The sequence below is a fragment of the Citrus sinensis genome, chromosome 7 (genome assembly GCF_022201045.2).
Source record: "Citrus sinensis cultivar Valencia sweet orange chromosome 7, DVS_A1.0, whole genome shotgun sequence".
Taxonomy (NCBI): Eukaryota; Viridiplantae; Streptophyta; class Magnoliopsida; order Sapindales; family Rutaceae; genus Citrus; species Citrus sinensis.
In genome coordinates this window covers 24,200,103-24,343,488 of record NC_068562.1, presented here as the reverse complement: position 1 = coordinate 24,343,488, position 143,386 = coordinate 24,200,103, and the positions used below count along the sequence as shown (strand labels likewise).

The 143,386-nt window shown below is 34.5% G+C and overlaps 12 protein-coding genes across 20 annotated transcripts; 9 read left to right on the top strand and 3 right to left on the bottom strand.

The window, feature by feature from the left end:
• Positions 1-721: 721 nt before the first annotated feature.
• Positions 722-2,110, top strand: LOC102607380 (stemmadenine O-acetyltransferase-like). Its single transcript, XM_006464920.2, has one exon. The coding sequence runs from the start codon at positions 722-724 to the stop codon at positions 2,108-2,110; it is 1,389 nt and encodes a 462-aa protein (XP_006464983.1).
• A 22,853-nt stretch (positions 2,111-24,963) lies between these two features.
• On the top strand, positions 24,964-30,012 carry LOC102607672 (mitogen-activated protein kinase kinase kinase 3). Its single transcript, XM_006464921.4, has 11 exons — positions 24,964-25,530; positions 26,161-26,487; positions 26,603-26,690; positions 26,808-26,870; positions 27,000-27,160; positions 27,254-27,329; positions 27,513-27,572; positions 27,700-27,807; positions 27,910-28,146; positions 29,200-29,303; positions 29,396-30,012. Exons 1-11 carry the CDS (start codon positions 25,133-25,135, stop codon positions 29,658-29,660), a joined length of 1,887 nt encoding a protein of 628 aa, XP_006464984.1. The 5' UTR covers positions 24,964-25,132; the 3' UTR covers positions 29,661-30,012.
• Positions 30,013-31,763: 1,751 nt separating this feature from the next.
• On the top strand, positions 31,764-35,577 carry LOC102608159 (uncharacterized). 2 transcript variants are annotated; one of them, XM_006464922.4, is made up of 4 exons: positions 31,764-32,195; positions 32,292-32,397; positions 32,712-32,923; positions 33,943-35,577. In XM_006464922.4, exons 1-4 carry the CDS (start codon positions 32,007-32,009, stop codon positions 35,272-35,274), a joined length of 1,839 nt encoding a protein of 612 aa, XP_006464985.1. In that variant the 5' UTR covers positions 31,764-32,006; the 3' UTR covers positions 35,275-35,577. The 2 variants fall into 2 exon arrangements, with proteins under 2 accessions (XP_006464985.1, XP_006464986.1); XM_006464923.4 differs by having other exon boundaries at positions 32,158-32,195; positions 32,675-32,923.
• Positions 35,578-35,810: 233 nt separating this feature from the next.
• On the bottom strand, positions 35,811-37,376 carry LOC102608658 (hypothetical protein). The gene is made up of 6 exons (XM_006464925.4): positions 37,044-37,376; positions 36,886-36,941; positions 36,698-36,763; positions 36,551-36,592; positions 36,258-36,317; positions 35,811-36,002 (listed from the first exon to the last, which is right to left on the bottom strand). The coding sequence occupies exons 1-6, from the start codon at positions 37,279-37,281 to the stop codon at positions 35,973-35,975; spliced, it is 492 nt and encodes a 163-aa protein (XP_006464988.1). The 5' UTR covers positions 37,282-37,376; the 3' UTR covers positions 35,811-35,972.
• A 685-nt stretch (positions 37,377-38,061) lies between these two features.
• On the top strand, positions 38,062-41,120 carry LOC102609125 (ABC transporter I family member 10). Its single transcript, XM_006464926.4, has 6 exons — positions 38,062-38,262; positions 38,403-38,577; positions 39,064-39,150; positions 40,154-40,279; positions 40,365-40,487; positions 40,729-41,120. The coding sequence occupies exons 1-6, from the start codon at positions 38,192-38,194 to the stop codon at positions 40,936-40,938; spliced, it is 792 nt and encodes a 263-aa protein (XP_006464989.1). The 5' UTR covers positions 38,062-38,191; the 3' UTR covers positions 40,939-41,120.
• A 5,118-nt stretch (positions 41,121-46,238) lies between these two features.
• On the top strand, positions 46,239-54,664 carry LOC102609418 (GDP-mannose transporter GONST1). 2 transcript variants are annotated; one of them, XR_003064426.2, is made up of 11 exons: positions 46,239-46,667; positions 47,806-47,976; positions 48,849-49,080; positions 49,228-49,367; positions 50,668-50,797; positions 51,092-51,190; positions 52,706-52,860; positions 53,260-53,376; positions 53,942-54,039; positions 54,163-54,422; positions 54,587-54,664. XR_003064426.2 is itself a non-coding variant. In XM_006464927.4 (10 exons), the coding sequence occupies exons 1-10, from the start codon at positions 46,657-46,659 to the stop codon at positions 54,222-54,224; spliced, it is 1,215 nt and encodes a 404-aa protein (XP_006464990.1). In that variant the 5' UTR covers positions 46,239-46,656; the 3' UTR covers positions 54,225-54,664. The 2 variants fall into 2 exon arrangements, 1 of the variants encoding a protein (XP_006464990.1); XM_006464927.4 differs by having other exon boundaries at positions 54,163-54,664.
• Positions 54,665-72,146: 17,482 nt separating this feature from the next.
• LOC102620296 (ankyrin repeat-containing protein ITN1-like) lies at positions 72,147-93,457 on the top strand. Its single transcript, XM_025096154.2, has 7 exons — positions 72,147-72,601; positions 74,404-74,499; positions 75,726-75,770; positions 89,775-90,248; positions 91,740-91,898; positions 92,277-92,722; positions 92,812-93,457. The coding sequence occupies exons 2-7, from the start codon at positions 74,406-74,408 to the stop codon at positions 93,397-93,399; spliced, it is 1,806 nt and encodes a 601-aa protein (XP_024951922.1). The 5' UTR covers positions 72,147-72,601; positions 74,404-74,405; the 3' UTR covers positions 93,400-93,457.
• Positions 93,458-98,663: 5,206 nt separating this feature from the next.
• Positions 98,664-100,352, top strand: LOC102609683 (probable gamma-secretase subunit PEN-2). The gene is made up of 2 exons (XM_006464928.4): positions 98,664-98,962; positions 100,040-100,352. Exons 1-2 carry the CDS (start codon positions 98,707-98,709, stop codon positions 100,198-100,200), a joined length of 417 nt encoding a protein of 138 aa, XP_006464991.1. The 5' UTR covers positions 98,664-98,706; the 3' UTR covers positions 100,201-100,352.
• Positions 100,353-101,432: 1,080 nt separating this feature from the next.
• LOC102609999 (uncharacterized) lies at positions 101,433-121,200 on the top strand. Of its 7 annotated transcripts, XR_369216.4 has the most exons (7): positions 116,405-116,554; positions 117,368-117,694; positions 118,298-118,949; positions 119,034-119,233; positions 119,316-119,560; positions 119,734-120,637; positions 120,751-121,200. XR_369216.4 is itself a non-coding variant. In XM_052444618.1 (6 exons), exons 2-6 carry the CDS (start codon positions 117,426-117,428, stop codon positions 120,516-120,518), a joined length of 2,151 nt encoding a protein of 716 aa, XP_052300578.1. In that variant the 5' UTR covers positions 101,433-101,649; positions 117,368-117,425; the 3' UTR covers positions 120,519-121,200. The 7 variants fall into 7 exon arrangements, 6 of the variants coding, with proteins under 6 accessions (XP_052300578.1, XP_006464995.1, XP_024952976.1 ...); XM_052444618.1 differs by lacking the exon at positions 116,405-116,554 and adding an exon at positions 101,433-101,649 and having other exon boundaries at positions 119,734-121,200; XM_006464932.3 differs by having other exon boundaries at positions 116,334-116,487; positions 119,734-121,200.
• On the bottom strand, positions 102,855-103,894 carry LOC112496205 (uncharacterized). The gene is made up of 2 exons (XM_052431380.1): positions 102,976-103,894; positions 102,855-102,892 (listed from the first exon to the last, which is right to left on the bottom strand). The coding sequence occupies exons 1-2, from the start codon at positions 103,892-103,894 to the stop codon at positions 102,855-102,857; spliced, it is 957 nt and encodes a 318-aa protein (XP_052287340.1).
• A 1,558-nt stretch (positions 121,201-122,758) lies between the features above and the next one.
• On the top strand, positions 122,759-123,703 carry LOC102611607 (photosystem I reaction center subunit N, chloroplastic). The gene is made up of 3 exons (XM_006464935.3): positions 122,759-123,222; positions 123,311-123,436; positions 123,530-123,703. Exons 1-3 carry the CDS (start codon positions 122,926-122,928, stop codon positions 123,617-123,619), a joined length of 513 nt encoding a protein of 170 aa, XP_006464998.1. The 5' UTR covers positions 122,759-122,925; the 3' UTR covers positions 123,620-123,703.
• Positions 123,704-123,897: 194 nt separating this feature from the next.
• On the bottom strand, positions 123,898-127,886 carry LOC102611232 (probable polygalacturonase). The gene is made up of 5 exons (XM_006464934.4): positions 127,232-127,886; positions 126,439-126,559; positions 125,532-125,706; positions 125,088-125,158; positions 123,898-124,978 (listed from the first exon to the last, which is right to left on the bottom strand). Exons 1-5 carry the CDS (start codon positions 127,679-127,681, stop codon positions 124,347-124,349), a joined length of 1,449 nt encoding a protein of 482 aa, XP_006464997.1. The 5' UTR covers positions 127,682-127,886; the 3' UTR covers positions 123,898-124,346.
• Positions 127,887-143,386: the final 15,500 nt, after the last annotated feature.

Sequence of the window (143,386 nt, the reverse complement as noted above, 5' to 3'; positions counted from 1 at the left end):
AAGCATGGGAATTTTAATGAAAGTTACAAACTCAAAATTTTTTTTATGGCAATAGTGGGCAATAAATTTGATAAACAAACTAGAACAATTTAGAGGCCGCAAAGTTGATGGAAGAGACTGATGGCAAAGTCAAGAACAAAAGTCGAGAACAACAACAACAAAGGCTCAGTGGTGGAATTATTGCTAGATCAAAGCTTTTGGAAGTTGGAGTGAAGCTTGATTGCCTTGAATGACTTCTTCATAACCCACCTTCAAAACCCAACTGATGTTAACAGATCGATTCATTGGATGAGAAAGTTGTGTATGTGAGGGTATGAGAGAAAAGAGACTTGTTGTTGTACTGTTGGGAATGAGGCAACTGCGTGGAGACGGGAGAAAGCAGCTGCTGCGATGGAGCTTATGGCTATGGCTGGCGGCTGGGATACGAGAGAGTTGCAATGAGGAAGAAAGGAAATCAGTGTAATGAGGGAGAAAGGAAAGAGCTCGTGAACTTTGTTATTTTAATATTTTAATTTTTTAATCAAAAAGAGAAACAGAAGTAGGACCCACAGAAACTTATTTCTGTCGCCCCTTTGTCAACGATTACAAATATCACCACTCACTGCACACAGGTGGACCCTCAAACTAGCTCGAGAATCAAAGGAAAATATAACTCAATTTGATAGCGAAAGTATTCAAACACTTTCTAGCCAATCAATTCAAGAAATCTCTGAAAAAGAAAATGGAGGTACAAATAATTTCTAGAGAGAGCATCAAACCCTCTTCCCCAACACCACTTGACCTAAAAACCCACAAGCTCTGTCTCTTGGATCAATTTCGGAACAACGTCTACGCTCCAAGGGTTCTATACTATCCCCTCAACCAAGATGACCTTTCATCCGCCATTGATATTGATCATATTGTCTCAAAGAGATTACAGCTACTGAAGCAGTCTCTATCAGAAACTTTAGTTCGCTTTTACCCACTTGCCGGAAAATTGACTAAGAACTTTTCCGTTGACTGCAACGACGAGGGGGTTTATTTTGTAGAAGCCGTAGCCAAAAGTCTACTCAATGAACTTCTCATACAACCCGATCCGAGCTTGAGAAATAAATTATTCCCGGTGGATGGCAGCCAACAGAGAGGACAGGTGGCAGGAGCTCACGTGGCTAAGGTGCAGGTAACATCATTTGCATGTGGTGGTCTTGTTATTTGTGCTTGCATTTCACATACGTTCGGTGATGGCACAAGTTTTAGCTCGTTTATGAAGGCTTGGGCTGCCACAGCTCGTAATAAGACTTCGGAAGAAGAAGCCATATATACATGTCCTAATTATGATGCTTCATCTTTGTTTCTTCCTAATAAAGATGATTTGTTTCATCAATTGAGAGCTATCTCAAATGCCTCGTACACTCGATTTTTTGAAACTGGTAGATTTGTTACGAGGAGATTTGTATTTGATACCGAAGCAATAGCTGAACTCAAAGACAAGGCTAAAAGTTCACGCGTTCAAAATCCAACACGCATCGAGGCTTTGTCAGCAATCCTTTCCAGGTCCATCATGGCTGTCTTGAACAAAAAGTCAAGTTCCCACAGACCAACGTTACTGTCCCATGCTGTAAATTTGCGTACAAAGGCAAGGCCCCCGTTGTCAGAATATTTAATTGGAAACATCGTTTGGCAAACAAATGCGTTATGCACAGAAGAGGAAGTAGATTTGGATGGCTTGGTGTGGCTGCTGAGGGAAGCAATATCGAAATTTGATGGAGATTTTGTGAAGAACCTACAAGGTGTAGGAGGGTTACTTGAACTCAGTGAAGCTATTAAACATGAAGCTGAAGCCTATTCGGATGCAAAGAATAGAATTATGTTTAGCAGTTGGTGTACTTTTGGTTCTTATGGTATTGATTTTGGATGGGGAAAGCCTATTTGGGTGAGTTGTGTTGGCTTGGATGGATCGATTCTCGAGTTCTCACCTGTAGTCATCCTTATGGATACAAGATTTGGGGATGGAATTGAGGCGTGGGTGTCTTTGCTTGAAGAAGACATGGCTTTGTTAGAAGTTGATAAAAATTTACTTGAATTTGCAACCATTGATCCAAGTCCCCTGAAGCTGGCCAAGCAACAATAATTAAGTACCGTACGTAAACGGCTCTTTTGGACTCCACCAGTCTTGTTCAATTGTGAGGTTAAAATCATTAGCTCCATTGTTAAGGTCGGCATTTCTTCTGTATTTTAGCCGCTTTTGCTTTTAAATTAGGGGTGCGTTTGGCTTCACTCTTTGTTATTCAATGCACTTGGCTACACTGGTTGTGTAGTTGTTTTTAAATTTTTGTTGTTGAATATAGTCATCGGTTTTAAATGTAGGATACTTTATGTTCCGATCTTAACACTATGCTAAATGTTGTCGTGTTGTGTCCATTATGGAGAATTCTGTTTTTCATTTGAATGAGTCTTCGTCTACCATGTTTGAGGTGGTCCAGCAAACCCATAAAATTCCTCTTGTGCTATCGCTAGCAAAGTAGCTCTTTATGATAAGGAAGACTCCTTAGAAAATTTTTCTTTTTATGTTAGATATATTATATTTTAAATTATTAACTACTAATAATATAATTGTATTTAATCTAATAAGAAGATCAAGGTAGAATCTAGATCTCAAAAACAAGTGGATCAGAATTCAGTATTGAATTAAATTTTTACTGAGCACTGGATGAATGATTGTTAGACAAAATAAATAAATAAAATAAAAATCTAAAATAATTTTAACTTGCCTAACAACCATTGATTTAGTACTCAGAAAAAACTAATTAGCTCACCACTAATTTAGTGCTGAGATAAATATTATAATATAGACTTTTTTTAAGTTTAAAATTGTACTAAAATTACCTTTCAAAAATAAATAAATTCGGGCCAAAGTTTGGTCAACAGTCATTGGTCAACTATTGACTAGGTTGGGACTGGACTAACGTGGATCAGATCCTAAACCGGCCCCAAAAATGCGAAACCCTAATTTTTTTTCCTTCATGCGATGGCCATGACGGCTGCTTCTTCTTTGCTCATACAATGGCCAGCCACCGCTTCACCAAATCTCCCTTTTTTTTTTGTTTGGCTCCTCTTTTTTTAATAAATTAGAATTTCCAAAAGAAATTGCTTAAATTCTAGATTTCTTAATATTTGGCCGTACCAAAATAATCACAAATTTGTACTCAAATTCAATAATATCATAATTATTAGATTTAAGAACCCCCCAAAAATTTAATTAGTAATCAAAAATAAATTTGATTCAATATGAAGAGACTATGATACCACTTGTTAGGACCTTTTGCTGAAAACCATCACCTATAATCTAAAAACATTCATGATGTATTACCAAGAATGAATAAATGAATATGCAGAAGCATACTAGAATCCATAATGCGCAATTACTCTCTGGAGTAGAGTGGTTACCTTCCATATCAATATATTTTTCTAGAGAATTTTTTAAGTTTCTCTGTGTTCTCTCTACAATGATGGGATATCAAAAATAATAGAACGATAAGTATGACATAAGGACCATAATCAATTAAATAGACAATTTTTCTTGCTGTCTTTAGGTATTTCTATTTCAGCTCACAAAAATAGAAATTATTCTTTAGTCTCTACACATTAAAAATTCACACCCTACTAGATACATTTAAGCCCAAATTACCAGACATCTTAATAAATTACTTTTAATTGGGTTTAATCTTATATGACAGTCCGTCGGATATAATTATTCACATATAAGCCCAACATTAGATTAAGGATCCAACAATCTCCCACTTGAACTATATGTATAACCTTATAATTATTCTTTGCAAAAAATATCCATATGAGTTCAACCTTACTATCATTATCGAAATGTATTTATTACAATTCTGGTCCATCAGTCATACCAACATAGGATTAAAGCGGCTTTTGTTACAATTATCGCAAGTTGAGTCATCAACGGTCACTATCGTCTCAATACAATTAAATGACATAGACCATTATGTGGATGTGTAGTATAAAACTTTCACGCAATGTGATCTTAATGTGCTTACTTCCATCTAGTCCATCTTAAATTTTAGTGAAATCAAACCATACTAAAATTAGAGTGTAAATAAGCTAAAATTTTATTTTCATAAAAAATAGTCTGAAATAACCATAAACTGAAATAACTGAAAAATATTTATACTATAATCTATCTGTCCGATAGTAAGAAATCAAATGTTATTGGTCTAATGTCTACGATAAGCATCCCGAAAGTGGCCCCAGAAAGGCTAAATATTGTTACTTACAAAAATAGGAATAGGTAAGAAGCAGACGTCAGCCGCGTTAAATGGGTCCTTTATCATTACAATAGAAGCGACGAATTGCCTGGTCCTTTTGTTGTAGAGATCTCGTCTACTGCGTTAATAGCCAACATTTTGATGCCTGGCGACGTGATGTACTTTTGTATAAATTGACCTGACTAGATTGGTAGCATTGTAAAACAAGTTGAGAATTAATTAAGAATCCTTATAAGGAAAATGGAGGTTGAAACAATGTCAAGATAGTGCATCAAACCCTCTTCTCCAACCCCTATCCATCTCATGTTCTACAAGCTATGTCTCTTGGATCACTATCAGAATCACCGATATCTTTCCCTATTCTTTTACTATGCCCTTAACCTTTCTCGAGCGGCAGTTAATATTGATCTTATTCTCTCCAACAGATTGCAACTGCCAAATCAGTCTCAATTAGAAACTTTAGTTCAGTATTACCCACCTGTGGGAAAGTTGACCGAAATTTACTCCATTGACTGTAATGATGAGGGGATTATTTCCAAGAGGCCCGAGCTAAAGGTTCTCTTAATGAATTTCTCAGCAAATCCGATTTATACTTGATCAATAAATTTATTCCAGTAGATGGAAATGAGCAAAGTGGACAAATAGCAGGAGCTCATGCGGCCAAGGTACAGGTAACATCATTTGCTTGTGGAGGTCTTGTTATTTGCGCTTGTATTTTACATATGTTTTGTGATGTCTTAACTTTCAGCTCGTTCATACAACCAACATTATTTACCACGTAAATACATTATGCACTGATGATGAAGTAGAATTTGATGATTTGGTGCGCCAAGCTGAGAAAAGCAACAACAAGATTGAATGGAAATTTTGTGAAGGGTCTTCAAGGTGCCGGCGGGTTCCCTAACTTATGTCAAAAAATCAAAGATGAAGCTCAAGTGTATGCCGAGGTAAAGGATAGAATTCTGTTTACCGGTTGGTGCAGTTTTAAGGGATTGTATGATATTAATTTTGGAAGGGGAAAGCCTTTTTGGGTTAGAGTTGCTGGTTTCGGTGGATCGGTTATCTCGATCTATCTTAAATTGTGAATACAAGGCTATGAGATCGGATTGAGGCAGGGTGAATTTGCTTAAAGACAACATGAATTTGTTACAAGTTGATAAACTATTACTTGCATTTGCTACCTTGGATCCAAGTCCCTTAAGGTAAACTAATTTGGTTGTAAGAACCTTCTTGTTTGGAACAACATAATAAAGATCAATCCTTGAGGGTATATTAATTTCCTTTTTGTTTGGGAGTATATTCGATATATTTTATGTAATTTGTTTGTGTGTTCTGATGATTTAGTGTAATCTGTGTTTGTATTTCGAAAGAATTCAGTTTAATTTTTAACTGTCTTGGGTCGAGTAGATGAAATGTGTGATCTAAAAATAAAAATAAAAATAACATGATTGCCATGAAATCAATATAATGTCCAACTTGTGTTTAAAAGTAAAATAAAATAATATTATAGGCACAAATTTTTATACAATTTTTTTTTCTTAACAGACTAACGTGACATATAAAATATGATTGGTTGAATTAAAATATATAATAACAAAATAAATCATATAGGCCAAGTGATGTGTTCATTCAATCAATTATAGCATGTCTTCAGAGGCTTGGTCCATTTATAGAGTGGTTTTTAAGTAATTTTATTTTGGCTAGCCATCCCAATTTAAATTTTTGAGGAGGTAGTGGATACAAATTTTCATTTGAACTTTCCCACCTTGGTACCTATTTTCCTTTATTTTTTTTGAAAAAATAAAAACATTGTGCTCTATCAATTACTTTGCCCAAAATTATTTGTACTAAAATTTTTATAACTATATAGGTACTCCCTAAAATAATATCATTAATGTTTATGAGATTATTGTCATCAATAACCGACAAAAGTTTTTTTTTTTTTAAAGAAACTAAAAAAGAAGTACAATTTTACTCTCAAATTAAAATAAATTTTGAAAAAAATATTGACAATATCATACTATATATTCTTGTTCTTAACTTCTCTTTTTGATATATTATAGCTAGACCTGGCAATGGGTCATGTTGGAGCGATTTCGTGTCATGTTCTTATTTTGTATTGATAAATTACATATATCCAAACCAAAATAATAAATTATTTGGGTCAAAAAAATATAAACCTAAACCCATTCGTTACCATTACCCAAACCAACACATTTAATCCACTTCGTTTAGTGAATTTCAAATAGCTATCTAAATAATGTTATATATTGTTTGTTTGAAATAAATAACAATTTACAGCATAGTGTCACGGGCCGCTCAAATTTGCCACCAACGGAGGCTAATTCCGCGCGCACGGGTACGCTTAACAAAAGTCCGCTTCGAATCGAAGTGCGCTTAGAAGCGGGACTTAGAAGCGAGTTGTGCTTAGAAATGGGCCGCCAACATAACAAGCCATTCGTGGTGCGCTTAGTAAATCATCCACCATGGCCCAAAATCTAAAATTCTTTACAAATTGTACATAAGCTAAAAGTTTCTAGAATTCTCCACTTAAGTCCCTAGATATTTATGCAAGTGGCTAGGAACTCTCTAGAGCTAGCACTCCCACACCTATAAAAGTATAAATATGGGTGGGCACTCCTCATTTGTACAACACACACCACACCACTCACAACACACACAACACATACAAGCTCTCTACATCTCTTGTAAAGCTCTTTTGTAAATTACTCTTAAGTGTGTAATAAAATTAGATTTGGTCATTACACTCTTACTTCTCCTAGCATCTCCGCAAAGCATTCTTGCTTGGCTAGTTGAAAAGTTCGAAAATGCTTACTTAGCGACTTGTGTGCTAGAAGTCGTCTAAGCGCTGTACGGGTTACTGCACAACAAAACTCATCCCGTGACAATAGGCTCTTTAAAAAAATAATACCAAATAAAAAAACCTTAATATTCTTAATGTTTAACGTAAATTTATATAACTATTTAAATAAGAATACTTGTCCAAAATCAAAAAATTAAATTATCAAATTATTAAATTATTAAATTACTAAATTTTAAGTGTTAATGGGTCATGTGATATGGCTTTTGATGCTTAAACCCAAATCCGACCTCTTATTGAATGAGTTTTAATGGGTTCACTCGTAAGTGATCCAACTTAATAAAGATTGACCCAACAACCATTTTTATCGTGTGGATTCATATTGTGTTAGTAAGTCGTATGAAATTTTGCCAGGAGTGATTATAGTCACACCATAAAAGACTTGCACATTTTAGCGGTTTATGGAATCATTAGCATAAGTAGCTCATGAAATTTTGGGTCCTTTGGCAAAACGTGTTAGGATATACATGCTTGTATTTCAAAACAAATGAGTTGGTTCCATGAATTTGAGAGAATGCGTAGGTTTTGATCGGGGCTCGATGGCTTTGCTTTTAGTCAATTTAAGATTGCTCTATTGCAAAATCAAGGAAAAATTTTAAAATGCGTCAGAGGTATTATGTCAGTCATATAAGGAGTAAATTATCCTACAAAATGCGTGCATTTATTTTAAAAATTCATTATGCAAGTGGTAGTTATATTAAATCTAAATACACATGTTATATATGTATTAGTTGGCTGTATTACTTTTATGTATTCTAGAATTTCTCAAAAACAAGAGAAGGTATTCAATTTAATTAACACTTTATTATTTTTGTCTTTTAATGATAGCACTTTTTAGAAGAATTTAAATGTATTTATAGATGAAGGTCAATTATTACGTACCCTAAATTAATTAAACTAATAAGTAATAAAAATTGAAAAAAATAAAGCATAAAATATTTTTATGTATCTTGGGTCGTAATCCTACATCCATGAAAGCACGTCCAGATATTAATTAATTCACTAAATATAGGAAGATTATAATTAACCTATTGAATTTTTAGACGATTTTAGACTCCTTTTACTTTTGCCACCACCTCAGTTGAATCAACTTAGTCAAACTTGCTTGGCGAGCACCACTCATCTTCTTGTCTGCAATCTTAATATAAAATCCCTCCTGAAGGCCAATCAATAAACAATGTCTATTGAATTAACTACGATGAATGGAAAGCATGAGGAATAAAACTCTATGAATATTTGAGCAGATAATGTCCACTCAATACTATATTCATCATCTTGTTCACCTGATAATATTTACACACTGTTCTTCCAACAGCAACATTATTTATAGGGAAGGGTTATATGCGTATAAGAAGCTAGTCGAGTCCTTATTCCTTTTTAATTCTGATTTTCTTCTAAAATAATATTCTTGTTCTTAAAGTAATCTTCTTAAAATAAAAGAGCTAAATCCTAATTTTAGGAAAATTACTAAATTAAGATGTCTCCTAATTAATGTAGTTTAATTTAGAAATTACAATTCAATAATCACATAAATCTTAAATTGTCACACGATCTGGATCTTAATAATCTCTCCCTTTACTATCGTTGTCATAAAAACATTTAACAAACTAGTCTTCAAAATATATTATGGCACTGGAGCAAAAACTTAAGCACAAGCAAATAAAAAACTAACCAAAGAATAAACATTAGGGCATGTTAGTCCAAAATAAATAATAAAGTGGCAAATAAAAATTCACCACTCCCCGTGAATGAACTAATTCTCTTATAAGAGCGAATGTGACTCCCCCTAAATAAGTATCGCTCCCCTTTTTTGCCAAAAGGATCCAAAATATAAGTAAAGAAGGTACTTTATATACTTTATTATATAATGGGTAATGAGTTTAAGATGAAATGGGTAATGAACAAACGTGTATGACAAAAATTAGTAATCAAATATTGATCACCATGCAAGAAAAATTAAAGAACCTGCAAAATAAGTGTTTGTTATATATAAGATGCCTAAAAAATGAACTGTTTATGCTAATAATGACAAAAAACGATGATAATTTCTATCATAATACATGAAAAATCAAGAAAATTAAATTTTAATCACTCAAAACTATTAAAGATTAGAATCTAATCTTTTATATCTGTTTGAAAAAGGTATATCATTCAAGACTCATTCTGAAATCACTTAATATCAAAAACTTTAGTCTCAAAGAATAGAATGAACAAGTTAAACTATCATTTTCATCTTGATCTCCAATTGAATCTCTATTAAATAGGCTGGCAGTCCTTTTTTTGTCCTTTATTTTTTTTATTCACAGTCAGGAGTTTTCTCCTAACGCTTAAAGTATCTTTCTTCTGATGATAGATCATCTTCTATCATATTATACCCAAATTCAAATTAGCATAGTTCCACTCTTATAAGTTATTAGTAGCTACTATTTCTGATTATGGTGTCTGCATTCTTGATAAGAATCAAATGTAATCAGTTAATATCTAGTCCATTAATCTCAACTTCAAAAATATCTATACCAAAATCAAGATAGAATTAAGAACTCAATGACATTTGTACACAAGGATAACTTTAAATTAAAAAAATCAAGAATTGTTTTAAGCTTTTAATTTCTCAAATAAAGATTTTATGCATATTTAACTTGAACTATGAGCATATCATGCAAACATATACAAATACAGCAAGCCTTCTTCTTATCTAATGTTAATCTGAATGAATTAATAGATCAGGTTTGCATCAACATACCATTAGCGACAATTTGAAATTCTGAGCTTATTGGACTTCTTAATTTAAACGTTTTGATATCAGCTGTCCAGCTCATCTGATTGCTTCGCTCTTGGTTGGCCTATGCATGATTATGGTGACTTTTTTAAATCAACACGAGCCGGAGGGGATCGGTAATCTTTCTAAACCAACACATTAATCCTTATTTTTCACATTTCATTGGCCTTTTGTTGATGTTCTGTAATTATTTTGCCAGAAAATGACAAATAATGGATAAAGAAGAATTGACTAAAATCTCTTATAGCTCTCTCAAGAAGGCAAGAGAACGCATGAATAAATCTTTATTACCATCATTGACAAAATAAAATTGATTCATTTAAAGAATGGATGATTTTATACATGATGATAAAAATGATTATGATCTGGAACATCAAATCTTATATATACACAAATAATCATTGTGTTACATACATTCTTGGAATTAATTAATGCCTTTGCTCTAAGTAGACAAGTCTAGATTACATAATAGAAATTTTAATAATCGTAATATTCCAGAATAATAATGACAGCAAGCCGTGCTGCAGTGATGGAATTAATGAAACCCCAACTTCATGTATTTCATAAAATCCCCTATAATTTACCATCTTTCTAAGTTTTTCTTCTTTCCTTAATGTAATAAAGAAAGTGAAAAACAACCTTACAAGCGCTGTATCTTATGAAGACATCATAAGTTTTTTCCATAATTCTCACAAGTCCTTCCTTACATTTTTTAAGTTTCTCGTGATTTCAATTTGAATGTATACTAACTTAAAAAATTAATTAATGAAAAGTTTTTAAATCTTGTTCAGTATTGAAGTTGGGCAGGTGCAGCTTAAAAAATAACCTATTAAAGTGTTTAGTAAATAATAGCTGGTGTGGCTTGGAAATTAATTTAATTTGATTACACACATTATGATGAAAATTTTTTATTAATTTTATCAATATATATTACTATTAAAAAGTTATATTCCCTACTAACTATCAAATTCTATTTCATTATTGATATTTATTTAGATTGGTAAACAAAGTATATTTGATAATTTTAGCATTTGTGAATATGTCAAAATGTCAAAGCCCAACTAGATTCTTGAGTGCTTCTCACGTGTAAGTCTGCAAATGGACCATATTTGATATCGCTTGTCCAAGCCCATTGACAATAGGCCCAAAAGCTTTTAATTCTTTCCTATTTGATACTTGATGCACGTTTATTCTTTACCGTTTGATATTGATAAGATTTGGTTCTAGGCTTCTAAGTTCTAGTTTTTTATTATGTTGAAAAAAAAGAATCATAGAATCAAATGAGGCTGAGTTGCTCGCTAGTTTCGGTGAAAGCCTGGAAAGCACGTAAAAATTTTAAAATATAGTAATAATTTGGCCATATAATTTGCGCGTAATAATTTAAAAGTTACAATATCAAAATATCAAATAAGTGTAAAAGTTTTATATCTTGAATTATAGAAAATATTTAATGAAGAACTTCTATTGATACATTTGATGCATGAAATCTCTAAGGTTCAGCGTTCGATTGTAGGTAAGGTAAAAGATCCTCACTTTTAAGTGAGATAAATTCTACACTACTGGATTTAAGCAATCATACAGCATCAAAATCAATGCGTGGGGCGAGCACGATATGAACTCAACTAAAAATCATGAGATTATAGATCTAATTTAATTTTTCTTCGATGAAAACATTCATATTCTATAGAATCTCAACTTATTAAGGTCTTTGGAAAACAACAGTGTATTGTTGTAAATCAATCTTTTGTTTTTTTTTTTTTTTTGGGTTAAAAGATTGAATTTAAGTTCGCAAGTAATTTGATGTAGACGTTTGCACCGGAGGTAAATTATTAATGTGAAATTCATGAACCTAAATATAAAACAAAAATGCTTTACACATCATATTGTTTAACTGTCAATTGCCAAAGATCATATAATCCCATGCAATGCCTTTCCAGGCGTGAAATTAAACCACCTGTTATTCCGTATGTCTGTGAAAATAAATTTTTTTGTCATTTTTTGGGCCGTCATTGTGATAAGATGACAACACCAGTTACCAACCCAGCTAACTAGATTAATAAAAGCAACTTGATCATCAACCCACCATCGCAATCATGATCATCACTGTCACCACCCTCTATTATGCTGCCATGTGTCATTAATATTGGTATCTAAAAGTTAGGCCCGCAATGCTATAGTTCCCAACCTAAGAAGGTAAGTAGATACATGATTGAATATGACAACACATATCCACACTCATTAATTCCAAATGTTACTTATCTAATTATCTTAACAGTTAATAATGCTATTACCCATAAATGTAATCGTTATTCAAGTGGGTCATTCAGTATCTTGTTGATCAAACGGTAGTTAGAGGTTTTCATCTATTAGTTTAAGGGGGCACCAAAAAAAAAAAAAAGGAAAAATGTGTTCATCTATTTAAAAGTGTGAAAATAAAAATAAAGATCAAGAAGAAGAAAAGTAAAGGTAATATTTGTGTTAGCTAGAAAGAAGAATATGTTTTACTTTGATTTTTGTTCTAAAAGTGAGGATATTACTTTACTAATTTATATAAGTATAATTTATTGAATTATAACAAAGGTATTGAGAGCTTAAATTCATATAGTGATAGTATAGTATAGAGTCCATTAGAATTTGTATGCGAATCTCTTCAAATTATTTGGAAAAAAAAAAATTAACCTTATTTCCTTCTTGCAAAGCATTGATGAGATTAGTTTGCCATCCAACTAAGATGGATTCTCAATTGGCGATGGAATTTGTTTCATCGTTGTTGCATACATGATTGTTTTTTTTTTTATATATAATCATTGATAAAAAATAGTTCTTGTATATATATATATATATATATATATAATCTAGAATTGTCTATTGAGCAACAAAGAGTCCAAAAAATAATAAATTAAATATTAGGGGGCAATAGTTTGATAATATACGCCAAAAAAAGGCTTCAATATTACCGCTTTTTTTAATGTTGTTGTTCTTTTTATAGTTAATTGAATATGCAAAAAGATGCTTCAATTTATAATATAAACAATAAGAAGAATATCGTTAAAAGGCTTCAAAATCTAAATTAATTAAGAGAAGGTTAATGTCCTTTTCACATTTTTGTAATAGAAAATAATATATTAATGGTACAATGATCCCAACTTTAACGTCAAGAACGCTCTTCTCGCGTAGCTTCTTATTTTATTCTCACTAAGAAGAGTATGAGAATTCTAATGATCATTGTCGTCAATAGAATTATGATTAGTATTTCCTCTAAATGAATAGTTGTTATGCATTTTCAATGGCGGTAGTAATCATGATCTTCACATATGAATTTTCAAGCCCTTCTGGATAGTTCTATGGGATGTTAATTCTCCTTCTTTATAATTGAATTTACAATTTTTAATTAGGCATTAAAATATAAGGTATAAGATATTGAATTAGAAAAAAAAATCATAATTTAAAAATAAAAAATTTTAAGAGAGTCATTATATAAAAGAGTGATTTTGAGAGGCCAAAAAATAAAATGTAAATAAAAGGGTGAGGCTATTTGCACCATCGTACTTAATTGAGCAATGGTTTAGATTGACTCAAAATAGATAAATTTAAAATTTAATTAAAAAGAAAAAGCCACTTTACATTCGAGTGCTGGCTAGCTCCTCAACTTTTACTTGAGAGAGAGTCGTATATATTTTGAAATATTTATAAGTGAAATTGAGTTTTTCATTTTTTTTACTTAGAACTTAACTAGATTGCGGCCTCACTAAGGTGATTTAAGAAGTATCGATAAGCTTCTGCTTATAAATATCAGTAAGTTGTAATATATTTAAATAATTGGATATCTCATAGACTCTAGACCTTAAAAAATCACTTATTTTCCTCTTAAATAGATCATTTGCAGACACGTGCACATATAGTAATTTCATAATGAGAGAAATTTTTACTTTATTAAAGTAAAGAACAAGTCAAAAGATAATAAAACACATATTTTAATATATTATATAATAAAATACACTAAGAAAATGTGTGTTTTTTTACCTTTTAACTCGTCTCTTACTTTAAATAAAGAAGAAATCTCTTTATTATAATACTACTCTATATATATACATGGGATAAATTAGAAGATATAAAAAAAAAATACACACTCTCATACACTGTATTCTTCCGATAATATATATATATATATGAAATATGTGTATTTTTGTGTATATTACGTAGTGTGGAAGCCAAGCCACACGTGTTTACGTGTCAAACACCGGCACCAAGGCATGATTCAGCATTGAGATTTTCTTTTGTGAACCGAGACCGATAATTGACAAAATATTACGTTGTGTGGAAGCCAAGCCACACGTGTTAATGTGTCAAACACCGGCACCAAGGCATGAATCAGCATTGAGATATTCTTTTTGTCATGTTGTTTCAAAAAGTTAATCATACCCAATACAGTAATTAATAAAATATAAGATTTTATATTTATAAATTAGCTGTAAAATGAACTCGTCACGAGTCGGCCAAAGTTGTGGGTTGGATAAAGTCCCCAGCAATGCCTTTTAGGTATGCAAATAGAAACACATGTTCTGCAGTGAGTACGTGAACATTAAAACTTTTCATTAGCAAAGTTTTTCTAATTATTATTATTATTATTATTATTATTTATTGTCCTTGTGATGAGATGACGACACCAATCGCCAAGATTACTGGCTTCACAAGAGCAATTGCTAATCATCTTCATCATCATCATAGATTCATACATAGTCATCAATCAATTCATCATCCTTTGCAAATTAGCCATGTGTAATTATTTGTGTCAAGAAGCTAGGAGTGCACTGCAGATGCTCCAGCTAATAGCCTAACACCCAATTAATATAAATAAAATAATTTTGTGCTTTTAAAAAATGATCTATGACATATTTATTTCGAATATGGCTTACTTATGTGGTCCTGTAGGCTGCAATTTATTGTTGATCATCATACATGATAGTTAAAGGAGTTCATTTAATTTTGCTTTATTGTTTTAGGAGTGGGGAAGAAGAAGATAATGATGATGATGATGAAGAAGAAGAAAGCATTTAAAATTGTTGCACTAATCATTGAGAATATTCTTATTAATTTTGGATTTCATTAGTTCTATATTGCATTGGTACAGGGTACTTTGCTATCTGGGGTAGTTATGAGACTACATCTTTTTTTTTTTTTTGAAGTATGTTATATAGAGATATTACTGACATTACATCAAATATTACAATTAATATTTATAATCATACTATATAACTGGGACTACCGCCATACATTGACACACTGAAGCACTTTGCCCAGATATATTAAACCATCTCAAATATTCGAGTGGTGCCTACTCCACTCACATTTCATAAGGGAGAGACTGTCTCCACTCAATTATGTTGATAATTGAGAGAGTACTGAAATTAACCCTCATAAAGCTCTTATGGAGGCTCGAACCCTTACACTTTGCCCAGATTTATTAAACCATCTCAAATATTCGAGAGGTGCCTACTCCACTCACATTTCGTAAGGGAGAGACTGTCTCCACTCAATTATGTTGATAATTGAGAGAGTACTGAAATTAACCCTCATAAAGCTCTTATGGAGGCTCGAACCCTTACACTTAATATTGTAAGTGCAATATTTCTCCCATTAGTACGAGACTCCATCTTTAAAAAAGAAAATTAAATAAATTATCGCCTAAATACCTAATCTTTGGCTTATGTGTATAAGAAACTACACAGCTAGGTACCTTTTAGAAAGCTATAAATATCAACTACGATAGGTGCCTCAATCAAACTTCTTTTTTTTTTAAAAAAAAAAAAAAGAAGTTTGCTTAAGAATATTTGCTATCACAATAATTTTACTTTTTCTTTTTTAACTTTCTTAGCAGCCAAACAAACTTTCAAGAGTTGCCTGTACTTATTTCTACATTGTCACTCTTTAGAGTAGTTTCATATATACAAGAGTAATATTTAATTCCATAATTAACAAAAAAATATGATTAAAGAAAAACTTAAATGGTTGAAATGTGTTTTATTATCACAATGCAGGATAATAAAGATTAAAAAATACAATATCACTATCGAGTATACCCACAAAGCTAAACTTGTAACTTAATGGTACAATAGAGGGAATATATTTAAGTATTTTCAAATTTATGTCAAATATCTCAATATGTCAAAGTATCATTTCTCTTCCTTTATATAGGGTAAAGGTTAGTAGTTATATAAAATCTTTACTTTTTTTTTTTTTTTTTGATAAAATCTTTACTTTCGTTAAACTTGAAATCTTTCATGTTAAAAAACTTGAAATTAAGCTCACTTTCAAAAAAACAAAGAAAATAGGGGGACGAAAAAAAGAATACTTGAAAACTCTATATTAACTTAATATATATATAAAGAACCAATCTGTTTCAAGTTTCAACAAAATATTTCTCTCTTTTTTTTTTTAATATATTTCCCATGTGTTTAGGATCCTTCTCAAATTTAAGCAATAATTTATGCATCTCCTATTATTTGACAGTTTCTAAATGAAGACTTAGTCAAATTGTCTTGGAAAAATCACACAAGACCACGTCAAAGTCAAAATGGGGTCTTCAGTTATGTCCATTTATTAATATTTTGTTTATTTTCTTAAAGTTCTGATTCTCCAAATCAGTGCTTTTGTTGACGCTTGTAGAAGGAGACGACTCATTGAAAAAAATAAATAAATAAAAATTGATAAATATTTCTAGGTTCAATTTATTAATATTTCAAAATCAATGAGAATCGAGATGTTCATGTACGTTGCTGTTATCATACCTCTATAAATGTAGATATTATTTATTCGACGGCTCAATAAATTGAATGCGGTGATGATGATGTGGTGGTCCATTATGCAAATTGTTGACTATTTCGCCGTTAATGCTTAACACATAATATTCATCCAAAATAAATGCTAACATATTATTGATGAAAATGACTGGCCCTATCCCAATTATGTTATTTTTGCTCGAAAATTGCTTTGAATGGAGTTGTTATTGTGGGAATATAGTTTGATGATTAGAGAATTTGTATTTGTGGTGCTATTCAAATGCAAATTCGCAGTTTAATAAATCATTAAATGGAAAAGATAATAAAATTAATTATAAAAGTAAAAGTTATTTTTAAGTTTGCTCATCGACATGTGCGAAGTTAAAAGTTAGCTAACCTAAACTAAATTTTTTGAAAAAAAAATAGTTAATTATAATTTATAAATTTACATTTATTAATATTTATAAAAAAAATAAAAATAAATCTAATAGCCCACCCCAAAAAATAATGCTAGCTTCGCCACTGCTCATCGGACTTCGGTTGGATCATAACAATGCTATCTGGGTATCGTTCAACATATTTCTAATTGTAATTATTTTTTTTCCTCATACTTGGATTGTGATGTAATATTTAAAATTAAAAAAAAATCTTGTTATTTTTTGTCAAACGTGGGATTATGGAGTGGATGTGGGGTCACGATGTTAGAGTTGGGTAAATTAATAAGATATATATAGTGAGAATTCGAGGTGTGCCTTTAATTGCAAACCAACACAAAGTTTGTCACAATTTTTATGGTAATGGCTATAGCAGGACTTGAAGATATAGTTTTTAAATAATTTTATTTAATTAGTTATTTGAGTTTAAATTTTAAATATGTAAAAAAATTAAAATTAATTTAAAATTTTTATCTTTAAAAAAACTAATAATATATAACTTTTTTTCTATATTTATAGTTTATGTCTTAAAATGTGTTTGTACACATATTTTTTAATTTGTTATATGTAACAAAAAAATTATTAACCTTACAAGTAACATGTGGAGCCATATCTATGATAAGTGAAAGACAAGTTTTTTGAGATTGTACAAAAGGTTTGAGCTCGAAATGAACTCACATGGACTGACGGACGGGAAGAAATTAAGTTTTTATTTATAAAAAAAATGCTTTTGCACAAAGCAATATAATATATTACCCAAAAAATCATCCTTCCAATGATTTATTTAATTATTAATATATATATCTTTAAGAGATGTAGCCAAACGATTCACGAGCTATGCTATTGGTTTATTTGAATCCAAAATGGCTCCTAGCCACCACTTGCCCAAGTTGCAACAGTTGTTATAAATTATGGCTTTTAGGTGGCATGGAAGGTAAGGCGTGCACAGGATAAATTCATCACAAGTACAATAATAATATCAAAATCACAATCAATATGATTGAAGATAAAGGAAGATTTTAGATTGTGTAATAAAAAATAAAAAAAATATTTTTTTAAAATTTATTTCCTGTTTTGATGTTTTTGGTTACAGATCTAAAAAGTTAGAGGGTCGATCTATTCGATTAACTTGTCATTGTATTAATCAGAAGAATCAACACTGGCGCTAAAGAACATTTTGAAAGAGCATAGGAGTTATCTTTACCAAGAGAAAATTTATGTTGTATCATGTATAGTTGAATTTAATATAATTAGCACTTACATGTTGATTTTTTAAAATACATGAATACACAGCGTAATATTATTTATTTGTTATATGACTAAAGTAGAATTTCTCCTCCTTACTCAATTTATATGCACATCTTTAGTGAAATTGAATCATATATATGATGCCCCATTGGACGCTACTAAGCTTCCAATAATTTTACCAATAAATGCCGTTTAGTGTAATCTTGTTGCTATTGTTACCATCTTTTTATTAGTTTCTTCATGTTGTAATATTATTATTTTAAAGAAAGAACATTAATAACTCTTTAGTTGAGTTTGTAGTTTTTGAGAGGTTTAAAAGTGATTATGAAAAGCTAAAAACAAATTTTGGTATTTGGTAAATTTTTTTAAAAATCACCTTTGAAAAATCGCCTTATCCTACAATAGATTTTGAAAAGAAGTGAATGAATAGTTTTAAAAATATGATTTTGATAATCACTTTAATAGTTAATACAATTCCATATATATCCTCATATATATTATAAAAATTCAAAATTATCCTTATTAATTAGGAAATAGATTAATAACAAAATATTTATTATTATTATTATCAATTATATTGAGATAAAAAAATAAAAAATAAGATTAATATTATAAAATATTTATTTTAGTTATCAGCTTTTAATGTATGCAAAAAAAATTTATATACATGTTTATAAATTTGTAATTAAATTTATTTAATATTATATATTATTCAGTCATTTATATTCTTATAACAGTTTAACAATAAGATTTACTAAATACACCTGACTACTTTTAAAATTCACAATACTTTCAAAAATAAAATTTTACCAAACATTCAATTAATTCATGCCCCCCAAGGGTTGGGTTGGTAACAGCACGAAGGTTGTAGCCGCTAACCACCCAGGTTCGATCATTCAGGGTGGTAACGTGAAAAAAAAAAACTATTTGGGTTTTGTTCACCCCTTACTTATTTTTATTTTTATTTTTTAAAAAGTTCAACTAATTCACTTCATAACTGATTACTTAAATAACATATTTAACAATAATTATTTTAAAAGTTACAATATTACCAAATTTTAAAAAAAAGTTCAACTAATTCACTTCATAACTGATTATTTAAATAATATATTTAACAACAATTATTTTAAAAGTTACAATATTACCAAATTGGCCTTTAGTGCAAATGATTGGACTTCAACTATAATGTAATAAGTCATATCCAAGAAGTATTGAATAGTACTTACATGGATGGAGAGGGAATTAGTTGTCATTAGCTAAATAATAATTAAAAAAAGGGTGGGGTTATTTAAAGCCACTAAATTTCTCTCTATACCCACTTATTAAAATTAAAAGTTTCAAAATTGAAAATTACGCTTCTCTCATTTTCTTTTTTTGCTTTAGTATTTGTATTTTTTCTCTTTATATTATCACATTATATGTCTTGAAGTTTTATTATTTTGGCCATTGATTCTTTTCTTTTCTTAAAAAATCAAAATTCTATTTCTTTATTTCCTATTACCATTCCGTTCCTTTCCTTTTATTCATCTTAGATTTGTTATATCAAGTATAAATATGAAACCTAGATAGACTTTTATGATTTCCTTGGCTGGTAAGAAATGATCGATAGTCTTTTTTTTAATTTTTTTTATGGGAGGTTATCTATCTGCCAAATACTAAAAGCTATTGCCTATTGTGAAGCTCATTTTGAGAAGTTGAGAAAACCAAGCATTAATGTTTATTTGAAACTGAAAGAAAAATTTTAAATTACCTATAGTGAATGGGAGGAAATGGGAGAGAAAAAGCAGTATGGTTAATAAAGTAATTTTATCCAAAACTAAGTAGTGTACTTTTATGTCATATTATAAAAAAAAAAAAAGGAAAGAAAGAGGGAGAAGAGCTATATTGTTCTCTAATTAAATGAATTAATAATCCTGACACATATTAAGAAATTAGAATTAAAATAATATTTCATCATTAAAATGCATTGTGATGAATAATTATCAAATAATAAACGTCATTAGAGTGCTAAAACCCACATGAAATTTGAAATTTAAAACTAATAGAATTTATTACATTTGTGAATTGTGATCCCATAAATTATTATTATAGTGGTTCTTAGTATCTTTTATCCCCTGTTGATTTGCCACTTAAATTATATAATACTACCGAATATATACATATATTCATATACATATACATATAAAATTAGCATTAGCAAAAACAAATTATAACTACCCTCCCACTCGCCGGCACTAATTAATTAATTAAAACATCATTCCACAAATTGTTTAATGTCTCGCTCCCACGCGCAATAAATTAAAATATGTATTATTAAATTGTAAGTTGAGAGTGCGTATAAATAATTTCTCTTAAAATTATTTTATTAAGTATTTTGTCTTATATACCCAGTTTTGGATAAGGAAATTTAATATATTAATTGAAATTTAAAAAAGTAACATAACAACCCCTCATTCGTTGTCCCTTTCTTTTTTAAATTGCAGATCATACAGGAGAGATATTCTCAAATCATCCATTTATTATAATTTTTCATTGGGGAGATATTATTACTTGAGTTATTTTTTTGAAAAATTAATTTAGGTATTTGTTGAAGCTCAAACCTAGGAGCCGAGCCCTACGAACCCCGACTTGTTCCAATTGGCGGTAGACCTTATCTTCTTACTTCGAGTTTTGATTGTTTATCATGATCTAATATAATATATAAACAATTAACAAAGGCAAAGGCTCTATAAGACTAGAGGGGGTAAAGGGTACCGGCAAATTTTGAATTTTTTTTTTAAGTTTCTAAATAAAATATTAAAAATTAGGTATAAAAAGATTGATTTACCCCTTGCACACTTGATATTTAAATCTTTTAAAATTTTCCTTTTGTTAATTACTTTTACAACAGTAACTCAATTATCAATTAAAACCGTTACAGGTAACACTATAATTACAGATGGAAAAATAGTCTAAAATCGATTCCCTACTAACACTTGAAGTTTAAACTTGATCCCTTCGAAGACATACTCCGTGCTTTACCCCTGACAATTAAACTAGGTGTTCGCAACAAGATGTACTTAAGGACTGGAATTCTTTTAGAGAAATTGTAAGTTTTCCTCTACTAAAATTAATATATACCACTTACTCTTTTATTATTTTTATAATAGTCAATATCCCCGAGGCAACATAATTTTATAGTACTGCCCTTATTTTTAAATATACTTTTAGTCATATTTACTATAAATTGAATAAATCATATAAATAAAAATTAAGTAATAAAAATAAGAAGTATATTTCAATATTAATGTGTTATATATAATCTCAATCGTTCAAAAATACACTAATTTTAACCGATTAAAAATAACATGTAATGTTATACTTGCAAAATTAGGGAATAAAATTTATAAATTAATAATAGAGCAACAAATAGTTTTATATAAATAAGTATCTACAAACTTACATGGTACAAAGAGATTGGTTAAAAAGTAATAGCACTTTTCTTTTTAATTATATGAGTCCATGATGATTTTATATAATCAATCTTCTTATGTCATATCAGTTTGTACATATTTATTTGTACAAGGTATTTGTAGAAGTAATATAGTCACGGATATCCATTAGTCATCTCTCTTCCTATAATGCACCCACTTCTTTTCTAAGAATTCTCGAGTCAATATGGAATTAGATGACGCTTTTTAAGATTTGGATATGAAATGAATATCGATGCCAAAAAATACCTTGTTAGTGAATATTTTCTCTTTGAAAATTATAACTATGGGGTACTCTTGAAGAGGAATTTGGATGAGACCAACTTGGTAGGCCCAATCGATTGTATTTTGTCATGTAGCAGAGTGGGATATATAAAATTTGAAAAAAAAAATAATGTTAGGTATTACAATATTTAAGTTTTAATTTGAGTTTTAATTAGTATATTATGTACTTACTAAATAGTAGTAAAATAATTTTATGAGCTATGAAATCTATCATCTAATAAATGGGTGATACCTGGTATTAGAATTTAAATTAAAACTCAAATATTGAAATTCCTAACATTATTGATTAAAAAAGAGATGGGGTTATTTAAATCTATTAAATTACTCTATAAACTATTTACTAAACAAACCTCCTACTAAAATTTGAAAATTAGGATTTAACTTTATTCACCCACTTTAATACCAAATACATTCTCTGATTACAAAAATTCTCAAATGATCTATACATCCACTGGTCCCATTCAAATGCAACCAATCCACTAGTTTTAAAGCATTCGATTCTATTTATCAATATCAAGCAACCAAAAACGTATTTGAATTGGAATTGATCTGAATTTTGCTAAATTCCTAAATCTATCTCTATCGCCATCTATTTCTTTGCATACATAACAAATCCAAATTAAAATTGAAGTACTAATAGAACGTAAATTTGGTTACTCATACAACTTTGTTAGAAGATACAACCTCGTAAAAATGATAATTCTTTTTTTTTTTTTTTGCTAGGCTCGTGTGTGTTTTATAGCCATCATGATTTTTTTTAAAAATTTTGTAACTATCGATTTGTTGTTGAACTAGAGTGAAGATTTATTTATACGAGTAGTAGCAGGGTTAATCTATGATAAATCACTATATCACTACAGAGATTGAAGGTGTAGTATAGATGGCGTTGAAAGATGAGTGTATGAATAAATATTGACTTGTATAACTTGTATATATCACTAATTTAAGTAACAAAAGTATTTTGGAATAAGTGGGTGTAGAGGTACATATAAGTAATTTTAGTAACAAAAGTATTTTCAAATAAGTGGGTGTAGAGGTTATTATGATAGAGTTCAAAAATCGTCACCCATTAAAAAAAAAAAAATTATATTGATAAGATTCACTGCTGTGTCACACGATGACGGGTAAGTGACGCATTTGCAGTGTACACAAAAAAGTCTACGCTCAACTTCACATGGTATCTACTGTTTTATTAAATAAATAAAAATTAAAAGTAACAAAAATAATTACTAATTTATCGTAAAAAACCAAATCCAAAAGCGAGACACCGAGTCACCGACCCACACGCTTCTACTAGAAGCCCACCAATCTCTATCCGCGGGCATGGCAAAGTTGAATTGTTCGTGTTCTATTATTATATTATATAAAATAATTAATACATGCTTTTTGATACTTCGTTATCATACGTGTCAGGCAACAGTGCTTTATTTTATAAATTCATTAGGTGTTATTTGTTATGCCTCAATGTTATTATCGATTTTAAAATATGAGTTTGAGTTGTTATTGATCTGATATCTCAATTAGTAGAAAATCCAAATATATTGTGAGGTTGTGTTGTTACTATTATTATCTTTTTTGTTTCTTAAAATTTAGTTTCAAAAATTCAATTATTTTGAAATTTAAAAGTCTAAATAGATTATCCCTACTGTAATTTAAATATATTAAAATGTAAATTTCAGACAACATATATTATAATTCAATAGATTGTGTCTACTTGTATTTTGGAACAGTCGAGGTATAATTTTATTTTTTATATAATGTACATGTAAATTTCAATAATTACAAATTATATTTTAGTGATATGATCATTATGCATGAAATCATATTTTATCATAATTTTCTTGGACCCCAAACTCATAAGTAAATTATAGCAACTAAAAATTAATAAAGCACATACACCCATGTAGATTCTCTCTTTACCCCTTTTCCTCTTGCCAATTTTTTCTTTTTTTTTTTAATTAAATATTTAAAACATCACCAACTCCAACTACATGTACTCGCACGCACACGTAAACAACACCCACTCTCTTTTTCGGATTTATTTATTTATTTATTTTTTAACAAAATCTCTCCCTCACAAAAAGAAGGAAGAAAACGGAAAAAGAAAATAAAAAAAAATAAAGTGACACGTCATCCTCTTCTCTCTATTAAAAAGTGCCACGTCATCAGCCTCCCATTATCCAACCACCGCTTGCCGTCCCCTTTCTCACACAGCCTCCCTTAGCTGTTCCTCACTGTAGCCAATGGGCCCCACTTCACTCTCTCTCTTTCTCTGTCCGAAGCCATTTCTCCATTTGGGATAATAACATGCTAATCCCTGTTCTTTTTTCGCTCTTTTCTCACACTTGCATCAAATAAATCCAAGAGAAGAGAACTATCTTAATGACCAAATTGGGCCTGATTTGACATTATAGTTAGCCAACTGTACTTTCTGAAACTATCACATTAAAGTATTTAATAACACTTATTATTATAATTTTAAAAATTAAATTAATTTTATCTCACATTTTTATTTTAAAAAATTATAATAATTTTATTATTTTTGTAAAAAATTTAAATAAAAATCATTTTTATCGCATATTATTAAGTTTTATTTCGTACTACGAAGGCGTTGTATTGCTAATTACTAACTGGGTACCTTAAAACCATATAAGACGTTGCACAATTGAATTTGACTCGACTTGTTTGATACAGACATAGAAACTATATCAATTTCTGAAAAAAAAAAAAGGAAAAGGGGTCTCAACATTATTAACCCATTTCTCGTTTCCTTCCTCTTTCCTTCCTCATATATAATCTGCTGTCAGAACCCAAATCAAAACTTTCCTTTTACTCGAGGAGACTCTCCTCTCTCTTCTTCTTCGTCTTCATCTTCTTCTTCTTCTTCTTCTTCATCTTCATCTTCTTCTTCATCTTCTTTTTTAATTGTATTTTTCAATAAATTTAAAGAAATAAAAATATCCTTATCTTTTTTTTTAATCACTAAAAATGCCTGCTTGGTGGGGTAAAAAATCTAGCAAGAACAAAGACGAGAGTCATAGTCCACAAGGCAATCACTTCAACTTCATCAAATTCTCCGGCGACAAGAAGAAAGAGAAGAACGACAGGCCCAGGAGCTTCGATGGCGTGATTTTCACGCGCAGCTCCCCGCGTGAGAGCAAAGACTATGGCATCGCCGGAGCTGGGTCGTCCGGGTTTTCGGGTTTTGATTCGGATTCTGGGGAGAAAAAAGGCCACCCTTTGCCTCGGCCGTTGGATTCCATCATGCAGAGTGATCATGGAAACGGGTTAGGATCCGGGTCGGGTTCGGTTTCAAGTGTTAGCTCTTCTGGGTCATCTGAGGATCACGTGATTGGCAGTGATCAGGGTCAATTTGGTGGCTCTAGGTTAGTTATTTGTTCTGAATGATTCATTTCATACTTTGATCCTTTTATTTTATTTTATTTTATTTTTTGGTTCGTTGTTGTTTGGTAAGTAAAAATCGTGCATTTATTTTGATTCATTTGCTTTTCTCTCTTTTTTGCGCTTTGTAATTTTGTGATGTCAGAGACTCAGAGTTGGGTTGGTTTACCACAAGAAGATTTCTTTTAAAATTTGTCCAAATGTCAAAACCCGAAAGACACGGCATGAATTTACTGTCAGTTCTGATCTATTCTGTCAGCCCAGCCCGCATTTTCAGAGGCTTTTCTGTCAGAATTTGTTGTCTTGGGAGTTGGGTTTATTAATTATTTCCCAAATCAGATGATCAATACACAAATATGGTGGTGTATACTGTTTGCTCACTCGTACTTGTTCAATTTACCAATATTTTACCTATAAATTAATTCACAGAAGTTTCCCTTTTGAATATATATATATATTGAGTTTTGTAGATGGATGGTGGATATAATTCTAAATCAATATACTTCACTAGGCATTTGAATAATTGTTTAAGGCAATTGTGTATTAAGAAGAACTGCAAGAATTGTGTAAGCTATGCTTCTAAAAGTGGAGGTACTTGTTTGTTTGTAATGTAGGTCATATGGTGATCCAAGAGTCAATGGTGACATCAAGTTTAATTTGATGCCAAAAAGTCCGTGTGCTGGATCACGAGGGCCTACAAGCCCCACCTCGCCTCTGCATGCACGTTTGTCCGGGATGAGTGTTGATTCGCCTACAGGGAAGGTTGAAGATGGAAAATCTCAATGTCATAAGCTGCCTCTTCCCCCGGGTTCTCCCACTAGCCCTTCTGCTTTGCCTTGCTCAAGGACTAGTGGAGTGACCGAAAATAGTCTGTCGAAATGGAAGAAAGGAAAGCTTTTGGGAAGGGGGACTTTTGGGCATGTTTACCTTGGTTTTAATAGGTAATGGAAAATCTTCTTACAGGTTTATTTCAAGTTATATGTCGAGTCAAAAAATTTCTTCATGACATTATAATTGCATACTCTTCTAATTGTTTTGTATTTGCAACTTTAACAGTGAAAGCGGGCAGATGTGTGCGATAAAAGAAGTCAGGGTTGTTTGTGATGATCAGACATCCAAAGAATGTTTAAAGCAACTGAACCAGGTTATTCTTTTGCCTTATATTTCCTTAACAGATGGTGCCAGATGCATGATATCTATGAGTTATCCATTTGATCTTTTGAATTTTGATGGATTCATGATCCTTATTTCTCGTCAACAGGAGATAAACTTGCTCAGCCAGCTTTCACATCCAAACATAGTTCGTTACCATGGAAGCGAACTGGTATGATGGTTTAGAGGGCAAAGCTTTATACCAGCATGTGTGCTATCATAATTACGGAGAAACACATGTATAGAAAATGTTGAATTGGAACATGATTTGTAATAAAGTGCTGGTTTGTTGTGTCCTCAGAGTGATGAAAGGCTCTCAGTGTATTTGGAATACGTTTCTGGTGGCTCTATCCACAAATTGCTTCAAGAATATGGTCCTTTTAATGAACCTGTTATTCAAACATATACCAGGCAGATTCTTTTAGGACTTAATTATTTACATGCAAGAAATACAGTGCACAGGTAATTGGGTATTAATACTAATTGTGACTTGCTAATGGTTTGTTCTGTTATTGTTCTTCTCTTAAGTTTAAAGGGTCTTGTCTTGCATGGCAGGGATATTAAAGGAGCAAACATCTTAGTTGATCCTCATGGTGAAATCAAGCTGGCAGACTTCGGCATGGCCAAGCATGTATGGTTCATCTTAGCCTGTAGATATGAAGCTTATTAGTAGAAAACTGAAAACTTTGTATCTGTTTTATTGAGGCAATCAACGGAATCTTAACAATTGTGTATAGTTGAATAGTTGTCTTTTCGGCATTACTTTTGGTTATCCATTGTTAACATTGCTGATAATATCTTGTATGTGTGTCAGATGACTTCTTGTGCTTCAATGCTTTCATTTAAAGGAAGCCCTTATTGGATGGCACCTGAGGTATTCCCACATTCCCTTCCCAATCCATTTTTTTTTTGGGTGATTATTACCAGAAAAAAAAATCTCTTTCATTTTGAGTAATTCAACCTTTTTTTTTCTCACTCGTATTTGTAATGATTCTTCTTAGGTTGTAATGAACACAAATGGCTATAGTCTTACTGTGGATATATGGAGCTTGGGATGTACAGTTCTTGAAATGGCCACATCAAAACCACCATGGAGCCAATATGAAGGGGTGCGATATAAAAATTCAGAAAGTATTTATTTGGAATTTATCTGTCTGCTTGTTTAGCTGTAGATTGTTTACAAAACCAAAATCATTTGATTGGATCTACAGGTGGCTGCAATATTTAAAATCGGAAACAGCAAAGATATTCCGGAAATTCCAGAGCACCTTTCAGATGATGCCAAAAGTTTTATAAAGCAATGCTTGCAACGGGACCCCTCAGCACGCCCTCCAGCCTCCAAACTGCTAGACCACCCCTTTGTTCGTGACCAAGCAGTAGCAAGAGCTGGTAATGTCAACTTAGCCAAGGATTCCTCTCCCTACTCCCTTGATGGAAGCCGCACGCCGGTATGCTCTAATGTTTCTTCTGAAATTTTAGATTACTTGTCTTTTCTACCATCTAGATGTTAGTGCTTATTTTATGACAGCTTTCTAGATTTACAAAGTACTTGGTACAGCTATCGGAATGATTTTTGAGTACTGGTTTTGGATATTGGAATATATAGCTTGCTGATTTCCATCTCAAGTTATAGCTTCTATTTTTCAAGTAAACTTACAATGCACTTTTTCTACCCTTTATTCTTTCCTGAATGCATTTGAATTCTGGAATACTCCACATATATTGTCAGCGTTTGTTATATTGTGAATTTATGATGAATGCATACTCCATTGTTATTGGGACGATCGTATGTTATATTATGCCTATTGCTAATTTATTGGTTAGTGTTTTGGTAATTCATACCTATGTGCGCTAGAATCTAGATAATGAAACGATCAACATCTCATGTAATAGCATTCAAGTCAATAGTGCCTAGTAGTCTAACAGTTGCAGTCTTTTGGGGGTTTTAACTGAAACCTAGGACTGAATCTGGCCATCAGAACAGTGGATTGTGGTGGGAAGATTATGAAAGAGGGAGAGGGCTGCAACATTCAGAGCACAGCAGTGGTCTAAAAGAAAGCATGAAAAGTTGCCATGAATCTTTCATTAGGTCTAGGTGGATAACCATAGTTCTTCCCTGTGGGGCAGATGGTTAATACATGGGTTTTTCTTTAATAGTTATAGTTCATACGTGGGGTTTTCTTTAATAGTTCTATTGGTATACCTAATCCTTCAAATAGCCAAAAAAAAAATTCATTTTAGGGTTTTGCTTTACTAGTACTGTCAGGCATGCATCTTACTGTCTTAGAAGGGCATATAGATTTGGGAATTTTCCACATGATATGAAAAAAAGGTGTGAAAATGTAAGCCTATGGTATCGAATTTAGCTAATTGCTATGCTTGTACTTGGAAGAGCTGTCATTTATATTGTTCTGTAGATTGTACTCATTTAGACTAAATTCTGAAATGTAAACCTATGATATCAATTTTAGCTAATTGCTATGGTTGTACTTTGTGAGCAGCCAAAGTTAGACCTTCTTCCCACCAGAAAAAGTATCACCTTGTGTGAGGGAGACTATCTGGCAAACCCATTGGTCCCAACTTCGAGAGCCTTGAATAATCCAAGGTAGTAACGTGTTTTTCTTTTCATGTTTCTTCTCATGCTTCATGATTATATGTACTTTCTGATTAACTTCTGTATAATGCTTTTGCGTGCAGGGAAAATGCAAGAACGATTACTTCATTACCCGTATCTCCTTGTTCAAGCCCGTTACGGCAATACGGACCATCCCACAAGAGTTGTTTTCTTTCTCCTCCTCACCCAAGTTATGCCGTAATGGGACAAAGCAGTGGCTACAACTTAGGTGACTACTCAGGATACCCAACAAGATCAAACCCGAGATACATTAATGATCCTTGGCTTGAAACCTCCCTTTTAAAAGCGCAAACGCCAGGTACATCTCCAAGGTCAAGGCCTATTTGAGTGAGTGTAAATACCAATAGAACAAGTATATTTCCCAATTTCCCAGTCTCCCCAGAATGCACAGTGTGGTAGAATCACTTTTCTGCGATTGAGAAGATTCAGAATTTATGTTTGATTCTTGCTCTTGAGAAGATGTCAATGTTTTTTATCAACACATTTGGGTTCATTGCATGTGCATGCTCTTGATGCATGGGGGAGATTATGGATTTCTTGATTTTGTAACAATCTCTTGATTATTGTAAATGGAAAAATTAATGATCACTGCACTCTGTAACATTCATGTTGTATACTAGATCAATGTGTAATTCATGTTGTATACTAAGATAAATGGGTTCTTGTGCAGTTTGATTTAGTGGGACTATACTGGGTTGGATTCCTATGAAACTGACCTCTTCTGCAAGAACTGTAATGATATCTTTTTGTCAAAAAATAAATAAGGAGAACTCATGGTGTGAAAACTTCTCATGGTGTGAAAACTTACTGTCAATTTATCATATTTTACCTTAAAACATTACAAATTTTCAGGACAAAACCTTTATTAGTCAAAGCATTAGAGCTCTCCATATTCATGGCACAGACTGGTTGATTTCCTGAAACAAGAATCAGAAGAAAACACGCGTTATGGAAATTGTTGACATCTTTGATTCTATTGAAAAGCAATGTCGCAAAAATAAAAATACTAATTTGAAGATAAAAGAATATAGGACTACATGCATTATGGAAGTTGTAAAGATATGGAAAGCGGCTATATAAGCCTATATATTTTGAGCCTTGAGGTTTCCTCATGGCAGGGAAGAGAATCGCCTGCTTGATATTTTGTGAGTCAGTGAACAACATTGAGAGGCGATCAATACCCAGACCCCAGCCAGCAGATGGGGGCATTCCATATTCCAGCGCCTGTCCAATATCCTCATCCAGAGCCATTGCTTCATCCAATCTCAGGATGGTTAATGATGAATGTTGGATTCACACAAAGCTCTTCCAGAAAGTGCCCCACAAGTGTCTTGAGGAGGAGGGCATTTGATGTCATACTTGACACATGCAGCTGATAGGTATTTGTTAAGCCTCATCACTGCTCAAGTCTTTTGGTATTTGCAAGTTGGCTCTCTGTTCTATCATGTCAATTCTTCTGAAAGGGGGAGTGAAATCAATGTTAAATGTATTATACTTCAATGTGCAGCCACTAGTGATATCCTCGACCATTCCACTCAACATTTGCTCCGTGATGCCATCAAGTCACTGTAATCAGCGTGTGACCATCCAAGTCATTTGCTCGGTGGGGCCGTCAAGTCATTGTAATCAGCGTGTGACCAGAATTCGACCGCTTTCATGTCTGCTGAGTTTCTTGCATCTGCCATGACTTGGACTGTTGCACCTTCACCATACAAATCGTAAAAGAAGAGCCTTGATGAAGCAGATTGTTTGCCCATGATTCTTTCTCGTGAAGAAATTGAGATTTTGCTGAAGATGCTGCTGATTCCCGTTGCCTGAGCTGCCTCCAAACGTCCGTACAAAATCTGCATGGACGTGTGCTTGTCAATGAGCATTATTTGATTGGGCACTCAAGTTTGAATAATTTTGATCAACACCGAACATAAAAACTGATCAAACTAAAGAGATACTCCTCTTCACCGAGCGGCTCTCTATTTATATGTGTAGTAGTTTAATATGGAATCGTTATGGAATAAGAAACAAATAAAGAATCATTATTTAATAATGAGGATTAATTATTGTCTGTTTAGAATGTTTTAATCCTATTTCTGAAAAACTTTCAGTCCTAATCTTTTTAAAAATTTGTCTCTAATGATATAGTAGATTAATATTAGCTATCCCAATAATAAGTGGTTTTCAAATAATTTTATTTAGTTGGCGGTTGAATCATAAAAAATAAAAAAAATTATATGGACCTTTCCCACCCCCTCTATTTTTCAAAAGCTGTTATATAAAATAATAAAAATAAAATAAAATATATTAAACTATTAATATTTTTTTTTTTTGAGTTGGTGATAACAAATTAGATGGGCCAACCCTTAATGGGCTGTTAGCTCTGTATAGTTTTTCAGCATACCCCATTAAATGGCTGCGACGACTGACAATCTGAGATTCCGTCTATGGTTCCTAAGCATACCCCTAAACGGCAATGGCTGTTAAGATGAAAATACACGGTTAAATTTTATTTTACCGCCATAGATTTCCAAATTTCCTGCGCTTTCTTTCGTACCCTGGAAAGCTTTGATTTTGGGCTTCATAATTTATATTTTAAAAGCCTTTCATTTCCCCAATTCTCTCTCAAAATTTTCCCTCGTTTTCGCAGTAACCAAACGAACGTAGAACGAAAGAAACAATATGCCGATAGAAATGCCAAGAGGGTTACCATTCTCAGTAGACACATTCAGTCCAAATTCGAAGAAAAAGAGACACCATTTCGTAACACACGCCCACAAGGATCACATCACAGGCATCTCCACTCATTTTCAATTCCCAATTTACTCCACCCGCCTCACCAAATCCCTTATTCTTCAACATTACCCTCAGGTTTCCCTTTGTTTACCATTTTAGTGGTACTAATTTTGAAGAAATTAAAAAAAAAACTTTTGCCAATATAATTTTTATAATTTAATTGTTTTGCAGCTTGATGAGTGCTTGTTTGTGGGTATTGAAGTGGGGCAAGAGTTGGTTATTGATGACCCTGATGGGGAATTTACGGTTACGGCTTTTGATGCCAATCACTGCTCTGGTATTTGATGTTCTGGTTATTTGTTTGCTTCTTCCCTTTTTTTTTAATTAGTTTATTTTCTCAATTTGCTTTTATTTTGATGTTATGATAGATGTGTTTGTATTTTTTTTTTTTTTGTAATGTGACACTGACTATGAACTGTTTAGGTTTCTTCATCCCCCTAAAATCTATTCTTATTCTTATTCTTATTTTAAGATTATTCTGAACTGTATGAATAATGTATTGCATTGTAATTATGCCGTCATGTTGATAATGAAATGAGGATCCCTAATGACAGATAGTTCCTTGTGTGGCATGGATTATGTAAACCTCAGGAGCAGTCATGTTCTTGTTTGAAGGGAATTTTGGTACCATCCTGCACACTGGAGATTGCAGGCTAACACCCGAGTGCCTACAAAACCTCCCAGAGAAATATGTTGGGAAGAGAGGAAAGTTACCAAGATGTCAACTCGATTATCTCTTCCTGGACTGTACATTTGGGAAGTTCTCTCAGAAGCTCCCGAGCAAGCATTCCGCTATCCACCAGGTAATCTCAGTTGGTCTTTCATGTATCTCTGCAGTTCAAAATGATTTCTGACTCAGGATGCTTTCCCACCAATTAAGAATAGTGCATTTTATGTTTGTTTTTAGAAGTTTTCATAAGCTTAAAGAAACATTCAATCTTTGCTTAGAAACAAGTATGGGAGTGTTTGCACATTTGATGCTTGTGTAAATGTCATTCAATATGCAGATTGATTTTTGCCGTGGAGTGACAGTTATGAGTGGTACCGTCTGATGAGGGCATATTTTGAAAGTTTATCATACAGATACAATCTGTAGTAGAAGTTGGTGCACTTCAACAAATTTCAAGTGTTTTATAGTAAAAAATACTGCATATAGGTTTCAGGAATAGAGGCTTAATTGGTTTAATATTGCTGTGATTGTATGGCACTGACTTAAGACTGCACGCCTCTCGTATTGTCTTCTTACTGCCAAAAGTGAAATTTTGTTTGCCTATGTCCAGAAAATGTTGTATCTCTCCTCGATATTTTTATTCCAATCTAGGAATCATTAGAATTGTCAACTGGCTGTAATCATTGGTATTATAGAATTCCTATCAACTGCTTCAGAGTGAATTCAAAAGAGTGCGACATGTCAACTCCTGAATATCACAAATAGATACTATTTTGACTATTTGAACAATAATCTCTGTGATGGATATTGTTTCCTAACACTTTCATTATTCAAATGTTGGGAATTAAAGACAATGATACCTGGTGAGGCACAGAAGCAAAACTAGAGAGAAGACTTGGCATGTAATGAAATTTGTACTGAGCTTTGTTTGGTGGAATTTTCCACATGCTCTAATCAGTTTGAACTTGAATAAAATAGTATGCTGATGCTCTTAATATATGCAGCATTCTTACATTTTCTCTCTGTGTAGAAGTTGTGTGGGATGTTTGGTCGTTTGTCTTCCATGGGGGATTATATACCAACTCCTTCTTTTATCGTCTAAATTGCGAACAACAATGAACTAATGTCTACGGTTGTCTATTTATAAACCAGGTAATCAGTTGTATATGGAAGCACCCTGATGTGCCTGTAGTGTATCTGACATGCGATCTACTTGGTCAGGAAGAGATTCTGGCGGTTGTATCAAAAACCTTTGGGTCTAAGATATTTGTTGATAAAACCTCCAATCCAGAGTGTTTCCAGTCTCTGACACTCATGGTTCCTGAAGTTCTCTCCGAAGATCCATCTTCTCGTTTCCGGATGCTTGATGGATTTCCTAAACTGTATGAAAGAGCAAGTGCAATGCTTGCAGAGGCACAAGCTAATTTCCAGCCTGAGCCCCTTATTATCCGCCCTTCAGCACAGTGGTATGCATGTGAGGAAGATGATGCTGAGACTCAAAGTCAAAGGAAACTTAGATTTAATGAAGCTGTGAGGGACCAGTTTGGTGTTTGGCATGTTTGCTACTCAATGCATTCTTCTAGGGAAGAATTAGAGTGGGCTTTGGAGCTTCTTGCACCAAAACGGGTTGTATCAACAACCCCCACCTGCCGAGCTATGGAATTGGATTATGTTAGGAAGCACTGTTTCAGTAGAATAACTTCAGATGATCCTCTTTGGAAGCTTCTAGATATTAACTTACAGACTTCAGAAAAATTAGACGTATCAGACAAAGATGTGGTCTGCACTCCCTTGCTTGAAAGGCCAGCCCAGACTTCCGCAGATTCTGAACCAAAACCAGTTAAAAGATCTGCTGCTCTGAAAGGGATATTAAATTTGTCTTCCCCAAGCAAGAGGCTGCCTGTGACGTTATTTGGTAGAGCAAGACACAGTCTTGAGGATTCTAGTTTTTCATGTGAAGTAAAGAAATCCGGGAAAGATTACCCTCCACAAATAGTGGTCAATAGAACAGAACGAGGATTCTACTCTCAAGAGGTGGATGCTGCATTGAATTGCAAGAATAGTTTTGAGAACGAGGAAGAGATAGCTGTCACTTCAGAAGAAGTTTGTAAGAGTTCTTCTCATTCACAAGATGGTTCATGTGAGGAAAAGACAAAAGAATCCATGAAAGATGACCCTCAGGAAATAATTGCCAAAAAAACAGAACAACAATTCCCATCATTGGAGACGGATGCTGAAGTGAATCATGGGCACATAATTGAGAAAAAGTTAGAGACAGATGTTGCAATTCAATGTGGGAAGTTCGTCGAAAAAGATTATAGGAGTTCTTTTCATGCAACCATTGATCGTTCAAAGAACTTTAATGAGAGCTTGAGAAACTTGTACAGGTCAAACAATGTTCCTGTACCACGCCCTCTTCCCTCCTTAGTGGAACTCATTAATGCCAACAAACGTGCCAAGAGGAGATTCCAGTGCTATTCTTAATCTTTCTACAGTGAAGAATACAGATGTCATATTTGCTTTCTTCAATCTACGATTTCTATCATATGCCAGAGCTACAGTTGATTCATACAACAGTATGGTAGCAAGTTATACAATATCTTATTACAGTTATTCATGCTTGTCATGCCAGGTAAAAATGTTTGTTATACCTTAGATTCTTTCTTGCATGAATAAGGTGCATCCCATTAGATGCTATATCTTTAGCCAACATTGGAATTTATAGGATGTAAGAGATTGTACGGTTAATCTTATTCTAATTTGAAAGCCTTCATGCCTTCTTTGTTATGCCTACTTTGTTAGCTGGTCAGGTAATGGAGCTTATTTGTAACACTTTTATCCACCTTCCATAGGTTCTTGGCAGTGCTTTGGAATCAATGACTTTCTATGAGTTTTAAGGAGTTTAGGAACTTTACAACTCTTTTTTAGCCACAATATTATCATTACCTCAAATCTTTATATTTTGCTTTGATGCCAAATGAGTGCTTTAAGCCGCCAAAAATATCAGCCAGTTCCAGGCGAAAGCATACAACATCAGTTATATTGACACAATCTTGAACAAGCTACTACATTAGCTGCTGATGTAACAAAGAGATCTTCAAGAAGCAAGATGTATAATATCACATTGAGAAAGCAATGGAATCCATCACAAAAATAATGTAGTTCTGCTCTTGGAGTCGAGTTCATAATCTCTCATAATCAAGCTTATCCGACTGCAAACAAGCACAAAACGTCAGCACTTGATGAAACACCACAGAACACGACTAACGGGAAATATAAAATCAAAGTCAACCGAAGTTGGAATAGGCTAATGCACATGTTCATCACTGATCTTGGATGAGCTCAAGCTCGATGCACGAGTAACAAGCAGACTGTGATTATCAACCTAACTCTCATATTGGCTTAGTTTATGCTATCAAACAGCGGCATCATAGAAAGTGAATGTAGCATTATGCTATTAGCATTACCTTGATAAGCATGTCTGTTGGTAACCAAGCTGGTGCAGTAGGTATACCGACCCATGCAACCTGTAATTAAACGAATTGTCGTCAGCTATAGTAAAAATACTCCATGTTCATGTTCCTAATTCTATTTCTTTTAGCTAGGCCGTGATTTGTTCTAAATTTGGATGATATATGGAAGCATCAATTCACTGTAAGTTCAATGGTATTGCTAATTCCATAGAAGTTCGATGACAATGCAGTTCAGCTATCAATGGAAATTTCAAAAGCAAAGACATGGAGCATAAGAAGTTGCTTACAAGCGCATGCTCCCCCGTTTCAAAAATTCGTAAATCCAGAACCTGAAAGAGCAACAAAAAGGAATGTCAGAAAAGCAAAATTGCTCAAATGAAGCAATTTCAGACCACCATTTGATGTTTTTTGCTAAATAATGTAACAAAATATACCTCACCACGATCTTCATAGATGTAGTCCAAGCCCTTGTAGTAAGGTGGATGCCCAACTGATAGATACTGAAATGAAAACAAAACACTTCTAACTTCATAATTCTTAATTCAAGCGATCTAGAAGCCATAAACTAACAAAACATCTTAATTTTATTCCAAAAGAAACTGAAATAGTGAAATGCACTTACATTGATACTATTGAGATACTTCTCTTTATCAACTCTCACAATTTGACCTTTCTTCACTGCCCAAATCAAAAACCAACACCAAACAACAATTTAAAACGCACCCGTTTTAGTTTCCTTAAATTTGATCAAAATTTTCCCAGAAAATTCAAGAAACTCACTGGAATACACCGGCTTATTGGGACGCTTAGGAGCTGCAGTTGCAGGCTGAACACTACTAGTAGCAGAAGCAGAATTGGAGTCTTGAGTTTTGGTCTGCTTTGGCTTTTCTTTGTCAGCTTCAGCAGCAGCTTTTATGGGTCTAATGGATGAAAAGCGAAGAGGGTTTTTTCTTGAGGATTGAGTGAATGAAGTGAAGCAAGAGAATGAGCTCTGTGAGACTGTTGCAGACAACGCCATGGAAGAGAAGAAGAAGAAGAAGATGATGATGAAGAGAGCTCAGTTGAATGTAGAAGAAAGACTGGCTCTTTAGAGATAAGAGATGATTGTACATTTTCTTTTTTTACTTTTTATTCTCAACGGCCAGGTTTCAAAGACAAAAATCCGTTGGTTCCCGGTAAATCCTTTTATTTTCTATTTTTATGTACTTAATATTTTTTCAACTTTCTTTTAGAAATTTTGGTTCATTTATTTTGTTCAATTTTTTGTTTCAAAAAACTTCATAAAATATATTCAGAATAGATACATAATATTTATCGAAATGTCACATTACTCTAACAAAAAAAAAAAAGAAGCGATACCTTCCAAAAAAATTTAATTATTTTAACTTACTATCTTCTTTATTTTGAAATTTTAGTCAACTTTTATATTTTTTAAAGACGTATTTTGGTCAAATTAATTTTTTTATAAAAATGACATTTTAATTTCTCTTAGAATTTGTTTTTACTCCATACTTATCGAACTTAAAACTAGTGAATTTTATATTAAAATATCATATCTACTCTTCGATTTTCAGTTTATATTTTGATATAAAAAATAAAATAAGGTAACTTTCAAACGGTAATGAGGTAATAAAATTTTAGAAACAAATTCAAATAGTTAAAATAATTAGTGTTATTATCCTAAAATTTATTCACACTTTGTATTAAAAAAATTTGTTTTAATCTCAGGTAATTATTTTAAGTCTATAAGAGTAATATATTAATATTATATAATAATTTAAAAAAATAGTAAAACGAAATACAACATACAAGTAACATAAAACAGACCGAAGACAAGTTCATGTTAGCCAAAATTATTCAAATTCAATTGGCAGAAGCAAACGAGTTTGAGCAGTTGAAGTGTAATTGCTTTGATTGATTTACAAGTGATGAGGCTCGTTCGCTCCTTTACAGTTACACCTCATCTTCTCTCTCCGCCCCACTCCATCCATCCTTCTAGGTTCAATTTGAAAGAAAATTTTCAAAACAATTTTCGTTTCAGCTAGGCAATTTATCAAACACCTCGTGTGCTTTTTTTGGGCTATTTTTATTTTTTTTTCTGTGACTGGTTGTAAATTTCTGTTTTTTGGGTATCTGCAGGATTGATGGCATTGAGAGTGGTGTTGCAATTGAATGTAGCAATTTGAACTATTCAATCACTAAAAAGCAACGCAAATTGGTGCCAATTCTTAGGGACTGCTCATTTTCGGTTCCTTCGGGCCAGCTGTGGATGCTTCTTGGCCCTAATGGCTGTGGTAAATCTACCCTTTTGAAGGTAAACTAAGTTTTGTTGTGCCTTTTTCTTGCTTGAGCTTTCGAGGGCATACTTTTAGGCATATTTGGTTCCTGCTCTTTTAACATTTGATAATTGTTGGATTGAGTTTAAGATCTTGCTTTTGAGCTTTGGAGTAAAACACTTATGGTAAAAGCACTTCTTGTAAAAGAACTTTTGTGAAAACACTTATAAAGTGCTTTGCTAACCATAACTTGAAATAAATTTCTTCAAGATAAAAAAAGTTTGCTTGGACAAGTACTTGAGAAATGCCCTAGGAATTTTTTTTTTACTGCAAAATGAAAACTTATTTTTGATAATTAAAATTGTTCTTAATGGTTTAAAAATCACTCCCAAACATATGACTAATAACTGGTATAGTGATTGTGACGTGTGTTCTACGTCATGTGTTTTTGGTATAAGTGTAGCGTAAAATCGAGCAAATGAATAATGATGGATCTGCTGGTTTTTTTACTTTGGAGTGTGCAGGTCTTGGCAGGTCTTTTGAAACCAACAAATGGGCATGTGTATGTCAAAAGGCCTAAGAGTTTTGTTTTCCAAAATCCTGACCATCAGGTTGGCTTCTCATTCTTTTTCATCTTTTAGATAATAATAATTAATACCTACATTTTGCAGGAAATTTGTGCCCATTTTATTTTCTAGATTTTTTTTATTAAATACCAGTCATTTGGCAGAAAATTTTGGTGGAGCCAGAGGACAGTATTATAAATTATTCATGTCTTTCTCTTGATGTTCTTTCTTGCAAACCAGATGTCACAAGCTAGGAGAATCTATTCATTCCCTTTTCTTGCATTTTATCTACAAGTGTCTTATGGTTGCCATAGTTCCAGACAGTTAGAAAATAATTGGTGAACTTTTATGTAGTTATTTCATGATATAGGTTCTGATTTTCTCCCTGAATTCATGCTAGTCTAACTGGAGGTTGCATAATTATTCCAATGAAGCTTTTGTCTGTAATGAGTCAATGGTATTCAGGAGGGTGAGCCTTGATTTCGGTTGTCAACTATGTCCCCAAACTAGCAAATAAAATAATTGCAAAACACTGATGAGCTCCACCTTGGCGCTGAGGTATCATTGTTTCCGAGTTGCGGCCACTTTTCTTAGAGAAAACCCTAGCAGAATTTGTCTTTGATTGTTGGCTGATTTGAACATGATTGGTAAAGGGTACGTGTACTACTGAGTGGCATAAGGAGTGGTGAGGATTCAATTTATAGAGTGGATTAAGGGATAGGAGGTCATTTTTCCTGGCCTTCTAAACCAAGTGTGATTTCAGGAATTTTTGTAATATTATACTTCATTACTTCTGCTTTTATAATATTTCTGGTTGTGATCAGTCATGGCATTTTCTCTAAAATAAAAAGAATATTGGTATTCTTATCTTTTTCCTTTTACCCCCATTTTCTGTGACTAGAAAATAGCACCACTTGATATTTGATCTGTCAGATGATTTTAATGAAGTTAGATAATTGATCGACCAGTTCATTGACTGTTCTTTTAACTAAATTTGAATATGCAATAATTGGGCAAATTTACAGTGGCATCACCTGACGTGTTTCAGGTAGTGATGCCTACGGTAGAAGCTGATGTGGCATTTGGCCTAGGTAATCTGAATCTGACTCATGATGAAGTCAGATCCAAGGTGGCAAAAGCATTGGATGCTGTTGGCATGTCTAACTACTTGCAGGTAGATTACGTACTTTAGATAATTGAGGCATTGGCTGAAATTCTTACACATATATGATGGGTTTATCTTCTGAGGCATTTATCAGAGACCAGTTCAAACTCTCAGTGGCGGTCAGAAACAAAGGGTTGCAATTGCTGGTGCTTTAGCTGAAGCATGTAAGGTGTTGCTACTGGATGAGCTCACAACATTTCTGGATGAAAGTGATCAGGTAATTTAAATGATAGACCTGAAATTCAGTGTAGATAATGCTTAATGACGTCAAGTTTGTAGGCAAGGATAGAACATGATGAAGTACAGTTAACAATTGTTCAAATTCCTCGTTGATTAATAACCATTTCATTGACATTAGTTTTTAATGCTTGCTCATATACATTATATATAGCAACCTGTTGATTCTAGATTTTGTTGCCAATATTGAAGCAAGATTTGTTTTCATTATCTTATACCAGTTTGGGGTGATTGAAGCGGTAAAAAATTTGTTGGGTGATTCTGGAGAAGTTACAGCCTTGTGGGTTACCCATCGGTTAGAAGAGCTCGAGTATGCTGATGGTGCTTTTTACATGGAAGATGGAAAGATTGTTATGCAAGCGGATGGAGTAAGCATATTAAATTTCATTAAAAGTCGACAATCCTCTTATATTGAGAGGATCAATTCTTAAGGAGATCATTTCCTTTTTTGTCTTCCTTCATCATTCTATCTTTGTTCAAAAGAAAATGCTCTGCAACTTAAACTAAATTTGTGACAACTGAGTTGCACTCGGGGGAATTGCGTGAGATATGCCTTTTTCCCCCCCCCAAGATACCCAAAATATGTCTTAAATTATTTCACTCTTTAATTTTACGCACATATACTTAAAAAAATAGGAAAAGTATGAAAATATTCTCAATCAAGTGAAGTAACGAATCGAGTATACTCAACGTCAATTGAACCACAACCATTTAAATCCTCTAAATAATTCCCCACTTTTTTCATGTAAATCGGTAAGAGCCAATAATATTCAACCTTAATTGAACCATGATGATTAAGTCTTGGAAAAATTATCGATTTCTTTAATCAAGTTGGATAACGGGTTAAGTGTACTTGACCTCAATTGAACCATGACCAATTAAGTCTGCTGAAAATTCTCGACTCCTTTATTGAGGTCGGGTAATGAGTTGAGCATACTCGACTTTAGTTGAACCACGACCATTTAAGTTCCATGAAAAATTCTTGATTTCTTTCATGGAAGTCGGATAAAAAGTTGAGTATACTCGACCTCAATTGAATCACGACTAGTTAAGTCCCTTGAAAAAATTTGAACTTCTTTCATGGAAGTTTGGTAACAAGTTAAGTATACCTAACTTCAATTGAACCACGACCAATTAAGTCTCCTGAAAAATTCTCAACTTTTTCATGGAAGTTGGGTAATTCTCGACTTCGTTAGTATTAGCAAGTAATTATCTTCAAAGATATGCAATAACCATTAACAAATAATAGTATCTGCAACAACCATAAATTATGTAACAAACATTAAATACAATACCATCTCATAACAACTACCAAAGTCATTATTATACAATTTTAGATTGGAAAATCCTTATATAATGACTTCGGATAGCCTTTCACTTGCTCCAAGCACTCAAGTCATGACCCAAAAACTCTAAGACGTCTTAAAGACAACGTACCATATACGATCCTCCATCAAATCCTGTATAGACAAATAATTTTGACTTTAGTACATGTTTAAACAACATTAAGGAAATAAATAAAGCATAAAGTAATGGCAATACAGAAATAAATGCAAAGAGTTGAGACACTAGCATATATCATGTACCCGCATAGGCTCCTACTCCACGTGTTCAAAAGACTTAAAATTAATGCTCTACTTATTCAATAAACTTACTGGATACATACTCGATTTATTCATAAATTTACTTAACTTCTACTCTACTTGTTTAGAGACTTGTTCCACTAATTACCTGAATTATTCCTTACTACTCGAGTAATTACTTAACTTATACTTTACTACTAGGCTTACTATTACTCGACATATTTTTCGATTTCCTACTTGACTTACATAATAACTTACTCGACTAACTTTAGTTTTTGCTACAGTAGATACTCGACTTACTTAACTTCCTTACTTGACTTCTTGCTCAACTATATACTTGATTTAGTTAACTCATTTATTTCACTTCTTGCTAGACTAAATACTTGACTTATCCAACTTTGTACTGGACTTCTTCTTGAAATCATTTTTCAATCACCCAAAACTTAAATTGAATATTATCCCTACATTTTATGCAATTGTGTGTGTGTGTGTGTGTGTATGCAAGCACTAAAATGAATAATCTACTATTAAAAACTCATAAATCATTAGCAAATATACTTGTTATGAAATCAAATCAAACCCTGAGCATATAAAATGTTTAAATTTCAAATAGACCTTATCCACCATTTGATAATGCACCTACTTTTAAGTTTTTCGAAGTGTTTATGTTTAGTAAAAATCTTTACATTGGAAATAAGAAATGAAATAGAGAGAGGGGAGAAAACTGCGGAAGAGGAAGAATTGTGAGTTGTGAGAAAGTATTTAAAATGGTGAGGTGAGAAAATGTGTATAGATGGTTTTTCTAAGAGTATTTTTGACATTTCCTTCTTCTTGGGGCACGTGTATGTAATGGTGTATAAATTTAGTATTTAGATGTAAATGGGGTATATTTAAATAAAAAAACCCGTTGCTTCCACAAATTTGGTTTTTAAAAAAAATGCATATTCATTTGAAGCACATGCAACACACAACGCAAATCATGCACTTTTCTATTGCCATTGAGGTTTATAAAGCACGGTCATTATCCACCCACTAGACTGTTGCAATGGATGTGCATCTAACTTTAGTTATGAGTGGCCTAAATTTCTAATTTTTTTCGTCTGACTTTGCATGGTGGATTCTCTGCTAAAAATAGAAGAAGTTATTTGTCAAAGATTTGTATTGTAAATTGCTGCCTGTTTAAAGGCTTGAAAGGCCAACCGTTGATGGAAAGTGACCTACACTTTATTTTGCAATTGGTAAAAGTATGACTCAATGCAATAAAGTCCCTCATAAATACAAATAAGTGATAAATATTTTTGAAACGATCACATTGATAGTGAATCTAAAAACCAAGTCTTCTCAATCTGTGTTAATAGTATTTGAATTTTAAATCTTTATCAATTAAACTAACCAATACATGTATGATTTAAATATAAATAAAATTTCAAAAGTTTTAAACTCATTAGTTAAGTCTCCAATATTTAATCAGCTGGGGACTGACGTTCAAGACTGGTGAAAAACTAAGAGCATCACAAAAAAAACTTTTCAAATAAGATTTTATTACTTATTTGAAGAGCCACATCAACATTTAAGTCTCCAAAAGACACTCTAATTAAAATTCTTCAAATAAGAAATGATCATTTCTCTTCAAATTTGAAGAGTTATTTTCTCCCTCTTCAATTTATACTTTATTACTTTTTGTTGAAGAAAAAGAGAAAGGTGCTTTAATTACTATTGACTTTTCCTTTAAAAAAATAGTTATTTAATTAAAATAATATTAACTTATTTATATTTGAAGAGTCTTTTGGAGAATAATATCTTTTTTCACTCATCTATTTGCCACATAGGTAAGCAAATAAATATTTGAAAAGTAAAATTTATAAAGCCTTTTGGAGATGCTCTAATGAATCAAACTAGAATAATCATTTTTAGGACCTACATGATGATTTTTTAATTCTTTGGGAATTGGCTGTATTTTGAGCCAAGGACCTAGATGAAATGATCCCTATATTGTCACCTCTATATGAGAATGTGAAAGTGTTTGTTGAAAGTTCACAGTTGCAACTTGTCAACTCTACTAAAATCGTCTATTGATATATTTGTTTTTTTGAGTTATTTTTTTAATCTCTTATTCTTTTATTTATACATTTAATTTAAGGAAAATTATCCACCGATCACCTGCTCTTTTTAATTTTTTTAAAAATACACATATTTTTTTTTTGTTTTGGTTGATTTCCACTAGAAGTTATATTTTCTTGCATTTTTCCACTTCCGTTTGCATTCTGTTATAACCTTGCTGATGTTATGGGGTAAAATTGTCATTTCAATGTTATTTAAACGTGGTAGAAAGAGGGAAAAAAAGGTAAAAATATTCCAGATTATTTTGTTTAACTTATTATCTAATGTCTAAATTGCAAAGAAAAATTGAAGTAATTTAATTTTTTTTCATTTAATTAGGGTGAAATAGTAATTTTACATTAAGGGGGTAAAATAGTCATTTTATTAATATTTTGTTAACTTCTCTCACGAAGTTTAGACGGCAGTGGAAAAATGATACATTTTGTAACTTCAGGTGGAAATCAGCAAAAAAAAAAAAAAAGATATGTGTATTTTTTAAAACGTCTGAAAAAAACAGGTGGTCGGTAAATAATTTCTCTTAATTTAATCACGTCTAACTTATAACTCAATATTTTCTTCTTTGTTTGGGAACCTTGCAATTTGCATTTTTCTTTGTTGGATCCTTTCAATTTGCATGATGCAGTTTCGACTGACATTAAAGATATAAATTTCCCACAAAATAAGCATATTTGGCTGATCGTATTATGTTGTATGAAGTAATATGATCATATTTTAAGTAAGAATAGAACAATAAGGTTCATTACCACATGAACGACTTAAATTTTTGTATAATCTCAAGTAATTGTAAAATTGTGATTGTAACTTAGGACTACTTAAAGGTTTTAAAAATATATCATTTCACTTTCTTTTTTTTATAATAATCTTTAAGGTATTCGGTAGTGCTTTAGTAGATTAACAAAATATATCATTTCACTATATTTTTTTGCATATTCTAGAGTAGCATGAATTCTGCACTACTAAAAAAAAAGAGTTTAAAAAAAGTAAAATGCTTGATTTCATTATCACCTTCTTTAATTTAGAGATAAAGAAACATGGAAAAATTGTTTTGGTATAAAATGTTAATATGCCCAAACAATACAAATGTGAACTTTGTTAGCCAGTGTGGTGAGAAACGAGATGAATAGGACTTGGAGGTGGTGGGGTGTTGGTGCTGATTTTTCAGATTGTTTGAGGTTAAGATGGGATTTTGGAGGAGTTGGGGGAGTTTTGTGCAAGGGTGGTATGATGTAATTGAATAATAATTTAAGCTTAGATTACAGTAATTATCCTAATAAATTTTTGTCTGAATTAATATTTGCTGTTCAAACCCCCTAACCTTACATAGTCGCTCCGGTCATTAATTATTTATTAAGCAATTATTTATTACGTATGATGTCAAATTTACATAAAATTAGATGATGATATAATAATCAGTTTCAGTCAAATACACAGGGGAAATAACGATTGGAGTCCCTGAATTTTGACAAAATCACAAATATAGTATACGTTTTCTTTATACGTCCCTACTAATTTTGACAAAATCACAATCACAAACGTAATACTAATGGCGATTTATGACACGGCTGGTTAATTTGAAGTCAGCACAATATAAAAATTAATCTTTTCAGATTATAATATGTTGAATTCGTTTCATCTATTTAATAATTATGTCGAGTTAACCAATCAACTTTAATGTGAGCTAATTTGTGATAAAATTAATTATTTAAACAATTAATACAATATCTTATCTAAAAGAGTTATATTTTATTTTATTCTTTTTAAAAATACTTAGTTATATGTGGACGAAAACTTATTAAAGTTTGAATAGATAAAAGTTAAATTAATTAGAGTAGTATCACGTGAACATCGTTTAAGAAAAGAGAGTTTTTGTGGGGGGGGGGGGGGGGGGGGAGATAAATAACTAATTCACTATGGTGGCGTTTTAGATAATTTTTAAAATATAATGGATCAATGGGTAATTATTTCAGACTACATAGGGTGAAGGAATATTTTACCCCAAATTGTCTTTAACGTATGCCTCAGTATCGTTACCAATGACAAATCAAACTCCGAGAAAACTTCCACCCACAATTCTCAAAATCTCAGACAAACCAAACAAAGCAAAATTTGTTAGTTTTTCACTTTCTTCAGTTGAATATCTTTCCTGAGTAATCAAAACGCCTCGTTTCAATCTCACTTTATTCTTTCACTTCATAATCAATCACTCTCTCTCTCTCTATGTATTTTGCAAGGAGAGAGAGTTCCAAAACCCCTTTTGATTTTTGATTTTATTTTTTTATATCCGTTTTTTTCCTGCTCAAATCTCAAAAGGGTAGCTTTCATTTTTTTTTTGTTCAATCCAGCCCTTGATTCCCCTGATTTTTTTTATCATTACTTTTGTGAACTCTGATGAGTTCTTGGTGATCGAAAAGCTGCTATTTGCAGCTGTTTGAGCTTTTAGCTCTAATGGGTTCAAGGTAATCTCTTTATTTTAATTACTTGTTTTCGAATTTAGCTACTCATTTTCATTAATGATCCTGTTCAGAAAGTTTGGTACTTTAATATGTATATATATGAATTTAGTTTTTGAAACTTTATTTGCTTTTTGCATCTTTCTATTTTTGGTTAAATAGTTTACAACTTTACATGTAATTTAGTATACTTTTTTACTCTATTTCTTAAATTGATGCTGTGTGCATTGCTGGATTGGACACTAAAAGGTCAATCAGAGACTCAGTTAATTTGAGTTGGAGTTATGATGGTATTTATTTTTTTGCTTTTTAGGCCACTTGATAATTATTCAACTATTTATGAATGCAGCTGATGGTCAATTTTTTATTGTCATAAAATTGGAAGCAATTTGTAGATTTGTGGAACCATGATAACAAGGATGCGCCTAGTTTGTATATTGTCTTCTTTTTTTCTTCGGGTTAAATTACTGTTTTAGAGATTTATTTGTTAGGCGCAATCTTGGAGTAGAATTTGTATCTGCAAAAAGTTCCGTGATTGGAGTTCTGGAGATAACTTGAGTCAGGATGTCAATTCATGATTGCATGATCAGATCTTAGAAGCAACATCTGTTGGTCTTTGTTAATTTTTAGGGCAGTTAGGTGCTTGTAGTTCTGAAGTTGTGACCCAGAGTCTTTGACAGCAGACTTTCCTTTTATTCTTTTATTGTAATTGCTTAGCAGCCTTGTATTTTTCTTTTTCTTTGATAACCCAAACTCCTGCATCGACGTGGATCATGGGTCCGCCATGGCCAGGCCCTAAACTTGGGGGCAGTGAGGCGCCCCCAAACCCATGACCCAGGAGACAACAAAGGGTGGAATTTCAAAGCTCACCAGGAGGATCAAACTTGAGACCTTGATACAGCCAAGCTCTAGATCCCAAGCTTTCAACCAACTGTGCTGCCCTTTTGGGGGGCTCTTCACAGCCTATATATTTGAGGGGGTTGTCTAGGATTTTTTCCTTTGGGTGTTCTTGAACTTGTTTGCTTAAAACCATTTTCTGGTACTTATGATAGTTGAGACTTCCATCGCTGATAATAGTTTTGTAATTTATTGTTTCTAATCTTGGACATGATATTGATGATTATAATTACTTTTTCTGGTGAAGGGCACTGTCGGCAGGTGCGTCATTTGATTCCCCTGATCTGGCCTTTGAAAGAAATCATGCAGAAGATGTGAGTAAAGTTAGGTGGAATGGAGAAAGAGGCCACAAATTTCATGAGTCGAATGGAGTCGTAGAGCAGTCCTCTAGTCCAGTGAGAAGAGATGTAGTTAGCAGGTATACTTCACTGAGAAGTACTATTTCATTATGGTGTTGGCTGCGATACTTAAAGCTGCTTCTAAACACATTTGGCACATGTTTTTTATTGTTTTTGTTCTTTCTATTCAATAGATTCTCATAAGATTCTATCTTACCTTGTATTTGAGAAAGGGTTTTTGGAACAAGTAATGTTTGCTACTATTAGCAGCCATCAAATAACAATCAACACTCATTTTAAGAAAAATTCAGGGCTTTGTGTGATATTGTATCTAATCAGTAAGTCATGTGCAAATGAAGCTAGGAAGAAAACCAGTTTTGATATGAGAATGGAAAGTGTACTATGTTGATAGCCGAGATTTGGAGTAATGTATTGCAAGTGGGTTGGGTGTCCTTGAAAGGTCCAAACTTGTAATGAAAGTTGGTGATTTTCAGTTCAAATGAGAACTTTCTTTGGTTGATTTGTACTTCAATTGATCAATATGACCAATTGTTAAAGTTGATTCTGATTTGTAGGAGTCTGTTCTAGTGCTAAATATCATTTTTCATCTTTCAATCGAATCTGACATTAGATTTAAGCAAGGTTTATTGGTGTTTCTTAGGCTTTCTTTATATTTTAATGTTTAAATGTATAATGATTGAGTTAAGCATGAGCGTCAAATCTGAAGTTAAGAGCAATTTCTTTCAATCACTGAATCTACTCTTGTTAACTCCGGTTCTTTTTTCTTCGTTTCTTTGATGCATTTATTTGATTTATGTTCAATTTGAGCTAGTACATATTTGTTTGTTACTTGCATTGTTCCTCCCTTTCTCTCATCTGTTGAGACCCTAATAACAGGAAAGCTTCTCAGCATTTACTAGTCATTTATGTCTCATGTATATATCTCATACAGGTCATTGTCTGCCATAAAGGCCCTTGAAAACGATGAAATTGATCTTGAAGGTGGTAGGCTGGAAAAAGGTAGAGATAGAATAGTACGTGGTAGCAGGGCAGTTAAATTCCCCAATCAGGCCTTGCTGTCTGGCTGTGCTTATTGCATTTCCTCCTGCAGTATGATATTGGTTAACAAGTTTGTACTTTCCGGCTATAATTTCGATGCTGGGATATCTTTAATGGTCTACCAGGTAATATCCTAATTAAATTAGAGTAGAGGTTTTTGATTTTACACTGTGGCAGTAATTTTTGTTGGGAATTTTATTTCATACATTTAATTAAATACTTAGAAACAGTTTTTGAAATCTAACAAGCTTATGACTCTGTTGTGGATGCAGAATTTTATCTCAGTGGTTACAGTGACCATATTGAGTTTTCTTGGGGTAATATCAACAGAACCACTAACCTGGAGGCTGATAAAGGTCTGGTTGCCCGTAAATGTTATATTTGTTGGGATGCTTATTACAAGCATGTTTAGGTATGAATTTAATTCCCATTAGTATTTATCCTAATGTTGGTTTCATATGAAGATAACGTTGTGAGTTTAATTGTTGGAATGAAGTTTTTATCAAGTAGCTTCTCGACTGACTTTGTTCTGCCAACTTGCTATCTTCTGCCTGTGAAATGGTGTATTAGAAGCTAACCGGTAATGGTTAATAGAGGCATCTTTTGAGACTTGATGTGTAAGATTCAGAGACGTAGACTTAACTTTAGGACTACTGAAATTTAGTTTAGTATTTTGAGCTCAGCCAGATTTGCTCTTATGCTGATTTTTGCGATTTTTTTAAAACTCAAGAGGTATTCTTTTTGTTTGCCCATTTAATGGAGCACTTGAGTTAATATCACCTTTGGGTACTAGATGCTATGGTGGAGGTCTTTTGCTACGAAGTGAAAAAGTCGATCTTTGAGTCTTTACATTGGGCACTTTATGTAAAAAAGCCCAATGCTTGTATTCCTATCTTTTCAATGAAATCTTGTTCATAAAAACTATTGGTTCTCATGTGGATTCCCACCTGTTTTAAACTATTATTCTAATCAGAACTCCATAGAAAATACATAATCAAGTTCAACTTAGGTCCTATGGTTTTCGGTATTGCAACAGTCCTCAATTTCTCTCCCAAAGTTTTAAGATTATCATGCGTGATGGTTTTCTTTTTCAGGTACTAGAGCTTCTATTGTTGAGTTTTTACTCGTGAGCTTTAGATTTTGGGTTCACATGTTACTTAACATGGTGGCTGATCTGGCCTTGGGTAAGATAGGTTTAGGATTCTAGTTGTCATTCTGATACATTTAGTCACAAAAGGAAAACTGGAAATTAAAAAAATATATATTTAAATTTTCGGGGAGCTTTTACCATAACTATATGTAAGCATTCAAAAGATGTCAAGTCTTGGAGCCATCTTCCGTCCTAGTCTTTTAATGTCGTTGGAGATAGCCTGACCTTTTTTTTTCCAGTTCCCATTCTTACTTTTTTTTTTTTTCCCCACCCCCAAATCTCATCAAAGCATGTTCTTGGTTCTACAGATACCAATAAAATGTAAAGAGATCTACAAATCAACAAATGCCTTTTTCTGTTTTTTTGCGCTCAAGTAGTGAACATACTTGTGGATTTTCCTTGTGCTTCTTGTGTTACCCATTTTTCATGTCATTAAGGTATATTATGGACAATCAATAGATTGACTTACAAGATTAATAATTGTTGCAACTTCATTTAATTCTTGTGTTACAGGTCATGGTTCATCATCTTTTAACTTAATTATGTTTAAATTTATCTGCAGTCTAAAATATATAAATGTAGCTATGGTCACAGTGCTGAAGAATGTTACCAATGTAATAACTGCTGTTGGTGAAATGTATTTGTTCAACAAGCGTCATGACAACAGAGTCTGGGCTGCTCTTTTCCTAATGGTATGTTCAATTACTATGATATTGGAGATTTTTTTTATAATTATTTTTTGAGGTACCAAATCAGGATCAAAAACAACTTAATGAACTCAATGTTATCATTCTTTCAGTTGAGAGATTCTTTTTTGGCAATGCAAGATCTTGTATTCTTATTTCGTTCCTTCAATTTTTTTCTTGTACTTCAAAACATCTTATCATAGTGATTTATATTCACTCTTTTAGCATATATGACAAACAAATTCAGTCTAAAGTCATTGACTTTTCAAATGAAAGATTTCCTGCCATTGACTGCTGCAGATCATCTCAGCAATATCTGGAGGGATTACTGATCTATCTTTTCATGCTGTCGGCTATGCATGGCAGATTATAAATTGTTTCCTAACTGCATCATATTCTGTAAGTATATGGTTTGGAGGTTATTATTTTCTCTTCTGCAATTTATAATTTCATTCTATCATACTTTCCCTTTTTTTCTGTAGAGACTTTGACATTGTTTTGACCAATATATGGAAGCATAATCCTATGTAATATGTGTTGTTATTATTATTAGTCTGCTAGTTTATATTTCCTACCCATGGAGATTGGAGAACTGCCTTAGCAACATCCTAGGTATTGGAATTGGAGGGGGCACATGCATCATAGTTGGTGTCAGTTTATAATATTGATATCAATATTATTCAAGACATGCCTTTAATTATGCTTTCATCTAGCAGTAAGGAGCAGGAAATTACATGAAGACTGTCAGAATAAGGGAATTATGTGTTTTCAACTGACCAAATACTGCCCCCCCCCCCCCAAAAAAAAAAGAACAGCTAGCAGACTTTTTGTCAATTGAAGTATAAAATGAGAAAATTGTTGTGTTGATTGCAAAACTTTTTGGGGTGATTCCATCATGAACTTCCTGTATTTCATAGAAAGAAATGGTTGCTTGCACAAGATGGTCGAAGAGCACCATAAAATTTTCAGAATACATCATGAATGTCGATATAAGAAAATTGACAAATACATATTTTGTATATGATAAATGCATGGCTTTTTTTTGCTTTTACCAAATTACATTGTACAGTGATTATGGCCAATTTAAGCATCTTCATGGAACAATATCAAGAGATTAAGGGTGCATTTGCTACATTTTCCAATTGGTGTTTTTTAAAACTCTTTTTAGAAATGAAAATGGTTCTTTAAATTTGGCATTTTCAAGAAGCAAAATGGCAAAAGACTTTCTGGTTTGGCATTTGTAAATGGAAAAGGGTATGATCTGCTTTGGCATTTGTAAATGGAAAAGAGTATGATTTCTTTGGTAAATATGAAAAAAAATGTAAATGGTACTTTAAATTTGGCATTTTCAAGATCCAAAATGGCAAATATTTTCTAGTTTGGCATTTGTAAGTGGAAAAGAGTATGATTTCTTTGGTAAAAATGGAAAAGGGACTTTGAGAAATGCCAAAAATATTAACATATTGTTTTTGGTTTCCTTTGTAGAAGTTGAAAAATAAATTTTTATTTTTTGAAAAACTTTTTCTCAAATTCTTTCTGACATGCAAATTTTCACCTTTTTGGGATGTTTGGTATTTTTGGATTTCAGAAAAAACTAATAATTATAAGTAAAAGATGGTATCAAATTGCTCTATTTTCTCTTGACTGGTTTTTACTAGTCAAGTTTTTTTTCTTTCTCAGTCAGAGGCTAAAAGACATGATTTTGGACTGGGTCTATTTTCAAATTTAATGATTTGCATACAGGTAAACCTAGGTGTTCTGTTTGCATCTTGTTATCTTTTGTAAATAATTTATTCATCTTTCATGATCGTAGTATCTGAATACTGGTTTTCTCAGATCCCCTCTTAACTTGTTTTCTTGCAATTTAAGTATAAAATTAGTTAGTTGACTATTTGTTTAATTTTGTTGGTGCAGCTGACTTTGCGTAGGGTCATGGATACAGCTAAACAAGTCACCAAGTCTGGAAACTTGAATGAGTTTTCAATGGTCTTGCTAAATAACAGCCTTTCCTTGCCTTTGGGTGTTCTTCTTGTTATTGTTTTCAACGAGGTGGATTATCTTTCTAGAACGTGAGTTATTTTTTCCCTTTTCATTTTGGCCTTTTCCATTTCCTTTTTGGTTATTTGACAATAAAGCTGAGGTCAATTATGTTTTTCAGCCCAACCCACTTTGTCTTTTTGTATAACCTTGTAGACATGATTCCAAGAGCTAGCATGTTCCTTGCTTGTGTGGATGCCTTCAAAGTAACTGTTGCATGTTTCATACTATACTATCCTTTTTTGGTTTCTTCTATTTGTGTATATGGCTTATTCTTTTCTTTGTACTCTTACATCTGATGAGCTTAACCATAACTCTATGATAACTTGACTCTGGCTTGTTATTTCTTTGTAATTTTAAACCTTATGTTTGATGCACAATAACCAAATCTTTCATGATAACTGAACTCTTTGAAATACACTTGTCTGCAGACCACTTTTGAGGTTGCCTAGCTTCTGGTTAGTAATGACATTAAGTGGATTTCTTGGTCTGGCGATCAGTTTCACTTCCATGTGGTTTCTTCATCAAACTGGGGCTACCACATACAGGTAAGATGGCAAAAATTTCCTTGGCCAATATGATGATTTTTTTGATGCAATATGGGTCAATCGTATTGAGACATGACCAATCCTAGCACATAAAACTATCATAGCAGATCATTTCCAGTTTTTCTTTTCCCCCAATACTCAACTAAGGTTAACTAGTGCAGATTGAACTAAGGTGGTTTTAGAGGCTTTGTGCAGAGCCTGAAAACATGTCATTGGCGTATAGAATAATAGATTAACTAGCCAACTAGCCTGAAAATAAGATTCGAATAGCTGATTTTTGTCTTCAGATTGATGTCAATTGTTGGTTAACATAATAGGGAGGATATGCAGCTGAATAGATGCTGAAGTGTTATTTTTCTGGTTTTGACTGTTCTCCAGTTTAGGTTCAGATTTTAATACTTGAGCACCTGATTGAGTTCGAATGTGAAAAATTCCCACATTTGGTCTAATTTTCATGTTATAATAGCTTTTCAATAGTTGGGGTTATGGTGCTTTGCTTTAAAGTGTTAATATTCTATTGACCGATTTAGATTATATTTTCTCATCACTGATTTGCAAACTGCAGCCTGGTGGGATCACTGAATAAGATCCCTCTTTCGGTTGCTGGCATCCTTCTTTTCAAAGTCCCTACCAGTTTAGAAAATTCAGCTAGCATCTTCTTTGGTAAGCTCGCTCTTTTGAATGGCTTGGATTAAAGATGTGTTTTACAGTTCCTTGCAAAATCCTCCCCAACTGCTAGCAAGAGTTTCTTTCAATAGGATTATCTCAATGAATTGCAATCTACAGGTTTGCTGGCTGGCGTATTTTTTGCCAGAGCCAAAATGTGGGAAAGATCCCAATCAGGATGAGTTTTAACCATCGTAAATCACTGCAACTGTTGCAAATTTACCATATATTCCATACTTTCAAAGATTGTGTCAAACGAAGATGTCTAATGTTGTATTACTTTCACACAACACGAATGCTGTTGTACAATATGGAGAACTGCCTGGGCAGTTATAGTGGAAGAGGAAACAAGGTGTTCAAGGATGATACTCTGTTAGGAGGTGAGAAATGGGATTCTATTGTTTGGACATGTGGGTGCTCTTTTTCCTTTTGAAAGAAAACTCTTGCCACTATTTTGTTTTCTGACATGTATTCTATCTTTCTATTGGGGAACTTAGATTTTTCCCCCGTCATATAATTTTTAATGGGAGTTCTTGTTGTGCAGATCAAGATTAGTCATGTTTCATGGATAAAATGAAAAGCAATAGAAGATGCTGGAAATAGTATATTGTTTTACGGTTTACTTTTCTTTGTGAATTCTTTCTCGAGTTCTCTTCTATCTTGTTAGAAGTGGGGTTAATATAAGTGATTTTAGTGCTAAGCATTTGTGCCTGGATAATGGCTTTTAAAACAGTCAAAATGATCATGTTATTAATCGTTTGGTAATTTTGATTAAGAAAGTTTAGACTCAAATTGAAAATCTTATCAAAAGGATCTAGATAAGAGTCAGTAAGGGTTTCACCAAAAAGTTGACACTGATCCCAAAAGTCCAAACCATAAGATTTGAATTTTCCGGAGGTTTGAAGCCACTTACTAAGATATCCGTTGTGGGTTGTGCTCGGAATACATGGAAAGATTTGTACGAGTAAGTTTGAGCCTAATTTACGTTGGATCCTTGGTCAAGTAGCTTGAGAAACCTTAGTATATAAATGGATGGCTTGTAGAATAAGTTAGTGGAGAACCAACAATTCTAGAAGGATAGGAAGTAATTCAGCAGCCCATTAAATGTGCAGGCCCCCAATTAAATTGCAGCATTACTCAATTTGGCGGCAGACTCTGGCCGAAGCTCTTAAATCCTTCTACAAGACTTATTACACTCTAATTTCGTCGCACGTATAAACTGTTCCCCATACGTCACATTACTTAGCGGACAAGTAAGACAATTCAGTTATAAAAGAAGTTGACCTCATCCAGAGAGAAAAGAGATATCTCCCCATTCGACAAGAAGGAGATAGCAATTGCATGCTTTATTACACAAATATTTCAGCTACCTTTTAGGAAACTAGTACCTCTAGTACCTAAAACAAATAGGATTAGGATTCCATTTGAAGCTTATAATTAAAGAGCTTTTTCATTGTTCAAAGAATTAGCAACCTCAACTTTAGCAATCAAGCATTTGAGTTCTTTGCAATTCTCAGCCATAAATAGAAGCCCTACAATTTGCATTCACCTTTGATAAAGAAGATGTTACTTTAATCAAAACCACCATAGAAACCCTACCTTAACTTACAAGAAAATTCTAAACAGAACCCATTATCATCCATTTATTACCATAAAACTTCTTCTAGTCAAGGACAAGATAAACTTCTTTTAGTTAAGGCAATTTTTTATTCTTGGCTGTATATTTAGTGTGACTTAAGCCTATAATTTTTTTATTATAGTTTATATAATGCCAAACGTACATATTTAAGTATTAACTGTACTTAAATAATCTCTTTTGGAAAGTTATATTAAATTATTTTTATGGTAATATTAGTAAAAGTAGTCATCACACACCAAGCCCTTCTTAAACTACAAACTCATCCTAACCCTACAAAGAGAAAAGATCAAGAGAGTTTAGCTGCAAAAATTGATTAAGGGCTTCTCTCCTAGCCGTAGCTAAGAGCTTAGCAAGATATGGAAATGATGCAAAGGGAAGATGGAAAGAGATTAAAAGTGATGACAAGTTATTTAGCATCTAACTAAGGTCTCTATATATAGCAAGCAAAGGTGGTTTGCAATGAATGAATACTTGTAAGTTCCTTGTCTTCATGACAACGGCCAGCTCATATTTGATGCTGTAAACGATCCATCTGGGACAAATGGCCAAGACAAGAGTTTTAGAAAATTAAGTCAGCTATCCAGAATCCAGTCGTTCAAGAATCATTGCAATTGCATTTCTAGAACGTGAGTTATGATTAAAACGCTGAATGGTGGCCAGCAGATAACGTGGTTACCGTCACTTTCAATTGTATCACCACTTTTCACAGTCAAATGCATAAGAGAAAGAAATGCTAAACGTAGAGAACGGCGAGAGAATGCCGACAGAAACGGTAGCTTGTGCTGCCGTTTCGAGTGCTCTCTCGCCATTCCCCACATGACCCACATTTTTCTTTTCTCTTTTTACTTTGACCCCCACTTAAACTCCACTCCACTTCTCCTTTTGCTCTCTCCCCACGTGAACTCCACTTTCCCTTTTGCTCATCATTTTCTCCACGTGAACTGTTTTGTTCATTGCTCAAGCAGAAGTAGTTCATCACAAGAGAAAGGAAACGACATCAGCAGGAGTAATTCATCATAAGCCATTACTTCAGCTCAACTCGAGGCCGAGTTTCCTCTCACTCCTCTCCCCCTCTCACTCCGTTTTTCCTCTTACTCCAGCAGCAGGTTTACTAGGTCTCCGTCTCCCCTCTCGCTTCATTTTTCCTCTCACTCCAGCAGCAGCTTCGTCTCCGTCTTCCCTCTCGCTCCAGCTGCAGCTTCGTCTCCATCTCCCCTCTCGCTCGCTACTACTCCAGATCTACTCGGTGGTCGCTGCTCGGTGGTGCTGCTTGCTGGTCCTCGTCTCCCTCGTCTCTCTCCATCTCACTCTCTCCGTTTGGTTTGTAATTATTTTTTGATAATTAATTTTTTATAATTGTTGGTAATTTTATTTGGCAATTATTTTGTTGGGAATTATTTTGGTAATTGTATTGTTGATAATTATTTTAATAATTAATTTATGATAATTGTTGGTAATCTTGTTTGGTAATTATTTTGTTGGGAATTATTTTGGTAATTGTATTGTTGATAATTATTTTTTAATAATTAATTTATGATAATTGTTGGTAATCTTGTTTGGTAATTATTTTGTTGAGTGATTATTTTGTTGGGAATTATTTTGGTAATTGTATTGTTGATAATTATTTTGATAATTATTTTTGGATAATTGTTGGTAATTTTGTAAATAATTATTTTGTTGGGAATAATTTTGGTAATTGTATTGTTGGTAATTATTTTTTGATAATTGTTGGTAATTTTGTAAGTAATTATTTAGTAAAAATTGTCGATTGGTGAAAATTGTCGGATTAAGGTTGAAAATAATTTTGTTGGTAATAATTTGTTGTTTTTTGTGGCAGTTAAAGTAGTGTGATATTGACAATGTCATCTAGCAAAAATGAAAGTCAAAATTCACTGTAAATATATAATGAATGTGGTGGCCAAATGGAGCTATTAACATCAAGTGCTACAAAGAATTCAAATCGCAAATTGCAAAATTTAGAAATGTAAAGTATGCATAAACTTTCAATTGTTGTCTTCATTACATTGTTGATGTAGCAAATGTTGGAAACTTATACTTTCAGATCCTTTGTACGTCATCAAATAAGAAGGATAATGTGGTTGCAAAGCATACGGAGTGGTTGTTGTAATACATAAAAAATTAAAATATAATATGAGATTTTAAAAATTAAAAAATATAAACATACACTAACAAATTGTGATTTTTAGTTGAAAGCTTATTTGATGTCAATTATAAGGAAATGACTGATAAATATTGTGCACACTATCTTAAGTTGGGTATATAAATACCTACACAAATAATATATATATATATATGATTGATAAATATTTAATAATACTTTTAGTTTTGTATATTCAAAATAAAAGAAAATTTTAACATAGAAATACATAAACTTACCACTCCTGCTGATGCCGTTTCCTTTCTCTTGTGATGAATTATTTTTGCTTGAGCAATGAGCAAATCAGTTCACGTGGGGGAGAGAGCAAAAGGAAAAGTGGAGTGGAGTTTAAGTGGGGACCAAAGTGAAAAGAGAAAAGAAAAATGTGGGTCATGTGGGGAATTGCGAGAGAGCACTCGAAACGGCAGCACAAGCTACCGTTTCTCTCGGCATTCTCTCGCCGTTCTCTACGTTTAGCATTTCTCAATGCATAAATTGGGAGACCCCAAAAACATAGAAAATTTGGCCCTATATCATTGCTTTTCAGTGGTTCAAGAATCATCGATCGAAATTAGACTTGTCAAGCATGAGATAACTGCATTTTTTGTGAAGGTTTCTCAGGTTGCGAAATACATTATTTGACTCTTTTTTTTTTCAATGAAAAGAAGTTTAAATAACTATTGTATTAAAAAATATCTCTACAAAATATATTTATTTATTAAATTATAAAATCTATTTTTTTTATTTGCAAGAATTTGAATGTTAAATAACCATATTTAAGTTTTTTTTTAATTTATAAAAACAAATAAGATGCCACTTATATTCAAATTTTAAAAAATGAAAAAAATGCCATTCATATATTTGCATTCAAACTCACTCAGAGTTAAAAGAGATTTAAACCAATTCATTCAAATTTCAGATAAAAAACAAATGCTGCCTAAGTCTGCATGCTTCTAAACACTCATGCTTACTGCCTCCAATATTAGATTATATTATGTTGTATTGCATTAATACTGTATCATAATAATATTATCTAAGGTTTGATGCTATATAATATTTTATTAATTTTTAGTTATACTATGTTTGATGCTGCATTGTACTGTATTAGTTTCCTTAGTGATTAATTTAAATTATATTTTTAGAAACAATGTTTACTAATACTTAAAAAAATATTAAATATAGAAGTTTTAAAATTTTAAAAATTTAAGATTATTCTCTTAGCATAAATATACTATATAAATATAATGATATTTGTTGTTTCTCTCTAAAAGTGAAATATTACTTTATCATTATATTTTCACATCCGACAAATTCTATATATTATTGCTTTAAATAATATAAAAAATAAAATCATTGAACAAATAAAAATAATATAAAAATTGGTGAAATAAGTTTATCGATAATAAAACAACAGACTTTAGCAATTAAAGGAGATAAACAAAGAAAAGCAAAGAGTGATTTTGCTGAAGTCGAATCAATCAATTGCAAATCTTTATAGCTCCCGAGGGATTAACAATTATGATAGAAGCACGTGTGTGTGTGTGTGTGTGTGTGTGTGTGTAAAACAGAAATTCAACTTAGAAGAAAAAGAAACATAGTCTTCGATTTTGCAGATTTTGCTTGATGATTTGGGTAACGAAGATCCAACACGACGGCGATAGAGAAGCACGTGTAGCGCACGGGAAAGCAGTCCTCCAATTCATGGGGCAAAGGTGAAAGCAGATGATGGCGTGCGCAGCGATAGCATCGTGCGACAAAGCTCCCGAAATCAAGAAGCAGTGGTGGTGGAAAATAGAAAAAGGGGCTCTGTGCTTTCTAAAACATTTTTTTTAAAAAAATTATGCCTTATGCATACCCGCATAAAACCCGAACCCCTCACTGGTTTCGTTAATTTTTATGCGTTATGCAATGCAATGCGGGTGTGATTCACAGTCAAACACAATTATGCATAAGTTTAATGGTGAATAGTTCTTTTATACCATGTAATGCTCAGCACCAAACGCGCCCTAAAAGAATTGGCTGTTTTTATATCCGTCTTCTTAAAATGAAATATGGTAGAATTTTATCAACTTCGATTTTGTTATTCTCAACACACGTTTACAAGGCAAACCAATGAAATCAAAGTATTGACATCTACAATATCCTTCATGAGATCCTCTCTTTAATGTGACAACAAATGAAAATTTTCAATAATACTTCGGGTGTAAATGCTTGTTGCGTGCTTCAGTACCAAATTATTCTCATCAATGACTCTATCTTTATGTTCAGATATATAATCTTCTTCATTTTCTTATCCAAAATCTTCTTCAAAGCTTCTCCATACCTATCTACAAATTCTCTCAAGTTTGTTTTTGTTTAGTCAAAATCATTAAAAAAATGCATTAGCACCTTCACTACAGTCCGTTGTGTCCATCCCTGCATAAAACGTTTCTCGACGGTACACCGGTACCTATGATTCACAAATTTTATATAAATTTCTAAGCTATTCATTGATATTCAAACCAAACTAAGTAACCAAATAACTCCACATATCTTCAAAACCCTTTTTCTAATGCATCTTTGAATTTGGAAATTTTGAAATAAATATGGGCAACTTCTCTCCACACTTTTTCTTTGTATGTCAAGGACATAAACGATAACGTGTGTAAGGAAATACCTTTTAATATCTGCACCCATGGCTACATCTTGATGGGTAATCATTGATATCAGATGCTTCCCTCAATAGCTTCTAGCCAAATATTGAACAATTAAAGGAAAGACACCTATGGTTCATCTTGCAATAAACGTACAACCAAATTGTATGGTTTGATAATGATGGGTCACTCCAGAAAATGGTGTAAATAGTAACCCATATTTGTTCTTTCTGTATGTAGTGTCAAATGTCACTACATCCCCAAATGCTTCATAAGCTGCACGTGATCTAGCATCCACCCAAAAAAAAAGTTTACTGCCTTCCTAGCTTCATCAATTTGAATAGCATAAGGAAAAAAAAAAAAAAAAAAGAGAATTCCCATGTTGCATTCTTTGAAAATTGTTAATGACACATTGAGCATTTCCACTTTGTCACTCTTTTAAAGTTTAGCAGAGTTTCAAGTAATTCCAGCAATCTCTGTCATCAAATCCTCGTGCTGCACCGCCAAATATTGAAGGAACCCTCGCTGTCCGAAGATTCTCCCTACTGAATGCCTCAGTCAAATCTTTAGCTGGCATCTGTCTATTGCCACACATACGCACCCTCTTCGCAGGAGCTACAAGTTTCTGGTTGTAGTCATTTGAAAACTTAGTTATCACCCATTTATTTAAGTTTTCAATTGTAAGAACTCGCATATATGCCTTGCAACCGCTTACACCTGTGCTGCAATTTCGAGATAGTTTTGTCAACTCCATCTAATATTCTATCTTTCTTTCTTTTTTTCATCTCACGTGAGCATACTAATTACATGCTAGTAACTTCATCAACATGAGAACAAGTTTTATTCGTTGATCGAATTCGTATAGAGAAACCAATGCTTCGACCATGATTTTTGTAACACAGACAAATCAAAAGCCATCCCCATATGCAACAAATTAATACCTTCACTGTTTTTATCTGGATTTGAAGTTTCAGCCTATGATAAAACTTCTAATACTCATTTCTATAAGAAAATTAATTTTTGCTTGTCAATAAAATGAAGAAGACAGTAAATTAAGAAAATTATTTCTTGCTTATCAATAAAGTGAAGAAGACAATAAATTAAAGTAGAAACAATAAAAAAGATACTAATTTACTATTTTACTTGCTCAAGTTTTTTTGTTTATTTTGTATTTTCTTCATCCCGCAAATAATTTAACTTTCTTAAGATTTGCAGTAGTTAGTATTCTTTATAATCTCGATGCAGAAAGAAACGTTTTTGATAGTATAATCTCCTTGAGGAAGGAAGTATATCAAGAGTTAGGGTTCTCTCTCTTTCCATTTTTTTTTTAAATTTTAATATGTCACCTGTTATAAAATCTATTAATTAAGAGCACAACCATATAGTAAGAGAAAGAAAGAAAGCAAATAAGAGACATAATGTGTGTAGAGAGAAATTTTATTCAATCTCTTGTGTGTTATCCACACTTCTAAGTGTATACAAATAAGGAGCAAAAGTCTCCTTTTATAGTGATACAACCATAAAGTAGTAAGTAATACATCATAATTGTAAGAGACAACAATCCTTAAATTAAGAAGATAATGGGAGTTATAAGAGATGAAAAGTTACTTGTGAGGAAAAAAAAGGTTATTTTGATGAACATCCACATAAATTATAATTATTTCATAACACTCCCCCTTAGATGTTTATCTTACAAAGAATATGCCTCATTAAAACCTTTGCTAGTAAAAACCCTATGGGAAAAAAAAAACAAGCGAAGGAAAAAGAGTACATTATTCATTTGTATTTTATGGAGGTGCAAACTGCCTCATTAAAACCTTACTGGGAAAAACCCAATGGGACAAAAGCCCAATGAAGGAAAAAGAGTACAGTGCATGTAGTCCTCCGTATAAATATGCTCCCCCTCAAATGACATGGATGCTTCAAAGATCAATCATAATTTGTTGTAATTTACAATATTTTGGTGAAATAATCTGCAAGATCAACACCATCCTTTTGAAGCTTGAAAAGATGTAATAAATTATAGATACAATCATCTTGAATTTGAAGAATATTGCCATGCATATATCTTTATAATCTTGTTGATCTTCTTAAATAAAACTAAGGTTTTGCATCCATATCATGGAAAGAGTGTGATATACTTTTCACACTATTTTGAAATTTTCAAGTATATGCTGAGCATAATTTAATTTACAATTATGGAACTTTCTAATGTCTTTATAAGCACAATTTTGAGTAAGTATGGTTTTCGGGACCAAGACATATACAACATATTTTAAAGTAGAATAATTTTGAATATGAAATACTTCTAGTATTTCTATATATCAGCATTCTACTTCATAAACTTCAATTCATAATTTGAGAGAATTCTTTTATTGCAAGATCTTTAATCTTGAATTGTATTCTTAAAAGAAATAAGTTCATAACCTCTTCAAGAGTATTTTCATGATGAAATCATCAACACATTGTGCAAAGATTGCAAATTTAATTTTCAATCACATAGCAAAGTGGATAATGACATATCCCACTTATAATAAATTCACTCAAGTGATTGTACTTTCGTAAGTTTATATTGCTCTAATATACACAACTATAATTATAACTTTATCAAGAACATATAAAGTGCAAGCTTTTTCATTTGGTACTTTTAGTTATCCTTCAGGGATAAGTGCATAGATTCTTCAATTTGATTTTTGACGCACTATAGTTCATATTCATATTTTATCAATAAAGTTTACGACTTCAGGCGTATGGACTGCAAGTCCAAAATTCTTTATGTCTTGCTAATTAATTATACATCTTCTGGCATATAGACTACAGGTCCAAATTTTCACCAATCATATAAATTGACATTCTTTCGTTATTTTGTGATTTAGGATCTTGGATATTTTATTATGATAACTAAACTTTTACTAACAATAATTTTATGTCAATTTCAAATTTTCTCTTGTACCAAGTACCAACATAATATTGATCAAATACCTTTTATTTTGCAATATGTATGCTTGATGAGATCTTTCAAAACTTTTAATATATATGCCTCTGTAAGAGCTAAAGATCTCTCTTTCTTAATTTTCACGTGTGTCTTTTATAAGGCAATATGAATCTCTCTTTATTTCTCATAATTTACCTCTTCAAGGGTATTTGAGACTCATCTTCTAGTTGGTACATTATGCTCCTCTAAGGGCAATATGTTCAATAATTTAATATAGATAAAATATTTTGCCATCCATGCAAACATGGTTCTTCAGCTGCACCGAATTATTTAACTTCAACTTCCTAAGAATTAAACATTTGCACTTATTGATCTACTATATGCTTAAGGTATTCACAAATTTATTTGTCTCACCATTTTGTCCTTCAAGGACATCATATCAACCAACAATTATATTTTGTTTGTGATTTTTCACTTTCACATGTCAATGAATTCATTCAATAATTGATCAATAATGCGCATTGCACAATAATCTTGTTGAGCTTCAGGTTCAAATAAATTAACGCATGTAAAGATCAAAATGGGATAAAGGTGAAACAAATTAGATTGTCTATCAAGTGTATATCACTTTACTCCCCCTAATCATCGGAGAATTTTCACGAAAATTATTAAGCTTGAATAGAGACTTTACTAAGTCAAATTATTGAAGATTTTGGATTGAACTTCTAGTCCATCTCCAATATTAATTCAATTTTAGACCACTTCTGGTGATACAATATTCACATGTGATTTCTTACAATAAGACCTATGATCATTATAATTTTGAATAGTTATTTGATAATCATGACGTCCATTACTACTCTCACAAGAGTAGGAATCTATTAAGGATTTGAATTAGTCATGATTTTCTTTTAATCAAAAGCTAATATTTTATTTTTAACAAAAGAAAACATAGTATTGATTTATATTGGTACTCTTAATTTGCTACTGCAGGAGCATATTTGTGCTATAAAATCATGTGCCCTATAATATGTTTCCTTTTATATTATTCTCTCCATATAATTTCAAATGAGAGAATTAATCGAGCTTTTGAAATTATCATCAAGTTTATATATGAACTTTGAGCTCCTTCAAGGAGAAGATCATAAAAGAACATCATAACCTTTTACAATCCTTCAGGGATTGACTTCTTCCATAAAAATATTTTATAACTATTCATGATTTCAAACATGTAAATATTAATGAAGCTTTAATAATTCAAGACAATAATAGAAGAATCATGTATCTAGAATTCAATAAAACATACAGATCAATTAAAAAGATCAAATACACACATATATTATTTATAACTCATTCCTATATTTTATTCTATCAAACTGTTCTTAGAAATTATAAAATAAGCATGCAAAAATCTGTCATTAAAAGTTTAGATGATTGAAAATAAAGTTACAAGCCAATAAAGTCAAGAAATTATTCATACCAGAAATGCATTTACTCAAACATTTTTTATTGTCATATTTTTCCTCCAAAATAGTCTCAAAGAAACAATTATGTCATGTTTATCTCTTCATTTTATAACTCCTTCTAGGAGATATTAGGAAGGAAATTCGTATATAGCCTTGCATGACAACATGAACTCGTAATATTTGTGTAGTCCTTCAGGGACATATAAAATATACACTTATATAGTCAATCCTTCATATACAAGATGGTGATGAATGACATCATAATTTTGTAATAGTTCTTCAGGAACCTATTTTGAAAGAAAATCTTCATTATATACAATGCAATTTCCCAAGGATGCATTCTTAATTTTTTTTCATTGTATATTATAGTATTCACACTTCAGGATGAACTTTTTGAATTTCAAGAATGGAAAATATATAATAGCAATTGAATATTAGAATAAGAAATGTCAAACAATAACAATATAAGTAATGATAATATAAAAGTATGAATTCATTGATGCATTATTCTAGATTATCAAAATACATATGCGAATGTAAATATCATCTTAGGCAAAATCAAGATTGTTACTTCATACTTTTATGAGTAAGATTAAAGAAGAGATATTACCATATTTTAAAGAGGATGAAAATTGATCTCTTGTGGCTAGAGACTTGTGCTGATAACGTGTTATAAAATCTATTAATTAAGAGCACAACCATATAGCAAGAGAAAGAAAGAAAGCAAATAAGAGATATAATGTGTGTAGAGAGAAATTTTATTCAATCTCTTGTGTGTTATCCACACTTCCAAGTGTATACAAATAAGGAGTAAAAGTCTCCTTTTATAGTGATACAACCATAAAGTAGTAAGTAATACATCATAATTGTAAGAGACAACAATCCTTAAATTAAGGAGATAATGAGAGTTATAAGAGATAAAGTTACTTGTGAGGAGATAAAAGGATATTTCGATGAACATCCATATAAATTATAATTATTTCATAACATCACCTTAGTTTTTTGTATTTTGAGTCATATATTTAATAGAGTACTGTTAATGCCACATAAACAATTATCTCAATCCTTGGATTGAAACAAATCAATCATTAGATTTTGATGTCTAAATTTAAGTCAAAATCTTAAGTTAGGTTAGATGGGTGTGGCTAAGTTACATTACATGTAACTTAATCCAACCTAAGAGTTGCACCTAATAACTCAAGATATGTATTCAGTAAAACAAAACTTGAATGATTGGATGCAACTCTTTGGCTGCATGTAAGTTACATATAATGTAACATAATATGATTTTAAAATATCTCCTCTCTAATTTTACATATAATGTAAGTTACATAAAAAATTTCATAATTTTTAATAAAATTTTAATTGCCAACTAAACAACTAAATGTTTAGTAAAAATTTTATTTAAATAAAAAATAATATCAACCGGAGCCTAATAAGTGAAATAAATGAAAGTGTAAAGAATTTATTTGAGCAAATTAGTGTTTAAATAGAGAGCTGGATTCCCGAAAAGAAGCGCCAACAAATTTCTTTATTTTGTTTCAGTCAATTTCTTTAGCATGTTTGCCTTTACGGTTGTAGCAAATTGGCAAATGAACTTGTGAAGTTGACAAAAATTAAATGTTATTTATTTATGTTGTATCAATTAAAATATATTTTACTTTTTATGAAGGATTGGCATGTTTCTCTTTGACATATCTATCGTGAAGCTGATTTTACAGCTGATTTTTTAGCTAAGAATGCAGGAACTTTGCCTCTCGGAATTCATGTTTTTCAGGAGCCTCCAGCAGAACTTGGTCCTTGGCTTTCTTATGATATGTACGGGATGAGAATCTCCCCGTAGTAATTTCTTAGCTTTGGCTAAGCCTTTTTTGTACCAAAAAAATAATAAAATAAATATATTTTATGTTTAGCTCGTCGGATCTCGTAGAGCCAAACTGTCGGTCTCAGTCATCTTCCCGAAAATTTTGAAAAACAAAACATTGGCAATTAATATACGCAACTTACTATTCATTGGTAAACAGTAAACTGGCAGTCTTTAAGCCAAGACTATGTTACCCCGGGGCAACAGATCCCTCTTTTCGTGATGTAGTTAGCCCATCGTGGGAAGAAATTTTAGAATACGTTACAATTATCATGTCAATTATATAACAAATGAATAATATTATCATGTGTTTGTATTTATTTTAAAAAATTATCATATAAGTAGTGGTTATATTAAATTCAATTACATATTTTATACATGTATTAATTGACTGTATTATTTTGATGTATTTTTAGAAGTTCTCATTACAAACAACGAATCCATCGAACTGAAGGACGACATACTATGTTAAAATAAGTAGACCGACCATTCCGGTAAAGAATAGATAAAAGATTTGGAAGAATATATGCCGTAAGGAGGAACAAAAAACATGTTAATGGACTGAAACTTCATTGAGCTCAGCAGGAGCAGCATCGTGATTGACGATGAGAAAAAAATTGGCGCAACATAATAGCAAATGAGAAGGTTAAAAGGTGGGAACAGATAATTGGTTAGCAAGATGATTAATATATTTTTGTTCCTAATTAACTAGCATAGAATTTTATTCTAATCAGAAATCATTATTCTTCACTTAACAACGGAAGCTTGGACTTTATCATGTAACTGCAAAAGAATTTGTTCCTTTTATTGATGAATCCCCCAAAACTCTTATTACAACTACTCAAACCATGTAAAAAGTAAAAATGTATGAGAGAGAATACCAAAAAAAATTAATAATAATAAATAAATAAATAACAACTCAGCCCAATAAAACAAATTCAAAGTTTCTTAGGCTTTAATGCGTGGTGTGCTCCTATATATGTTGCAACAATGGTCACAAAAATAAATGATGGAAGCACTGCAAACACATAAAGAAAGAACCATTACTTCAGGCAACATTATATTTGTATGATGGACTCTTCATCAGAATGTGGTACGGTTGCTGTAGATTTTTATTTATTTATTTATGTTTTATTTCTCAGCAGATTGCATTGGCATCCACCAAATTCGGAGACTTCTATCTAGGCTTCCACTCTAAAGTAAGACCGTTTGGTGAAGTTTGCTAGCATTTCACGGGCCATTCATGATTCATGGTCAGTAATGACCAATGACGCAAACTCTACAAAACCTATCGTAAAGCTCTCTCTTCCCTATCCCAATACTTTTCTATTAGCTTATCCACTTCCATCATCAGAAAACACCATTGAATTCAATGAAACATCCTTCTAACCCTCCAAAATTTCCAAACTTTTTTTTGGGGTGAAATTAAATGCATCATGAGATGAACAAATAGATCTTTTGTCTCAATTATGTCTCACAATTTTCAAAATGAATAAAGGTCTCGCAGAACTCCAGGTTTGATGGCTTAGAGGTAGCCCCCACCCAAGACTTCTTTTCCATTTTTAACTACCAGCTGAATTGTTAGAACCTTACTCTCATAATTGTGAGGACACGAGTTCAAGCCCCCTTAACACATTATGAAAGTTTAATTTTCTTTTTCAATTTGAGTGAAGTTAATCTTCTTCTTTTAGAAATGTAAGTAAATCTGGGCTGTGGTATATAAGACTTATAAATTAATGAATTGTAATTTTAGCAATAGTCTCATATCATTCAAAAAAAGAAAAAAACTACTGCCTATTTTATTATGACTATTCAAATCTAACTGTTGCTTCGACAAAAAGACAAAAAAAGGGGGGGTACAAAACCTGGGGTTAATGTGGTTGTAAGAGTGGGCAAAAAAAGCTGATTAATAAAAAATCGAACTGAATCGATCGGTTCGGTTCGGTTTTAAAAACCGAAATAGTAATACAATAAAAATAGTAAAACCAATCGGTTCGGTTTTAAAAAAATCCGAAAAACCGAACCAGAATCTCAAATAAACCGATTGTAAAAAAACCCTAAAGCTAAAATATAAATCTAAACACTTCTGACTTCTGTCTTCTTCGACTTCTTCTGTTCCCGCTGGCCGCTGCTCGTAGTGACCTTCAGCCAAAAGCAAAAACCAAACTCGTGACTCGTGACCTTCAGCCACAGGCTCGAGTCGTGACCTTCAGCCACACTTCTGTCTTCTTCTGTCCCCTCTGCTCGTCGCCGCCGCTGATCGTCAGTCGTCACCGCTGCTGCTGCCACTGTCACCTGCCGTGTGAACTGTGAACTTCTTCGAGTAAATGCAAGATTTTGTGATATTTAATTTTTTTTTTATATACTTTGGTGCGGTTAAACTTTGCTGCTGAATTGTTTATACCTGTGTTACGGAAATGGAGAATTTAGATAACCATCAAATCATGAGTGGTAATAATGGAGAATTTAGATAGTTCTCCAATTAACCCTGTCTCTCTCTGCACCTTTTGCCTTGACTTACTGTCTTCTTCCCTTTGGTTTCTACTTTCACTTAAACTTTCAGCTTCCATGATCATTATGGTGCCCAGAAAATGCTTTACTTTCTATGAAAATTTGCCTGTTGGGTTGGCCATTTATATTTGTACGTGGCTAGTCGAAGAATTGCAGGTCCTCGGGTTCTTTACATTTAATTAGTTACAATTTTTAATTTAATTGCAGGACTTGAAGTACTTATATAAGACAACCAAGTCATATAATTGTTGCCTGTTGCCATGTTGATGGTGGCTGGTTTTTGACCTTCAGCCACACTCCATCACAACATGCATTCAGCTGCTGCAAATTCTAGACCGTGAATTGTTTGCAGGTTGCAGCAACTTTAACGGTGGTGTTTGTTTGTTAACTTTTTATGTTTGTGGTAGATTTATTAATTTAAGGTTTTAAATTTTAAAAAGCCCTAAATAGGTCCAATAGGCCCATAATCGAAATAATCGAACCCAATCGAATCGAATTATTTTGATTAATCGAGTATTTAATTATTTCGGTAATTTGACTAATCGCGATTATGATTTTAAAATAATCGTAATCGAACGATTATGAAAAATTTAGTAAAAAATCAAACCGAACCGAACCGAACCGAACCGCGCCCACCCTAGGTGGTTGGATCTCCTTCTTTATTTAATCGGACCTATAAGTTTCTCAAGTTCAATATCTTAAAGAAATTATTTGTTTATATTTTATCATAATAATTAATTGTCTGATCTCACAATTGTTACAAATTGTGAGGTATTTCAAAATACAAAATTCATAATGCACACACAACCTTCATATATGAGCTCACGGGTCTAGCCCATTTCTTAACCACTTGATGAAAGCTTATATATTCATTATTTTGGACCGAAAAATCAGTTTTAAACTCATTTTTATTGGTCAAGCAGAGCATATCTATATGTCAGAGGCCGTGGCTTGTTTTTAGCATTGTAGCTGCTTGATCTCCGGTTTTAAAATCAATTTCATGCACTGATTCGTGGCAAAAATCAAGGGGATGATTGTTGTAATTCAAGGTTATAAAAAGTCAGCTGCAGTGACGGATTGGGTTGTGAAAAAAAAAAAGGAAAAGGAAAATTCTTGTCATCCTTTCCATCTTCATCAAAGCTTTACACTTTACCTTAAAAAAAAAAATTAAATCAGCTGTTTGAATTAACTGTAGTTTGGAGTGGGCCATTATAATTGGAACGCCATTAAATCTTGGAAGATTAGACTGTCATTGATTTTTTTATGCACCCAAAAATTATCCGGTAAGGGGCAGAATCTGTTCTTTAAGGACAATGCTTCATTGGCACGCCTTGGCTTTCTAATTTCATCACTTTCTGTGTTTGTTTTTATTAATTATTGTTTTGCAACTTCTACATTTATCAATTGGATTATTGGAAGAGTTGTTGAATTGAGGAAAGTGAAGCTACTGGAGAATTGAATTAAATTGGTTTGCTGCAGATTATTGTCAAACTTGATTACTTGAATTTTTGAGTTAAATTTGACTTTTAATTTATTAGTGGTGGGCTTTCCTTACAAAGTCACCTTCAATAATCTTCTTTGTATTTTTGTGGCCGTAGAAATTTGACAAATATCGGAATTCATTTGTTTTATATCAACAATATTTCAAGAAGCAATAATGCGTTTGATTGAATTCTGGAGCTTAAAGCAATATGCATGAATGGAGTTTTGGAAGTGTTCTCTACTAAACACAGCTCTACTAATTCAACTTCTGTCCAGATCGGGAGGGGTAAAAAAGAAAAAAAAAACAACAGTGCTCTCTACCAAACACAGCTCTACTAACCCAACTTTTGTCCTGATTGGGAGGGAAAGGAGAGAAAACAACTTTTGTCGCTTAGAAAAGTCACATGCATTGACTGTTGACAGGATTAATTTTCACTTACTCCCTAACAAATTGATTATTCCTAAAATCTGTCCCTAATTATTATAAATTTAAACTTCAATTAAGAAGATACAAAAATCTTCATCAATACGCCCTCATTTGTCCTTGTGTTTTGAATGTTATTTAAAGATAAGTTGAAATTTATAATAATTTAAATTAACATTTATTGATATTTGATAGTTAATACTCAATTTGAGTCCCTTTATTTCTCCAACCACACCTACATGAAATGGCAATCATTAGCTTTCTCTTACATGTTTTATTACAAAAATGTTCCTACTTTAATGGCTTGATCTAATAAATAACGATTTGCCTTTACAAAATTTGTTTTTGATGTAAAAGAATGAAAGAACTTTTGCTCGCTCTGTGTTTTACAAACGATACCAGTGCAATTTAAGTACACTCTATACTTGAAATTGCATGCTTATATGTAGGCTTTTTTTGTTTAATTTTAAATATTCCCGATATATAATTGGGTGTTATTTAATATTTGATCCCGATATATATATATATATATCGTCAATATATATTTATATGTTTGTGTAACTATTTAACATTTTCAACAAAGGGTACTATTATATTTTTGTTTTGTGTAGGTTTACATTGTATCCTAGTCATTAAGTTATTTGATAATGAACATGAGGTACAATGCTTCGTTTCATATGAATTTTCATTCAAAAATGGATTACATTCGTCTCTAATGATTAATATAAAGATTTTTTTTAAACATCTTAATAATATACTACTTATTCTGGTTATACTTCATAAAATTGTGATAGATTTACACAAAGATTGAGATGAAATCTTCACGATACGCAAAAATAATTTTTATTTCTTTTATAAAATAGCATCATACAATAAAAATCACGGGATCGGGTGGGATCTGCTTACATAATTCTGACGGGGCAGAAAGAAATTTACTTATGTTCGCTTGTAGGCGGTAGCGGCAGAGACGTAAAGCTTACCGCTTGCAGAGAAAGAGGAAAAAATCGGACAGTTAAATTCTTCTGCACGATACTTGCCAGCCTAGCGGCGGCCACCTCAAAAGTTCTTTAGCCATGTGCTCTCTACCAAACACAGCTCTACTAACCCAACGTTTGAACTGTCAATTCTATTCAAATGAAGGTAATTATAGTTTTTTACACTATAAAAGTTACTTTAAGTCTTTAACTTCAAAATAAATGGAATTGGGGGCGGCGCAATGACTATTTGTTGAAAGTATTGGGAACATGGTTGCATATGTTTTAACATTTGGGGGCTGCAAAAAGCCAGTGTTTCTCCTTCGATTTAACTCTTTCCTTGCTTCTCTCTCTCTGGAAAAAAAAAAGGCTTTTGCTGCCTTAAGCACCATAAATTTTCGTTATTCTATCGGGCCTTTCCGTCAAAATTTCCATTTGGCAGCTGGGGATTGCATCGAACGCGAAAAACAGAGGTGAATTCTACGGAGTGACCTTTAACTTCTTTTCTTGCCTTTTTTTTTTTTGGTTTTTTAAGGTTATTTTGGTTAAAAAATTTATGGATAATTTTTGAATACCTACGTGAGGTTTGTCCTTGCTGCACTTAGAGAGAATATATGAATATATTGACATATAGGGTCCAGCTATAGTGCCACGGTTGTATGGTACCACAGCTGAATCCAACCTTTGGATCCAATTCTGGTGACAACTGTGGGTTAGATCCAATGGTTGGATCCAACTGTGGTAACATACAACTGTGGTACCATAGTTTTGGCTAGACATATAATCCATGTATCAGCGTTAGAGAGCCGTTTGCTTTCTTGATGAAAGTACAATAACGCCCTTCACTGTACATTACAATAACTGACAATGCTGGCAGCAGTGCAGAGTTGGGGTTTTATATTTAAATATACCCTATTGAATGAATCAAGTATTAAATTGAGCAATATTTAAAATAAATTAAGTAAAAGACGAGTAAGTTTTCTAAACAAATCGAGTAACAGTTATGTTATTTTTTAAAGAAGTCAAGTATGATATTGGGTAAGTCGAGTATTCGATCGAGTAAGAAGTGAAGTAAAGGAATTGAGTAAGTCGAGTAAGTATGTTGAATGAGTCAAATATTGAGTAATTTTTTAAACAAGTCGAGTAAACGTCAAATATTATTTTTTGCTTCTTTTGATCTTGCTCGACTTTGTAACTTAGGGAACCAGTTCAGTTTTCTTATGATTTTATTGAAGTTATTTTTGTACTTTCGTTAATTTTTTAAGAATATATATGTAAAATTAAAGATGTTAATGGTTAAAGGTATATTTTGGGTATTTTTGGGGGAAATGGGGTAATATCCCACTCCATTCCCTCGGAAAGTTGCAGGCTTGACAATGCTTCTTGCATTGCAGAAGATAACAAAGGAGAAGCTTTAACCCTCTTCTTCACTTCTTGTGTTTCTCTCATCAGCAACTTCCGTGGCACCTTGTGCCTTCTTCTATGCATTTGCAGGTTCTGGTCTCTTTGAAACCCTTAGTTGCAGATCTCACATACATATCCATCTGATTCTAACAAGGTCTTGGGTGATAAAGAAACCACCTCTGCATCCGAATCTATGCCAGTATGTGTGTGTGTAAACTAAAAAAAAAAAAACGGAAAAGCAAAAATTAATACTGGCAATTCGCCTTAAAAGAATTGAACCCATATACAAAAGAAAACTGAAAAGGAAAGCTAACTGAGGTGCCTGCTGGTTTTCTTTTTCTTTTGTTATGAATAGCTAGGTGAAAGGATCAGAAGAAGAAGGAGCATTACTTTTGGTGTTATTTTCTAACATAGGGTTAGAATTTTTGTGGACTAGCAAACCAATATGACAAAGTGGTTGTGATGCAGGAATAGTGGCCTTTGTTTTTCAGCTTAATTGAATAAAGAACAAAACGGGTGGAGAGGAAGTGGGGAAAGAGAAAGAAAAGAAGAAAGTGTATTTTTTTTTTCTTTTCCCCTTTTCTTATTCTAAATTTTTTTTTTTTGAGAGAGAGAGAGAGAGAGGAGAATGAGGAGTGGGAGAGGAAGCAAAAGCTCTTGCTTTCTTTTTGCAATAAGCCTTCTTATTTTTGCTTATTGTCCTTAACAAGTAACAGCCAAACGATTCTCTATCGCCAATACGCGGTAGGGGATGTTATATGTCAATATATACATATATTCTCTCTAAATATAATAAGGACAAACCTCAGGGGAGGTATCCAAAAATTACATATAAATTCTATGGACCTAAATCACAAATGCACTTTTGCAGATATGATGTCGACTACAGAGATCGAGGAGCCGATAGAAGAGGATGAAAATGAAATGGATCCTCAACCTCCGCGGTTATCTCATAAACAATCGTTTGGTATGTGATTTGCATTTTCACATTGTTATGAACAGAATCGGTGAACAGTAGTTTTAGAATTAATTAATTAGGGAAATCGATTTATATATTATTTTAATTTGCCTATACTGATTACAATAGATCTAAATTCCTAACACACAACTTATTTGAGTTGAAATACAGTTTTAGCAGGCGCAAACAGAGCAAGAGTTGTATATACATTATTTATTATATATTACATATTTTCTAGTTTTGAACAGTAATAAAACTTACGTATTTTCTAGTTTTGAACAGTAATAAAATTTACCATCTTTACCTAGAGTTGAGGAGAGAGAAAGAGAAGAAAACAAAAAGGAAAAGAAAAGAAAAGATGTTTGGTTTAAAGTTCTAATATTTTAGTATAGATTTGTATTATTGGATAGGAGCTGTTTTATCTCCTACTAGTGTGTGTGGGTGGAGTAATAACTCTTTTAAATTTCTTAAAAACTTGTGAGCTATTTATAAAGATTAATTATGGGCTGTATTGTGTGGGCTATATATATATATATTGTACTGTATCTTATTATTAAAAAATAAATATATAAATTTAATTTTTTATTTTAAATTTTGAATTAACTACTATCTTAATGAAAGTTAAATTCAAATTTAAATTAATTAATTCGAAAAATACCAACTAGGCCCAGACATTTCTATAACCCGATTAGTGTTTCCAGAGATCAACATGCTTGACTTGTGATATGAGAAGGATGAATAATTTCTCTATAATTTTTTGAGAATAAGTGAAATTTTATTAAATAGGGACTAAATATAAGTGAAGTAGATATTCTTCAAGTGAGAGTTGAAATTTGGGTTGTGTTATACTAGACTTATTAAAGGTAATTCCAATAAGTTTTTAATTGTAAATATTAGTAGAATTCTAATTACAATATATCACTGTATAAAAAAAATGACCGAATTGTTCAAATTACATATCAAGCCATTTTGGGCATAATAATTAAATTGCCGCAGATGAGATTAGTTACCGATATATGCACTTAAATGAGTTATATGTAGTCATGTGATATTTATTATTTTCACTTCAACGACGTTCTAGTTATATATAACTGTGATTTTAGGTTAAATTATGAAAGGAAAAAAAGAAAATATCAAAAGAATGTATATGTAACTTCTTCTTTTTTTTTAAAAAAAAAAATGTATTTATTTTGATTCGTGTCTAGCAATTCTTAATCCGCGTGCTATTGAAACAGATATTGAGGCTGCGATTTCTTCACGAGTCGACGAAAGTGGTCAAAGTAAGTTCGTTGTATTTTCAATAACTGTTCAAAATATTGCCTTTATCAAAAAATTAAATTTTAGGTTCTTAAGAGTAGATATTGTAGAATTCTTATAAAAATGAAACAATAATATCAGGGATATCAATCTTTGAGTCCCAACTTGAATTTCAATATTATGTGCCATTCATCTATTCGATAATAGATTTCATAACTTGTAAAATTACTTAATCACCATCCAATAGATGAATGGCACAATGAAACTTAGATGTTGGGATATCTAACATTACTCAAAGTTAAATTATGTAAAGGACGATACTATTGGCATTCTAAAAAATAGGAAAAAGAACACCTACAATCCCAAGGTTAGGAGAAATGACCATTTAGATCCTTGTTAAGTAAATAAGAGCACTAGCTCAGCCATGCCATCATTCTCACCCCGGCATGGATCACCTCAGCCAAATGGTATGAGTAGAACACTGATAATGAGTCTTCTACGAACAAGGGCCAACCAGAGATGAGTATCAGCCAAAGGAATGTACCGACCAGAGACAAGTACCGAGCAGATACCCATTCCCCAAAGAGCGGGAACGCGATCTCACGAAATCACGACAGTTGCGCTATGTCCAGAACCGTTGAGGGAGACACGGTGTCCCACGTTTACCCACAATGTAGCAGTTGGAGTCCTATGAGGAGCTGCCACTACCCGAGATAAGGGGGGATGAAGGATAAATGGAAACATGGGACAGCGGTTATAAAAAAGGAAGAAACCAATGAAGAAAAGGGATAGAAAAATTGAGAGAAGGGAAAACTCTTCCAAATTAAAACCAGACCATTTTCAGTACAAACTGTGAGCCAATTATAAGCAACTTATCGAATCTTAATTACACCGTTTTTCTGTAAACACCTTGTGCTAACTTAGGCATCGGAGGGTCTACGCCGGTAAAACCACCGGCGTCTCTGATCCACTTTTGTTAACACAGGCTTAGTGGGAGAAGGAAGGATAATTCCAACTTTAGTGACTAGAGCGATCGTTGAAGCAAGAAGAAATTGACATCCACACTATTGACTACATAAACGTTGGTGAAAAGCTACCACCAAATTAGTAGTTACCGGAGAAGCAGCGAACGGTTGGATATGGATGCGTCAAGGAAGGATGCCTTAAGGGATGACAATGAAACTGTCGAGACGATCACTCTTCAGGAGATTGCGAATGAAGCTCGAGAGAGGATGATGCAAGATCGACTGGAGTGGATGGAGAAACAAATGGAGACTCTCACGGCCATATTGTGTGAGCTGAGGGATGAGCGGAGAAGGGACTGCGAAACCCCCGTGGGGAGAGAGGAAGTTGGGGCAGAACCTAGCCTCCGGAGGCGTAGAGTCGAGGAAATCCCTCTATCGGTGGACCAACCTTATGGGGTGCACCCCCATAAAAGTACTGGTCAGGTTCCAGGGGAGTGCGTGGGTGAAGGGGGGAATCAACCTCACCCCGGACGGGTACTGAAAATTGATGGCCGAAGGGCCAGTGTTGATGAAGGAGAGCTCAGACAGTGGTTGCAGAATGCCGAGCAGGAACGAGATCAGATAGCTGCGTGCGATCTTGACCGTGCGGTAGAATTAGAGGGAGAGGTTCGCAGATTGGCGCAGGTGATAGAGGAGATTTAGGGCAAGAGAAAGCCTCCGAGCTGGAGGATAATGCTAGATAAAGAATCTCTGTTATCAACCGAGATCATGGGTATTGTAATCCCAAGAGATTTTTGCTTCCCCGACCTCAAATACTCCGGGCGAAGTGATCCGCTGGTGCATATTGAACGTTTCAACGACATGACGGGTGTGCAGGGGCTGACACCAGCTCAGAGGTGCAGGGTGTTCCCATTGACACTAGAGGGACGAGCCCGAGAATGATACTGCAAGCTGCCACGGGAGAGTATAAAAGGGTACGAGCAGATGTGCCATGAGTTGCCGAGCAGTTCCGATGAGCTGTGGCCCTAGAGGATGACAGGATGGAACTTATGGGGATGAAACAGGAGGAACACGAATCCATTTGGAATTTTATAAAACGATATCACCGAGCCATGCTGGATCTGGGAGTTTTTAATCACCCGCAGGCGTTGAGAGGATTAAAAGAAGGTGTAAGAATAGGCCGATTGTGATATAACTTAAGAAGCCCCCTAGTGCAGAATTACTCGGCGGGGTATGAACAGGCGAGGCGAGATATGGAAATCGAAGAGGAGAAATCGGCAAGGATAAAAAGTGAACAGCTGGAAGAGCTGAGACGAAAGGAACCGAGAGCCCCGAACTAGAGCGGATCGGGAAAGCGAGCTGGGAAATCCTCAGTAATGGGCGGAATATCAGCTCGGTCCCGCCCTTACCCCATAGCTCAGAGACCACAACAGTTCCAACGCAGCCGGGCTCAACCTCCACGCCCCCCATTCCCGGAGCGGCAACGAGAATTCAGGCAGATAGCTGCCCACCCTTATCACAACACTCCTAGAGCATTACATACAACTAACTCCAGGGCTGGACTACCAGATCAGCTACCAACGATACCAGCCCGAGGTGATATCCATGATAGTCGAGCAGTTCAACTGGTTGACCAGAGCTTGGCATATAGACAGTACACTCCATTAAAAATCTCCATGGAAGAATTGTATGAGAGGATCGAAGGACGAGGCCTGCTATACCCTCCGACCCTTATAACAAAACCTGCTCACCGATGTGATAAGAGCAGATTCTGAAATTCCACGACACTCACGGTTACATTATCAGCCAATGTCGTGATCTAAAGATTCATGTGGAGGATTTGGTGAGGAACCGGTACTTAGATGAATACGTAGATGGAGTGTCCCCCGTCATTGAATTACAATACACGCGAGATGAAGGAGTTGAGAGAAGCCTGGAACGTGAACAGCCAACTATCCGTGTAATAGCAGGAGAGCCAACATTGGCTGGGGACTCAAACAGGGCACGGAAGAACTATAGGAGATACGCCATGACCAGCAAACAAGTGTTTTTCAATTTGCCAGCAGCCAAGAGGGCAAAGGTGAGGCAAGTTCCCATTATGTGGACAGATGATGACAAAGAGGGTATCTTATATCCTCATGAGGATGCACTGGTGATTAAGGCAATGGTGGCTGGTATAGAATTGCGGCGAATACTGGTGGACACGGGCAGCTCGGTTGACATCCTGTTTAAGTCGGCCCTAGATGATATGGGAATTTCAAACTTAAAACTGGAGAGGGCGAATACATCCTTGAAGGGATTTGAAGGAGGACGGTTAACCTCCATGGGGATCATCGAGCTCCCGATTACTGTGGGGTCAAAACCGTTTGAAAAGATAATGATGCTGGACTTCGTCGTGGTAGAAGAGAGAAGCCCTTACCAGATGATACTGGGGCAACTTTTCATGAGGATAAGCCAATGCGTTATATCTACGCATTATCTGGCGTTGAAATACAGAGTCAACAGAGTTGTAGGAGTAGTAAAAGGTGACTAGAGAATGGCGAGGAGCTGTTATGCTACATCGGCCAAGGAGACACTACAGGTTACCTCCCTGGATAACCGAGGAGATTCTAAAGAGGGTCGCCAGGAACCTGTTGAGGAGCTGGAGGAGGTTGTTGTGAGCAAGGATAACCCGAGCAGAATGGTTAAGATCGGGTCAAGATTGGGCGAAGCAATAAAGGGCGAGTTGGTGAAATGCCTACAGTCCCATGCAGATATATTTGCTTGGTCCCATGAAGACATGCCAGGAATTGACCGCAGGATAGCTTGCCACAAGCTGGCAATTAAGAAAGGGGCGAGGCCGGTAAGGTAGAAAATGAGGTGTTTTAACTAGGAAAGGTACGAGGCTATAAATACCGAGGTAGAGAAGCTGTTGAAAGCAGGATTTATAAGGGAAGCTAAATACCCAGAGTGGATTTCCAATATAGTATTGGTAAATGAAGGATGTGTGTGGATTTCACAGACCTCAATAAGACATGCCCAAAGGACAGCTTTCCCCTACCAAAAATAGATCAATTGGTGGATTCAACGGCGGGTCACAGTCTGCTCAGTTTCATGGATGCCTTTTCGAGATACAACCAAATACCCATGAACGAGCAGGGTGAGGAGAGTACCACCTTTATAACTAACATTGGTTTGTTTTGTTACAGGGTGATGCCTTTTAGCCTAAAAAATGCAAGAGCTACCTATTAAAGGTTGGTGAATAAGATTTTTAAACCATTGATCGGTCACACTATGGAGGTATATGTGGATGATATGATCACGAAGTCTAAAGAACCGATGGATCATGTGAAGCACCTAGAAGAGACCTTTGAATTGCTGAGGAAGTATGAAATGAAGCTGAACCCGGAGAAATGTGCATTTGGAGTCAGCTCGGGCAAGTTCTTGGGATTCCTGGTGAGTCACCGAAGGATCGAGGCCAACCCGGAAAAAATACAGGCAGTAACAGAAATGAAGTCCCCTCGAACAGTTAAGGAGGTGCAGAGCCTTATAGGGAAATTAGCAGTACTGAACCGGTTCATCTCGCAGGCCACAGACAAATGCCACCCTTTCTTCCAAACCATAAAGAAATGGAGGAAGATAGAATGGACGTCAGAATGTGAAGAAGCATTCGAGCAGCTTAAGGAATACCTGGCCCGCGCTCCGTTATTATTGACTCCAAGGGAAGGTGACCAGTTGTATTTGTACTTAGCAATCTCTGAATGGGCTACCAGCTCGGTATTAGTCAGAGAAGAAGAAGGAAAGCAACACCCAGTATACTACACCAGTAAGGTCCTGGTAGACGCGGAAACCAGATATCCACTGATGGAGAAATGTGCACTAGCTTTAGTCACGGTAGCACGCAAGCTCAAACCATATTTTCAGGCCCACCCGATAGTTGTGTTGACTAACCAGCCCCTTCGGCAAATGCTCCAAAAACCAGATGCGTCTTGTCGGTTAGTAAAATGGTCCGTGGAGTTGAGCGAATTTGATCTATCCTATAGGCCCCGAGGAGCAATCAAAGCTCAAGCCCTAACCGATTTTATGGTTGACCGTGCTGAACCAGAGGAGGAAACTCAGGGGGAGCAACTAATGGAGCAAGATAAACTAGGTGGGGTGTGGCTAGTAATGGTTGATGGATCATGTAGTGAACAAGGGTCCGGAGCAGGAATTGTAATACGAAGCCCAGAAGGGACCGAAATAACGTATGCAGTGAAGTTTGAATTTCAGCTCACAAACAACCAAGCTGAATATGAAGCCTTTATCACTGGGCTTGGACTTGCACACGCACTAAGAGCAGAAAGAATAGAAATCCGAGCAGATTCTCAATTAGTCTGCAATCAACTCAGTGATCAGTTCCAAGCAAGGGAAGAGAAGATGGGGTTTTATTTGAAGAAGGCAAAGCAGATGGTTGGGCTTTTTCAAGCGGTAGAGGTGAAGTAGATACTCCGGAATGAGAATTACCGAGCAGATATATTGGCCAGAATGGCTGCTATTGCAGATCCAAAGTTACCTATGTCAGTCCCACTAGAGGTGATGACCTCACCAAGCATAGGGGAGGAAGTAGAGGTAATGAGAATAAGCACCGAGAAATCCTGGATGGACCCGATTCTCTCGTACATCTGCGATGGAATTCTATCGAAGGACAAGAGGCAAGCAAGGAAGTTAAAATGACGAGCAGCAAGGTACACGCTACTCGATGAGGTGCTCTACCACCGAGGATTCACCTTGCCCCTTTTGAGATGTTAGGATGACGAGGAAGCAGATTATGTACTGAGAGAAATTCATGAAGGAATATGTGGCAATCACTCGGGAGCGAGAACTTTAGCCTTCAAGGCACTCCGGCAATGATACTTCTGGCCAACCATGCACCAGGATGCGAAAAGTATGGCAAGGAACTGTAAAGTCTGCCAAACCTTCTCAGAGGTTCCTGCACAACCCCCAGAAAAGCTGACCACTATGACATCCCCATGGCCTTTTGCCCAATGGGGAATCGACCTGCTTGGTCCGTTACCTAAGGGCCAAGGAGTGGCAACACACGCAATTGTGGCAGTAGACTACTTCACTAAATGGGTAGAAGTGGGAGTCCTCAGCTAAATCACGGAGAGAAAGACGACGAATTTTATTTGGAAGAATATCATCTGCAGATACGGGATCCCCTATGCCATCGTTACAGACAATGGGAGGCAATTTGACAACAACAATTTCAAGAAATTTTGCCGAAACTTGAGGGTGGACCTGAAGTTCTGCACCCCCGCACACCCCCAGGCAAACAGACAGGTGGAAGCAGCCAACAAAGTAATAAAGAAACTTCTGAAAACAAGACTGGGAGAGAAGAAGGGAGCTTGGGTCGATGATCTACTAGGAATACTGTGGGCTTACCGGACAACTTACAAAACCGCCACAGGAGAAACCCCGTTTGCTTTAGCTTTTGGTCATGAGGCGACAGTCCCAGCAGAAATCGGAGTGGGGACACATCGGACAGAATACTTCAACAAGGAGCAAAACGACGAGCAGATCTGCTTGAGCCTGGACCTGCTGGAGGAGAAAAGAGAAGGGGCCTCGCAGAAAGTGGTCCAGTGTCAGCAAAGAGTCATGCGCTATTACAACAAGAACGTAAGCATGAGACAGTTTCGAGCAGAGGATTGGGTACTTAGGAAGGTGAACCAAAACACTAGGGATCCTAACCATGGCGCTCTTGGCCCGAAATGGGAAGGCCCGTATAGGGTGATACGAGTGACTGGACCAGGAGCTTACAAGCTAGCGTACCTAGATAGACGAGACGTGAAGAGATCGTGGAACGCCGAGCATTTGAAGAAGTATTTCCAGTAAGCAAAGTGCTCTACTAAGTCTTCATTTTGATAAGTTATCTTTGTTAAATGCATGATGACTTGTTGAACATGCACATATTCCGCATGTCTGTAATGCATTCAAGTTTCAATAAAGATGAATTCAGCATAAAATTCCCCTGCTAGCAAGCCCATTAAATTTTTACTAAGGCAAGTAAGTGTCTGCTCCTGCTCGGTCAACAAAAGACCAGTAGGCAATTTTACGAAATTCTACGAAGGCAAGTAAGTGTCTGCTCCTGCTCGATCAACCAAAGACCAGTAGGCAATTTTATGAAATTCTACTCAGGCAAGTAAGTACCTGCTCCTGCTCGGTCAACGAAAGACCAGCAGGCAATTTTACGAAATTCTACGAAGGCAAGTAAGTGTCTGCTCTTACTCGGTTAACGAAAGACCAGCAAGCAATGTACAAAATTCTACTAAGGCAAACAAATGCCTAATCCTGCTCAGTCAATGAAAGACCAGCAGGCAATGCTACAAAATTCTACTAAGGCAAACAAGTGCCTATTCCTGCTCGGTCAACGAAAGACCAGCAAGTAATTTTACGAAATTTTTATTAAGGCAAGCAAGTGCCTATTTCTGCTCGGTCGCTTAAGGACCACCAGGTAATTTCACGAAATTTTACTAAAGCAAACAAATGCCTATTCCTGCTCGATCGCTTAAAGGACCAGCAGGCAAATCTATAAATTTGGTTATGGCAAACAAGTGTCTATTCCTACTCAGTCGATTAAAGAACTAGCAGGCAAAGCCAACTAAAAGTGTTAAGGCCATTTACAGAAACGATCTATAAGCAAAACCACAACAGAAGAGCTAATAGAAAGCATCTAAAATTTATACTCAAAATGTTTACAAAACAGATGAAAGTTTAGAGTTTATACAAAAAAAGACCTAAAAATTAGGAGGATCGATAGTTGAAGGATTGGCAATCTCGGGAGGTGGAAGATCAGCAACATCGGGAGAATGAGGCATGGACCCTTGACCCACTTGAAGAGCACGGCCCCCAGCTCCCCCCTCATGCGCCCCACCTGAGTGAGGTTCCACCTGGTTCTGATCCCCCTGCTTTTTGTCCCCTTGGTCGGACTCAGCCATATATCTCTGCACTCCAACCTCCAGCTTGCTCATGTCAAGCTCAGGATATTCCTCCTTAAGCACAGACATGATGCACTTGTAGCAGAAAGCAACCCCAGAGTCATACTCTACCTCCAGCCAATCATCCACATCAGCAGATTTGCCTTTCACCTCGGCCAACTGCTCATTTAGAGATTTGATTTCTCCCTCAAGAGCCGTCTTCAAGGTGTCCCGCTCACTCTGAGTGGCCTGGAGATCAGACTTCAGATCACCCAACTCACTTTCAAGCTTGATGGAGGTGGACTTAGCCATGGCCACTTTCTCCTCCAGATCCATGATTTGCTTGCGCAGATCAAGCAACTTCTCCTTCGAGCGATCGGCGGACTCAGCTTTCTTCTTTAAGTCCTGGTTATCAGCTTGAAGCCTTCTCTCATGGAGAAGGGACCTGTTCTTGTAGCACGAAACCAGGGTGGCCAGCTTAAAGGAAACTCTTTGAACGGAACCAGCTAACTCGACGAAGTTCATGCTCTCGATATCCTTCACCATCTTAGGCCCCACCGATTTGTCGTAATCCCTCTGGTACGGGCTTAGGTAGTCAACTTGATCCCGAGACGGAAGAGAAGAGGATCAGTCCCCGGACTGAACGCTGACTTCAGGACTCTTATCACTCACCATTTTTCCGAGGTGGAGGAGGAGGCAGAGCAGGAACAGAAGCCTTGGGTGGACCAACATTGGCTTTCTTTGGAAGAGGAGGAAGATTGCTGGAGCTGCTTGGAGCCCGACAACACTTTCTGGTCATCGCGCTGAGGATCTTGTTATCCATTCCGGCAGCTATGTCCACTAAACCTGAACCGACCAAGTTTGTTGGTGACAGGAGGTCTTGGCAGGTAGACGCGTTCACCAGAGCAGTTTCCACCTGGAGCAAAGGTCGGTCTTCAAGTTCCTTAATCAAACCCCACGACTCTGAAAAAGTAAACAAGGTTAAAGAACCCAATAAGTGGCAATTTGAGAAAGAATATAGGCAAAAAATGAGCGACCTGGGGTGACAAAATGCGTTGGAAGGTAAATATCACCACCAAGTGAACGAGCTACTGTACACCAATTTTTTCCAGCAAAGAAGAATTTGTTCTTTCAATTTTTACACGATGAGGGGAAGCCGGTGATTGGCTTCCTCTTCACGGAGCTCGACATGAAATAGTACCAGCCTACTTCCTTCAGGCTACTCCTCAGCTGGTATAAATGCTTTACTTCAACAAGAGAGGGCTTCTCTGATCTACACCTCTCCCATAACACATACATAGCCGAAAGAACCCTCCACCCATTTGGGTGTAGCTGACCTGGGGCCAGGTGCATACCACCTAGTATCTTGGCAAAGTAACGCTGAAGGGGCATCCGAGCTTCTAGCTTGAAACTCTCCAGGTGCATCGTCACATACCCCCTCGGAGGCCGACTAGGAACGTCGCCTTTCCCAGGAACTACAAGAAGAACCTCCTCAGGAATGTTGTAGAGATTCCTAAGCTTGAACAAATCAGTTGGGGTAGTGGCACAAGCTATGTATTCAATAGGGTAAGAATCCGCTTGCACCCTATGGCTAAAGTTCCTTTTCTTAGGGGGTCTGCTTAGCTCGGAACTGCTCCCCTCACCATCACCTACTTCTTCAGGGACCCCAACCCCACCAGAACTGTGATTCTCACCCAAGCCCGACGCAGTGCCACCTCTGTTTCCTACAAGCTCTAATTCAGGGGAGGGTGAAGTGGCCATGGGACGAGGGTATTCAGGGGTATCCCTATAACAGGAGGAACCTACACTGCGAGAGGAGTGTAGAAGGTCACTGAGTCCAAATAAATGGGGATATGAATCCTCTATCTCTTCATCGCTCTCGACTACAATTCTTTTTCCTCTTGGGTTGGACATACTGAAGTTTAAAAAGGGAAAGCACAAATAACTAAGAGTGTGGATACAAAAAAGGGACAAACACAGAACCCACAATACAAAACTCAATCAACAACAACCAGAGAAGGGGTTGAAGGCTATACTTGGAATAGACTGGCACTGATGATGTTGCTGTGATAGAGAAAAGACCCAGCAAATGGAGATCCCAGACGCGGAAAGTGTGAACGAAGTTCGAAGGAGTTGTCTTACGGCAGAGAAGCGAATAGCAAAACAAGGATGACTTTAGTTTAGGGATTTGAAACGAAAATGGGGAAATGGAAGCGTTTGAGTGATAGGAGTGCCAGCTCATTCACCGTATATCGAGGATGGATAGCGCGTCGTTTCAAATTTCAAATACGAGGAGTCTGGAAATGCCACGTCAATAACCGTTATAAAAGGCCATACGAAACGCAAGCCCAGATATGCAATGGACATGCTCATAAAGGCCCATGCATAGGTCAGAATCTCTCTAGACGAAAAATGGAACCTCAGGTCCATCCCAGTAAACAGAAGACCAGATGAGAAGTTCCCTAGATCGATGAGATTTGATTATCAGTTTCTACTCTCAACCCGTTTCACTCGCAAGACTAGAAACTGGGGGACTGGCGTTAAGTAAATAAGAGCACCAGCTCAGCCATGCCATCATTCCCACCCCAGCATGGATCACCTCAGCCAAATGGTACAAGTAGAACACTGATAATGAGTCTTCTACGAACAAGGGCCAACCAGAGATGAGTATCAGCCAGAGGAATGTACCGACCAGAGACAAGTACCGAGCAGATACCCATTCCCCAAAGATCGGGAACACGATCTCACGAAATCACGACAGTTGCGCTATGCCTAGAACCGTTGAGGGAGACACGATGTCCTACGTTTACCCACAATGTAGCAGTTGGAGTCCTATAAGGAGCTGCCACTACCCGAGATAAGAGGGGATGAAGGATAAATGGAAACGTGGGACAGCTGCTATAAAGAAGAAAGAAACTAATGAAGAAAGGGACAGAAAAATTGAGAGAAGGGAAAACTCTGCCAAATTAAAACCAGACCATTTTCAGTACAAACTGTGAGCCAATTATAAGCAACTTATCGAATCTTAATTGCACCGTTTTCCCGTAAACACCTTGTGCTAACTTAGGCATCAGAGGGTTTACGCCGGTAAAACCACCGGCGTCTTTGATCCACTTTTGTGAACACAGGCTTAGTGAGACAAGGAAGGATAACTCCAACTTCAGTGACTAGAGCGATCGTTGAAGCAAGAAGAAATTGACATCCACACTATCGACTACATAAACGTTGGTGAAACGATCTGAACGGGCAAAGGGCGAGCAGATTTCAGCATCAACACCTAACATTACTCAAGGTTAAATTATGTAAAGGACGATACTATTTGCATTCTAAAAAATAGGAAAAAGAACACCTACAATCCCAAGGTTTGGAGAAATGACCATTTAGATCCTCGTATTTTTAATAAGAAAAACCAAGATCCCTTTTGAGTAAAATACCTTTGGCTCTATTAACTCAAAAAAAAAAAAACAAATTGACTCTAATGTTTTATAATAAAATAGAAATATAATGTTAAAATAAATGTAACAACATATACATATTAAAACAAATTTAATATTTAAAAATATTTTAATATTTTACAATATTATATTTTATTAAACTAAATTTTATAATAAATAGAAACGTAATATTAAAATAAATATATGAATATTAAAATTATTTAAAATATTATATAAAATAATTTTAATATTATTTCAATACATTAGATATTTTATTAATTGTAACATCTATTTAACTCAAAGATTTATTTAAAATTTTTATAATAAACACAAATATATTGTTAAAAGAATATAATCATTTATCCTTTTAAAATTATTTTATATATTAAAAAATTCTAATCTTGTTACTTTACTAGAAAATTTAACTATTTAAATTGTATTTATATTTATTAAAAAAAATTAAAGTCAATTTTTTTAGTTACTATCTATTAAAGATATAGGGATGACAATTAGCTTATATGGGTTGGATCTACTCTGCTGCAGATCCAGATCCATAATAAAAATCAAGATCCGTATCTGCTCCAGATCCGTCATGAATTCATATATTTCGCTCCATATCCAGATCCAAAAAAGAAATATATATATATATATCTGCTCCAAATCTTAAAAAAAAATTAAAATCTAAATCTGCTCTAAATCCGTCATGAATTCTAAAATTCAGTAATAAAAATGTAATAATTTTTTAGAATGAAAATTGAAGGCTAAAATATATTGATAACAAATAAATTATACATTTTTTCTCAAAAATATAATAAATATTATAGCTTATTCTTTTACATCAAAACAACAAATAAGAAAGATAATAAAATATCATTCAAAAGTAATTGCAGGAGTAATATCAATCTAATATTTTATTGTCTCCTTCATCATTCTAATATCCACGACACACGCACCCTCATTCCTACAACATTAGATAATGACATATAAATTAAATATGATTTATATTCAGTGCTTTATTATTTTTATTATGACCATATTTGACTAAATATATGAATAACTATATTCCTTAAAAATTATTTGGTCAATATAATAAAATAAATTGCCAGGTTGTATTACTTGGCTTGCAATTTGAATATTGCATGTACATGCTTTGGGGATGACTAACCTTTAAATTTGCAAAACTAATCTTTAAGTTTTAAGAGTTTAAATGTATGGTAAATACCACTAATATGCTATAAATAAAATATATTATCATTATAATTCCACATTGTTAAGAGACTTTTAAAATAAAATAAAATTAAAAGATGAGTGGATATGGATAGGATTTAGATATTGAGATAGATCCAGACCTGCTCTAGATCCGTGTTAGATCTGTACATCGATATCTAAATCTGATCTAAATTTATTTTAAACCGACCCAAATCCGATCCGATTGGATTTGGACCACGTGGATCTTGGGTCTAATCCAATCCATTGCCATCCCTATAAAGATATTATAGTAAAAAAGAATTATTGGTGTCCCTTATGGAAATCTTAGGGTCTACATGATCATATTTTTAAATCTTGAGAATGTAGTCATCCTTTTTCCTTTAAAATATTAGTTTTTCTCTATGCACTCCATTGAAACCAAGATGGATTGCTCCTTGAAACTAAGCTGAGGTGCCAACGTTTATCAAAGATACCAAAGCCTACTGCAGCTAAATTAATTACTATTTAAATTAATTATCTTTATTTACTTTGAAAGACTCAAATAACATTGAATCCATCAAAGTAATTAATCAAATAATTACCTTTCTCTATCATAATTTGTAATTAAGAAAGATTGATTGTCAATCAACATAAAGATTGATTGACTTAATAATTGCTAATCAATCATTATTTTCAGATTATGTTAATTGTATCATTTCCTTTTTCATGTTTCAAATTATATAAATTGAACTTTTGTTCTCATGAATTAATAATTAAGAGTGAAATTTATATTTTTTGTATTGTTTTTGAAAAGTTTTCACAAGAGACACTGAAAAATAAAAAAGTGGGTGATGATTTGAGAGAGAGTCCAAATGTTTGAGAATATGATATTTATCTAATGGAGGCTAAAATTATATCATTGGTCCACTGGTAGGCTTTTTGGTGAAAAAGAAAGTGCATAAGAGTATTGTTAGGTATCTTAACATTCAACTGATGTGATATTTATCTATTGGATAGTAGTTAAGTAATTTTATAAAATATGAAATCCATCACCTAATAGATAGTGACACATGGCATTGGAATTTAAATTGGGACTCAAATGTTGGGATCCCTAATTTAGAATTTGATATAATGCTTAGATATCAAAAGAGTAGAATATTTTGAGAGTTTTATGTCACATTTAGCAAAAAAATCAAGAATATTCCTTAGCACAATCGTATTCTTTCCATAAACTTGTATGCCCAATCTTGGCTATGGATTTCCAAGCCCATAAAATATAGTAAACTCTTGCATACGACATTTTTATATTGCTCCGAGTGTTGTGTTAAAATGATTAATCTTGTGATCATTGTGCCTTAATTATAATTATTCACATATCCTTTATTTATTGGTTCAAAATCATTCCAAATAATTATGATAAATTATGTTCGGATTGGTCTTTTTGTTAAAATTAGTATTGTTCAACAATTTTTTTATTGATAACTTTTGTTATTGCTACAACTCGATAGAAGAGACTTGCGAGGAAAGAAGTACACTCTCCAAATTGTATCGAGCTGCATTAGATGATGATTGGCAGACAGCTGAAACTATTTTTGACTCGCATGAAGATTACGTGAAAGCTTCTCTCTCAAAGCTAGGGGAAACGGCTCTCCACGTTGCAGCTTCTGCAGGCCGCATTGATTTTGTGAAAAATCTGTTAGGGTACTCACCCCAGGTTTTAAAACTCACGGATTATTTTGGACAGACAGCTCTTTCTTTAGCGGCAGCATCCGGAAACTTGGATCTTGTCCAGTTAATGACTGAGGATAACGAACACTTGGCACTTGATCGAGAAAGCGTTGACCAATATTTGCCAATTCACGCAGGAGCGATGTCAGGCCATAAGGAGGTGGTACTGTACCTTTATTCAATCACTGAAGGTCAATTAGACAATAAGGATCTCATTGAATTGCTCATCATTCTTATAAAAACCGATTTATATGGTAAGCACTACCTTTCTTTCTTTTCGTTTTTTTCCCTCCTTTTTGACGATATGGTGATAGGATAAATTCATAAATATCAGATAAATTCATAGGATCATTTCTTAAATTTCTTAGATATCATTGGACATACGCAACAATTATAGAAAACTAATTTGCTGTTTGTTTTTTAGCTTGAAGTTTGAATTTAACTTTTTTCATACATTTATTTATTTTAAGTTGTTTTTTTTTAACTTATCACTTATTATCAGACAATTTTATCTTAATAGAAAAAATAAAAAAAATCCACTTTTATTGAAGTCTAACTGAAAATTTTTAATTTCAAATCTCAAAAATATCCTTAACAATTCATATATTTTTAATATTATGTATAAACCTTATATTTTTGAATTATTCTTGAATTTTTTTAATGCTTTAAATTTTTATTCACATGATAACATTAACTAAACTGAAATATTGAACAAATGAAATTATGTCAATTGTGATGAATCAAAAATAAAATAACAGTGTTGACTTTATAATAAAATTTGATGTTATAATTACCTCTTTTATTAAAAAATTATATTAAGATCAACAATGATAGTATTTTTTTTAATGTTAGAAAACTAATCAACTTGTGAAAATTATAAATTGTGAAGAACAAATATATTCACCACTTAAAAAGATATTTATGTCAAACTATTAGCTTTTAAGTTTTTCTCTTCAGATGTTGAAAAAGAAAAAAACTAACATGTCATTCAAACATCTTCATTCAGACCTATTAAGACTTCAACTAAATTCATACTTATTCAGATTTCAGATAAAAAACAAACGCAACCTAAGAATCATTTGAGTGGCGGCAGAAGAAAGATAGAGGAATTTAAGATAATTAATGTTATAACTACAAATTAATGTAAATTATTTTTTTCACAAATTGATGTGGCATTACATGATTGGTTGAAGGAAAATATAAAATATTAAAAATAAATTATGTGGACTAGGTGATATCTTTATTGGATCACTCATGTGATCCCACATCAATTTGTATGAAAAAATTTATAATTGTATCATTTAAGAAATAACTAATATTAAGAATTTTATTATTATTATGCCTATATATATATATATATATAACTTGTAGCTTTAACGTTATTGTTTTTCATAAATTCTCTCGGTTTTGTACAAGGAATGCCTTAATTTCTCGTCATGGACTAGGATTTAACAAATAAATAAGCCAAGTGAAAACCTTCATGGTATATGTCATATATATAGTCTGCAGAAATCAATTGTAATGATATAGCTACAAATAATTTTATACAAAATAATATGGCATACTATCATCAATTAATAAAAATATTGCTTGATTCACATGATTTATTTTTATCTAACCAATGATACCACGCCACATCAGCGGAAATAATTTATAGAAGAATTTGTGACTGTTATATTAGTCATTTTGAGTACGAAAAAGAAATATCAATGCAAATTTATATATCCGGTGTTTGCTGCACCCAGAGGTTGCGTTGCGATTATTTAAGGATCACCCGCAGTTAGCGACTCTTCGTGATTCAAACGAGGAGACTGCATTGCACGCCTTAGCAGGAAAGTCAATGATGTCTTCTTACTTGGCTAATCAAAATCAGCAAGGGATGCTTCAGAATTTCTTCAGCTCAGGTAAGTTCACTAAACTGTAAGACCTTCGGCATGCCCTTGCTTGCTTATGCTGCTTTCACAAACAAAATTTTACATTTCATTTTACAAATATATATGATTTAGAAAATGAGGAACATTAGAGTAGGACTATATATATATCTATATATTTTGGTCGAACATACATAGTATATTTGCGTAGGGTTTAACATAAGAGTTAGTCAGAATTCGTATTTGTCAGTCTCTAATTAGGTTCCCATTTTATTAAAATAAGGAATATCTTATTAGAAGGGGATTCTATTTATATATTTAATATGTCTAGGGGAATTTGTTTTTGGGGTAGGGAATGAATTTCCATAATGCTCCTCCAGCATTTTTATCTCACTATCAAGTTGTCTGTAGCTAATGTTGGCTCAACAAAACTTTCACTTTCACATACCGTGCTCGAGCAAGCGATTACGCTGGTAGAAATCATTTGGAAAGAAGTCATACGGTCGCAAGACTCAGAAATTTCGACATTAATTGAACGACCATTTCAACTAACATTTGTTGCTGCCGAGAAAGGGAACATCGAGTTTCTAAGAGTACTTATCCGTGAATATCCTTATATAATATCGAAACATGACGACATGGGTCGTACCATGTTTCATATTGCAGTTTTGAATCATCAAGTGAAAATCTTGGAGCTCATAAATGAGATGGGTTCAATGAAAGATAGGATCGTTTCGAGAAGAGATTACGGAGGAAACAATATACTGCATATGGCTGGAATGCAACCAAGCAATGAGGGGCCCAACGTTGTATTCGGAGCAGTTCTCCAACTGCAACAAGAGGTACTTTGGTTTAAGGTGAGTATTCAGGCTACTCTTCTGCGTAAAAAGTAAAAAGCTTGTTTTCTTTACCTCATTCAAAAACTGTTTTGTGACATCGAAAGCAGAAAGTGAGTGAGATTGTGCGGCCAGTGGATGCTGAAGCTAGAAACTATGGTTTACAAACGCCTAGAGAATTATTCACTCAGAGTCACCGAAGTTTAATTGAAGATGGGCAAAAATGGATGAGGGAAACTGCAGATTCATGCATGGTTGTCGCTACACTAGTTGCCACAGTGGTTTTTGCTGCAGCTTTCACCATACCGGGTGGCAATAAAGGAGATACAGGAGTTCCTATTTTTATTGAAGAGGCTTCCTTTATAGCGTTTGCCATATCAGATGCAGTAGGGCTGGTATTCTCTGCAACATCAATACTAACTTTCTTGTCCATTCGTAGTTCCGTCTATTCAGAGGAGGACTTCCTCTGGCGGGTGCCCGGGAGTTTAGCGTCTGGACTTGCATCACTTTTTATGTCAATAGCAGCAATGATGGTGGTCTTTTGCGCAACTTCTTTCACTATTTTTCACGGCCGATTGCCATGGCTTCCTGTTCTTGTTACCGTGATTTCCTCTATACCAGTCCTCCTGTTCATTCGGCAATATCACCGTTTCTTTGCTAATACTTTGGGTGTGCTCCAGTTATCTTCTTTCGTGTAGCTGTTGGAATTTTATATGGAAAGTTTAAAATTCTAATGTCCCACATTGGAGGAAATTAAGAGCAATTATTTTTGTTTCATTTAAAATTAATCATGTGTTTGATTTAATTACAAACTAGAGTTGAAGATTTAATTACAAACTAGAGTTGAAGATTTAATTACAAACTAAAGTTGAATAAGTCAAATACTCAAATCTACAACTGTCTCGCATTTTGCTTCATCAGTTTCCTTTTTGAATTTGCTGATCTAAACTGTTGTTCTTGAAGCGCACAACAATGTCATTGTGTCTTGAATGTCAATTCACTTTGCTCAACCGTCACAATTTTCATCTAATTTCAAGAAAAATATATTTTTAATGACTTTTTTTTTTAAGAACCGTAATTAAATGTTGACATTTAATGACAATTTTGTGTCACAACCGTCATCTTTTTGTTGTTGATTACAAAAAATTATTATTATTATTATTATAATAATTTGTAATTTAAAAGCCATTTGAACCCTCTGTTTCAATTGTAATTTTCTATTAAATTCACTCAAATGTCTCATGTACACAGGATAGCTTTACAAAAAAAAAAAAAAAAAAAAAAACTTTAACGATCATTAACATGCAATAGAGTACAAATTAGCTTCTTTATTAAAATTTCCATAACTTTACCATTTCAAGCCTAAGATTTACTACCTCGTAACCAAAAAATTAACATGGTTAGATGTTGTCTTGTAAAAATATGTTAATTACCAAAGGGAGAAAAATTAGTATGTAAATAATAGAAAAAAATATATAAACATGTAGATTTACAGAAGATATAAATGCAAGTTATTTGATGATTAAATAAATTTAGTTCGTAGTTGATAAATAAAGTTGGACACTTTATTTAGGTATAGACTGTAATAAATTCATTGAATAATTGTCTTAATCATATATGAATTTATTGATGTAGTACGACTACATTGAACATGATCACATATGAGATTTAATTAACTTTATAATAATTGTCAGACTTATTAAATCTCATAAGCACTGATTTTACTGTAATCTTAATCTTGAGTTAGTTATAATTTCATGATTGTAATTGTTATTCAATTTGAGTTACCAATGGGCATGATACACACATGTAGTCAAGATTACCCGATATCTTAGTGAGAGCAATTATGAGTATTGAAGTTATAGATTAACAATATAGAATTTGTACAATACATCTCTTGATGGGTTTTCGGCACTTGACTATAGAATTCTCTGGCCATAGTGTGTCAACATATTTAGTATGTTGAAAATGATCATTAGAGAAAATTAGTAAGTATCAAGGAATAAGATGTAATTAAATTGATTGGATAGTTGAGATATCGATTTAATTAACGATGTGGTACAAATGATTATGCAGTAAATAGATCAATGTGGCTTGGGGAGAATTATTATTCAAACATACAATTATGGAGGTCAGTTCCAATATTATAGTGAAGTAGAGTTGGAATTAAATGATTAGGCTTGTTCATTTACAAGTTTTATTGTTGTAGCCACTATTGTATGTTTCCAAATTATCCCCAAGTTAACTCATTTGATTGACTGCACCACTACTGAACGTAAAAATTAGAAAACTGGCATGTTAGGTGATAAACCTAATTATAATATTTGTTAAGATCTTATGTGTTATATTCATGTGCAAATGGTGTCTTGTGTTATTTTACAAGGTGGGCCCCAAAGTGGTTACACATGATTTTCACTTTCACTTAAGTAGAGAGATAATATTAAATTCAAAATATTTATTATTTTGAATTATAATAAAGGATAATACATATCTAGGTTTAACAAAAGATATTATATAAATGTATTTTTCTCAAGCCTAAAGAGGTATGTGATTCAAAATACACGTTTTGAGGAAAAAAAACACACAAAAGAAGAAGCCAACTGTTTTGCAAGTAGTGAAACGGACGCCCACACGTCAAGTACTAATCAACTTGAGTCATAACTTAAAAGATTATTTGGTGATAGATCGTGATCTAACAAACGTGGTGGTGACGGATCGTGATCTGAGAGCCTAGATTAATTTTGATTGTTCATCTTCTCAGATTGTTAAGGTATGATTTTTTAAATTACGAATTCTTATATATTATATGAGATCGGTCTTAAAAGTTTTTATGAGAAAAAATGATTTTTTTATCCAACAGATGCTACACAAATAAATAACATAAAAAAATGATAATCATCTAGTCAGTGCAGGAGAAGAACACTACATTTTTTCAACCAAAACTAATAAAAAAAGACACAAACCGTCACCAAATCCAAAATAATGTATCAACTATATATCTTCAAGGAGACAAAGTACGTACGAACCAATTATAAAGATTGCTTCCGAGAAGGCTCTTCCTGTTAAATTGATGAGTTGTATTATTTTTCTCCCATTTGTTAGAACATAAAATCTAATGCATTAAATGACAATAGAATCACCGGTCCACTCATTGCATCTTGTGAAGTCAATGTCCGTATCAAACTTGATGATTCAAGGCCAGCTTCTCATAGAGCAGAAATAGTAAAAATACAAGAACCAATTTTCTAGTCATTGACATATTTAAGTACAGATTATAAATAAACTGCTAAGCCTTGCCCTTCTACTGATGGAACAAGAATTTGTAACTTGGTGAGATCTCAGCTTTTCAGTAATGAAAATCTCAAGCTACCAAAAACAGTAGATTTAATCTACACTCTTATGCACCGTTGCTAAAGAAATTAGAAGGAGCGCTTTTCAAATCTATACAAAATCACAACTGGAGAGTAACATTGTATTGTTGGCCAAAAGTTATCAGGCAGCTACCTTACAGAAAATTTGAGTCGGTTGACCAGCGAAAGGTGCGTTGTAAATTGGTAGGCGGATACATAATTTTGATTTTATGTTTGTAATTAAATTTTCATGCTTAGAATTTTGATTTTATGTCTATTTTGATTAAGTCCACATGATGAGGGATATTTTTCTTTTTCCTAATTAATAAAAATACTTTCAAACTACAGATGTTGGGGGAAAAAGTGTCCCAGCCGGACCAAATTTCTATCTGCCGTCCCAGCCTTTAAGTAATAGCAAATTTCACAGCAAATCTTGACTGAAAACAAAATAAAAATAATTTAATTTCAATGCAAAAAAAAAAAAAAAAGATTATGATATAGTCAGAATTACACGTACAGGAGTAAAGTATTATATCATCTTTAATTCCCGATATCCCCAAATAGCTTCCTATAAATCTCAAAATGCGGTAAATTTCGACACATACATTACGGCTGTGTGCAGACAACCTCGGAACTGCTACCCCAAATAAGATTAATTATATAATTAAGTACATTCAGGTACATTGTACACGGGATTCACTTAGAGGTAGCCTCTGCTCATTATTCTCAATGGTGTACACAGTGGATTTATTTTTTAACACAATGATAATCATTTTTTTTTTAAAGGAAACGATCAGCGTTTAATTTTAATATAATTTAATATCTTAGAATGGTTAATTGCATCCAATAACTTTTTGATTGAATTAGTCGACGCTTCTACCCTTAATTCTAAGATGGAGAGTTCGCATTCCTCTAATAATTGTGAAAGTTTATTGTATTTGATTTCTTATGTAAAATTTTAGTGGGCTTCAATTAAATGGATTTTCATTTATTGTATCAAGCTTTGATATATTAGACTTTGATTGTATAATTATCTATATGGGGATTTTATTGTGTAGCAAATAATATTCAAAAGAAAAAAAGTATTTAACAAATGGGTCAAAAGCCCTTGAATATAACTTTATAAAAGTTAAAATTGTAAATAAAGAGGATTTTAAAAGGGTGTCAATAATTCCACTCTTTTTTTTTTTTAATTTTAAAAGGTAGGGGGTGGACAAGTTCAAATACAGTTTTTACCCCCTTACCACCTTAAGAATCGAACTTGAATTTTGGTAGAAGTTACAGTTTCACTACAACCAACCCGACCACGCCCTCGAGGACAAAAATTCCACTCTTATATATACTATTAGAAAATTAAAGAAAAATAGAGAAATGCTTAGTTAAGATCTTTAAGGTACTCTTCCTTTTACGGAATAAACTTTATTAAAGCGGCATTAATAAGTTTGGCAATTTTCACCTAGTTTCAATTTCTCTTTTCCGTTTCAACTCTTTTGATCCTCCTAATCTCCTTATTAACTTTGATTGAGTTTGACCAGTTCATTGGGATGAAATTATATGAAGGAAAAATGACACTTACACCCCTAAGGTTTGGGAAAATGGTCACAAAAACCCCAAATTTTTTAATAAGGGACACTAAGGTCCCCTTTGACTATAACACCATTTGACTCTATAAACCCAAAAAAATTGACCCTAAAATTTTATAATAAATATAAATATTACATTAAAATAAATGTAATAATGTGTACATTATAAAATAATTTCAATACTTAAAAAATATTTTTATATTTTACAATCTATTAGACCTATTTTATTATATTGAAATAATTTTTAATATTAAATAGAAACATAATATTAAATAAATAAATAAATATTAAAATTATTTTGAATATTATGTAAAAAATAATTTTAATATTATTAATTGGGAGATATTTTGTCAGTTGTAAAATCTATTTAACCTAAAGATTTATTTAAGATCTTTGTAATGAATACAAATATATTATTAAAATAAATATAATAATTTAAAAGTTTAGTATTATTTTAAATGTTAAAAATAATTTAATTTTATTAGTCTACTAGATGGATTATGTTATTTATATTAAAGTTTTGTTAATTTAAAAACTTTATAGTAAATTCTCAAGTTACTATATTCAAATACTACTATGGTCAAAAAGAGGTCTTCCTTTTTTTTAAAACTTGGGCATCTTTGTAATCATTTTCTCAAATCTTAGGGGTGTAAGTGTTATTTTTTCTAAAATGAAAAATAACATTAAAATATTAATTTTTTTATCAAGTGTGAGATCTTCGATTGAGAGCATGTGATAAAATTAATCAAGTTTCAATTTTTTTTTCAATTTTGATGTACTTTGTAGATACTAATAATTTGCTTTACAAATATTTTATTATTAATTTTTTTTATAAATAAATGAGTGTAAAGAATATTTTTTATAAATAAATGAGTGTAAAAATTATTGTTATAATTTTTTCTTTTCAACGCAACAGCTGAAAGTAGCTTAGAACTTTAGTTAAAAATGCCCAACCCAAGTCTGGGCCCCCAATTACTACTAGAAAGCCCAATCGTTCACCAAACTTTTCATCAAAACATCAACACTCGAGTTCAACGACAGATTGATTCCCGTTTTTTGCTCTTGTGGTCAAATGGACGCGTCACAGAGCAACGACCGGATTCCGAATCCGAACCCGAGGGGTAATAATGGGAACTCGATAACGTTGTCCACGCCGGTGTGGCCAACGATCGACGGGCCGTTGGGTTTAACGGAAGACGATTCATTGAGCTACGCTCGCAAATTCTATCAGTTCGGTTTCGCACTGCTGCCGTTTCTTTGGGCTGTCAATTGCTTCTACTTCTGGCCTGTTCTTCGCCACTCCGCCTCTTTCCCTCGTATTCGCCACTGTAAGCTTTCCCAATCGCTGTCGCTTCATTTTGATTTTAAGTTATTTGCATTGAAATTTCGTTGTTGGGTAACATTTTTTTTTAACCTACGCTGAGGTTTGGCTAAATTATAGAAAGGTTTTACTAGTTTTGAAATTTTTCATATACGTCCTTGACAGTATCTCATTACATTGTGATGAATCCTTTGGTCTAATAGTAAATTGAAATCTTACAACCAAATGTACTATGTATGTAACTGCTGTGCTTGTGCTTGTATCCTCTGATATACAGGATTAGCTTGTTGAGTCTTAATAGTCTGGATGGGTCTGTCCTCACTATCAAAAGTAACTCCATTGTTGTCTGTAACCGTTGGAGAATTTGGGAGGTGGTTGATTGGTAGATTGGTTGAGTTATAACATCTTTGGCGATGGTTTATTTTTCAGAAGAATATAATTTTTCAAAACATACCATTTCATGTTTCAATTTATCAAGCCCGTAGACCTTAGACAGCTTGCTTGCTTACAAAAATAGGAGGTTGGCAAGAGTTTAGTCCGAGTATCCGTTCATTTGATTGTTGATAGTATATATGATATTGTGCTCTTATTAATACATGAGCGAGACTAATGAGTGGTTTGCTATAGAAGTAGCACTCAATACTTTGGTTATTGGTGGTTTCTTGTTGCTTAGGCTCTTTAAGCTCTTCCATTTTCATGTATGTTTGGGTGTTTGGGCCTAATCGTAATAGGTCAATGACTCAATGCTTACTTTAAGAGAAAATACAGTTACTTGCTTTTTTATGATGCTAGCATGAGATTCTGTTTGCATGCTGCCTCAACCACCACTCGCCAAGGACTTTGATTTACGCGTCTCGTATTTAGATTACAATATAGTGTAAGCCAAGAGCGTAGCAGTTTTTCTGTAATTAGTTTGTTGTATTGATTACAGAAAGGCACCCTTTCAGGAGATGAAGTTGGGTGCATCTGCATTTTCGACATGGAAGGCTACTTGTTGGCATTATTATATCACATATTATATATTTTACACATCTTCTCTCCCACGCTGTTCGTTTTGATAACTGTAAGATATATTCTTTTGTAGATGTTCTTGGATCAGCAGTTGGGTTTGCAGTCTTCACGGTTGTTTTACTCTCATGGGCATTGACATTTGCCATTGGAGGGGAGCACCTCTTCGGCTCTGTTTGGGATAAACTAGTAATGTATAATGTTGCTGAGAGATTAGGCTTGACAGGTTGGAGCTAGTCATAAACTATTTCCAAGCTTATGAGTCTTAAAACTCATTTCCCTTGTCATTGTATATAGTCTGTTTTTGAAACTTGAAACAACATACATTCATGTTGGAGGTAATGTTGAAGCCATTTTTCTCAATTAGTAAAAGAACCTTTCCTGTTGAATCAAGTGGCAGATTCATGCTTTTATCTGAAAAATAATGTATCGTGGCATGTATTTTTTTTTTATAAAAAAAAAAATAAACATGAGAACTCCTGAACCTTTCTTTCATATGTATTAACTTCGTTCGATAAAAATTTGAGTATTTTGAATTTTGAATTTTGAAATTAGAAATGGTTGCTTTATTCTCATCTGATACGCTGCAAAAATGCCTTGAAAATGGGCAATGTTATGTGACCAAGCCAGTGACTCGCAATATGAAAAAACGCAGGCATGATCTGCTTCAAATGAGTGTGTGTGCGTGTTTTAAGAATCAATAGATGAAGTCTGGTCGGTTTTAATCCGTTTTATTGCTGTAAACAAATTCACTCAAACGTTCGATCAACTCAACTGAGCCAACCATGCCTAACAAAATAGGCCTTTTTTGTTTTTATTTTTTATTTTTTATTTTTTTGGAAGGTAAATATGCCTTATTGAAAATAAAAATAAATTCGAATTTTATTTTCTCAAATACCTATAGTTTAATTTACAGAATAGAAACACATATATAAAAATGAAGCATCTTCCCATAAATTTTTTTATCCTAAAAAATGTGTATTTTTAAAATTTTATTTATAAAATACATACAAATCCTAAAATTTTTAATTATTTTCTTCTTATCTATTTTCATTACTTTAAACTACTATAATTTTCTCAAAAAAATATTTTTATTTAAGTTTTTAATTGAAATTTCATTTAAAAATAAAAATGAATTAAATATTACATTTGATTGTTTAGGTAATTTCAGTTAAAAGGGAATTTAATAATTTAGAGATGGCAAAGTAATTCAGACCCAGCCTGAACTTGGATAAACTCAAATGATCCTTGCTGGGTTCAACCCGTACTGCATTTAAATAATATGTCAATCCGGTATTATTTTTTTGAACCTAGACACATTCGGGTTCGGCTCCGGATTCAGCTAAACCCGGACCTGCATATATTTATTTTTCATATAAATATAAGAAATAAAAATTTAATGGAAAAAGAATAAATAAACCCTAATTTACACTTTTGGCTTTTAGCTCAACACAGCCGCGACATTTCTTCTCCTTTTCATTTGCCAAATTCATCAATTTAAATCATCATCATCATCAAATCGTCATCAATCATCATCATCATCATCAAAATTGTCATCAATCATCATCAAAGGCTTGAATTCTCAGTAACTCTTGAACTCATTCACGGTCACGGCCGGCGGAAGACGATCACACACACGAAGTGAGGAATTGGGATTCATGGACATAGACGAAACAATGACTAGTGGTACAAATTCACTGGATTTTCGTTCTCCATCGCTATTTGTGTTCTATTTTGATATTAATTTAGCTTTTGCTTCATGATGACAAGCTGACAATCACAAAATTTGAGTTTTGTTTTGCAGTTTTGCTTCATTGTTTTGTTATATTCTTTAATCAAATTCTTCAATGTGATTTAAATATTACTCTTATGTTGTGTTTACTTGTTGGAGTGGGAGTGAGAAGTGTGAATTCCTCCCACTCCAACGTTTACTTACTTAAAATGGGGAGGGATTGGGAGTCCTATTCCGTGGGCTCCACTCATTTTTAGAGTGGGGAGTGAGAGTGGGACTCCCATTGGGAGAGGTGGGAGTGGGATTCCCACTCCCACCTCTCCCATTTCTACCTTTTTTTTTATTTTATGTTTTATAATTAATAAAATAAAATAAATAATATTATATTTATTTAAATAATAATATTATATTTAACTAAATAATAATTTACATTGATTCTAAGTTAAAATTATTTTAAAATAATATTATTATATTAATAGAGAATTAATAAATATAATATTATTATATTTATTTTAAAAATAATAGTACTATATTTATTTAATAATAATAATAAATATTTTATTCTAAGAAAATATTAATTTTGTACTAAATAATATTATATTATTATTTTATATAATAATATTAAATAAAATAAAATAACACCTTTTTCTTGTGGCATTTGATCTGCAAATAAGGCTTTTTGCAAGCACTGCGGAAAGGTTCTTTGTCTTTCAACAGTTCTTTGAAAAACTGTTTTTGCTCGCAAAGTTTGTCAAGGCAGGTTTTGGCAAGCTGGAAGATTTTGCCAAGGGAGATGTTGTCTAGGGAAAGATTGGATGCTGTAAGTTGTCTCTGGATGTCAGGTTGGAGTTCTTCGGGGAGGGAAGCCAGAAAGACATGCTTTAATGTCGGCTCATTGAATCCATTAAGCTTATAGAACAGCAGGGACATTCGCTTATAATGGAAGTCAAGATCCTTAGCATTGAGGGAGCAGCATTTCATGTTGAGGTAGTCTCGTCTGGCAGCTTCAAAGACTGCAGAAGGGTCGCCAAGGAATTGATCATGAAGTACAGCAAGAGCACTTGAAACTTCTGGAAGGTCAACAAACTGTAACTGGCGATATTGTCCTAACGAATCAAACCAATCTCTTAGAGCACCCGTAAAACGAGTAGCAAATTCTCTAAGGACTGATTGAGTTGTTGCTCCTGTTCTTAGCATCTGCAGGTCAATCCAGGCAGACATTTCATTGAGTCGGTCACGCCATTTATGAGATGGAAGATCATCAAATGTGAACCATGGACCATTTGACGATTTTTGACTAGGTGGATTGGGCTGGGCTGGAGAAGGTTGGTTTGTGGCAGAAGATTCAGGCATTTCGTCTTCAACTTCGGAGGGAATATCAACATATGGTTCTGTATGAGAGGTTTGGCCTTGATCAGGTTGAGCCATCAGGATTTTGGTAATATCAGCATAGGACTTTTCAGAGTCACTGGTGGATGCTGAAGATTCTGTGTCAGTCTCAGTATGGCTGTCAGAAACAGCTAGATTGGAATCAGAAGTGTGGTCATCCGTGGTAGAAGAGTGGGCGACTGTGTGAGCAGTAAATTGGTTCAAGGGTTCTTTATCTTTTGATTGGGTAGGGACTGATAAAGGAGCTGGTGGTGATGTCGGTGTAAAAGTAGGAGATGGTTGGCCAGGGATGGTCAGAGAGGAAGGATGAAGAGGGGGAGGTCGAGGCTGCGGTCTAGGTTTGGGTTTAGGTTTAGGTGGCGGTGGCAAAGGATTGTCTCTGAAAAGAGTATGAGTCATGCCAAATAACTTGGAAGGGTCATATTGTTTAATAGGAGAGAGCATAGAGGCAAAAGGATGGTAAGTTGGACCGATAGAAGGAATAAGAGGTGAACTGGTGAAAAGGGTAGGTCTCTGTTTTTCAGATTCAATCTGAGCAAGTTCAGCTTTTAATCGCCTGATTTCCCTTTCTTTTTGGTCAAATTCGGGACCATTGTATCTGTGGGCTAGCATGGCTCGTAACTCTGAATCGAGTTGGCCAATTCTGGACTGGAGATTTTGGTGGATCTGCTGCATCTGTGCAGAGATGGAGTCAACCTTTGTCTCAAGCTGTTCAGTTCGTAAACTGATTTTGTCAACTTTGGATGGTTGAGCTGGTCGTTTGGAAGATTGGGTTGAGGGTCCTGGTACGGAGGGGCCAGGTTCATCCATTGTTGGTTGGGGAAACTGGTGGAGGTGTTGGCTCAGAGGAAGAAAATCTTCCCATGGATCTTGTGAGTCTTGATAAAGGAAGTCAGTGTAGTCTGGTCGTTCTTCTTTGATGATGATGCCAGTGGACTTAGGTTTAGATATAGCAGATGGAGTGGGTATCATGAGAAGGTCATGTTGTGGACCTAAGGAGGTGTGAGAGATATCTTTAAGTGGCGGAGGTTGGTGGTTTAATTGGCAAAGGTAATTGTGCAGGACGTCTTGTATGTCATTTTCAATCACAGCTATATGTGGTGCTTTTTGCAAGCACTGCGGAAAGGTTCTTTGTCTTTCAACAGTTCTTTGAAAAACTGTTTTTGCTCGCAAAGTTTGTCAAGGCAGGTTTTGGCAAGCTGGAAGATTTTGCCAAGGGAGATGTTGTCTAGGGAAAGATATCCTTATTTGCAGATCAAATGCCACAAGAAAAAGGATTGTGATTGCAGTTCAAAGAAAAAACGGCATTTTCGGAAATTCAAAACTCCAGACTTTTCATCCAAACCTCGCAGATCCCGAAAGCCCTACCGGTTCTTCAGAAAGAAATCTTCCTCCTCCAGAGAATTCAAACGAAAGCAATCAAGCAGATGTTTCATCTGCAAGAGAAAAGGCCACTATGCCAAAGATTGTCCCAACAAAAGAGAAAAGGCCATCCGGTTGGTTGAACATCTTCAAGCAACCACAGACTACTCTCCTGCCAAAAATGAATTGGAATTCTATTTCTCTGAACAAGATGAACCCAACGATGAAACAGTGTTCGCACTACAAAATTCCTCTGACTCAGATAGTGACCAGTCTCAAGTGATTTTCCACCAACAGTTACTCTCCCTTGATACTACAGTTCCTATCCCATCCATCAAACTCCAGATCTTGCCCTCAAAATTCCAAAGGCCCATTCCAGCAATTGGTCTTATAGATACTGGTGCCCAACGAAGCATGTTGAACCCCCATATTCTTCCACCAGAATATTGGACCCAGTCTGAAGAACATTTCAAAGCTGTCAATGGCAAACTCTTCACCACCTCTTTGATTACCAAAAAATCCATTGGTATTCAAATCTTCCCAAATTGTGTCATTTGGACCAAGGTTATTGGTTCCACTCTTCCTAATAAGGATATCTTATTAGGATTTGACATCCTTCACCAAATCAAACACCTCCAAATCATTCCCACTGGAATCCGAGTCAAGTCCATGTTCAAACCATTCACAAACATTCTGAAACTCTACAATTTGTCTGAAACTCCCCAGTCTTACCAGGATATTTCAACCAAACTTTTGAGTTTCTGTCCAGAGTCCCATTCTGAGTTCACCCATCCAAATCCATTGTGGAAAAATAAGTCTTTCTTCATTAAGTTACCCTTCAAACTCAATGAAGACATTAACCCAACTAAAGCTACCCATCCAGGAATGAGTCCTTCTGACTTACTCCTAGCCCAACAAGAATGTTCACAATTGTTAGCCCAAGGTTTAATTGAGCCCACAAGTTCCCAATGGGCTTGCCAAGCCTTTTATGTTGAAAAACATTCTGAAATTGTCCGAGGAAAGAAACGCCTAGTCATTGATTATCAGCCCCTCAACATGTTTTTACAAGATGACAAGTTTCCATTACCCCGCAGACAAAGCATGTTTACTTTTCTCAAAAATGCCCAGATCTTTTCCAAATTTGATTTAAAATCTGGTTTTTGGCAACTCGGCATTGAACCCTCCGAACGTTACAAAACCGCTTTTTGTATTCCCAATGCCCATTTCCAATGGACCGTCCTACCCTTTGGCCTCAAAACTGCCCCCTCCATTTTCCAAAAATCCATGGTCCAAATCTTCCAGCCCATTTTGCATCATGCATTGATTTACATTGACGATATTTTGCTTTTTTCAGGATCGCATGAAGAACATCGCAACCTATTGTCCCAATTCTATGATATTATCCAAAGTCATGGAATCATGTTATCGGCCAAGAAAAGCACCATTGCTACAGATAATATTGAATTCCTTGGTATGATCATTAAAGATGGACACTACCAGCCAGGAAAGCACATTGCCTAAGAATTGCTTCACTTTCCAGATCAGCAACTTTCCAAAAGGCAAATCCAACAGTTTCTCGGCATTATCAATTACATCCGTGATTTCCTCCCACATGTGGACCATCACACTCATCATCTCTCGGCTTTATTGAAAAAGCAGCCCCCAGAGTGGAATGCTGACCACACACGTGCTGTCACTACTCTCAAGCAGATTGCGCAAAATCCGCCTCCTTTAAAGTTGCTTACTGATGGCAAGCGCATATTACAGACAGACGCAAGTGATGAATCATGGGGTGCCATCCTCCTCGAAGAACTCAATGACAAGGAACACTTTATCGCTTACGCTAGTGGACATTTTTCTGAAACACAGAAGCACTACCATAGCGTGTTTAAAGAAATCTTAGCGGTAAAGAATGGCATCAAAAAGTTTGAGTATCATCTGATTGGACACCATTTTCTCATCCGAATGGACAGCTCAGCCTTCCCCAATATCTTTCATTTCAAAGGTAAAACTGTTCCCGAAAAAATGTTACTCAGATTAAAAGATTGGTTTTCCAAATATGACTTTTCAGTCAAGCATATAAAGGGATCCCAGAACCTCATCCCTGATATGCTCTCCAGACTCTCTAAACCACAAGACCCTCTCACCCTGTTTTCCACCACCTACCATTTTCCAATTATCTCCATGGCTACCTCACTACCCCCAGAAGCTCTCACCAAGAAAACTTTTCCCTTCAACAAAACCTTCTCTTCTGTTTTTGATATCCAAGAATTTGCAAGAAAAGCTCTCTTTCGCTTTTTCATGAAAGCCTACCTTGTCACCGACCCTTTTCCTTTTTCCACTTTCCACCCAGAAAATCTGTTCCTTACAGGTTTAACCCTTGATCCGACCAGAGACACCACTGAAGACGTATTATGGTACACCTGGTGCCTAACAGTCCTTTATGCCACCAAGTTAGTCCTCCCCATTTCTCCCACTCTGGACCACCTCCTTAATCCAGATAACGCCACCTCTCTTACCTGGACCCTACTTGAATGGTTCTCCCCCATCCCATGGTGGAGAAAGAAACTGCAACAACTGTCCGAAATTTACAACCTTGACCGTATGCCTGCCCCTGAAGCACAAATGTTCACATCAGTTTTTATTATTCACAGGCCATACTTCCAACATCCAGACACCCATCTCTTTTGGACTCAAGATCAGGTATATGAATGGTTCACTGCACCACATATAGCTGTGATTGAAAATGACATACAAGACGTCCTGCACAATTACCTTTGCCAATTAAACCACCAACCTCCGCCACTTAAAGATATCTCTCACACCTCCTTAGTGTGATACCACCAACCTTATCTGGTTTATTGAAAGCAACCTCTGATACCAGTTATGGTGAAGTAGATGAGAACGATGAGAACATCATACAAGCCAGTGGTGGTGTGGGATTTGAGATTGGTGATGGAATCTCAGATTTGCAATGCTTTGCAATCCATGTGAGTTCTTTTCGGTAGATGGGTAATGGAGCCGGTGGAGGTGGAGGATCTGATGGTGGCTTAGGGTCATAGTGGTGACATGGGACAGGAGGTTTTTTCTTTTTGGGTTTCTTTTTCCTTGTGGTTGCGTAATCATCGTCTTCTTCCCAATCATCCCAGCAGGGACAATTTGGGTCACACATGCCGGAACCAGGGGCATCCCATAGGAAATGGCCATTGTGCTTGGCTGGATAAACAGGGTAGCCTTGAGAATTAAACCCTGTAATGGGCAGATCTTCCTGCGCTGTCTGAACAGCTGTGATCATTGAAGAATAGGTAAAGGAGAGCCTAGGAGGCTCTTGTGGAGCACTGGGAGGTGGTTTAAAAGTCATTCTGACTGTTCCATCATGTCGTCTTTCAAACATGCCTTCAGAGGTCTGAATTGGAGCTGTATTGTTGTGGAACTGTTCATAGTTGGAGATCCATTCAAGAGGCATAAGCTTGATGAGCTCATGACGGGGAATTTGTCGGGGAATCTGGATGATTGTCGGGATCTGGTCAGATTCTGCTAACACCATGAGGGTGTCAGAGTGGTGTTCTGGAGCGGGTAGATCTAAGGCATGATTTTGAAGCCTGTAGACCAGTTGGTGATGTAAAGTGGCAATTTTTGCAGAAGAAATTTGTTCAGCACCTTGAATCTGAACTTGGACTTTCAAGGTTGTGGGCAAATTTGGATCTTGGAGAGAAAGATTGAAATTAGGATAGAAAGTGAGTAAAACACTTCCTGCATGAAGGGTTGTGAGGACAGTACCGATAACAGCATCTTGGTACTGTTTAAACCGGGTATCAAGCATAGCAAGTCGAGCGGTAACCGGTAATCCTTTTCTCCCATGAAGGGTAAGGATTAATCTGATGCCGCCAAGATGGAGATGAGTATAACCTTCTCGTTTCCAGTTGGAGAGCAACTCGGAGGGAATCTCCAGAGTGACATATTGCTCAGCAGAGGTGGCTTGAAGAGCACACTGATCCAGGCGGGAAGACTGGATGTATTCTTTAGGGTGAGGGCGTCTGGTAGAGATAAGGGTGCGGATACTGCGGGTAAAGGAGCTAGGTCGTTTATACAACTGATAAGGGCTGAGGAGAGGGTAAGAAGATTCACTGATTTGGGCGGATTCAGGGATGTAGGAGTATTCTACAAGATTTTCAATTTTATTAGTAGTATGAGAAGTGCAAGATTTCGGTAAAGAAAGAGTGGAAGAAAGAGTAACAGGAGGTGAAGAGGAAGTGGATGCCATGAAGGAGAAGTTCTCTCTGCGCCTGAAGTTCTAGAGATCAAAATAGAAAAAGCCTTAAATTATACCATTTTGGTCAAGAAAACGTGAATTTAGAAAACATGAAATTTTCAAGGATGGGTATGGCTCTGATACCAGTGGGAATGATTTGGAGGTGTTTGATTTGGTGAAGGATGTCAAATCCTAATAAGATATCCTTATTAGGAAGAGTGGAACCAATAACCTTGGTCCAAATGACACAATTTGGGAAGATTTGAATACCAATGGATTTTTTGGTAATCAAAGAGGTGGTGAAGAGTTTGCCATTGACAGCTTTGAAATGTTCTTCAGACTGGGTCCAATATTCTGGTGGAAGAATATGGGGGTTCAACATGCTTCGTTGGGCACCAGTATCTATAAGACCAATTGCTGGAATGGGCCTTTGGAATTTTGAGGGCAAGATCTGGAGTTTGATGGATGGGATAGGAACTGTAGTATCAAGGGAGAGTAACTGTTGGTGGAAAATCACTTGAGACTGGTCACTATCTGAGTCAGAGGAATTTTGTAGTGCGAACACTGTTTCATCGTTGGGTTCATCTTGTTCAGAGAAATAGAATTCCAATTCATCTTTGGCAGGAGAGTAGTCTGTGGTTGCTTGAAGATGTTCAACCAACCGGATGGCCTTTTCTCTTTTGTTGGGACAATCTTTGGCATAGTGGCCTTTTCTCTTGCAGATGAAACATCTGCTTGATTGCTTTCGTTTGAATTCTCTGGAGGAGGAAGATTTCTTTCTGAAGAACCGGTAGGGCTTTCGGGATCTGCGAGGTTTGGATGAAAAGTCTGGAGTTTTGAATTTCCGAAAATGCCGTTTTTTCTTTGAACTGCAATCGCAATCCTTTTTCTTGTGGCATTTGATCTGTAAATAAGGCTTTTTGCAAGCACTGCGGAAAGGTTCTTTGTCTTTCAACAGTTCTTTGAAAAACTGTTTTTGCTCGCAAAGTTTGTCAAGGCAGGTTTTGGCAAGCTGGAAGATTTTGCCAAGGGAGATGTTGTCTAGGGAAAGATTGGATGCTGTAAGTTGTCTCTGGATGTCAGGTTGGAGTTCTTCGGGGAGGGAAGCCAGAAAGACATGCTTTAATGTCGGCTCATTAAATCCATTAAGCTTATAGAACAGCAGGGACATTCGCTTATAATGGAAGTCAAGATCCTTAGCATTGAGGGAGCAGCATTTCATGTTGAGGTAGTCTCGTCTGGCAGCTTCAAAGACTGCAGAAGGGTCGCCAAGGAATTGATCATGAAGTACAGCAAGAGCACTTGAAACTTCTGGAAGGTCAACAAACTGTAACTGGCGATATTGTCCTAACGAATCAAACCAATCTCTTAGAGCACCCGTAAAACGAGTAGCAAATTCTCTAAGGACTGATTGAGTTGTTGCTCCTGTTCTTAGCATCTGCAGGTCAATCCAGGCAGACATTTCATTGAGTCGGTCACGCCATTTATGAGATGGAAGATCATCAAATGTGAACCATGGACCATTTGACGATTTTTGACTAGGTGGATTGGGCTGGGCTGGAGAAGGTTGGTTTGTGGCAGAAGATTCAGGCATTTCGTCTTCAACTTCGGAGGGAATATCAACATATGGTTCTGTATGAGAGGTTTGGCCTTGATCAGGTTGAGCCATCAGGATTTTGGTAATATCAGCATAGGACTTTTCAGAGTCACTGGTGGATGCTGAAGATTCTGAGTCGGTTTCGGTATGGCTATCTGAAACAGCTAGATTTGAATCAGAAGTTGGATCGTCAGTAGATGAATGGATGACTGCGTGAGCAGTAAATTGGTTCATGGGTTCTTTATCTTTTGATTGGGCAGGGACTGATAAAGGAGCTGGTGGTGAGGTCGGTGTAAAAGTAGGAGATGGTTGGCCAGGGATGGTCAGAGAGGAAGGATGAAGAGGGGGAGGTCGAGGCTGCGGTCTAGGTTTGGGTTTAGGTTTAGGTGGCGGTGGCAAAGGATTGTCTCTGAAAAGAGTATGAGTCATGCCAAATAACTTGGAAGGGTCATATTGTTTAATAGGAGAGAGCATAGAGGCAAAAGGATGGTAAGTTGGACCGATAGAAGGAATAAGAGGTGAACTGGTGAAAAGGGTAGGTCTCTGTTTTTCAGATTCAATCTGAGCAAGTTCAGCTTTTAATCGCCTGATTTCCCTTTCTTTTTGGTCAAATTCGGGACCATTGTATCTGTGGGCTAGCATGGCTCGTAACTCTGAATCGAGTTGGCCAATTCTGGACTGGAGATTTTGGTGGATCTGCTGCATCTGTGCAGAGATGGAGTCAACCTTTGTCTCAAGCTGTTCAGTTCGTAAACTGATTTTCTCAACTTTGGAATTGATATTGACCAAAGTATCATTCTGTGCTCTAGCATTTTGGGTTTGCCAGTTGAGGACTGATTCAAAAGGTTTGGGAGGTTCTAGGTGGCCAGATGAGGTAATTGGTGAAGGGACAAAGGGTTTGGACACAACATTTCGTTGAGAATCTGTGTGGGTGTCTAAAGAAGGAAAAGAGGAAGAATAGTCGGATGAAGTAAGAAGACTCACAAGATCCATGGGAAGATTTTCTTCCTCTGAGCCAACACCTCCACCAGTTTCCCCAACCAACAATGGATGAACCTGGCCCCTCCGTACCAGGACCCTCAACCCAATCTTCCAAACGACCAGCTCAACCATCCAAAGTTGACAAAGCCACCCAAACTTCCCCTAAGTATACTCCGCAGTGTACTCCCAGAGACTATAATTGCCCTTATCCACCATGCCGTGGTCCCTCCTGTAAGCATCCAAAGCTCTCCAAAACTTTCTTCCAAAAGCATCCTCACTCTGGTGATACGGACCCAGATGAGACCGAAAGCTCATCCGAAGACGAGTACATGAATCTCCGCTCTCCATAAAGTTGTTTGTCTTGTTGCTTTCAATAAAGTAGTTTGTCTTGTTGTCATAATAATGTTTCGCTTTACGTTTGCATAATTATTAAAGTTTGCTTTTACTTTAATACTTTTGTCCAAGTCATGCTTTAATTATTAAAGCACTTTTGTCTTTTGTAATAATTAAAGTTGTGCAATTATGTAAAAGATAGGGGTCCTGTCCTATCTTCTCAAGAATCCTCCTCTATATAAAGGATTCTCCCCTTGCTTGTAAGATATAGAAGTTTGAAAGAAATAAACTCGTGTTTTTCTCTTACACCATGAATCCCTAAAACTCTTCTCTCTCTCTGCAAATGAAGCTCTAAGAAAGAAAAAGAATAAAGAATTAAATTTGTTCATTTTGAAAACCTAAGGAAGTATGCTCTGCACTTGCCTTTTCTAAGGATCCTGTGCATCAGAAAACTTTTGATCATTTCTTATCTGGTTTGGTACCCTGTTTTAGACTAAAGGAAAGTCTGTTTTGGGTTGTATAACCTGAGAAAAATGTTTTAAAGGTTTTTGATTACAGAGGTATATCGGCTGGAAACCCGATCTTGCGGACTACTGGTCCAAAAACCTAAGGAAGTATGCTCTGCACTTGCCTTTTCTAAGGATCCTGTGCATCAGAAAACTTTTGATCATTTCTTATCTGGTTTGGTACCCTGTTTTTCAGATTCAATTTGAGCAAGTTCAGCTTTTAATCGCCTGATTTCCCTTTCTTTTTGGTCAAATTCGGGACCATTGTATCTGTGGGCTAGCATGGCTCGTAACTCTGAATCGAGTTGGCCAATTCTGGACTGGAGATTTTGGTGGATCTGCTGCATCTGTGCAGAGATGGAGTCAACCTTTGTCTCAAGCTGTTCAGTTCGTAAACTGATTTTCTCAACTTTGGAATTGATATTGACCAAAGTATCATTCTGTGCTCTAGCATTTTGGGTTTGCCAGTTGAGGACTGATTCAAAAGGTTTGGGAGATTCTAGGTGGCCAGTGGAGGTAATAGGTGAAGGGATAAAGGGTTTGGACACAACATTTCGGTGGGAATCTGTGTGGGTGTCTAAAGAAGGAAAAGAGGAAGAATAGTCGGATGAAGTAGATGAGAACATCATACAAGCCAGTGGTGGTGTGGGATTTGAGATTGGTGATGGAATCTCAGATTTGCAATGCTTTGCAATCCATGTGAGTTCTTTTCGGTAGATGGGTAATGGAGCCGGTGGAGGTGGAGGATCTGATGGTGGCTTAGGGTCATAGTGGTGACATGGGACAGGAGGTTTTTTCTTTTTGGGTTTCTTTTTCCTTGTGGTTGCGTAATCATCGTCTTCTTCCCAATCATCCCAGCAGGGACAATTTGGGTCACACATGCCGGAACCAGGGGCATCCCATAGGAAATGGCCATTGTGCTTGGCTGGATAAACAGGGTAGCCTTGAGAATTAAACCCTGTAATGGGCAGATCTTCCTGCGCTGTCTGAACAGCTGTGATCATTGAAGAATAGGTAAAGGAGAGCCTAGGAGGCTCTTGTGGAGCACTGGGAGGTGGTTTAAAAGTCATTCTGACTGTTCCATCATGTCGTCTTTCAAACATGCCTTCAGAGGTCTGAATTGGAGCTGTATTGTTGTGGAACTGTTCATAGTTGGAGATCCATTCAAGAGGCATAAGCTTGATGAGCTCATGACGGGGAATTTGTCGGGGAATCTGGATGATTGTCGGGATCTGGTCAGATTCTGCTAACACCATGAGGGTGTCAGAGTGGTGTTCTGGAGCGGGTAGATCTAAGGCATGATTTTGAAGCCTGTAGACCAGTCTGATACCAGCTATGGTGATGTAAAGTGGCAATTTTTGCAGAAGAAATTTGTTCAGCACCTTGAATCTGAACTTGGACTTTCAAGGTTGTGGGCAAATTTGGATCTTGGAGAGAAAGATTGAAATTAGGATAGAAAGTGAGTAAAACACTTCCTGCATGAAGGGTTGTGAGGACAGTACCGATAACAGCATCTTGGTACTGTTTAAACCGGGTATCAAGCATAGCAAGTCGAGCGGTAACCGGTAATCCTTTTCTCCCATGAAGGGTAAGGATTAATCTGATGCCGCCAAGATGGAGATGAGTATAACCTTCTCGTTTCCAGTTGGAGAGCAACTCGGAGGGAATCTCCAGAGTGACATATTGCTCAGCAGAGGTGGCTTGAAGAGCACACTGATCCAGGCGGGAAGACTGGATGTATTCTTTAGGGTGAGGGCGTCTGGTAGAGATAAGGGTGCGGATACTGCGGGTAAAGGAGCTAGGTCGTTTATACAACTGATAAGGGCTGAGGAGAGGGTAAGAAGATTCACTGATTTGGGCGGATTCAGGGATGTAGGAGTATTCTACAAGATTTTCAATTTTATTAGTAGTATGAGAAGTGCAAGATTTCGGTAAAGAAAGAGTGGAAGAAAGAGTAACAGGAGGTGAAGAGGAAGTGGATGCCATGAAGGAGAAGTTCTCTCTGCGCCTGAAGTTCTAGAGATCAAAATAGAAAAAGCCTTAAATTATACCATTTTGGTCAAGAAAACGTGAATTTAGAAAACATGAAATTTTCAAGGATGGGTATGGCTCTGATACCAGTTATGGTGAAGTACGTGGCGTTGTTATACCAGAACTACAACAGTTAAAACTGTTCTTTGGACCAGTAGTCCGCAAGATCGGGTTTCCAGCCGATATACCTCTGTAATAAAAAACCTTTAAAACATTTTTCTCAGGTTATACAACCCAAAACAGACTTTCCTTATCTCTACCAGACTACACTGACTTCCTTTACCAAGACTCACAAGATCCATGGGAAGATTTTCTTCCTCTGAGCCAACACCTCCACCAGTTTCCCCAACCAACAATGGATGAACCTGGCCCCTCCGTACCAGGACCCTCAACCCAATCTTCCAAACGACCAGCTCAACCATCCAAAGTTGACAAAGCCACCCAAACTTCCCCTAAGTATACTCCGCAGTGTACTCCCAGAGACTATAATTGCCCTTATCCACCATGCCGTGGTCCCTCCTGTAAGCATCCAAAGCTCTCCAAAACTTTCTTCCAAAAGCATCCTCACTCTGGTGATACGGACCCAGATGAGACCGAAAGCTCATCCGAAGACGAGTACATGAATCTCCGCTCTCCATAAAGTTGTTTGTCTTGTTGCTTTCAATAAAGTAGTTTGTCTTGTTGTCATAATGATGTTTCGCTTTACGTTTGCATAATTATTAAAGTTTGCTTTTACTTTAATACTTTTGTCCAAGTCATGCTTTAATTATTAAAGCACTTTTGTCTTTTGTAATAATTAAAGTTGTGCAATTATGTAAAAGATAGGGGTCCTGTCCTATCTTCTCAAGAATCCTCCTCTATATAAAGGATTCTCCCCTTGCTTGTAAGATATAGAAGTTTGAAAGAAATAAACTCGTGTTTTTCTCTTACACCATGAATCCCTAAAACTCTTCTCTCTCTCTGCAAATGAAGCTCTAAGAAAGAAAAGGAATAAAGAATTAAATTTGTTCATTTTGAAAACCTAAGGAAGTATGCTCTGCACTTGCCTTTTCTAAGGATCCTGTGCATCAGAAAACTTTTGATCATTTTTTATCTGGTTTGGTACCCTGTTTTAGACTAAAGGAAAGTCTGTTTTGGGTTGTATAACCTGAGAAAAATGTTTTAAAGGTTTTTGATTACAGAGGTATATCGGCTGGAAACCCGATCTTGCGGACTACTGGTCCAAAGAACAGTTTTAACTGTTGTAGTTCTGGTATAACAACGCCACGTACTTCACCATAACTGATACCAGTTATGGTGAAGTACGTGGCGTTGTTATACCAGAACTACAACAGTTAAGAACACTGTTCTTTGGACCAGTAGTCCGCAAGATCGGGTTTCCAGCCGATATACTTTCGCAAAACTTTTAAAACATTTTTCTCGGGTTATACAACCCAAAACAGACTTTCCTTTAGTCTAAAACAGGGTACCAAACCAGATAAGAAATGATCAAAAGTTTTCTGATGCACAGGATCCTTAGAAAAGGCAAGTGCAGAGCATACTTCCTTAGGTTTTCAAAATGAACAAATTTAATTCTTTATTCTTTTTCTTTCTTAGGACTTCATTTGCAGAGAGAGAGAAGAGTTTTAGGGATGGAAGTTTGTAAGAAAAATTTACAAATATAATAAAATAAATATTATTCATTAAATATATTTTTTATTAATTTTATAATTAAAAATTATAATTCTTTAAATAAGGATAAAATTGTAATTAGAAACTATTTACTCCCAATCTAAGATAAAGTAAACACATAAATTGGATTCTGATCTCCATTCCATGCTTCCATTCCAGTGTAAGTAAACAACCTATTCCCACTCCACACTCCCAATCTTAGGATTCCCACTCTCAAAGATTCCCAATCCAATTCAAAAAGTAAACGCTACCTTATTTTCATGTTGAAGCAATCGGTGATGGAAAAAAGTTGCAAGTTGAACACTGACAGTGCCCTTAGTGCCCTACCTCTGTTTTTCCATTTGGAAACAAGCCTTAAAGTGGTGCTCATCCGGGTTCAAAATCCGGGTTTCAGAAACCCGAATTTTTCGGATTGAACTTGGACAAACCTGGACACGGACACGGACCCGGATTTTGCGGATAAGGAATTTTGAGGGTTGTACTACAAAAAAAGTTGCACGACATGGGGCTTATGGAAATTGGGCTTCAATTCTGACCCAACAAAGGCCTAATTTTTTTGAATGGGCAACCTGGACTTCACTATTTATGTCAAAAAAGAAATGCATGCCAATTCAAAATTAGAATTTTTAGGGCAAAGGAAAATTTATCATCAAACTGAAAACAGAGACAGGTTAGAACTAGTGTGATAGCTGAAAAACATTAGAGGCCAAGTCCCCTTATATGTTACGCGGCTACAGGCATGCGTGATGCCTCTACTCTCACCGCTACTCTAATCTTTATTTATTTTTGTTTTTATTTCTTTTTTTATTTTGTTTATCTGGGCTCATATTGCCCAACTTATGCTTTAGAATTTCAGTTTATTGAATTGTAAGTTTGTAAAATATTATATTTTTCCATTAATTTAGAATGAGTTATATATTTATCTCTATTGGGTTTATTGAATACGGTTATATATTTATCTCTATTGGGTTTAATGTGTAAGTTGCATATATTAACATGATAATGGGGAATGGACTTGACTCTTTAAGTGTCTGAACTTGAGGTTTGCTTCTTGTGGTTGTTTGTAATGACCTTTTAATGAAACTCCCAAAATTGGTCTGGCCTTGTATTTTTTGGTTCTCAGATAATAAATTAGCATGAATATTTACCATACATACCTATCTCTATTTGCCCGTTGAGGTTGGTATTTGGACTATGAGTGTAAATTGGACCAACCCTTGTGCTGTTTCCGCAAAGGTTAAGTAGGGTTAAAGAAATGCATTAATAATTTCGAGGACGTTACAGGTGTGGTTTGTTAATATGATTCTGGTCGGTTTGGTTATTCCTTTCTCTTTTTGTAACATGAGCTAATTACTTGATGAACTTTGTTTTTCTTTTCTATAAATATTTCTGGAAATGAAAATTTTTTGGAGGAAAATGAATGTCTTTATAGTTGGTTAGTACCCTGATTAAGTGTGAGTTGATATAGTTGTGTATACCACATCTGTGTGGTGTGGTATATTAAAATAGATTGTCTTTTGATTTTTTGGTTTGTGTGTGAAAATTTGCAGATATGAATCTAAATGTAAAGCTGGTTCTATAATACATTAACAAGAGGAGATAGAGGAGATGGATATAGTTGAATCCTTATTTGATATTCAAGTGCAAGATCCGCCAGAGGAGGATTTCTCTTCTATTGATTTGACATGGACCAAGTTTGGCACGGCTGAGCACCATGACGAAGTAGCACTAATTCCTTATGCACGAGTTGATTCGTTTATTATTGGAGAGTGCTCTAATGTAGAGTGCCCAACAAGGTTTCATATTGAGAGGGGAAGGAAAAGATCAAGGGGAAGCTTGAAAGAGTATAAGGACGATGAATATTTGGAATACAGGCTGTAAGTATCGTATTTGTAAAACGCACCGGTTACATTCCTATATTTAAAGAATACCATATTTCAATGCTGGAAGATGCATAAATTTTTTTCTCCCCCTCTCTATTTTCTGGGATTCGTAACTGTTCCAGTAGACATACCATAAATTGAGAAGTTTGAAGTGTTAGCATCTTTGCTCTGTATGTCACTTCAAAGTAGGTGGCATGACAACTTGGTAGAAACTTTGATTTTTGTTCACCATTTCTTGTTCATTTTTTCCACCAAAACATCTGAATGTGGCCTTCATTTTTAGTTAAGAGATTATCGACCATATATATGGTGTCAATTTTCACTGCTTTTGAGACTAAGAGTATAACTGGAATTTAGCAGCTTATAATGGATGAAAACACATTTAATTTAACCTTGCATTGTAACTCTCATTTTTTGTTGAAAATAGACCATGTGAGTACCTAAAAGTAGATGGATGTTAGTACACATGCTCAACAATTATTAATCCCTCAATTTAATATTTTCTGACATTTTTGTATTGGTGTTCATTTGGTCCTGAAAATTAGTACACACGCTCAACAAGTTTTAATCCCTTGATATTTTTGTATTATCTTTTAGGTATTGGTGCTCTTTTGGTCCTGAAAATTATGGGGAAGGTGGTGGTGTGTTACCTAGTCGAAAATATCGACTAAATACCCGAAATCGTGCTGCCCGACCTCAGTCCATGCGGGGCTGTACGTGCCATTTTGTAGTGAAGAGGCTGTATGCTCGTCCATCACTAGCACTCCTTATTTATAATGACAGGCGTCATGTCAACAAGTCAGGTTTTATCTGCCATGGGCCCCTTGACAGAGATGCTATTGGCCCTGGAGCCAAGAAAATTCCATATATTTGTAATGAAATTCAACAGCAAACTATGTCTATGATCTATCTTGGCATTCCTGAAGAGAGTGTGTTAGAGAAACACATTGAGGGAATTCAAAGATATTGTGGTTCTGATGCAAAAGTCAATAGCCTTGCTTCTCAGTATGTCCAAAAGCTTGGGATGATTATTAGGAGGTCTACCCATGAGTTGGATCTAGATGATCAAGCTAGCATACGATTGTGGGTTGATCGCAATAAGAAATCCATATTCTTTTATCAGGATTCATCGGAAACTGATCCTTTCATTCTTGGGATTCAAACAGAATGGCAGTTGCAACAGATGATCCGTTTTGGCCATCGCAGTCTCATTGCGGCTGATTCAACATTTGGCATAAAGCGACTTAAGGTATGCAATTTCTTACGTGGATATATGGTTAGCTTCAGAAGAATTTAGGTGGATGTTTAGTCCATGTTCTGTCTAATTTTGCAGTATCCTTTGTGCACACTTCTCGTTTTCGATTCAAGACAACACGCACTGCCAGTCGCATGGGTTGTCACACGTAGCTCTGCGAAGCCTGATGTGACTAAGTGGATGAAATCTCTGCTTGATCGAGGTCGGAGCATTGAACCTGGATGGAAAATCAGCGGGTTTCTGATTGATGATGCAGCAGCAGAGATTGATCCCATAAGGTAAGTCTTTTGCCATGGATTTCATTATGAATTGAGATTGTGCAATTTTCCATGCTCATGCTTGGTTTCACTTCTGTTTTAGGGAAATATTTTGTTGTCCTGTCCTGTTTTCCCTATGGCGTGTTCGTAGATCATGGCTGAGAAATATTGTTAAAAAATGCACCAATATCAAAATTCAGCGGGAAATTTTCAAGCGTCTAGGAAATATATTGTATAGCATATGGGATGGAGCTGATCCTTTTGTTAACTTGGAAGTATTAATTCAGGATTTTGTTGATCAAACTGCCTTTATAGAATATTTCAAGGCCTCCTGGATGCCTAAGCTTGGTTAGATCTCTCTCTCTCTCTCTCTCTCTCTCTCTCTCTCTCTTCCACACACACACTCACTCACAGATATAAACAGCTGTCTCACATGGGTATATGCTTTCTCATCTTGTTGAAATCGTCTTATACTTTACTATTTTTAATAGAAAATATTGCTATGTTTATCTTTTGAACAGCGATGTGGCTGTCAACTATGAGAGCTCTTCCACTTGCAAGTCAGGAGGCATCTGGTGCCATAGAGGCCTATCATGTGAAGCTGAAAACCAAATTGTTCGATGATTCACATCTTGGTGCACTCCAGAGAGTTGACTGGTTAGTACACAAGTTGACAACTGAGTTGCATTCTAGCTACTGGCTTGATCGATATGCAGATGAAAGTGATTCTTTCCAAAATGTTAAGGATGAATATATTGCATCTACATCATGGCATCGCGCAATGCAAATTCCCAATTCTGCTGTTACCTTGGATGATAAAGAGCATCTCTTTGCCAGGGTCTCAAGCCAGAAAGACAGCAGTCTGACACATCTAGTGTGGAATCCTGGATCAGAATTTGCTTTTTGTGATTGTGCATGGTCAATGCAAGGAAATATTTGCAAGCATGTCGTCAAAGTCAATATGATATGTGGAAACAATGAAGGATATCAGCCTTCCATGTCTTTTCAGTCACTTAGAGAGGTACTGATGAACTTGTGGAGAAAACCGATGGATGACTCAGTTGAGCTAGATCTGTCGGTTGCCTGGACCCACAACATGCTTGATCAAATTAAACAACTTGTTGAATTGAGCAGTTCAGATGATATAGGTGCGGTGGTTAATAATCTGCCTTTGAAATGGGTTTCCAAGAAAGGCAGGACATCTGTTGGTATACCATCATCAACTCTGGCTCTTCCTTCGAGTTCTAAGAGCTCCACTGTACATAAAAAGAACCGAAAACGAAAAAGATTATCAAGATTAAGATGATTGCGTAGCTGGAAGCTAAAGAACTGCTTCATAGATAACTTTGACATCTGATAATTGGATTTTGCTGATAGCATTATTTGATTTTGGCTCCAGCTTAGACCAGCTTAACTCGTTTCCTGGTAGAGCTTTAATCTCTCAATTTTTTGTTTTCTTGATTAGAATATACCAGACAACCACCAAAGATATATATTGATAAATGATATGGTTTCTTAATGGTTTGAAAAATGTAAAGATGCTATTGAAGAAATTGAAGACGCATCTAGGAATATGCTTTCTTGCATATTCATCTTTGGGCAAGTTCCTGTGTAGAGGCATCATCGAAAAGGTAGCAATCGAGATCTCCTCCACACTTTTAGATGGCTTTTACGAGCATTTAACTTTTCTTGTGCTCCCGTTCCCTGTGTTTATTTCTTTTGGCTATTCTTTCTTTCTCATCTGGAAAGCTCACAAATAGGAGTATGGGCAGAATTCATCTTATAATTGATCATTATATGATTATCATTTTGGAAAGGATTTGCGTACAGGATGTATATAAACATTTGAGATGATAATAGAATAATTTTTCATACATGCAGACCATTGTTCAGTGGAATTTCTTCTAATGTATTTGAAACATGTTAAAGTGTTATGGTCCATGTTCCATCAAAGGCATTGGAGAGGTAGGGTTTGAAATTTTTATAAACAGATATTTTTTTGTGTCATTAGGTTAATGTAGCTCATGTACTAAACAGATAATACAGTATATTGTATACTGTTTTTCATGTTGAGGTCATCGTGATAGGGTTTGAATCCTTGATCCCTCTAAGTGGATCGATCATGTACCAATTGCTTGAAGCCATTTTTATATGTTTCCTGTAATGTGACTTGAAATCAACCCGTTAACCCAAATTATCACTTTTTTTTCTTTTTCTTTTTCTTTTTTTGTTGGGCCATTTTGGTCAATTACAAGAGTTAAGTTTTCTCATGTTGTTTTTATGGGTTAATTTTGGGTTATCCCCATAAATTATTGTAAATTTTAATTTATCCTTCATTTTTAATTTTTTACTAGGAAGATAAAAGAATTTTCATTAGTGGCAGCTTTGGAAGGTATTTTAACAATTGTCATTTTATGAGCGTAAAATCCAAAATTAAGTGCTTTTATACCTCAGGCCTCAGCAATGGCATGCCATAATACTGTTTGAGTAATAAAAGAGCAAATTTAATATCAAGTTGATAAGAAATTTAATTTGTGGTTTCGTTTCCATGCGCGGGTGAATAAAACTGGATAAGCTCTTAGGATGCAATAATAACAAATAATATGAATAATGCGCTTTTTGAGATAAATACTGTAAGTAAATTGATGAATGAAATCAGTGTTTGGACGACTAGGCCTAATAACTCTTCAATCTTTATATTTTAAAAAATATCTCAACACAGTCTTAGCGTTAAATATGTTACAACTTTATTATTACTTTTTTCTTTCTTTTTACAATAACATCATTGCAATAATCTTCCTACCTTCTTGAGAATATTAAAAAAAAAGAAAATAATATTAATTTATCAAATTAGCATTAAAATAACATAAAAATTTATGGAAATTTTTATGTTATTATTTTACTTGGAGGATTAATTTTGGTAAAATTATTTTTTATATAATAACTATTAGTAAAATTGTTTCAAGGATATTAAACATTACTTTAAGTTAGTACATAAATTATTAGCAAGATTGTCATACGAGTATAAAAAATAGTAGTTCTCTCATATTGATATTTATTGGTTAATTTGCTAACTAAAATTTTTGTAGATAAATTAATTACGGCCAAGAATATTATTGTAAAAGAAAAGAAAAAGAAAAGATAAGAACGTAACTTATTTAATTATAAAGATATTTTGAGGTATTTTTTAAAATATAAAGATTAAATAGAGTGAAAATATAGAGAATAAATACAAATTGTTGAATGAAATTTTATGTTGTTGAATGAAAATTTTTCTTGAACCACGTATAAGTTAATCATGTTGTGCCAAGGGACTTGTATAAAAATAATTTACAGAAGAATTTGTAGGTAGTATTACACTAAACATATAACAAAAATGTTGAGGTGAGATTACTGTAATCCGTATTCAGTTTCTGCCCTTCTGGCAAGAAGATACTGAAGACAAACTCTGATTCGAAAGTGGGCCAGAATTTGACGCTCACCACAAGACTTCCAAGTGCACAAAGTGGCATTGAAGTGCAAAGTTTACCAATAGGAGTGAGGCAATCTCACCTTATCCACACTCCCACCACAATCTTCTATCACAATTCATCATCAAATCTCCATCATTTATCCACAACTCACAAACACAAAAGCAAATTAAGCCACCATTTTGTTCTCAACTTCGTGAACTTTGTAAAACAAAAAAAAAAATTTGCGCTGCAGCAGGAGCGATGGCAGCCATGAACTCTAGTGTACTCGCATGCAACTATGCCATTTCAGGCAGTGCTGGATCATCTGAGCTCAATGCAAAGATTGTTTCGGTTTCAACCCCGGCTGTGCATGGCCACAAAATGCCTGTGATCAGAGCTCAACAAGTTGATGTTTCAAAAGAATCAAGAGGAACTGATGGAAGGAGAGCTGCCATGGCTCTTCTAGCAGTTACCCTTTTCACCACAGCTACTGCTGCTGCTTCTTCTGCTAATGCTGGGGTCATCGATGAATACCTTGAGAGAAGCAAAGCCAACAAGGTTAATTTAATTTGTTTACTTAAAAATATTGAATGATCATCAATTTCTAGTAAGTTGATTCTCAACAATGAATGGATTTTTTTTCCAGGAATTGAATGACCAGAAGAGATTGGCAACAAGTGGTGCAAACTTTGCCAGAGCATACACTGTTCAATTTGGCACATGCAAGTTCCCTGAGAACTTCACAGGCTGCCAAGATCTTGCCAAGCAAAAGGTTTTTATCAGATTCAAACTCTATCCCTTCATTCGTTTGGTGTTGATTTGTGTTGAGTAATTTTATTTTATTTTCAATTTTATTTTTTTGCAGAAAGTGCCATTCATCTCGGATGATTTGGAATTGGAGTGCAAAGGGAAAGATAAATACAAGTGTGGTTCCAATGTTTTCTGGAAATGGTGAAGTGGGACAACTGATCTCTTTAAACATTTTATTTTACCCTCCCATGTATCTAAGTTTCCATTGAAGAAGCTTTACTTGTGCTTATTTGTGTGTTATATTTTTCTGCTCAGTATCTTTTTATATCCTCATCATGTTTTTGCCTTTTTGGAAGAAAATTGGGGTTAGTTATGTAAGCAAGAGCTAAATGGCTACACTTGTCACCTAGTTTCAATTTAAGGAAAAAAAAAAAATCTGTTTTCAGAAAGTTCCCAATGAGCTACATAAGGGGCTGGTAGGAGTTAAAAAATAGAACAAAATTCATCATTCTCTAATAAATTACAAGTTCTTCTTTCGTGTTACATTTTTCTGTATAAATTCTAACCAGATTCCAATAAGTTCATTTAAAGATCCTGAAACTGAATTTGTAGAATTGGCAATCAATTATAAAGAATCAATATAAACATAGCAAACTTGTTTAACAGAGAAACTAATCTGGTACCATAAACCTGTCTAAACCTGCATGTCCTAACTGCAGAAGAAATCACATCTTTCGCCAAAATTGTAAGCCTGCACTCAGCCGGAACTTTAACTAGCTTCATTGAACGTCTTGCTTAAACGACGTTCATGCGTATTGAACTCATTTCTACCCAAAGTTTAGTTCATATCGGAGTCCCAGGTTGCTGAAGCAGTTTCCATTCCTAAAATGCAATTCACTTGAACCCCAAAGTTCAAATCTTCCCTAGAAAACTCAAGAAAAAGAACACCAAGATGAACTTTTGTTTTGTAACTGGGGACATGGCAAAGGGAACACCTGACTGGTAAAACCTGAAACGAATTGACATTGCCATTTCGCCGATGGGGCTAGACCTAATAAACTAACATTTTTCATGCAGATCTCTTCAAATTGTGTACCTATAATGCCTGCCAGTACTGGGGCTTTTGTTGTATTTTCGCTGACCACATTAACAAAAGAAATACCCCTTATTTTAGGAAGAGCTTTGGGATCCCATCCTTCATCCGGATGGTCATTAGAACCTCGACTGATCCTTATAGGTATCTTGACTCTCTCCATTTTTATATTCCTTATGGTGATATTTTCAATATACCCGCCTCTACCTTTGTCGGTCTTTATACGAACCCCAGCTGCTGCATCCCAAACATGCAATTGATCTACAGTTACATTAAAAATCCCTCCAGACATCTCACTACCTATTCCAACTCCTGAACAAGTTGGGGTAGTGCCCGAAACTCTCCTCACTACGATGTTTGAACTTGGACGAGCCATTGCAATGCCATAATGGTCCCATCCGCTCTTCACAGCCACCAGATCATCCCCACTTTCAATGTAACAATCTTCAATACACACATTCGTGCTCGAGTCTGTATAATGTTTTGTATAGGTTTGTGAATTAGAAGCTTAAAAGGCAATACTGACCGAGAAAAAAAGGGAAAATAAAGAAAATGTGATAGAAAAGAGAGTATTGTCTACCTGGGTCTATACCATCAGTATTTGGTGCATTAAGAGGAGCCAGGATTGTCATCCCTTTGATAACAACATTCCTGAAACAAATGCAATGCTGCCCATTAGTGCTCAACTAGATGATTCATAAGTGTTATTTTCTGTTTCACATTAATGCTAAGTTGCTAATTGTTATGGCCCCTGCACAAGGATAAAAATGCTGCTAGGCTGGGGCAAAGTTCTATCTTCAAGGACACCAGGTGGGAGACAGAGTTGTACACTTTTCCTACTATTTTTTTTCTTAAAAGAAGGGTTAAAAAAAAGGTGGTCATTTGGATGAATTTATAAATTAGAAAGAACAAAATGTATTCAGCTTAATTTCAAATATTAAACAATAAACTTGAATACAACAGGCACTATTGAAGACATAAACAGATTAAAAGAAAATAAGATTGAAAACCAAAAATGTCGAACCTGCAGTAAACAGGGTGGATAGTCCAAAACGGAGAATTACGGAAGGTGAGATTAGAGATTAGGATATTGTTAGAGTTCATCAGTTCCACAAGATGGCCTCTTGTGTGCTTCAGTGTTCTGTTCCACCATAAATCCCACCACATCTGTCCTTGACCATCAATCGTTCCATTATATCCTGTAAACTTAATAACGATCTTATAAACTTAATAATTTCATGGATCCAAACAATAGTGTTGATTCTCAAGGACTAAAATAAGAATTAATAACAAAAGAAGCACACATGATATAATGATCCAATTAATATGTAATTGCCATTTTCTTTTCCATTCCCTTTTTAAATGACACCAAAAAATCAAAGTGACAATTCTCCTCTGTCCCTTCTCTTTTCATCTCCTTTCTACATTTTCCTTTCTCTCTAATCGATTTGAGTTCCCAAGGTATTCCCCCCAAGCCCAAAACAAATAAACTTTTACATATTCCAAGCATAATGCTCGTCATAAAAGGTAAAATAATATTTCTAGGGGATAAGTAAAACCATATCATTATTTTACAGTTTCAAAAATATACAGTGTGTGAAGAATTTTTCCTTCTACAACAACCTGGAAATAGAGAAGCATCAAAAGATCATTTATTGATGTAAAGAATCCATTAGTTCCATTATCAATAAAATAGTCCATTTAGTCATCCACAACATTCAAGATAAGCCTATTTTATTCTTCTTAATTCGCAAAAAATGTCCAACTAATTTTGGAATACCGGATCATAATATTAAAAGTTAGATATTATCAAAAGCAACCCACATCTTCTTTTTTCTTCTTTTGTGTACCTCCTTTTTCATTGTGAACGCACCATCAGACATAACTTATGCTTTCAACTATAATAATTACAAATAATGTGCTTAATATACCTGTTATAATGACATTGGTCAAATGATCCCCATGAATTAGGCTAATATGTCTCCCTCCTAATCTCTCCCTCCCTCTTCCATAAGAAGGCAAAGGATCTATGATAGGCCATTCATCCATGTCCTGTTAAAAATAGAAAGAAACAAATTAGAAACTAAACAAAACAAAATTATTTATAAGCTGAGCCATGGAACCATAAACATTTTCTTCTTTTGAACACAGGGAACCATAAACTTGATCACTTACATAATGATGGACAGCTAGTCACATAACCAAATCCTTTGTATGCATACATACAGACACACACACATTACATACACATTCATACTAAAGAATAGTAACAAATTTAATACATTATTATGGTGGGTCCCGCTAATTCGACCTTAAATATGAACACAAATAAAATCAGAGCACACCAACCTTCTATGTCTTTAAATTTAAAGAAAAAAAGTGGCAAAAAGGACAAAATGAGCATAAGAACCGTGACCAAACCAAATACACATTAAAATATTTGACGCCCCGTCAAATTAAATTCTTCATTTCACCTTTTCAAACCCTTTTCATCTCTCAAATTTCAAATAGACTAAAATATGCTGAAAAAAGAAAAAAGAAAAAAAGCTAACAAAATCCTATTGTCATCCATTCACATCATCACTTTGACGTTTCATTACGAGTTTAACGTTTCATATTTTCGGTCATCTCATTCATATTTGTATCTTATTATATAATCACTCAAAATAATAAATTAATAATAATGATGATAAAAAAAGAAAGAGAGAGAGATTATTTTAATACCTGAGAGCCTAAAATGACAGCGCCTTTTTCAAGAAACAGCGTGAAGTTACTGGTGAGATTGAAGCTTCCGGTGAGCCACAAGCCTTCCGGAACGTTCAACTGGGCCCCACCTTTGTCGCCGAAGCCTTGCATGTACCGAACCGCTTTCCGGAACGCTTCTGTATTCGACGTCGTCCCGTCTCCAACTCCTCCGAAATCCTTTATCGACATCACGACTTTTCTCTCCGGCAAGTACTGATCCCCCAGCAACCCGGCGGCACACGAGTCCGGGTCGAATATCGCTCCATCGGCTCCCGAGAAACCGACCCGTTTGGGCGACAAAACGGACTTCTTTGTGATTTGTAAGGAGAGGATTGTTATGAGAGTGACGATTAGCACAAGTGTCGCCCATGATGGCCGGCTGAAATTCCCCTTCAGCTTTTCTGATTTCATTGCCTTTTCTTTTTGCATGCATGTAAGATGTAACAAAACAAAACAATAATAATAATAAGTACCGAAAAATAAGTATTATTTTCTATTTTTATTTTTATTTAGTTTTTGCATGCACGAGAAGGAAAATAAGAAGATATGATCAAGAAATAGAAATTAAAAATTTTCGATGGTGTAGCTGAGAGAGAATGGTAGTTGTTCTGTTTCTTAATTTAATTAAGGAAACGTGAAGGAGAAGAATTGGAAAGAAGGTGAATGGGTAGATGCGTTCTGCGCTTACCCGCGTACTTTAGCATGCAGTTGAAAACGTGTGACGTGTCTCTCCGGTTCGGACACTACAAGGGGAAACTTCGATCCAGCTTGTACGTGACTGGAAGGGGGTTCTGATTAGTGTGAGGCCAGTTGTATTCTTGTCCGGCATAAGTCCCTACAGTTTATTGACACGTACGCAGGGTCTTGTTGAATTGGGCTACGTGGCGATAGATTGTTGCTTTTGCAAGTTCGTGTTTTTGTACAGGAAGGCGACGGAAAGAGCCGATATTCACGGGACGGGACCCGTCGAAAATTATTTCTTTTTGGTAGAGGTTATTAGTTTTATGAGTTTCTATTGCGTGTCGAGCATGCATTGAGATTGCTATGCAGATGAAGAACACGTGGAGGCGATGATTTGCGTGTGGGATCCGCGGCCAATTAAGATAACTGTTTTCTAGTCTTAAAGCTTGTAGTGCGCTTGATGATTCCCATTTCCCAGCGGTTGTAAGCCAAATCTTATTTTGTGGGCCATGATGGCTTTTTGGAGTATGGAGCCCCCAACAACGTTCCGGTTGTCTTTCCTTCCCTGTTTTTTATTCTTCATAACTTATTTTTGAGTTATCATAATTTCACTATTTTAAGAATTATAAAATATCAAATCATTATAATATTTTCTATCACTTTATTATTGTGATTTTATAAAATTTTTTATTTTATTATATTTTTGTTAGGGCCGTTGGTTGATCAACTAGTTGACTAGTAAACTATAATTTTATTCTTTATAATAAAATGCATAAATAGAGACATTAAATAATAGACATAAGATTGTTGTTATATCCTTAAATTATTAAATAATAGTTTTAACTATGAATTTATGAATACCACTAAATTTATTACAACTATAAAAATAGTAAAGTACAAATGCTACTAAATATTTTTGTTAAAAAAAAGCTAAAAAAACTTAAATATGGAAGTGTTGATTGCGTAGATAAACTTTAATTTTTTTTAAGAATAGATTGTGTAATTTTTAAAAAAAATATCTAGAGGTATTTTTATCAATTTTTTACTTTTATAGCTATAATAAATTCAAGGTTATTTATCAATTCATGGTTAAAATTATTATTTAATAATTTAAGGACATAACATAATTTTTTTGTCTACTATTTGACACTCTATTTGTGTATTTTACAGTAAAGGGTAAGATTAATATTTTACTAGTCAACTAACTGGTCAACTAATGATTTTAATAAAAAAGTTTCATTTTACAAAATTATAGTAGTAAAATAATAAGGAACAATATTTCTTGTAGTCATTTGATATTTTACAATTTTTAAAATAGTGAAATGATTATAACCATTTATTTTTATTTTTTTATTCTTCATAATTTATTTGTTTATTATTATCATTGTATGATTCTCATTTTATTTTAACTTTTACCTAGTAACTGTAAATCGAAACTTTAGGTTAAATTTTACGTTTAAATATAAATACAATATTCCCTTCAAATGAAAACAAGTGAATAGTGAGCGGGGACGTTGACCCCTAACTGCTGCAAGGCTATCTCTTCCCATGCCGCTGCTATCTCTCCAACCACCACCTTTCTTTCATTTTTTTTCTCATCGAACTATAGCGAATCAAGACACATCGTCACTGCCACCACATTCAGAATTTTCAGATCCACTTGTCGTCTTGTCCATAACCTTCCACAAGTTGCTACCACGGGAGTTCACCGCCACCACCACCGCTCCAGCGTCCTCTTATCTCTCAACTTTCAAGCTTATCAACTCACCGCCGACATTGATCCGCCACCTCGCCAAGCCTTCAGGCTCCCGGAAGCTACAACATCGCCAAGCCTCCACCGCACCAACAGCCACAAAATTTCCCGTTGCTTGATGCTCGCTCCTCTGCTCCGCAGAACCAGTATCATGACACCATCACCAACCATCGGCGTTCTCCAGCTATGGCAAGCCGGCAATCTTTCATGATTTTGTTTTTACCTCTTATTACTTACAACGGCTGTTGAGTTAGGGCTTGGGATATTTTCCTCCAGTTAAGTTAGGCATTTTGAAATTTCTATTGGTTGGCTACGTTTAGCTTGTGCAACTCCAGACATATGTATGATTATAAGTTTAGTTGAATTAGATGCCGTATTATATTTATCGTTTAGTTGGTAAAGTAAATTGCTTGCTACTATTTCTTTTTAAATTTTTATGACTTAGATTTGGTATGTTTTTTAATTTAAGTTACATAAATTTTATTTTATGAAAATGATTCTGTTTGTTTTGTTATCTTTCATTTATTTTTGTCATTTAGTTGGGGCAAAATGGTAACTTTATATTCAAGGGCAAACTTATCATTTCATTAATATTATTAACAGAGTTAAGACGACAGTGAACAACTGAAATATTATGTAAACTTTAAATGGATTTCTGAAAGAAAAAAAAAGATTTGTGCTCTTTTGAAAAAATCCAAAACATCATGTGCTCATGAATCATTGCCTAATAAATTTATTCATAGAAAATGTTAATTTACAAATTAACTTTAAAAATAAAGTAAGAATCTAATGTAATTTTTTTATCGTTTCACTTTTATGATTAATATGGTAAATTAATTTCTAAGTATTAGTAAGATTATAATTAAAACATATTAGTAAGATTATAATTATTAGCAATAATTATTAAACATTACTTTAATTTAGCAAGTGTTGATATTTTTAAAAATTAGAATATTGATAACAGTTCATTCAGACTAATAATTATTGGTTAATTTTTAATTAATTTTTTCATTTATTAATAATTAATATCACCAAAATTATAGTAAGGATATTATTGTATAAGAAAGGAAAAAAAAAATAAGAGCAAGAGGGTTACCCATTCAATTGCAAGTGTATCTTGAGACACTTTTCAATATATAGGGAGTAAACGGCTACCTAACTTAAAGGGTTAGGATATTTGTATCCCATTATTTCCGTAAATCCACCCACTTTCAAAATATATTTACAATAAATTCACATTATTTCTAACAAATACAAATCAACACAAATATTTTTATAATTAATCAATTAAATCATTCTCATATTTTTTTTCTCGCTTAGGCTTTTTCCAAACTTTTTTTACGATTGAGGTTGGTTTGATATAAAATGAATCAATTCTCCAAAGAAATATGTGTTCGTATATTTAATACTTTAGGTACTTAATTTTGTGACTGATAATCTAACTCTTGAAACGGTGCCTAATAATTTTTAATATTTAATATGTAAATGACATAAATTTTACAGCTTAATAATTTACATGAGTATTGTCTCATAATGACATTAAGTTACCTTAATTAAATGTTAATAATCATACTAATAAAGTAGAATTGACCATTTAGAAACAATTAATTTTGTATAAAATTAAAAAAAAATTGAAAGTAAAGTAAATTTTTGTTTCTTTACATTTAAGGGTAAAATAGTCAATTTAATTATACGTTAAAACAATCTTAATAGTCAAATATAATAAACAACTCTAAATCACAAAAACAAAATCAAAATATCACAAAGAAACTAAATTAAGATATATCTAGTTGATTAATTCTTCAAAATTCTTCTTTATTTGAAATTTTTAAAAATAATGTGCACTTAAAAATTTTATAATTATTTTTTAAAAGTAGAGTAGATTTACAGAATTTACCAAGTGGACATATCACTACCCTAACCTAAAATATAAGCGAGCATTTAACCTTTAAATATTTACTATGGGATTGCATGATATGAATAGTTGAACTTTTATATAATTAATATTTAAATTTAAATAATAACCTCACCCAATAAAAAATAAATAAATTTTAAAATATTGTTCTCTTGAGACTCTAGGATTTTTGTTCGGTGAGAAAGAGATGACATAATCATAAAAAATATAAAAATTGTTAAAATTACAATGATATTTTTATTAAGGCGTATACAGTTTTTGCTTTATTTGTCTGCTGCATTTATCTGTCCATAATTGGCATATAACTATTTGCATTATCGACTTGCATGGGTTAATATGAGCCTATGCTATTTCTCTGTATCAATGCTCGTTCTGAACGTGAGGACCAACATATCTTAAATGAGTTACAATGTGTCATGTTTCTTTACTTGTAACGAGACTTTTAAACGAGACTTTTCTTAATGTTTCTATTTATTTTGATGAATCGATCGTTTTGGTTTGAAACGGAGAAATATGCTTAATGATTTGCTTGCCTTGTAATTTAATAATTCGCCTGCTTTTATTCTGATAATTCGCTCTCGCTCTGTATTGAGAGTACTGCGGTAGTTCAATTGCTTCTTTCCTAAAAAACGTTTTGGAGCTTCGGCCGGATTGAGACTCTGATAGTTCAATGGCTAGTTTTCTTTCTTTCTTTCTTTTTTTTTTTAAATTTCTTTTGGATTATAATTATGAAAATTTTCCTTTGACTTGAGAAACTTGTTTATGAACAGGGGTTGGCAAAAAAAAACTTGAGCACGTACAAATTGTACGGCACAATAGAGATAAATAAAAGATAACAAGCGATTGGTACTGAGTAATTTGTTTGCTGAATAATTTTTAATTTTAATTGGACAACGGATAATTTTTATTTTTCATTGAACAACAGAAGAAAAAAATATTAAAGAGAAATAGGAGCTAATAAAGTATGTTTATATAGAAAGAAAGAAATCATGTTCCACATGAAAAAGGATGAGAAACAGGAATATGGTAAACCGAATCATATGCGAACACCTTCATCGGATGGTGAAGCAAGTAATTTTAGTTTCCCCAAATATTTTATCATTATTTTTTTATATAATTTGTATTGAATATTATCAATGAAATATATTTCAGTTTTCGAACTCACATATACAAGTGCACTTTTAATAGCAAAAGGATTAAAAAATAGTGATAATAAGATTAAGTATGTTATCTTTGTTGAGCTTTTTTTTTTTTCAATAATATATTCATTGAGTAATTTCATGAATTGTATGTGTTAAATATATAAAAATTGACTTTCAAGAGCGTATGATAAAACGTGATTACACTAACATATAAATTAAAATTATTAGTGTCAATATTTATGAAGTATGAACCATCATTAAAGAAGAAAGAATAAAGTAAATTTTAATGTATTCAAAATTAGAAAATTATTATTTTCCTTTTTAGTAATTGTCGTGGATAAAATTATAACCAAAAAATAATAATAAAAAAAGCTGCAAGCAAAAGCGACACTATTCTTGAAATTGAAAATTGTAAAATTTGGATCTTCCAATCATGTGTTTAGTTGGAAGAAATGATAGGAGATGAGAAGAATGGAAATGGATAAAAAAAGAGAATCAATCTTATTTTTGTTATTTGGCTAGATGTGAAATTCATCTTTTTCTCTTTATTTCTTTCTCTTCTCCCATTTTCCTCTCCTCAAGTCCACCAAACAGCGAAGCATTTTAGAGTATACCAAACCTACTATATCTAATTAATATCATATAATATACCTATGATATGTATAATTTAATAAAATATAATATTAATTACAAAGTAATTTTTTGAAAAAAATGTATATACAACATATACACATTAATTAGATGTAGTAACTTTATGAAGAATGAAGAAATTAATGTGAGGGATTAAAAATAATAAATAAAAATAAAAATAGCTCGCCCATTTCTCTCTACTCTCCTTGCCTTCATACTCAGCCCTCATTACTGCCAGATATTGGCCACTTGCTTCACCGGAATCTCGCCAATGTCTAGAAATTGAACACTGCTAGATGCCATAGGCCAAAACCACGGCCGCTGTTGGTAAATCTTCGTATCAAACCTCTTTAATTAATTTTGTCAATAGAATTTTACAATTGTATAAATTTAATTTATGTCCATTCCTGTTAATTCATTCTAAAATTGTTGCTCAATAATTAACAATAACTCTTACGGAGAGGAGTGCAAGTCCAAATGTGAATTTGGATAGAATATCTACACTACTGAACTAATATTGTAATATCTCATATCACTAGTGAGTGAGCTCGTGGACTAAGTAGACATGTTTTTGAGTTATGAAACCCAATAATAAAATTGTGGGACTATATGCCCAAAGAAAACAATATCTACTTAATTATTGGGCCTAAACTATTACATTTAGTATCAGAGCTAACTCACTACCTGATGTATGGATAGATGGATTTACCAATATGGTATCGTTTCATTCTATTTCCAATGGCCTTCATGAGGATGTGAGGTTCTCAAGGGAAAATATGTAATATCCGATATTACTAGCGAATGACTTCCTAAACTAATTTGTAAGTCATAGACTCTCCTAACTAAGTAGATGCATTTTGAGTTGTAAAACCAATAACAAAATTGTAACGAGCTGTGTACCCAAATCGAACAACATCTATTTTGTTGTTGGGCTTAGGCATATTCTCTCATTCCTATCGGTATCTACTTGGTGCAATTAGAAATATTGCACCACATTCTCCCATTCCTATCTATATCTTTTTAGTTGTTGAGGTCGGGCAATTACAAATATGATGCAACAAGATTTTGTTTAAATTTGATTGCTATCTGTTTAGTTTTAGGAAACAAAAGAAGGGCTCGAAGTTCTTGGAACTAAATTTGCTCGATCGTCATATGATTGCAATTAGTTTAGAGAAGTTCATGCTTAGCGTGCGATTATCAGATGATCTAGAGCTTGTGTAGAACTTAAGCAGAAGCCTTGTATTGAACATACAGAGATGCCTTACCTATGCAATTGGAAGTAATGTCAAAGAGTTAAAACTTATAGTTAATTGTACTTGTGGGAATTACTATTTGTCTCAATTAGTTTTCTATGTGAAATCAATTGTTGCACTAGAATTACATTATTGTAAACTGGAGTCGCCTAGAATTAGCGTGACTTTTTCTTCTTTGAGGTATGAAGCTGATCAAGTATTTAAGGATCTAGCGGCTAGGTATGAATCTTTTCTATGTCAAGGATTGAGAAGCCTATAGTTATTGTTGGGGGTTGTTTGTTAAATATTTAATTTCAAACCATTTCTAAAATTTATTTGTTTGTGTTTTTGTAACTTATGTTTGATTTTAATACATTTACATCTGAATAGAAAATGTAAATTTTTAGGAAAATGTATAAATGAAAAGTAAAAATTATTTTCCAAAATATCTTTATAAAAATATATTTATTTTCGAAACTATAAAATTTAGTCCTTTTTTATTTTAGTCTTTAAGGACATATATGTCAAATAATTGAAGAATATAAATGTCAAATAATTATGTTTAAGATTTTTTTATTTATAAAAACAAACAAAAAAACCACTTGTATTCAGATAATAAAAAAAAAAATTCAAATATTCGTACTTAGGCCTACTACACTATCCCGCATCAGTGTATCCTATTGGAAGAATCTGAAAAAATTAAAATTAGGCCAGCTTTTGATACGGATAAGTGGTTTTGCTACCAAATTTCTCAAATTCCGTTCCTAGAGTACTTAAGAGAATATTGATTTACGAAGTTAAGAAGTATTAAGATTTCAGGTTGCTGTATTAAGGCTTATGTGCAAAAGCAATGACACGTTGGATGAGTTCAAACTTGAAAATAAAAATTTTAAACACATTTTAATATATTAGGCTTTGTCTGAAACTATATCGTTTTTTCAGATCTGATAATATTGACAATCAATAGAACCTGAAATTGATTGGACTTCTTGCACAGTTCAATAGTTGTCCCAAAGTGTTAAACTTGCAATGTAGTCACGAGGTTATGCCTTCCAAACTCTTACATGAAATTTTCTATCTTTTTCTAGTAAATGATTGCAATACATTACCTAATTTTATTTTTTTCAAATTTTTTTCCTGAAGGCTGTGACTATACCAAGAGAATTGCGTGAAATCTTATGGCCCCTATTAGCTTATGGCGAGCATGTGTGCTTTTTTGGTTTATCTTGCTGAAATGAGGCTCTTTTTTTTTTTTTTTTTTTTTGGCTCCCTTTCAAATGGCAACTCCTTTCTAACTATGAACAATTTAAGCTATGAATGATTACTATCATATAATGCTCTCTCTCTTTTTCTTTTTTTAAATCAACTTATTTGATATGTAGACACCTTATCCTCTTTTGTAATTGCTTTAATTTTTAGTAAACTCTTCATTTTACCCGTTCTTTCGTCACTTGACAAGCATGGAGTAGCCTTTGAATTTCTCAATATAAACATAACTAATCAATTTAAGAAAGCGCAGTATCCAACTTTTATGAATTGGTGGTAATTTTATGCGAGCAAATGAGGAATTTTTTGAGAAGTTTGTGCTGTAGAGAAAAGGTAAAACATAAATGTAGATATACTTGAACAGGTTTGTTTTATTAATAAAAGTGATTCCTCTCAGGATTTAATATGAAACTTTTACAAATTTGTGATAATTTTAAATTAATAATGGAAGAATTTTTTTTGGGGGAATTTACGCTGTTGACTAAAGGTTGAATACAAACATGTAAGGTTTATGCAATGAATAGAAGTGAACATAGAATTGCTGCAGTACGTAGCGTGTTTTATCCTTTGAAGGGTTCCGCTAAATATAAGAATGCCCAAGCTTTATGTTGATGATAAGATATGGATTCATTTGTCACGGAAAATAATATACTTGAAGAGATGCTGTATCAATTTTTTGTGTATGAAATCTTTTATGTCACGCAAGTTTTTCCTTGATAAGATCTTCCACAAATTTTCTACTTAAAAATGCCTTTATCGTTAATTAGCCATGTAATGTTAATGGATTGTCATTAGTATCTTCATGAGACAGAGGTAAAATCTTCACTAAACTCTTAGCATCATTGAAACATGTGTTGTAAAAGCAAGAATGTTCATAGTATATTGTTAATCTATTAATGTAAACTTTTCATAGAAAATATATTGTCAGTGTAGTACTATATTCAGCATCGTCTTCAGACATTATTTTTTTCTTTTTTGCCTTTTTCTTTGGCAGTTGGATTCCTAGAGAGCATGTTTGTTTTTATCCCTGGTATAAAAAATAGATGTTGCTTATTGCCTTTATATGAAGGAGAGACTCCTTATTGTTGTTGATGCCTTCCTCTCTCATGTTGGTAGCATTGCATGAAGGAAATTAAGATTGAGCACTCGAGTGAATGTCCAAGAACAGCATGTATTGAGACACAATGTATTTATTCTTCCGAGGAAGGACAGATCTTGCAAAAGATTGATGATCTTTCGAGATCGTTGGATGAGCCCGATGATAGTAACGAAGCCGATGTTACTGATGATTCTGATGCTAGCAACGATTCTTATAATAACAACTTGCCAAAATTTATTAATTTTATTTGAGCCTATATTTGCTATTTGGGTATTTTGGGATTGTGGTAGCCTTATTGGATTCTCTTGTAATGTTTCATTAGTCCAATGTTCATAGCTTCTAATGAACCAATTAAAGGGTATTGCTATTAAACTAACATTTCAATACAAAGTGTTGATTTATGACTTGTGTGTGGATTGTACATGGAACTTCTTGAAGCTACCAAAACTAAAAATTTAGTTCACTGATGAAAAAATTGATACAATATTGTTTCTTGCTTGATTAGATTACATGGTGATTAGGATAATATATACAATGATGATAAGAAATTCTCGTAACAGTTCTAAGGCTTGACATGAGTGAATTTTTTTTTTTTTTTTTTTGGTTTGAACCACGAGATGGTCCTGAGTGGGCCCCAACTGTGGGAGGCACCTTTAAGCCCGTACCACAACTCAGACTAATCCCCGCTCGCACCGGGTCGGCCCATAAGGGGTAAAGTGCTGGCCAAAGTGGTGACTCCATACGAGAGCGGGACTTGAACCTCTGACCTCTCTTAAGGAGTGAGAGTGCCGAACCACTCACACCAACCAACTTTGGTTTGACATGAGTGAATTTCCTATTGATTGTATTATAAAATATGGAAGGCTAGAGAGATTCTTACCAAAATTATCATGAAGTTATTGTTCTGCTATCAATCAAATACTTGGCCGTTATAAATGATTCTGGAACTTGATATGTCGTTGGCTTGCACTTTCCTTCCATAGGTTCTGAATGTTTGATTGTTGCTAAAATTCATCCTGTGTATGAATCTCATCTGCCCCCCTCAAACTAGGATCGGTCATGGGGTGAGTTCCAAGTTTGTGCCTAAATTTTAGGAAGAGTTTCTTACACAGAGGCTTTGTAAATATGTCAGCAATTTGAGATAGAGAAGGAGTGTATCTTGTGTCAAGCAATCCTTGTGTGCCTTTCTCACGAACAACATGGTAGTCAATCTCGACGTGCTTAGTGCAGGAATGAAATACTGGATTTTTAGACATGTCTAGAGCACTCTTATTGTCACATATAAGTGCTGGTGTTGCTACAAGCTAGATGCCAATGTCTTTCAATAAATATGTGAGCCAGGTGAGTTCTACTGTTGTAGAAGCCATGCAACGATATTCAGCTTCGGCACTAGAACGAGCAACTGTGGCCTGTTTTTTTGAACTCCAACTAATGCAGTTTGCGCCTAGGTAGATGCAGAATCCGCTTGTGCTTCGACGAGTGAGAGTACAGCCAGCCCAATCTGAATATGAAAAACCATACAACTTTAGCGAGGTTTGTTTTAAATAACGAAGACTAAAATTAAGAGTGCCTTTGAGATAGCGCAATATGCGTTTGACAGAACGAAGATCGGCTTTGGTTGGTTATTGGAACTTATGGCAGACACGATTCACATCATGTGTAATATCGGATCTAGTGAAAGTAAGGTATTGTAGACTTCCCACAATTTGGTGATACTCTGTAGTGTCAACGGGTTCATTATCATCAAATTTTGGTACTTCTTTCATAGTCATAGGAGTAGTAATGGAGGTGCTATCTTGTATCTTAGTCTTAATCAGTAAATCCTTTGTATACATAGCCTGCGAAAGGAAAATTCTAGCCGTAAAGTATTTTATTTCAATGCCTAAGAAATAAGTTAGCATACCCAAGTCTTTCAAAGCAAATTATGAACTAAATGTCCTAATAATATGTTGTATAAGGGTGTTATTATTTCTAGTGATTATAACATCATCTACATAAACAAGTAATAAAATAATGCTAAATTCATGATGTAAAAAAAACAAGGACGTGTCAGCCTTACTTTTTTGAAAACCAAGTTTAATGAGTGCATGGTAAAGACAATCAAACCAAACTCGTGGAGCTTGTTTTAGCTCGTAGAGTGACTTTTTCAGCTTACAAACATGTGATGGTAGTTTAGGATTGACAAAACTTGGGGTTGCTCCATGTAGACAATCTCATTAAGATGACCATGGAGGAAAGCGTTGCGCACATCAAGTTGACTCATTGACCAATTTTGATTCACAACAAGGGCCAAATACAAGTAGGATTGTTGTATGTTTTATGACCGGACTGAAAGTTTCTTCAAAATTAATCCTGGGAACTTGTGTGAACCCTTTGGCTACAAGACGCGCTTTGAATCGTTCGATGGTTCCTTTTTCATTGTACTTGATTTTGTACACCCATTTGGAACGAATGATATTTATGTTTGCTGGCCTTGGAATAAGATCCCAAGTGTTGTTTTGGTATAAAGCCCAAAGTTCTTCTTCCATTGCAGCAACCCATTGAGGATTTTTTAGAGCACACTCTTCAAGGTTTTTGGTTCTGATACAATGGATATGTGCAAGGCCAGGTTGGGATTACTTCTAAGTTTCTGTCGAGTAATTGTTATGCTAACTGAGTTATATCTGACTCTTGAACAAGAACTAAGTAACTCATGAACCCAAAATTAACAAATGCAAGACAAGAAAAGAAGCAAAGAAAAAACAGAGTAATCAAGAACTATCAACACACCAAGAAACTAATGCGGTTCAGCTCTACAAAGCAACCTACATCCACGGCTGAAAATGCTAGCTAGGGCAGAAGCTTATTGAACTAGAAAATGGCTGATTACAATGACCCTCAATAATACAGATTGAAACTCTCTAAGCTTAGTGTTTCCTTTCTCTGTAATGCAGCCTCTGAATCTACTTCTTCTGGCTTCAGAAGAAGCTTATATGTACTGTTTTGACCCGTGTGTATCCACTTAACAGAACTAAACTGTAACAACTTAATTGCTTATTCTCTTAGACCCCACTAACGCCAGCTCATCAGCCACCTCAGCAAGCTCATAGCAGAATATAACTAATCTTTGGCTTCACAAATCTCCACCTTAGTTCTATTCTGTTCATGCTTATCCCTACACTGCAACAACAACAGTAAGCTTGTATCACAAGCTAACACTCCTAATCAAGTTCAGCAAATTCCTGAACCTAACTGATGGCAATGTCTTGGTTAACATGTCAGCTGGATTGACCTCAGAAGGCACCTTGACCACATTCATCACTCCTTTGCCAATTTCATCCCTTATGAAATGCATTCTAACATCAATATGTTTAGTTCTCTCATGATACTTAGGATTTTTACTTAGTTGAATGGCACTTGAGCTATCACAGCTAACTTTAACAACTTTTTGTTTAAACCCCAATTCAGAGACCAACCCTCTCAGCCATATTGCCTCTTTAACAGCTTCTGTGAGTGCAATATACTCAGCTTCTGTCGTTGAGAGAGCAACCATTGATTGAAGAGAGGACTTCCAGCTTATTGCACCTCCACACATAGTAAACACAAACCCTGTAATAGATCTTCTTCTATCCTTATCTGCTGCATAGTCAGAATCTACAAACCCAGCAACTTCAGGTAATGCTCCATTTATGTTTCCAAACACAATAACAGTGACAACAGTCCCTCGAAGGTACCTTAGTACCCATTTCACTGCATTCCAGTGATCTTTACTAGGGTTCCCCATAAATCTACTGATAACACCAACTCCATGTGCCAAGTTAGGTATGGTGTAGACCATGGCATCATGATGCTGCCAACTGCACTGGAATATGGAATCTTCCTCATATAGTGAAGATCATCATCAGTTGTAGGTTCCAGAGATTTAGATAACTGGAAGTGTGCTGACAGGGGTGTTGTAACATGTTTTGAGTCTTCCATATTGAACTTGGTCAATACATTCTTCACATAATCAGCTTGAGACAGATACAAAGTCTTTGAGTCACTGTCCTTTATTATCTGCATGCCCAAAATTTTTGTAGTTGCACCCAAATCCTTCATTTCAAATTCAGTGCTGAGTTCAACCTTGAGCTTATCTATTTCTTCTTTTTGTTTACATGCAATAAGCATGTCATCAACATAAAGAAGTAAGTAAACGCCGCCATCACTGGATAGGAATTTGTAATACACACAATTATCAAACTTGCTTCTGTTATATCCATGGCTTATCATGAACTCATCAAATTTCAAATACCATTGCCTTGGAGATTGCTTGAGGCCATACAAGCTCTTTTTCAGTAAATACACCTTGTCCTCTGATCCTTTCTCAATAAACCCTTCTAGCTGTGCCATGAAAATTTCTTCATCAAGATTACCATGTAAGAAAGCAGTTTTAACATCCATCTACTCCAGTTCCAGGTCATAATATGCAGAGAGGGCCAATAACAACCTAATGGAGCTGTATTTGAGTATAGGTGAGAACACTTTATTGAAGTCAACTCATTCTCTTTGTGTAAATCCCTTTGCCACAAGTCTGGCCTTGTGCCTTGGTGGTTCCTTTTCAGAAGCTCCAGCCTTCAATTTGAAAATCCACTTACTGCTAACTAGTTTCTTGTTAGGAGGTTTTTCAACTAAGATCCAAGTGTTATTCTTCTTTAATGAGGTTATTTCATCCTGCATTGTAGCATACCACTTCAGCTTATCTTCACAGCACATAGCTTCTCTGTGACTTAAAGGGTCTCTACTATTTACTTCATCAGCTACTGTCAATGCATAGGAAATAAGGTAAGTTATGCCATATTTCCTTAGCATTTTGATAGCTATTCTCTCCATATCCTTAACAAGTTGGTATGTTTTTAATTCTGATGATTTATTCCCTTCTTTGAATTGTTCTGATGGCTCTTCAGAAGTCTTGCAATTATTAGAGTGCTCCACCTTCTGTTCAGCACTTTTAGCTTCTTCCGATTCTGTAGCTTCAATATCAGTTTCTACCTTTGACAGAAATATTAGACCTTCATCAAAAGTAACATCCCTGCTGATAAGTATTCTAGATGGTTTGCCATTGAGGGTCCATATTTTGTATCCCTTTGTGCTCTCTGGATAACCCAAAAAATACCCTTTGACAGCCCTTGGTTCAAGCTTACTTTACTTTATATGAGCATATGCTGGGCACCCAAAAATCCTCAGATTGCTTAGGTCTAGTGGCTTCCCTGACCAAATCTCTGGTGGTGTCTTAAAGTCTAGAGCTGATGATGGACTTCTGTTTATCAAGTAGGCAGCTGTTGTGACTGCCTTAGCCCAAAAACCTTTGGATAAACTTGCATTCAGCAGCATACATCTAACCCTCTCTATTAAGGTTCTGTTCATTATCTCTGCTAGCCCATTTTGCTGTAGAGTATAGGTAACAGTTCTATGCCTTGCTATGCCCTTTGATTTGCAAAAATTTTCAAACTCTCTACTGCAATATTCCAGTCTATTATCTGTCCTTAGCCTCTTTATTTTCTTATCAGTTTGATTCTCCATCAGAGTTATTCACTCTTTAAACTTCTCTAATACTTCATTTTTATGCTTTAACATATAAATTCATACCTTCCTTGAGAAGTCATCTATAAAGTACACAAAGTACCTAGCTCCACCTAAAGATGGAACTTGTGATGGCCCCTAAAGATCTGAGTGAATGTAATCTAAGGTTTGTTTGGTTTCTTTTCTCCCCATAATGAATTTTAGTCTTGTAGCTTTGCCAAATACACATTTCTCACAAAATTTTAAGAAAGAAATTTTGTCATTACCAAATAAGCCCTGATTGCTTAACTCCCTGAGACCTCTTTCACTGATATGAGCTAGTCTCATGTGCCAGAGCTTAGTTTTGTCTCTGGTCACACTTGCTGAGATCCCATGCTCAGGTGAGGATCCAACAAGTATATACATCCCATTTTTCCTAACCTCCTTCATAACAGTTTCACCCTTATCTGTAACATGTATTTCTTCATTTTCAGCCTTAATTGTACACCCTGATTGATCAACCATTCTTAAAGATATTAGATTTCTTTTGAGTTCAGGAACATATCTCACATAGTGCAAGTCTCTAGTGACACTAACAAATATTTTTAAGCTAATGGTTCATATTCCAGCCACCTTGCAAGCCAGATTATTCCCTAACAGTACCTTCCCACCATTCACATTTTCAAAGGTCTTAAAAAAGCTGTTATTTGGACACATATGGAAGGAACAACCAGAATCTAATATCCACTCACCAGTTGGGTGCCTCTCTGCAGCCACCAGGACATTTGCTTCATCATAGTCACCTTCATCCTCAGAGGCTAAAGTAGCCTTCCCATTTGACTTCTTTTGCAATTCTTCTAGTTTCTTTTTCTCAAAGCAATCCTTGATGTAGTGCCACT

Coding starts and splice junctions, on each gene's coding strand:
- LOC102607380 (XM_006464920.2), top strand. CDS start 722: ATGGAGGTACAAATAATTTCTAGAGAGAGCATCAAACCCTCTTCCCCA.
- LOC102607672 (XM_006464921.4), top strand. CDS start 25,133: ATGCCTGCTTGGTGGGGTAAAAAATCTAGCAAGAACAAAGACGAGAGT. Junction 27,330..27,512: donor ACTTCGGCATGGCCAAGCAT/GTATGGTTCATC, acceptor TATGTGTGTCAG/ATGACTTCTTGTGCTTCAAT. Junction 27,573..27,699: donor CTTATTGGATGGCACCTGAG/GTATTCCCACAT, acceptor GATTCTTCTTAG/GTTGTAATGAACACAAATGG.
- LOC102608159 (XM_006464922.4), top strand. CDS start 32,007: ATGCCGATAGAAATGCCAAGAGGGTTACCATTCTCAGTAGACACATTC. Junction 32,398..32,711: donor TGATGCCAATCACTGCTCTG/GTATTTGATGTT, acceptor TGTAAACCTCAG/GAGCAGTCATGTTCTTGTTT. Junction 32,924..33,942: donor AGCATTCCGCTATCCACCAG/GTAATCTCAGTT, acceptor TTTATAAACCAG/GTAATCAGTTGTATATGGAA.
- LOC102608658 (XM_006464925.4), bottom strand. CDS start 37,281: ATGGCGTTGTCTGCAACAGTCTCACAGAGCTCATTCTCTTGCTTCACT. Junction 36,593..36,697: donor TCTATGAAGATCGTGGTGAG/GTATATTTTGTT, acceptor TTGCTCTTTCAG/GTTCTGGATTTACGAATTTT. Junction 36,003..36,257: donor CAACAGACATGCTTATCAAG/GTAATGCTAATA, acceptor GCTTGTTTGCAG/TCGGATAAGCTTGATTATGA.
- LOC102609125 (XM_006464926.4), top strand. CDS start 38,192: ATGAGGCTCGTTCGCTCCTTTACAGTTACACCTCATCTTCTCTCTCCG. Junction 38,578..39,063: donor GTAAATCTACCCTTTTGAAG/GTAAACTAAGTT, acceptor TGGAGTGTGCAG/GTCTTGGCAGGTCTTTTGAA. Junction 40,280..40,364: donor GCATGTCTAACTACTTGCAG/GTAGATTACGTA, acceptor GGCATTTATCAG/AGACCAGTTCAAACTCTCAG.
- LOC102609418 (XM_006464927.4), top strand. Junction 49,081..49,227: donor TATCTTTAATGGTCTACCAG/GTAATATCCTAA, acceptor TTGTGGATGCAG/AATTTTATCTCAGTGGTTAC. Junction 52,861..53,259: donor GTGGATTATCTTTCTAGAAC/GTGAGTTATTTT, acceptor ACTTGTCTGCAG/ACCACTTTTGAGGTTGCCTA.
- LOC102620296 (XM_025096154.2), top strand. CDS start 74,406: ATGATGTCGACTACAGAGATCGAGGAGCCGATAGAAGAGGATGAAAAT. Junction 74,500..75,725: donor ATCTCATAAACAATCGTTTG/GTATGTGATTTG, acceptor CTATTGAAACAG/ATATTGAGGCTGCGATTTCT. Junction 75,771..89,774: donor AGTCGACGAAAGTGGTCAAA/GTAAGTTCGTTG, acceptor ACAACTCGATAG/AAGAGACTTGCGAGGAAAGA.
- LOC102609683 (XM_006464928.4), top strand. CDS start 98,707: ATGGACGCGTCACAGAGCAACGACCGGATTCCGAATCCGAACCCGAGG. Junction 98,963..100,039: donor TTTCCCTCGTATTCGCCACT/GTAAGCTTTCCC, acceptor ATTCTTTTGTAG/ATGTTCTTGGATCAGCAGTT.
- LOC112496205 (XM_052431380.1), bottom strand. CDS start 103,894: ATGGATGAACCTGGCCCCTCCGTACCAGGACCCTCAACCCAATCTTCC. Junction 102,893..102,975: donor TAGTCAAAAATCGTCAAATG/GTCCATGGTTCA, acceptor ATTGACCTGCAG/ATGCTAAGAACAGGAGCAAC.
- LOC102609999 (XM_052444618.1), top strand. CDS start 117,426: ATGGATATAGTTGAATCCTTATTTGATATTCAAGTGCAAGATCCGCCA. Junction 117,695..118,297: donor GAATATTTGGAATACAGGCT/GTAAGTATCGTA, acceptor ATTATCTTTTAG/GTATTGGTGCTCTTTTGGTC. Junction 118,950..119,033: donor TTGGCATAAAGCGACTTAAG/GTATGCAATTTC, acceptor CTAATTTTGCAG/TATCCTTTGTGCACACTTCT.
- LOC102611607 (XM_006464935.3), top strand. CDS start 122,926: ATGGCAGCCATGAACTCTAGTGTACTCGCATGCAACTATGCCATTTCA. Junction 123,223..123,310: donor AGAGAAGCAAAGCCAACAAG/GTTAATTTAATT, acceptor TTTTTTTTCCAG/GAATTGAATGACCAGAAGAG. Junction 123,437..123,529: donor AAGATCTTGCCAAGCAAAAG/GTTTTTATCAGA, acceptor ATTTTTTTGCAG/AAAGTGCCATTCATCTCGGA.
- LOC102611232 (XM_006464934.4), bottom strand. CDS start 127,681: ATGCAAAAAGAAAAGGCAATGAAATCAGAAAAGCTGAAGGGGAATTTC. Junction 125,159..125,531: donor ATCCACCCTGTTTACTGCAG/GTTCGACATTTT, acceptor CATTTGTTTCAG/GAATGTTGTTATCAAAGGGA. Junction 124,979..125,087: donor TACTGATGGTATAGACCCAG/GTAGACAATACT, acceptor AACATTATACAG/ACTCGAGCACGAATGTGTGT.